At 38.7% G+C, this 125,721-nt stretch overlaps 3 long non-coding RNA genes across 5 annotated transcripts; 1 reads left to right on the forward strand and 2 right to left on the reverse strand.

The window, feature by feature from the left end:
* Positions 1–59,495: 59,495 nt before the first annotated feature.
* On the reverse strand, positions 59,496–72,439 carry LOC121042876 (uncharacterized). Of its 2 annotated transcripts, XR_005796505.1 has the most exons (5): positions 72,391–72,439; positions 64,850–64,960; positions 62,757–62,877; positions 61,304–61,396; positions 59,496–60,465 (listed from the first exon to the last, which is right to left on the reverse strand). It is a non-coding gene; the product is annotated as an uncharacterized LOC121042876 (long non-coding RNA). The 2 variants fall into 2 exon arrangements; XR_005796504.1 differs by having other exon boundaries at positions 62,757–64,960.
* Positions 72,440–72,457: 18 nt separating this feature from the next.
* LOC121042874 (uncharacterized) lies at positions 72,458–94,424 on the reverse strand. Of its 2 annotated transcripts, XR_005796502.1 has the most exons (8): positions 94,084–94,424; positions 85,894–85,982; positions 81,902–82,080; positions 80,799–80,928; positions 80,031–80,164; positions 78,493–78,640; positions 77,458–77,725; positions 72,458–72,613 (listed from the first exon to the last, which is right to left on the reverse strand). It is a non-coding gene; the product is annotated as an uncharacterized LOC121042874 (long non-coding RNA). The 2 variants fall into 2 exon arrangements; XR_005796501.1 differs by lacking the exon at positions 72,458–72,613 and having other exon boundaries at positions 76,824–77,725.
* On the forward strand, positions 85,740–87,702 carry LOC121042875 (uncharacterized). The gene is made up of 2 exons (XR_005796503.1): positions 85,740–86,003; positions 86,484–87,702. It is a non-coding gene; the product is annotated as an uncharacterized LOC121042875 (long non-coding RNA).
* Positions 94,425–125,721: the final 31,297 nt, after the last annotated feature.

The raw sequence follows: 125,721 nt of genomic DNA on the forward strand, positions 1-125,721 counted from the left end.
TCTGAGTCTCAGTTTCCTTACCTCAACACGTTTTTAGAAACTTTTTTAAATGTTTATTTATTTTTGAGAGAGAGAGAGAGAGAGAGACAGAGTGTGAACGGGGGAGGGGCAGAGAGAGGGAGCCACAGAATCTGAAGCAGGCTCCAGCCTCCAAGCTATCAGCACAGAGCCCAACGAGGGGCTCAAACTCACAGACCATGAGATCATGACCTGCACTGAAGTCAGATGCTCAACCGACTGAGCTACCCAGGCACCCCTATTGTAACACATTTTTAATAACAACTTGCATGATTGTTAAGAGAACCAAGTAGAATAAAATTTGTAAGTTCCTACCATTATTGAATGGCCTCTTTGTTCTCATCACAGTAGTGAGTACCTTGCATACATGTTGTCCCTTGTTGGAACAATAAGTAGGCCAGTATCATGTAGGCCTTGAGTTATCACTCAGGCAGATTACTCCAAGAGTTTCTCAAACAGCATCAAATCACACCTCACCCCCACCTTCAATTCATTCTCCAAAATGTGTTTGCAGTGACACTTGAAGGAGGTTGATCATCTTGTTTCCCTACTTGAAATAAATCAGTATCATCTTATCACCATCAGGACTATGTTTACTTGCCTGCTGACCAGACTCAAATGTCACTTCTAGATTCCTTCCTGGATACCTGCACATAACGTCACTGCAAGCTTACCTGATCGCCATAGACACAGAGCTCTGGCTCCCAGTGAGCAAGAAGTCTCTTTCATTTTCTGTATGAAAACACCACGCATCTATCCTGGCCTTCAGTAGCTCTCAACTAATATTTACCGAATCAATGACTAAATGCATGTCAGTCCTTTGAGAGTAATTAGCATGTCTCCCCCTGTCTCTTGCTCTTAACTTTTTCTTCACATTAAACCAGAGACACATATCTAGTTACCCTTATTAATATACCTCAGTGGACCCAGCTGCCCACAGGATCAGTCCAAGCTTGGCTTATGACTCAGCTGGTAAATTGAACACATGGGTTCATCTCTCCTAAAAAAAAACATTGAAATCATGGTAGAATGTACAAAGGGTGAGGCAGTCTCACAAATACAGAGACCTGGAATAGGGATATCAGCAAACCAAAAATTTCACCCAATTTCTGGGTGACTCAGAATGCATGGGTTCACATTGCTGGTTAAAGCAGAAAAGAGGGACTCCCGGCTCAATGTATGCAGAATGAAACAAGCGTAAGGTAAACTGGGTTGTGTGTGTGTGTATGTGTGTGTGATAAATCTATCAGATTAAGCAGTGGGAGGAGGGGCAGAATCAGATGACCGAGGTCACTAAGAACTGAGGACCAGCAGCTCGTTTACCCCTCCCTCTTCCTCTGCTGCTGCATGTGCAGTGCTGGCATTTGCCCATTGATTGTCTTTCCCAAACGATTTCCCTGCCTTCATGATTTATACAGATTCTCTCCAGTGAACTCCTTTTATTCTTCAAAATGCCACGTGCACATCTTGGGAGTTCTGGGGAGAGTTGGGAGGTCCACAACCCCTTGGGATTCCTTCTATTAGAATGCTTAACGCATGATGTTACAATGTCTGTAGCTGCTATCCACATGGACTACAAGCTTCTTGAAGAAAGGAACTGTATCTTATTCATATTGTATTTCAGAGCCTGGTCTTATGCTTGCAATAGTGTAGGTCTTCAATAAATGTTGGGTGGAAGAATGAATGAATGACCAGGACAATGTTCTGTGCTTCTTACAGATCTGGCCTCCCTTTGCAGATTATGCTACAGTTGGTTTATAGTTTTCCAGGTACAGTCTGAGTATACGTAGGGCTAGGCAGGGAGTGGGCAAGTTACCCAACTGAAATTATTGATTTTCAAATTTATTTACATAATAATATTGACAACAATAATAATACCATTTGTTGATTATTATGTGACCGTCACTGTGCTGTAAACTTTGTGCAGATAATCATGAATTCTCATAGCCACTCTATAAGATAGCTGTTATGTTTCCACTGTAGTAGTTCCCTATAGCTACTGTAACACACGATTACAAAGTCAGTATCACTGGGTGCAAGTCAAGCGTGAGTAGAGCTAGCAACACTCCTTCCAGAGGCTCTACGGGAGAATCCATTCCTTCCCTTTTCCAGCTCCTGGTGGCTGCTGGCATTCCTTGACTTGTGACTGCATCACTCCAAGCACTTCTTCTGTGGTCACAAAGCCTCTTCCTCCTCTGTGTCAAATCTCCCTCTGCTTCCCTCTTGTAAGGACATATGTGATTGCATTTAGGGTCCACCTGGGTAATCGCCCTATCTCGAAACCCTTATCTTAATCAGATCTGCAAAGACTTTACCATACAAGGTAAAAATTATAGCTCCAGAGATTAGGACACAGATCTCTTGCTCTCTTTTTGTTTTTTAAGTTAATGTATTAATTTTGGGGGGGGGGTGAGAAGGGAGGGGCAGAGAGAGGAAGAGAGACGATCCCAAGCAGTCTCTGCACTGACAGTGGGGCTCCAACTCATGAACTCTGAGATCATGACTTGAGGTGAAACCAAGAACTGGATGCTTAACTAACTGAGCCACCCAGTCACCCCAGGACACAGGTATCTCTTTGTGTGTGTGTGGGGGGGGGGAGGGCATTTTTTCAGCTCACCATACCACACTTTGCAGATTTGGAAACAAAGGGATTAAGTTCACTTGCCCAAGTACACACAGGCTTTAAGCAGCAGGGTCTGGATTTGAATTTACATCTATTTGATCTCAGAGTCTGTCTCTCTGTCCCTTCTTCTCTCCCTCTATCCTTAAATAATGAGTAATAACCCCAAGACACTTGCATTGTTGCTTTTTTCTGAGTCAAGTTTAAATGTAAAAGCCCCGCGTTCAGAATTCAAAGAGCAGGCTGTACCAGGAGAAATCACTGATGACACAGGCCCGCACTCTAGGTTAGCTCAACACTTGCATTTATTTCCTTCATTATGGAAGCAGGCAGTGAGGTGTTGAGGAGAGCAGGCTTAGAGGGGCACACTCCTCATGGGGATGGGTCAGTATCTCATTACTTTGGCTGCTGCTGACTCTAAGCTGGTGTGTCAGGGGCCTCTGCCAGCAGGATTTCCTTCTGCCTGGGAAGCTGGAGTCACTTCCCATTCTGTGTGTTGCAGTCTGCACGAAACCTAATCCAGTTGCTCCTTTACAGATGTGGAGAGGCAGAAGCCCAGCCCAGCCGCCATGGTAGAATTTTCTTTTTGAAGTTTATTTATTTATTTTGAGACAGAGAGAGAGAGAGAGAGAGAGAGAGAGAGACAACAAGTGTGGGAGAGGGGCAGAGAGAGAAGGAAAGAGAGAACCCCAAGCCGGCTCCCCATGTCAGCACAGAGCCTGACGCGGGGCTCCATCCCAGGAACCATGAGATCATGACCTGAGCCAAAACCATGAGTCGGATGCTTAGCTGACTGAGCCACCCAGGCGCCCCTGTGCTAGAATTTTTACTGTGGGCCTGAGGACCACAGCTGCAAGGAGTATTGGTCCACTGGCTTTTATTTAAACTCAAGCAACTTTTCACATTACTCACCTTTTAGTTGTAAATATGCTTTTCCCTTCTCAAAAAATACTATGTTCAAAACCATTCATTTTATATAAAAATATTTATAATATTTCTTATTAACAATGTGTTTAACATACTGTGGTGAAAACACTCTGCCAAAACAAATTCGCTTGAAGGGAGTGACGAAACATCTTTGCAGAATATTTAAATCACACAAGTCATACTTGTACATATTCAAACAATGCAAAGGCGGATAGGACATTCCTTCCTTAGAGGTAACCACCGAAAGGTGAATAATTTGGGGTGCATCCTTCCAGTCCTCTGTTTATATAGTTTTACATGAGTATCTAATGTATTTGTTTTTATTTTCAATACATGGGATCATATTTTGACTACTTGTTCTTTTTTTAAGAATTTTTAAATTTATTTTGAGAGAAAACATGCTCTCATGTAAGCTCAAGCAGGGGAGGGGCAGAGAGAGAGAGAGAGAGAGAGAATCCAAAGTGCAGAGCCTGACATGGGGCTTGATCTCATGACTGTAAAATGATGACCTGAGCTGAAATCAAGAGTCAGAAGCTTAACCAACTGAGCCACCCAAGCACCCCTTGACTACTTGCTTTTTTTTTTTTTAATTTTTTTTTTCAACGTTTATTTATTTTTGGGACAGAGAGAGACAGAGCACGAATGGGGGAGGGGCAGAGAGAGAGGGAGACACAGAATCGGAAACAGGCTCCAGGCTCTGAGGCATCAGCCCAGAGCCCGACGCGGGGCTCGAACTCCTGGACCGCGAGATCGTGACCTGGCTGAAGTCGGACGCTTAACCGACTGCGCCACCCAGGCGCCCCTACTACTTGCTTTTTAAAATTAACAGTGAACTTAGAAGTGTTTACAGATGAACTTAGAAAAAGTTGTATAGTATCCCAAGATGTGGATACATAATCCCATAATGTATTTACTCCCTTATTGGACATATTTTAAATGGTGCTTTTTCTGTTATTAAGACAGTGCTGTGATAGGCATTACTTTACGTGTAGCTTGAGTGTTTGTGTAACAATACACAGGGGTGGATTTTTAAAAGTGGCATACTCTTTCCACTGTACCAAAAATGGGAAGATTGGTACAAAGCTAGCCAGATTTGGTCAGAGAGCTCCTCTGAGATCTCAAAAGTTTTAAACCCTGCAGCCAGAGTTCATACTATGCTATAGATGAGGTCTTCTGGCAATTATACTTTCTCACAAAGCTCCTTGAGGGATGTCTTCAAGAATTCATCTTCCGGTCTTTCCCACATGCCCATTGCTGCCCTTGAAGCTGATTGTGGCTCTCTTCATGTTACTAGGATAACTTCAGATTTCTATTGCTTCCTTTCATGGTGTATTAATTATGATTTTGTTTGGCTGCAACATAGCACACTTGACTGTAATGACTTTGCCACGTGGGTTCAGTTTGCTTACACAGGAACAAATCCAGAGGGTGTTGTACGGAGCAGGCATGACAGCTCCATGACACCACTGGAGACCGGGCTTCCTCTGTCTTCCTGCTCTGCCATCCTTTGCATCGCTCTTATCCTCATGGCTGCAAAATGGCTGCTTTGCCTCCAGGCATGGCATCTGCATCCTAAGCTAGAACATGGGAGGGGCAATGGGCAAAGGAAAAAGACAAAGTCTGTATGCCAGCTGAGGCTGTCATTTTATAAAGAGCTTTCCTGGAAGCCTCAACCAGTGACCTCTGCTTACATCTCTCTTTCCAGAACTGGAATACATGGTTTTTCTGGTTGCAAAGTTTCAGCGGAGATGAGCATATTTAACAGAGTTCTTTGTGACCAAACTGTGGGTTTGGTTAATAGAAATGGAGGGAAGAATGGAGATTGGGTAGAAACAAGCAGTGCCATACTTGGCGATTCAGGTGAAAATGTCTTGAATAAAGCCCTAAAAAGGTGGAATATTCATCACTGATTCTGTTATAGGTAAAGGCATTAAAATGCATGGTATATATAACACTGTAACAATAATATTGCAAATAAGAAATTACCTCTTCTACTGTGCTAGAAAAAAAGAATCTTTTTCATTTTTCTACACTTCATTCTGGCCTCACTGAATATATGCACTTGTGATTTTTTCTTTCATACCTTCTGCATGCATACAGTCTAGGATAAATTAAATTTAATATTCTTTACTTTTTAACTTTCTGTAAGTATTTTAATACTCTGCTGCCCAATTTTCTAAATATTCATGTAAAAGAATTAGATTCCACTAGTTTTATTTATTTATTTATTTATTTAAATCCTACGATGTTATATATTTAGATATTTTCCATTTTAAAAAGATAATGTTACAAGGACTTTTTTCATATATCACTTTTTATTTCTTTAGGACTCATCCTTTATGGACACATTTCAATAAAATGAACTATGGTTGAAGTATATGAGCATTTTTATGATTGTCAGGAAAGGCACCATGCTATTTTTGGGAAAAGTTTTTACCAAGTTATATTCTCATTATCACTGCATATGCGTATCCCTTTTATCACATTAAAAAAAGAAGAAGAAGAAGAAGAACGAAATGAAGGGAAACAAAGAAGGGGGGGGGGGAAGGAGAGTTGTCCAGGATTGAATCAGCCCTGCCCTCTTGTGGTAAATCTTAAAATTTCAATGCAGGCTTTTTCTTTCTCAAGGGCTTGTGTTCAGAATGTTGTGCATAATGCTGTTGTTAGCCACTGATCTTTTCAAATAAAAGTGGGGACCTCAGTATTAGTTTTACAGACTCAGAGAACAGGAATCATTTGGGCTTGAAATCCACAATAGTACCCAAGAAACGACCTACAATAGATCTGTATGGGAGCAGATAAATTCTTGTTCTGTTGATTAGGAACTGGTGGTATTGCTTGGGAAGCAGTCTTCTGAAGGGGACAGTCCTTAAATGATGATTTAAAGAAATGGAGAATATTTGGTTTAAGACTGATATCTATATGTATATCTATATCTATATCCATCTCTCTCTCTCTCTATCTCGGTCTCTATATCATCTATCTATGGAGAGAGAGAGAGAGAGAGAGAGAGAGAGAGAGAAAGGGAGGGAGAGATCCAGAGGAAACAAAGCCTAATTATTGTACTTTGCAAGTGAAGAGACAGAATCATAGCACTTAGGAGGCTTTCCCAAATAAAAACTCCAGCAAATAACACAAAGCCCGTAGTTGCTCTGTTAGCCCTGTTTTTTGCTACTGGACTCCATGGTCTTTCTGTTTGATTTCTTCTTAAAGTGTATGAGCACCAAATGAGATAGTATCTGGGGAGTGCTTTGAGAAATATTCAGTACAAGCACAAGCAAGCAGAATTATTAGTAGATATAGCAGAGAGGCTATAGCAAAGTGTGATTTATATCTGTGGCAGAGTTAGTTTGCCTAAAATCCCTGAAATGGCAGAATTCAAAAGGTTTTTAAAAAATTCATTTTGGTCCACTCATCTTACTGGTAGAATAAATACATTAGAACTAATACACATGTAGTGCTTAACATAGTGCTGGAGCATAGCATTGATCTGAAACTGTTAAATAATAATCACTACCCCTGTATGTTTGGCCTGTCCTACGTGTTTTACGTATATTAATTATATATTAATTTTTCAGTCATCACAACCACCTGATGAAGTAGATCTTATTTTTTAAATTTATTTATTTATTTATTTATTTATTTATTTATTTATAGAGAGCAGGGGAAGAGACCAAGAGAGAGGGAGAGAGAGAGAATCCCCAGCAAGCTCTGTGCTGTCAGAGTGCAGCCCGACCTGGGGCGCAGGCTCACCAACCATGAGATCATGACCTGAGCTGAAATCCGGAGTCAGGTGCTTAACCGACTGAACCACCCAGTAGATTCTATTTTTAATTCCTTTTTATGAGGAACCTGATGCCTGGAGGGGTTAAGTAACTTGCTATGATCACACAGCTTTAAGTGGCAGATCCAGGATTTGACTATAGGCAGTCTTACTGTCTCCCTAAACTACCTTTAATGACATCTAGTGCTCAGACTAGAAGCCCATTTCCTGGCTACTATTTAACACACTGTATCTTCTCTGTTATGCATGGCTCTATCTTATGCTGGAAAATAGGAGAAGGTCTCCTCAGATCTTTTTAGACAAGTAACAATGTAATTTTATGGAGAGTCCATGTATTATAAAAATGAAGTGTTACAGCCGAAAAGTAAATATTTAATTTGTTTCCTTTAGTCATAGCAGTGGAGAAAGAGATATGCCAGGATCTTTTTCTTCTCAATACCAGAGGGGAGACGATGTAAAGAGACTCCTTTTTCATTCAAAAGTCAACTAATGTTTACTGAGTGTTTTTTTTTTTTAACATAAGGGCTGAGTTTACCTTGATGAGTAAGGTAGATGGGGTGTCTGCCCTCAAGGTACTTAGATTCTTGAGGAAATGAGTGTCAATTAACTGATCACAAGGGCAAATGTGATAATTGTAAGAAAAAAAAGGGAGACTATATGGCAGAGTATAACACTGACCCATCTTAATATAGAAAGTGAGAGAAGGTTTCCTAAGGAAGTGACATTTCAGGAGGAAGAGCACTTCAGGAGGAGGGAATAGGGTGTGCAAATATTGTCACAGGAGGGAATATGACCCCCATAAGGAACTGAAAGATGCCTGTGGCAGGAGCATTGGAGAGCAGGAGAATACAGGTGAGATGAAATATAGGTGATGGACAGATCGCACAAAGTTTTTTGGATCTGTGAATGGTTTTGATCTTTCTCCCAAGAGCAATAGGGAAGTGATTAAAAGGCTTCAAGCTTGTGTGTGGGGGGGGGGGCAGGGAGTGGGGGTGTGTGTGTCAATCTTGCAATAGTCTGAAGAATGGATTAGAAAGAAGCATTGGTAAGAATTTGGCTAGGAGATGCCCTTTTAGTACTGGATGGGAAGATAATGTTTTAGATCAAAGTAGAGGCAAGGCAAAAAAGTAAGTGGAATTAATAGATATTTAGGAGGTAAACTTGAGAAAATTTGGCAATGGAACAAATATGGTATATGGCAGAAGGAGATTGTCAAGGAAGCCTTCAGGTTTCTTGGAATGCAACAGATGGTACCACCCTTCATTGAAATAAAGAATATGGGAAGGATGGGGATGGGGGAACAGAGCTCCTTTTTAGACTTCAAGTGTTAAATATAAGGAGGTAGTTGAGTTCGTGAAACTAGAATGTCAAAGAGATAGCAGGAGATAAAAACTTGGTTATCAATGAAGCACAAAGAATCATGGATGTAATTGCCTAGAGAGAGTGTGTAGCAAGAAGAGGGGCTGGATGAGTCTAGAAGAACTCTACTATTCAATGGCCAGAAAAAGGAACGTGAGCTTGCAAAAGAGACAGAGGAAGAGTTGAAAGTCAGAGAAAAACTAAGAGTGGTGTCACAGAGGATGCAGAACGAATATTTTCAAAAAGAAGTAAGTAATCAGTTGTCAAATATGCTAAAAGGCCAGGAGAAGTAACACTGCAAATGTCCATTGGATTTAGCTGCATGAGGGTCTTAGATGATCTTAGCATGATGGAAGCCAGATTGGATGTGTTAAAGAGAATAGGTAAGGAAATGGAGATGGGAGAATAGAACGGTAGCTGAATTAGTCGAGGTTCTCCAGAGAAAAAGAACCAATTATATTTAAAATTCATCTTTATATGAAAACATTTATTATAAGGAATTGGCTCATGTAACTATGGTGGCTGACAAGTCCAAGGCCTGAAGGATGCAAGCTGGAGACCCAGGAGAGCCATGAGTATACTTCCAACCCAAATGCTGGCACTCTCCAGACCCAGGAAATGCTAATGTTTCAGTTAGAACTTGAAGGCAGAAAAAAGCCAGTGTTCCCATTTAGAGGCAATCAGGCAGAGGAATTCTTTCTTGTTCAGGGAATGGGGTCAGCCTTTTTTGTTCTATTCAAGCCTTCAACTAATTGTGTGATGCCCATTCACATTAGGGAGGGCAATCTGCTTTACTCAGTCTACTGATTTAAATGTTAATCTCCTCCAAAAACACCCCAACAGATACACCCAAAATAATGTTTGACTAAATATCTGGCTACACCATGGCTCAGTTAAGTGGACACAAAAAATTCTACTGAGAGACCAAATAACAGGAGAATGGAAAATACCCACTAGGTTAGTTGACATGGTAGAGAGATGGAATCAAAGTCATACCAGAGATAGCTGAAGAGTGACTGAGAGGTAATGACCTATAGATGTTTTATTTGAGAAGTTTTGCTATGAAGGAGAGGAAAATGGAATGTCCAAGTTAAAGTCTCTTTCTTTCTTCCTTCCTTCCTTCCTTCCTTCCTTCCTTCCTTCCTTCCTTCCTTCCTTCCTAATAGCAGAGAATTAAAAATATTTTGAATGGGAAGATCAACCCAAAATAAAAGAGATAATAAATATTATAAAGCTCTTGAGAAGTAGGAGTGGATGAGATCCTTGCCTTTCCTTTTCCATCTGCTTGTCAAATCTCAATCCATAATACCAGTGGGAACACCTGGGACCCTCACTGGACTAAACATTGTTGTCATGATTTTCATCACCACCATCCTTAGCATCATCAAGAAGCATTGCAAATTTCCAAATGGCATAAGGCATAATGTTCTAAAGCTCTAGAAGAGAAACATAATTTTTGCTTTATCTGCTCTATTTCAAACCCTGGCTGGAAGGGATAGTTCAGCCTGGTCTGCCTTAGACAGCATGCACACAGCTGAAGGAAGTACAGAATTTTTTGCTCATCTGTGAAAATTTCTTTCTTCATTCCATGTACCAAGTTGACACCATGTTCAGGAATAGTGAAGATCATAAAAACCCATTCTGAAGATGTTTCAATTTAAAATATTAAGAGTTGAACCATTAGGGATTTCTGAACCTTTGTGCTCAATGTTAAAAATTTGTATAAATGGTAAAATTTGCCTTTATTTTGTTTAATCCTTTTGCTTTCAACATTTATTGAAGAAGCATTTGTGGAGCATTTATCAGATGCTACCAGTATGCCTGGCAGTCTAGGAATAGAATGGTGACAAGAAATGCTTCCTGCTTTCAAAGGATTTGCAGTGTGGTATGACTAAGATAAATACAAACTAGTAAATAAGTCACTTACAAGTAATAGCATTAGTCATGTTGAGAACATGGTGTCACATAAGCACATAGAAGGGGCGCTGGTCTTGGAGGTCTGGGAAGTCTCTTTTTGAGATGTAATTTGGAAGTTGTGACCTGAAAAAAATGATTAGAGTCCTGGTGAAGTGAAAAAGGAGGGGAAAAAAAGAGATTTTTTTCTTTTTTCTTTTTTCTTTTTCTTCCTTCCTTCCTTCCTTCCTTCCTTCCTTCCTTCCTTCTTCTCTCTCTCTTTCTCTCTCTCTTTGTTACAGAGAGAACAACCTAGGCAACCCAGGGCATGGGGGAGGTAAATCTTGGTGCATTCAGAGTCACCTCAAATTTAGCACAAAGTGCAAGGGAAAATGGCAAAAGGTGAGGATGAAGTAAACAGAGAATAGTTCAGGAAGGGAAGATCCAGCAATAACACTAGCAAATACTTCTCTAGTGCCTAGTTGAGCTAGGCTTTATGCATAACAATTCACTTAATCTGTATAAATGCCCAAAGGTAAGGAATATCATTGTCTCCACCACATAGAAGAGAAGTATAGTAAGATGTAGCAACTTACCCAAAGTCACACTAGTGACCAGTCATGCTAGTAAGGGTGGAAGAGGAGCTTAAACAGTCTGTTTACAGAGTGTGCTCTGACCACTACACCATACAGCCTCTCAAGGATAAAGCCTTGGGAGAGAATCAGACGGTGTCCCAAAGCACAGCAGTGATGTGTAGCCAGAACTGTGTTTTGGAAAGATCACTGAAGGTACTCTGAAAAAAAAAAAAATAATGCATACGAGCAGGTCTGGAAGCAAGGGAAGAAGTGGAAATCAAAACCAGGAAATCTCCTGGTTGGGAGGAGAGAATGGGAAACCTAAAAATGTAACCTTAAGTAAGTAAAGAAAATGGCGAAATTTCAAATATTCTGTTGGATATTTGAATGATTAGTGTGCAAATTCAAAGAAGATGCCTCTTGGACAGTGATATCAGCAAGATGGCTAAATAAGACATCTTTCACTAGTATCCCCTCAACAGTTTGGCATCCATCCACAGACAAAAAGTACCTTTGAAGAGAGCTGTGGGATCCAGGTGGGAGATTGTGAAACCCTGGTGCAGTCAAAGAATGAGGAGAGCTGTTTTGTGAGGATAAGTCTATACCCAGGCAGTTGACTCACTGACTTTAGTCTTACCTATAGACCTAGAAGCAGCTCTGTACTCCTGAGGACTCACCTACAGCTCTGTTTAGCTTTGGTTCGGTCACAAGCACCTCATGCCAGGGAACCTAGGAGAAGTCTTACCCAACTATAATAGGCAAAGAGACCTCAGTCCCAGCTGTGGACTCCAAAATGACCCATGAACCAGCTCCCAGCCCCTCACAGCTGCAGTCTGGGAGTCCCTGGAGAAAACCAACTTAGTCAGTCATCCACAGATGAGAAAGCTTTTGTGAAAGTCCAGGAGTCTAGTGGAGAAGTTACGGCATACTGCTGGAGCAAACAATCTGAGATTGGATGTGTTGGAGAGGATAAGAGGGAAAGAATCTTAATGACTCTACCAAAAAAACTGTTAGAACTAATCAACAAATTCAGTAAAGTTACAGGATAAAAAATCAACATGTAGAAATCAGTTTTGTTTCTATACACTAACAATGAAATATCTGAAAAAGAAACAAAGAGAACAATCCTATTGTTAGCCTCAAAAACAATAAAATATGTAGGAATGAATCTAATCAAGGAGGTGAACTTCTGTACACTGAAATCAATGACTTTAATGAAAGTAATGAAGAAGATACAAATAAATGGAAAGATATCCCATGTTCATTGAAAGCATTGATATTGAAAGCATTAATATTATTAAAATGCACATATTATCCAAAGCCATCTGTAATTTCTTAAATTTTTAAAAAATGTTTATTTATTTTTGTGAGAGAGAGAGGAGACAGAGCACAAGCAGGGAGGGGGATTGCAGAGAGAGAGGGAGACACAGAATATACAACAGGCTTCAGGCTCTGAGCTGTCAGCACAGAGCCTGATGCAGGGACTAAACTTACGAACCCTGAGATCATGACCTGAGCCAAAGCTGGACACTTAACCAACTGAGCCACCCAGGCACCCCCAAAGCCATCTGTAATTTCAATGCAATCCCTATAAAAATTCCAATGGCATTTTTCACAGAAATGAGAAAAATCAATCCTAAAACTTGGATGGAACCAGAAAAGACTCTGAATATCCAAAGCAATCCTGGGAAAGAACAAAGCTGGAAGCATCACAATTTCTGATTTCAAACTGTATTACAAAGCAATAGTAATTAAAACATTCTGGCATTGACACATAGATTAATGGAACAAAATAGATAATCCAGAAATAAACCCATACATATATAGTTAACTAATTTCAACAAAGGCACCAAAAATGTACAATGGGGAAAAGATAGTCTCTTCAGTAAATGGTGTTGGAAAAACTAGACTTCCACATGCAAAAGAATGAAACTGGACCTTTATCTTACACTATATACAAAAATCCCTCAGAATGGATTAAAGACTTAAGGGTAAGACCCCAAAACTGGAAAACTCTAGAAGAAAATGCAGGGGATAATTTTCTTGACATGGGTCTTGGCAATGATTTTTTGGATTTGACACAAAATGCAAACAACAAAAGCAAAAACAAATAAATGGGACTATGTGAAACTATAAAACCTCTGCACAGCAAAAGAAATAATCAACAAAATGAAAAGATAATCTATGGAATGGGAGAAAATATTTGCAAGCCTATACATCTGATAGAGAGTTAATATCTAAAAAATATAAGGAATTAATATGACTCAGTAGCAGAAAACTCAAACAACCCAATTAAAAAATGGACAGAGGACCTGAATAGACATTCCTATAAAGAAGACATAAAAGTGGTCAACAGGTACATGTAAAGATGGTCAACATCATTAATCATCAGGAAATGCAATTCAAAAATTCCAACTACATATCGTCTTACACCTGTTAGAATGGCTATCATCAAACAGACAAGAGATCACAGGTATTCTTGAGGATGTGGAGAAAAGGGAACACTTGTGTACTGTTGCTGGGAATGTTGTTACAGCCACTGTGGAAAATATGGAGGTTCTCAAGAAATTAAAAACAGAACTATCTTATGATCCAGAAATTCCACTTCTGGGTATATATGCAAAGGAAATGAAATCAGGATGTTGAAGATATATCTGCACACTGATGTTCATTGAAGCATTATTCACAATAGCCAAGACATGGGAACAACCGAAGTGTCCACTGATGGATGAATACATAAAAGAGATGTAGTACACACACACACACATACACACACACACACACACACACACACACACACACCATAGGAATATTATTCAGCCATAAGAAAAAGGGAACTCTTGCCATTCATGACACCTTACATGGACCTCAAGGACATGCTAAGTGAAATAAAAAGAGAAAGACAAATATTGTATGATCTCACTTATATTTGAAATCTAAAAAACCAAACTAATAGAAACAGAGAGTAGAATGGTGGTTGCCAGGCACTGGGGGGGCAGTGGAAAAATGGGAAGATGTTAGTCAAAGGGTACGAACTTCCAGTTATAAGATGGAAAAGTTCTGAGGATCGAATATACATCATGGTGATTATAGTTAATAATACTGTATTATACCCTTGAAAGTTTCTGACAGAATAAATATTAAATGTACTAACCACACACACAAATAATGATAATTATGTCAGGTGATGGAGCTGTTATCTAGTCCTACTGTCATCACCTCACAGTATCTACATGTATCAAATCTTCTGTACACCTTAAACTTACACAATGTTGTATGTCATTCTATCTCAACAAAGTTGGAAAACGCTTCAATAAAGTAGACATATCTTTGTTTAGCAAGGCCCATTAATAATTCTTTGGATCTACAAACGTAGGCCTGGGGCTTTGGTGAAGGCCTGGGGCTATTGCAGAAGGCAGTAAATTGCCACTGTTCTGAGTGACAACCCAGCAGGAATAAGAAGTATGTACATAAACAGAAGGGCAGTGGTGAGGCGGAGACAGGCCATCAGAGACTGGTGATTTTAGAGACCCTACAAAGGAGCAAGCCAGTGAGGAATTCCCTGCAGAGATGGAGAATTGTGGATACATTTTGGGAACTCCAATGTCCACTCTCAATTTGAAGTTGGTGTACCTTCTGTGGTATCTTCATTCCTGAACTCTCAGAACTGGTCTGGCTCCTCCTCCTGCCTTGGATCAGTAGTGCTTGGAGAAGAAAGGAGGCATGGGCCGGGGGTGGGGGGGGTGGGGGGTGGGGATGGGGTGGTGGGGAGGAGGTGTGAGGCTGAATATGGTCTTGGTGGTAGAAGGTGCAGGGAGACTTGACTCTGGTGACATTCTGGAGGAAGGGGACCCTTGAAAGATGGGAGGCCAGCATCTGGGTGACTTAAGCAATAACAGTCAAGAGTTGACAATCATCCTGGTAGAGGAAGTGAGAGTTTCTTTGGCAAAACAGAACAGAAGCATGTAAATTATTTTACGGCATAGTTGGTTTGAATAGTGCACACAGGCTTAAAAATTTTCAGTTTAATGAGAGGCAAAAAACGAATGAAAATATGAGAACTAACATCAAATAGATACACAAGCAACTGTAGTGGCAAAGCCTTGCTTTGGGACATTTTGAATTGCAAAGGAAGGGTGTGATCAAGGAAAAGTTCAGTAAGTGAGAAGCATGGTGTTCTACTCCACGTGGTGGGCTCGATTTTCACTGAAGCTTCAGGCTTCCTTCCATTTTCTCGCCTAGGGCTCACTTGTTTATTCCTTTGTTCCTACTCTTTTTTTTCTTTTTAATGTTTATTTTCATTTTTGTGTGTGAGAGAGACAGAGTGTGAGTGGGGCAGGGACAGAGACAGAAGGAGACAGAGAATCTGAAGCAGCTTCCAGGCTCTGAGCTGTCAGCGCAAAGCCTGACGCAGGGCTCGAACTCACAAACCATGAGATCATGACCTGAGCCAAGTCGGAACTTTAACCGACTGAACCGCCCAGACACACCCCTGTTCCTACTCTTTTAGTAGGAACCCCAAGGATGCACAGGGATAGAGGAAGGCACCTATGCCCCTTTACCTGAAAACTCTTGGAGGAAATCATTGGGGAAGAGCAAGCAGTGAGTGGAGGAGAGAGAATAGAACATTCTGAGTGGCAGGATAGGGTTGTTTGTAGTCATAGAGAAATCACACAAGAGGAGCAGTGAGCTTGGCTTACCCCTGAGTATGGTGGGAGCAATATCCAGCTCATGTACTCTAAAGGACCTACTATGTGCTAGGCTCTGAACTACAAATTTTACACACATTCTCTCATTCTCTCCTCTCAGTTACCCAGTGAGCTGTGTACTATTATCATCCTCTTTTTACAGATGAAGAAATTGAGGTCCAAGGATGATTAATAAGTAAGTTGTTTGGTTTTTTTTTTTTTTTTTTGTAGTTTCAAGTTTTTATTTAAATTCCAGTTAGCATACAGTGTAATATTAGTTTCAGGAGTAGAACCTAGTGATTCATGTCTTGCATAGGAACCCAGTTCTCATCCCAACAAATGCCCTCCTTATTACCCATCACCCATTTAGCCCATCCCCTGCCCACCTCCTCTCCAGCAACCCTCAGTTTTGTTCTCTATAGTTAAGAATCTGTTTTATGGAAAAAAAAAAAAAAAACAAGAAAAAAGAAAAAAAAAAGAGCCTGTTTTATGGTTTGCCTCTTTTTTTTCCCTGTGCTCATTTGTTAAATTCCACATATGCGTGAAATCATATGGCATTTGTCTTTCTCTAACTGATTTATTTCACTTAGCATAATACTGTCTAGCTCCAGAAATAAGTAAGTTTTTAAAATCACACAACTGGTAATTGGCAGAGGCATTTAATCTCAAATCCTGCTCAGATTCAAAGCTATTCCTAGATCTGTCATATGTGTTGTGGCGTGTTAGATGCACGCCAGGACAGGACAGCAACGTTTCTAGTACCTGCATTTGGAAGGCACACATCAATTTCTTGGGCCCGTAGTTCAGTCTTCAAGTCCTGCCTGAGGTATAGAAATCTGTGGTAAATCAAGTCATTCTCGTTTAGTGGCTTGGGGGCCTGAAGTACAAAGATTCAGTCTGTATTGTAAAGACAATGAGCAGATAGGCCAGTACTAGAGTTTTACTCATTTCCAGGGTAGATTATTTAATTCTGTCGCATACTGTGCAGAATTAGGTTTCTGTGCACTTAATTGTTTTTGGTCTCAGAAGAAACTAATCTATGAATAACAACTACGGAGTGCAGCTTGTGAATAATAAAGTGAGAGCCTTCATTTTCCAGTTGTTTTATTCCACTGCTGTTCCGTTTACATGGGGAGCAAGGGAGCAAGGATTTCAGATTAATTGCAGTACAGCACATTGAATAATGCAGGTCAGTGGCTGCGTTGCTCACGGGGAAATGCTTTTAATGGGTCCTTTCAAAAGTAGATTTTAAACAATGTCCTGAAAGATTTACTTGCAGATTTTTAAAAAGCGTGTCTTAACAAAGCTATTTTGAGGAGGTTTTTTTTCATTATTGTTCAGTATAAACTACATAAATGCCTTTTACTGATGGCTCAACATTTGAGTGTCTCTCATAAACCCACAAGCCTGGTGAACTAAAATTGGAATCTAGCATTGGAAGTCTAATGCAAGAAGTCTGGGACTGATTGAGGCTACTTTGAAGATCATATTTTAACTGTTGTGGCTGAGAACATGGCCTATTGCCTGTACTTTCAAAATCTCCAGGAATACCATACTGCCCCCCCCTCCCGTTTCCTTTCTTGGTCAGGGTTTCTAGAGCCCTTGCTGGGCTTCCTTCCATCTGCAAAGAAGCGGGAGAAGGTGCTAAAGTCATCTGTAAAGGCTAACGACTTTTATTCCCAGTAAGAATATTCTTCCTTCCTTTACGATCAGCACATGAAAAACAGCATTCCGACTTGGTGGTAAACTACCATGGAAAAAGATTAAATCTGTTACCTGGTGAATAAATACAAATAGTTAAAAATGAATTTTTGTTTCGTCGTTTGGCCTCTACTAGTTCAGAATTCCACTATCTGGGAAGATTTAATATCAGAGAAGTAAAAGCCCTGTTTCGCCACTATTTCATGGGGATTGCTGTCACTTCAAATGAATTTCTTGTACCTTACCTTCTCTTTCTCAGCCAAGATTTAGGCTGCAGGAAGGAGAGCAATAGTTTTAGAGGCAATATGATCATTTAAATGCCATCTCTAAGCTTTGGGTTATTCAGACAAATTATCCAGATTCTTGATTTTTTTTCTTTCATGTTGTATGTTTTATAGCATTTTTGCCTCACAGACTAATATACTTGGTTTAAAGACTTCCGCAAAAGTGAGTGGTTACTGCAATTAAGTAGGGTAACAATTAATAACTATATGATTTTTGATCAGATTGGCTCTTTTCTCAAGTTCCCTCAGCCTCATCACTCGTATCTTTTAAAGGATATTTTTTTGTTGTTGTTGTTACCCAAAAGGTTTATTTTTCCTTCTCTGTGTTCTCTCTAATACAGAGTTCTGGCCAGCTGTATGACTTTGGACAAGATACTGAACTTGGCTAAGTGGATTGTCCTCATCTATAAAACGAGGACATACTTTGCTGTCTGCCAGAAGACTTCAAGGCTTGAATGAGGCAGCATCTGTGGAGCTCTTTGTGAACTGCAAAGCCACTTGTACTGTAAAGTATTAATGAACTGCCCATTCTACTCCCTAATGTATGTACTTTTACCGCTGGTGGTGATGTCGCACAATCCACTATCTCAGATAGGCTTCCATTATTTCTTTAATGCCCTGCACAGCCAAACATCTGTCCCTGGCTTCTTCGTGTCTTCCTGGAGGGCAGATCTCTTTAGTCTGCTCCTGGCTAAAGGCTATCGTCAGAGAAAGTACAACTTGCTTTTTCTGAAACCAAAGACATTTCAGCTTTGAATTCCTAGTCATTATGCTATTTATTGATTGTGCACATGTTTATTGTGCCTATTCTGTCAGACCCTGTTCTCAGCACTGAGATTTGGTCACCTGATGGATGTCTTCTGTTTGCCCCTGCAGATCTGGACTCCAGCCTTCTCCAGTCTGCTCTTTACCCCCAGAGGCTGATCTGTGGGGACTGCTGGCTCCCTTTAGTGTTCAGTTCCAGAAAGGGTCAGCAGGCAGTTTAAGGGATGGTTGGAGGGAGGGAGTTAAGGCATGTATTTTCCAGGCTCCCTTCTAAAGAGAGACCGTGGGCCAGCAGTACCCTTCCACTATAGGTCCTCTCTCTTGTTGTTGGTCCTCTCCAACAGCCTCTCATTCTCTGGGCTCCAGTGCCCTTTAGGCCGAGAAGTGACTCAGGCCCTGAGTGCTGCACTGCCCCTGTGCAACAGAAGTCATGCAGTAGTCCCTTGGTAAATGGTCTCTTATTAAACTTTCTCCAGCTACTCATCTGCTTCCTGCTGGGGCCCTGGTAGATTTAAACAATAAACAAGATGTAGAAGACCTTGCTCTTTATGGGACTTACATCCTAGAGGCAAAGATAGATAATTAACAAACAACAATAAGCAAAATCATAATCATAATAAATAGTGATATTACCTTTGTGAAAAGAAAAGTTTATTTGATAGAAAGAATCTAGGGTGTTGGGCAAGGTACAACGTTAGACAGGGTAGCAGGAAAAACTTTAAAAAATTTTTTTCAATGTTTATTTTTGAGAGAGAGAGAGACAGAGAGAAAGAGAGAGAGACAGAGTGCAAGTGGGGGAGGGGCAGAGAGAGAGGGAGACACAGAATAGGAGGCAGGCTCCAGGCTCTGAGCTGTCAGCACAGAGCCTGATGCAGGGTGGACTGCGAAATCATGACCTGAAAGTCAGATGCTCAACCGACTGAGCCACCCAGGTGCCCCAGCAAGGGAAACTTTTCAGAGGAGGTAATATTTAATTTGAGATCATATTGACAAAGTGATGAGGGAGAATAAAGTGCAGGCAGAGGAAAAGCACTGGTACAAAGGTCCTGAGGTAGGAATGAGAACAAAGAACATAGAGAAGGCTGGGGTGGCTGGACATCATGAATTCAGAGTGTAAGGGTAGGAAATAAGGAAATCCTGAAAGTGACCAAGTGTCAAGGCACCCAGCCTAACAATGATAATATAGTAGTATAGGATATTTGGTTGGTAAGGTACATGCTCCAAGATGTTTTGTTACATATACCAGATATTTCTGCCTACCTACCTGGAGATTTCAGAAGGACAACAGATGAATAATAATTTCCCCTCACTGGAAAATACAAGTCTTATTTGTATCTCTGAATTATATTTTTCAAAAATTGCACTGTGTTTTTTACAGGTCAGGGTCAAACATTCTCCATCCCTCCTCTCCAGATTCTTTTTTAAAAAACATGCCTTGGGCTTCTGTCTCAGTCTGCCATTTTCCATCTCTGCGTGTCATCCACATGTCTAGACCTGGGAATGTTTTATGCCTTTTCAAAACTCTCTTCCAGAGAGCAAGCCAGTCATGCTTACAGCTCATTACTTCTCAGATCAAGCTTCCCTTGTGATTTTCCCCCTTAAAAAATGTAGAACCAGTGCCTCTGATACCATGTTTGGGAAGATCAGGCCCCTCACTGCAGGTGTCCGACTCTTGTAAAACTTTCTTATCTCACAACCCTACAAGCCTTGCGGCTGTCTTCACAGTGGTACTGGGAGCCTCCAACACAGCAGCTGAGTCTACAGTTGGACCGCCTACAATGCCCTGATGATCACAGATATGGTGAAGGGAAGCAAAATATACCACTTCAAGATAGGCCTTTTTGGCATATTGATTATTTTGAGCTGGTTATTTTTAAGAGACTGCAGACATGGGAGAAGCACTGAAAACTGAGCAGATGTTACCCTTTTGTAAGAGACATTTACATTTATAAGGGGAATCTTCATTTGTAAGACTGCCTTCCTCTCTGTTTGGGAAGAGAAGGATGACTAAATTTCCAGAAACTCTTATCAATGAAAAAGGCAAGGGCTTAAAACCTGATGACAACCTTACCCTGTTTACGTGCTTTTCCTAATAACTTCCAATAACTGCCCTCCTCCTCCCCAACATCTTTTTTGTTTGTTTGTTTGTTTGTTTGTTTTTAGCTGGAGATGTTATTTGAGGTGGTGGCTTAGGCCCTTCCAGGGGACTTACTCAGTTTTCCTGCGTTTTTCTTATGTGTACGGGAGAAATATATGTTATTAAACTTCTGGGGCTTTTTTTCCTGTTAATTTGTCTGTTATCACAGTGGGGTCTCAGCCAAGAACCTGCGAGGGTAGAGGGCACATTGTTTTTCTTCATATACAATGTAAAACACCTGTCTTTGAGAAAAATTTTTGAAGCAAATTCTTTAAAATTCCAACTTAAAAAAAATTTAAACTGAGACTATATCAAGGATAATTGAGTCTCTTTACATCAAGCATAAAAAGGGTAAGTGATGTTTGTGATTAATGAATCAGTACCCGGAGACTACACTTAATGTTTGATTAGTATATTTGACTCTTGGGTTTAATAGTACCTTCCAAGAAACAGAATTACATTGGATCATTCAACATTTAGGAAGAGGAACTTGGTGAAATGCAAGAATTTCAAGATATAATAGTTTTCTGGGAATTTGCTCAATGTGGGGCTTGGTAAATGGAAACCTTGGAACTTAAAATTTATTCCATATCTGGAGTTTTGGCTCTCTGTTGAAATGCTGTGGGCAGTAACACATGTGGAACATTCACAATCATGTCTAGACTAGAGAGAGAGGGAGAGGACTTGTGGATGAGGTAAATTGTTGGGTGACTGACATCCCATTTAAAAACTTGTATTTGTGATTTCTAATTCTGACTTCCACATTACTATATGAAAACCACTAGATGGCAGGAGTGAACAACATAAAAAATACAACATGGCTTCTAACTGAAAAAACTAGTTTTATGTAGCTCTTGCTTTCCCCACCTCCTCACTTTTCATAAGCTCTTGTCTTGTCTCGTTTTTTCATTTTTCCTCTTTCTGTCCCTCATTGTATTTGCGTTTCTAGTTATAATTTTAAATAACTGATCCTCAAGAATTACACAGCAGTTTGTAAAGAATCAGACCTGAAAACCAGTCACGAGTGCTTGTAATTTGAATAATAAAGCAGAAATTATTTTCTCTAATTCAAGAGGTCTTGTATAACTGCTTTCTATTTGAGCTGAGGATAAAACTTCAGAGACTATTGAGACTCAGAAAGGCTCATGTTTTGATGTTATGCCCAGAATTCGTGATCCCCAAAGACCACTAGGGAGCCGAGTCCGATGCAAAAGCAAAGAGCCTTTATTCGAGCTAGCTCGAGCTCAATCCCCTACCTGCACCGACGCAGCGGTGAGATACCAGGGAAAGAGAGCGAGTTTCAAAAGGACAAAGGTTTTATTGGGGCCTAGGGGCAGTTGGTGAGGTAATGGCTGTGGCCTCAGCCGATTGGCTGGGGAAGGGTCCTGGGGAAGGGTCCCAGTCCTGTTAGGCAGGTGAGGGGGGGTTACTCAAGGGGAGGAGGTGTGGTCAAGGTGAAGGACACAGAACAAGATGGAGTCGGCTGGCGTAGGCCCGCCCTTTCATTCCCCCCTTGTCATGTAGCTTAGGGACCCAATCATGGGACCAGCTGCATTTATGGTGACAAGGGGAACAGAGTTTGGAGGTTTACGCAAAGTTCTGGGGAACCAAGTGTCCCTGGGGTGGCTCTGGGACGTCTGATTAAGTATTGTCCCCAAGCTGGTGTCTATGATCTGCCAGGTGATGTTTTGGGGGGCGTGGGGACTCCCGGCAGCATGAGCAATGACAAGCAGAGTTAACAGAGTTACCAATATTAGGTAGGTCAAATGCGCTGTAGCTTGAGCTTGAGCGGGTTGTGTTGGTCCCGACTGATGGCCCATCGCGTGACAACGTCCTTCCGGATCGAGGAGGGGTCCGCTGGCTGAGCGTGGGTGTGATGGGCCCAGGTCGTGATGCCGTCTACCTTGAGAGCGGTGGGGGTTGTCAACACCACGATGTAGGGTCCCTTCCAGCGCGGCTCGAGAGTCTCTCAGTGGTGCCTCTTGACGTAGACCCAGTCTCCCGGCCTGTACTGATGAGGTGTCGCGATCGGGCCAGCCTCGTAGATGGCACGGAGGCGCGGCCAAATGTCCTTGTGCGCCCTCTGGAGCCCGCTCAAGGAAAGAAAAAGTTCTTGATCTTTAAACTCAGCAATAAATTCAGCTTGAAGGCTGGGAATAACAGGGGGTGGCCTGCCAAACATAATCTCGTAGGGAGTAAAACCCAGAGTGTAAGGAGTGTTTCTAACCCGGTAAAGGGCGTACGGTAGGAGAGTCACCCAGTCCCCGCCAGTCTCCATGGTTAATTTGGTAAGGGTCTCTTTTAGGGTTCTATTCATTCTTTCTACCTGTCCTGAGCTCTGGGGCCTATAAGCACAATGTAATTTCCAGTTTGCCCCCACCGCCTTGGCTACTGCCTGTGTTACCTGCGAGATAAAAGCTGGTCCATTGTCTGATCCTACCATGGCAGGAAAACCATACCTGAGTAAGATGTCTTCTAGTAGCTTCTTAGCCACCGTCTGAGCCGTTTCATGCTTGGTTGGGTATGCCTCCACCCAGCCAGAGAAGGTGTCTGTAAATACCAGGTCCTCGTGTAGTGCCTCGTCGAAGATGGTGGGTGAATTTTTGAAACCCTGAGGTAGCCGTGTCCAGGTGAGTTGCCCACTGTAGCCCTCCTCCGGATCATGCCACTCGAAGGCGAACAAGGGTTGGCTCTGGGGTGCCAACGGCAGACTGAAGAAGGCGTCCTTTAAATCTAGTACAGTATACCAGACCCTGGAGGGCGCCAAGGAGTTCAAGAGAGTATATGGGTTGGGAACAGTTGGGTGTATGTCCGCGACCCTCTTATTTACTTCCCGGAGGTCTTGTACCGGTCGGTAGTCATTTGTGTGAGGCTTTTTGACCGGCAGTAAGGGGGTGTTCCAGGCAGACTGGCAAGGAACTAGTACCCCTAGGCTTCGTAGTCTCCGGATGTGTGGCTGGATCCCCTTCCGGGCCTCCTGAGACATGGGGTATTGTTTGATCCTTACCGGACTCTCTCCTGGCTTGAGCTCTACCAGGACTGGGGTCCTATGAGTGGCTAGTCCCATCCCCCCTGTCTCTGCCCAAACCGAGGGGAATTCTCGTAGCCATCTGTCTATATTATCCTCTCTCGGGAGCGCCTCCTGGTGGAGGAGGTATTCATCCTCCAGTTTCATGGTCAGGACCTGGATGGGGTGGCCCTTGCCATCGGTGACCTGAGGCCCCCCTTGTCTGAAAGTTATCTGAGCTCCAATCTTGGTCAGTAAGTCCCGTCCTAACAGCAGGTAGGGGCATTCTGGTATTACCATAAAGGAGTGGGATACCCGGCCCGTTCCCAAATCTACTGTTCTTTGGGTAGTCCCTGAATACTGGCTCATACCAGTTGCCCCTTGTACCCAGGACTTTTTGCTGGCTAGTTTTCCTTGCGGGGTGCAGAGGACCGAATGTTGTGCTCCGGTGTCGACAAGGAAGTCAATAGGGGTCCCCTCCACTTTAAGAGTTACCCTGGGTTCAGGGAGAGGGTCCAAACCCTGACTCCCCTAATCACTTAGTTCATCCAGCTCTAGGACTTTTACTCGATCAGTCTTGCTTCCCTTCCCGCCAGCTCTTTTTGGACAAACTCGGGCCCAATGCCCTATCTCCTTGCAGTATGCGCACTGATCCTTCTGCAGCCTCTGCTTCCCCCCTTTGGTGCTTTTACCTTTTCTTGTGTCGTCTGCCAGCTGGCGGAGATGGCGGTCTCGTTCCTTGGGGAAGTCAGCAGTGGTAGCTAGTAGTATTCTGGCCAGGTCTCGAGTCTGCTTACTGCTGGCAGCCGCCATGGCGCGAGCCTGCTTGTCCTCAGGAGGCTCCCGGTTGTTATATACCTTTTCGGCTACCACCAGTAAGTCCTGCAGACTTTTTTCTCCTAGTCTATCTATTTTCTGTAATTTTCTCCTAATGTCTATGGCCGATTGGTTTACAAAGGCCATGATAACAGCTGCCTTGCTTTCCGGAGCCTCTGGATCCATGGGGTATAGGTACGGAATGCCTCCATGATCCGTTCTAAAAAGGCAGCCGGAGATTCATCTTTTCCCTGTTGTACATTTCCTACCTTGGCCAAATTGGTTGGCTTTCTAGCAGCCATTCGGAGACCCCCCATTAGAGTCTGGCAGTAGACCCGGAGCCTCTCCTTACCTTCTGCCGTGTTGAAATCCCACTGGGGCCGAGTTAAGGGGAAGGAGGCATCTATCTGAGCCTGGTTGGTGGTGGGATTTCCGTCTGCGCCTGGAACTAGTTTTCGGGCCCCACTGAGGATTCTTTCTCTTTCTTCAGTCGTGAACAGGACCTGCAAAAGCTGCTGGCAATCATCCCACGTGGGCTGATGGGTAAAAAGAACAGAGTCTAATAAATCAATAAGCCCTGCCAGTTTCTCGGAAAACTTAGGATTCTGAGTTTTCCAATTGTAGAGGTCACTAGTGGCGAAAGGCCAATAGTGATGGGGCTGATTCCCCTCCGCGTCTGGGGGTCCGGTGGCTCGCAGGGGCAGAATAGTGGAGTTGGCGGCGGAGGCGGATTGCCCCCTCTGAGCCCTTTGTCTGGTAAAGGGCGGGCTTCCCCCTGGAGCGTTTCCGCCTCCCGCTCTCGGAACAGCGTCTGCCTCCCCCGGAGGGGGAGGATGGTGTTCTTCCGGCATCCTAGAGGGGTTATACGGGGGAGGAAAAATTAATTCTTCTTCAGTACCCCCCTGTAGGACAGGGTAGAGGGGTGCTGAAGGCTGGGTAAGACTTTTCTTCTTCTCTGTCTCCTGCAAAGCAAGAATGGGTTTTGGCTCCGGAGGGAGCAGGGTTAGGAAGGGCTTAAGCCAAGAGGGTGGGTCTTCTACAAGGTCCTGCCAAGTGATAATGTAAGGGAGCTGATCAAGATGGCCCGCCTTAGGCCGAAAGATGATACTCCTGACTCGGTGGATGGTAGGGAGGTCGAAGGTCCCTTCTGGTGGCCATCCGACATTGAAAGTTGGCCACTCGCTAGAACAAAAAACTGCAACCGACCCTTTCGGACTTCTACACTGAGGTTGTTAGCTCTTCCCCTCACATCCTTAAAGTGATCAATCATAATACTTAGAGGAGTAGTCTGAGTCTGTCCCATAACATCCGTCCAGTAAGTCCACAGAACAAAACAGAGAAACACAAAAACAGACAAACAGAGGGCCCCTAGAAAGTCTTCCAACTCCATGGAAGCAAAACTGCAAGCTAGCTTAGACCTTTGAGGGGATTCCACGTCCCTCCAAAACCGATGAGGGGATTCCACATCCCTCCAAAGACGACGGCCTCACGCCGACCAGCGGGAGCGACCCACCTCGTCTCAGACCTTTGAGGGGATTCCACGTCCCTCCAGAAGGGAGAATCGGAACGTCTTCCGAAACTCCCGGCCCGTGGTCCTCCAGTGCGTCCACTTAGACTGCGTTGGGCACTACCAGAATTCCAGAAATGATCTCACACAGAAAAGACAGAACAAACAGACACTAACCGTGGCCAGTCAGGCTCTCCGGGTCGGGGGTCCCTCGGGGTTCTTGGGGATCCCGGACGAGCCCCCAAATGTTATGCCCAGAATTCGTGATCCCCAAAGACCACTAGGGAGCCGAGTCCGATGCAAAAGCAAAGAGCCTTTATTCGAGCTAGCTCGAGCTCAATCCCCTACCTGCACCGACGCAGCGGTGAGATACCAGGGAAAGAGAGCGAGTTTCAAAAGGACAAAGGTTTTATTGGGGCCTAGGGGCAGTTGGTGAGGTAATGGCTGTGGCCTCAGCCGATTGGCTGGGGAAGGGTCCTGGGGAAGGGTCCCAGTCCTGTTAGGCAGGTGAGGGGGGTTACTCAAGGGGAGGAGGTGTGGTCAAGGTGAAGGACACAGAACAAGATGGAGTCGGCTGGCATAGGCCCGCCCTTTCAGTTTCAGTCCTGTCCTCACAGTGGCATGTTGGGGTGGGGGGCGGCTTGTGTGTGCAGATAAGCAAGACTGAACCAGAGAGAATGAAAAAGCACAAAGACCTTTGGAGCTCTGTGTAAACCGATAAGCCATATTCTTTCTCAAGAGGCGATTTGATAATGATCAAGGTGCTGTGCTGAAGTTATTCCTAAAAACATCCAACACTCATCCCCCCCAACCTCTAAAAAAACAAACAAACCCAGAACCCTACAACATAACTTGACTGCAGGCAGCATTTGAGAAAAGAGCTACCATTTTACTAATCCATTCAAAGGAGGAGAAGTCATCAGTGAGAGTAACAGCCATGCAATTGAGCCCCATGTTTGAGAGGTATGATTTAGGCTCTCTGTATCTCTGTTTCTTGGAGTCATTGTTCTCTGCTCAGTAAATCTTCCTTTCATTTTTAAAATTTATTTTTCTAGGGGCACCGGGTGGCTCAGTCAATTGAGTGTCCAACTTTGGCTTAGGTCACGATCTCATGGTTCATGAGTTTGAGCTCCACGTCCATTTCTCTGCTGACAGCTCAGAGCTTGGAGCTTGCTTCAAATTTTGCATCTCCCTCTCTCTCTCTGACCCTCCCTCCTCAAAAAATAAATAAACATTAAAAAAATAAATAGTACAATTTATTTTTCTATTCTCAAATCCTTCTTTTGAAGAGTAGGCCTCCAGTTTCAGGAGCGCAGAATTTGAATTTTGTTCCCCAATCCCTTAATAACTCAAAGGCAGGCTTCAGAGAGCTTCTCAGATATTAGCAGTACCTCCTGAGGGTGCTCCTTGAGCACAATTGGTATGTCAAGGATTTTTCAAGGTTTAGCTGTTGTATTTTTTCAGACTCTGGGAATTAAGGAATTGAGGAAGAGCCAACTCTTCTGTGGTGTCTAAATGGGTATCTGTCCAATCAGACAGGAGCCCCAAACATGGGGCAACAATAGAAACCTGTGTCCTGGGCAGTGAAAGCATTCTTCTGAGGCAGAACACAAGAGATAGAAGTTTATTGAATACATGGCAAAGGAGCAGTGAGCAGGACAGCAGAGGAGAGGCTGCAACAAGGCAGTGGGTGTGGGCTGGTTTTAAAGGGGCAAGATGAGGAGGTAAGGCAGCATCCAGAATTCTCCCTTTTTGGTGTAAGTAACCCCACTGGTCAGTTAGGGCGTGTGGATATTTTGAGGTGGGTCGCCTGATGGGCCTGTCTTTAGTTAGGGGGTGACTGTGGGTTCTTTCTACATTCCATTGCTCAGGCTTGTTTGCCTAAAAGTGGCCTCTACATCTCCCTCCCTGTAGCCTACTCTCTCTCCTTGCATCCATCTTTCTGTCTCTCTGTCTCTGTCTCTGTCTTTTTGTTTCTGTTTCTCAGTCTCTCTCTCTCTCTCTCTCTCTCTCTCTCTCTCACACACACACACACACACGCACACACATGCACACTGTGCTTACAAACATATAAATAAGAGAAGGAAAATACTTATTCCAGTTTGAAATTAAACCTGGCCAAACAAATGAGATTATGAAAATCCCCTCTGTGATTGTCAACATGCTGTCAACTCAGTTTTCCCTTGTAGACGTTAAATATCAGGACTTGATGGGAGGTTAAGAGAGAGGAATAGGTTATAAGATGAAGTAATTTCTGGGATCATTAAAACTCACTAAAGGAGCTATATTAGCTCCAGCAAAACTCAGAATTCAGGGTGTAATTGTTCATTCCAACTTTTCTACCTCTGAATTGCAAAGCAGCACATGCACAATTAATATGATTGCTTTATCCATATCGACTAGTTCACACTCTGATACTGTCGCTTACTAGGTGTGGGTTCTTAGTCAAGGTGTTTAACACTCTGAGCTAGTTTTCTCATTTGTAAGAGAAGATTGATAATATCTACCCCACAGTGTTTTTCTGAGAGTGAACTGAGATAACATGTGTAAAGTGTTACACTGCCAGTGTGCCCGGCTCACAGTAGGCGCTTAATGAATAGAAGTTATTAATTTTGGGGTAGTGATTAAGGAGTAGTGAAATATGGACAATGGAGTTAAAAAGACCTTGCTTTAAGTGCTGTACACTCTTTTTTTAAAACGTTTATTTATTTTTGAGAGAGAGAGACAGAGTGTGAGCAGGGGAGGGACAGAAAGAGAGGGAGACATAGAATCTGAAGCAGGCTCTAGGCTCTGAGCTGTCAGCACAGGGCCCAACGCGCGGCCTGAACCCATGAGTTATGAGATCATGACCTGGGCTGAAGTTGGATGCTCAACCGACTGAACCACCTAGGGGCCCCATAAATGCTGGATACTCATAAAGGCTACATGACCTTGGGAGAGCTGTTCATTTTCACCTATAAAAGGGTGATAATATCATATTGTTTACTGAGTTACTGTGCCTGCCATGTGGTAATAATTCTGTAAATGGTAACTAGTATTACTGATGTTGCCTGTTCATTACTTAAAATATGTACTGAAACCAAACCATGTTATGTGTTTAGCACTATGTTGAGTCCTAAGAGAGAATATATGAAAGAATCATGTGATGGCACTTGCTTTCTAGAGGTTAACGGGTGGAATGGGTCACTTAATGCGACCATATGATAGTCAAATGTCAGTAGTAAGTGATATGGTGTATAATCAAGTGTGGTGGATTTTAGAAAAAGGAGAGAATTTGGGAGCTGCCATTGTAGGGGAGTCATAGAGGAATAGAGTCATAGTCAAGTCCTAGAGGGCTTTGAAGGATGAGTAAGATTTGCAGATGTGGGGACTGGGGTGGACAAATATAAAGTATATCAGATAGTGACACATAGTATGTGACACATAGAACATAACAGAGAAGGGGCAGAGGGAGTGCTGTGGGGTGTTTTACAATTTCAAATAGTATAGACAGGGAAGGCCTCACTGAGAAGTCCTCAAGAGATGTTGCTAGCTGAGCAAAGGAGATGAGGGAGTGAGCCATGTGGATGGATATATGGGGAGATAGTTCGCCGGGCTGAGGATACTTTGGGTGCAAAGTTCCTAAAGCAGATACAGGCTTGAGATATTGGAGAACTAGCCAGGAGACCAGTGTGGCTGGAGTGGAGTAGGCAGTGGGGAGAAAGTCAAAGGAGATGAGGTTGGAGAGGTAGCACTGTGGGGTTGATGGTTGAAGAGAGTGAACAGATCATGCAGGGCCTTGTGTGCCATTTTAGAGACTTTGGCTTCACTTTGGATGGCATGAAGCATCATCAAAGGATTTGAGCAGAGGGAGGGCAAAACCTGAATTCTGTTTGTAAAGGATTATCTGCCTGCTGTTTTGAGAAATAGGCTCTAGGGAAGTGGGGAAGCACTTCTATGGAAGCGGGGAAATCATTTAGGAGACATTTGCAACAATACAGGTGAGAGATGATATCATCTCTTGATATCTTTTGAACCAAAATATCAGATGTGACAAGTGATTGGATTCTGTAATTCTGGATATGTTTTGAACTAGCAGAAAGAATCACACAGAAACAATGATCTCATGAGGTACCCTTTGAGCCTTTTGATTTAGATTTATTACAGCTTAGAGGTGAGGAGGGACATTGTAGGCTTTAAAATTCTTACCTTTACTTCTACAACACTGTTCTGATTTGAGTCCTCTCTCTCACCCTCCATTCTGTCTCCTTCATTATATGTCCATCCCCTATCTTTCCATCCATCCATCTATTAATCTCTCTACCCACTATGTGCTAATTTTAGGAACTGATCCTGATGATTGGCAGATGAATATGGCTCCTGATCCAGCCCTTCAAATGCTTATAGTCTAATAATGGAGACAGGCAGGGAAACAAAAAATACAAAAAGGAAAACAGTTTGACAGGAACTGTGTTGGAAAGACTGAAGACATGATAGAGTGCAAGATGTTTATCACTTATCTGCATGTCAAAGAAATCTTCATAGTTGAGATTTTCCCCTGTTCCCTTAAATGTGAGTATTCACTGAAGTTCTGTCCTTCAACCTTTATTTTCTTTCTCCTTTTGAGATCTCATCCATTCCCACAATTTTATTACCCCAATTAGTATGTTTTCCAATTCTTCTTTTCTAGCCCCGACCTTTCATTGAATGACCTCAATTAAGCTTGAAATTGTATCTTTCTTGACTATTTGGACCCTCACCCTAATGGCTACTGTTTATCTAATGCACATGGTCTAAACTTCAGTCAACTTTGCTCTTTCTTTTTTGTTTTATATGCCCAAATACCCAATCAATCATGTAGAATCTATCTCTGCAGTGTCTTTCTTACCCATTCTCTCTTGCTCCATTTCTGTTGTCACCAATACATTACTTCTTGGCTTGACTGTTGTGATAGACACATGTGATGACTATGGCTGGTTTCTCCAGTCTATCCTATTGTTGGCTACCAAACTTACTTGCATAAAAATTCATCTCAACAGCTACCCGCTGCCTGTGTGAGTTTTAACTCTGGCAAAACATGGCAGAGAGTCAGACCTTATTTCCCTACTGATATATGTTCCTCTGCTCCTGCCAAATTGAGGGTCTCTTGGTTTCTTCTATCCCATTTCTTCATTTCTTATGTTTTTCCAAATGTACAGAATTCTCTCCCTACCATTTCTACCTTTTAAAATCCTACCCATACTTCAAACCCCATTTCCATAAGTTGCCTTTTCTATTTCTCTCTCTCAAAAAAAAAAAAATAGATGTATATATATATATATATAAAACTATATAACAGATAAATCAATCATACAATTATAATGTTTACATATAAATTCAGCAAGCATATATCTACTATGTGTTAAGGTATATCTAGGTTGATGATGTCGGAGATGATCTACGTATCTATACACTATGATACTGGTAGGCATATGTCAGTAATTGAGCTGTGGGAATACACTGGAAGAGTCCTTCACATGACCTAGGTAGAGTTTGGGAGAATAAGAGAAGATTTCCTAGTGTAAGAGAAAAGTCGATTCTTAGGGCTCTTTTTTTCTTTATTTTGGAGTTCGGATTTATTGAAATCAGAAAACTTTGAGACCAGATGCTTGTAGTTCTCCAGTGTCATATTCTTGTACAAGTTCTCTGCAAGTTCCTCCGTCTTGAATGAAGTCCCAGGCACATCTTAGAAGTTTGGTGTGATGGGGGCACCTGGGTGGCTTAGTCGGTTAAGTGTCTGACTTTGGCTCAGGTCATGATCTCATAGTTTGTGAGTTCAAGCCCTGCATCCAGCTTTCTGCTGTCAGCACAGAGCCTGCTTTGGATCCTCTGTCCCATCTCTCTCCACCCCTCCCCTGCTTGTTCACGCTCAAATAAATAAATAAATAAATAACTTAAAAAAAAACATTAAAAAAAAGAAGTTTGGTGTGATGAAGCCTGAAGGGATTCCTACTTTCATTGTGCTTTTTGGGGAGGTAAGAGTCCTGGGAATGTACATTCCACACAAATGGTGATTGGTGTTGATGGGAGTGTGTATGAATGACCTCTTACAGGACTGTGTATATTGCTCATATTTTCCAGCTTTTAGTCTGCCTTATGAACTTATCACCTCTAGTAGAAAGGGCATGCATGAGTTGGGTTTCACTTACTTCAAAACCCCATTTTTTCAGGGTTATTGTGATATTATATGAGGTCCCCTTTGCCAAGAACTTAGCACAGTCCCTGGTCCACAGTAGGCACTCAATGTGATATTGCCCATCTGTCTCCTAGGTTTTTGCTCCCCCACTGTTGTAATCTTCTTGAGGAAAAGAATTGGGCCTGACATCCTTTTAATCACTTAGCTCAGAATAAGGTGCTTCTAGCTCACTAACTAAACACAAAATCCTTTATCTTTTGGAAAACCAAATTGAAATCCAAACATGCTGGTTCTCACATTTGCTGTTCATTAGAATTATCCAAGAAAGTTTGTAAAACATACAAATTTATGGGGGCTACACTGAAGATATTCAGTAGGTCTGGGGTAGAACCCATAAATTTTCATTTTTAATAAGCATTCTAGGTGACTGTTATAGGTAGTCTGAAACAACACCCAAAAATATGACATGATTTGCCTAAGTGCACCTAACACACCCAAAAGTCAAACCTAAGTCTGGCTTTATTTGAACATTAGGGAGATTTGATTGAAGTATCAGTAAGTAATGATGCTGACTAGATGGATGTTTTTCTCTTATCTATTGAAACTTCATACACCTGGGAGGTGTTTGTTGTTGTTGTTGTTGTTGTTGTTGTTGTTGTTGTTGTTTTTCTGGTTACTCAAATCTTAGCTAAGACACCTCATGTCTTAGATACATTTGACTCTTTGAGTAGGGTTTGTGTGACCAATATCAGCTGATAAGTCAATTTTCAAAATGAACAAAACCTTTGCACTGTTGGTGGGAATATAAATTGATTCAGACACGATGGAAAACACTGTGGAGGTTCCTAAAAAAAGTTAAAAATAGAACTATCATAAAATCCAGCAATTACACTTCTTGTTATATATCTGAAGGAAATGAAATCATTTTCTTAAAGAGGTATCAGTGATCCCATGTTCATTGCAGCATTATTCATAATAGTCAAGATATGAAACAACCTGAATGTCCACTAATGGATGAATGGATAAAGGAAGATAGTGTGTGTGTGTGTGTGTGTGTGTGTGTGTGTGTACACACAATGGACTATTATTCAGCTATTCAAAAGAAAGAAATCCTTCTTTTTTGTGTGTGTGACAACATGGATGGATCCTGAGGACACTAAACTAAGTGAAATAAACCAGACAGAGAAAGACAAGTACTTTATGATCTCATATGTGCAATTTAAGAAAGGGGAGCTCACAGAAACAGAGAGTAGGGGAGCCTGGGTGGCTCAGTCGGTTAAGCATCTGGCTTCAGCTCAGGTCATGATCTTGTGGTTCGTGAGTTCAAGCCCTGCGTCAGGCTCTGTGCTGACAGCTCAAAGCCTGGAGCCTGCTTCAGATTCTGTGTCTCCTCCTCTCTCTCTGCCCCTCCCCTGCTCATGCTCTGTCTCTCTCTCTATCTCTCAAGAATAAATAAAATTAAAAAAAAAAAAGAAAGAAACAGAGAGTAGAATGGTGGTTAAAAGGAGCTGACAATAGAAGAAATGGGGAGATGCTGGTCAAAGAGTACAAACTTATAAGGTGAATAAGTTTTGAGGGTGTGATATATGGCATTATGATTATCATTAATAATACTATATTATATATTTACAAGTTGCTAAGAGATAAATCTTAAATGTTTTCATCACAAAAAAGAAATGATAATTATGTGACATGATGAAGATGTTAGCTAACGCTGTGGTGGTAATCATTTTGCAATATATGAGTATATCAAATCAATTCTTTGAAAACCTTAAGCTCACACAATGTTACATATCAATTATATCTCAATAAAGCTGGAGAAAAAAGAAAATGAACAGAATCACTTAAAGATCTCAACATATCCCTTTTGATTTCTACATTTTTAGAGCTTTGATATAGAGTAGAAGTTTTATTTTGAAAAGGAAGTATATTGGCACAATGTTTTTTATTTGAGATGTTAATTGTTCAAATGAATATCTGTCTATGGAGCTCCATCAAGCAGACAGAAGTGATTTTGTTTTCATTTTTTTTTTTTTTGCCTCTTGTCAACAGTAATGACAATTCTTAGAAGATGAAGAGACTGGAACAGATTTTTATTATTTCAAAATGAAAACAAAACCTGCACAATTAGTAAAAAGTAAATGGGGAAAGGGAGACCAGAAACTTGGCTGGGTGAGTAATGTGTCTTGAATGAGTTTTGGACTTCATTTACCACAGGATGAGGAAACTATGCTAGGTTTCTTTGCGAGATTTAACTTGATTAAAACAATATTGGAGAAGATGGATTCAGCGCTAGTATATAGTACTGAGGGCAGAAGAACTCCAGGCTCCTAATTAGAGGACAGTTGCAGCAATCTAATTGAGGGGTATTGGGGGATAGACGAGAATGAAAGCTGACATTTCTGGCTCTCAGGTCATAACCAAACAAAATAAAATCAGAAAGGAACTCTTTAAAGTAATAGAAGAACAAAGCTTGCACGCATTAATTCCCATTTATTCCTTGAGACTTTTTTTGAATGCTTACCATGTGCTACACCCTGTGTTTACCCAAGGTTTGAGAGATGAATGAGATGGTATTTTTGCCTCCAAGGAGCTCATGGTCTACGAAGGGAGACAAAATATAACCCCGTAGTTACATAAATTTAGAGGATTGTTTTTCTTCTAATAGTGATATAGTTTTCTCTATAATCCTCATTTTCCCTTCGGGTTTTTGCTTAATAATGTTCAGTTAGACTGACCAGGATTAAGGTAAAGTCTGTGATGTGCCATCTGTGGAAAGGAGTCAGCCTCTGGTTGATTTAGGGGTGTTTTTTAGATCCTGTATACTGCCTCAGGCTCCTTGGCTGCTGTTTAGCTAAGGATAAAAGAACTCAGACAGCTGAGGATAAAAGAAGGGGAAGAGAGAGGGGGAAAGCATCAAACACTGCAGACACACCCAACTGGCTGACTTCCAAAACATCCTCAGGTTTCCTCAGCTTTGATGAAGTGTTAAGATCTTGTTTTCATGGACTGAAAGTCTTTCAAATGGGTGACAGATCTTCTTGCCAGGAGTAAAAAAAAGAGAATAGAATGAGCCCTCTCAGTCTGCTACTGCCATCATTTGACTTTATTTGAGAGCAATCAACTGATGAAGAGGACTCAGACTTCTAAAAAGAAGGGAAGTAGTACTGAGAACACTGGCCAAGTAAAATGATTTAGCAGGTGGAAAACAGTTTAAAAGTGCAATTTCCACCCCTTTCTTCCTGATAGTAGATGATGACACAGACACCAACAGTATCTCGGAATGTAAATGAAATCCTCTGGGGATTTCTTGCTGCCTTGCTCAGTGGCACAAGATGGAACCCGGTGTTGCATTGGCTGCGATGCGCTGAAGCGCCTAAGAAGGGCGTAGATGAGTGCCAGGCACACAGTAGGTGCTCAGTTGACTCTTACGGAAGGCTGCAGTGTGTCTTCATCATTTCCATCCCGTTAGGCTCTCTTCTCAACCACTGTAGATTGCAGATAAACAAAAGGTGACAGTTAGAAGGAAAAAGACATTGTATTGAAAATAAAGCAAAACTGATCAAGTGCAGTTTTAGTGGTTTTAAATGCAACTGGAAAAAATAAGTCATATGATATGTGTGTGTGTGTTTGCGTGTGTGTGTGTGTATAAACTACAAAATGGAGACAGACTGTGGTGGCGCTAATGCTGTGCCAGCCTTTGTAAGCAACGCCAAACCTAAGCCTATGTATAAATGCCTTAGGGTTATAAAATCAAAAAGCTATGACCATCAGTCACAAACAGCGAACTAGCCTTTAAACTCTAACCAATCAAATAATTTCCTTTCTTTGTTTTCTCATCTTTTCTATGTAAATTTTTCCCCCAACTTTTGTTAGTGGAGTGCTCCTTACCACTTCCGGTTTGGTATTACCCCATTCCAGTAGATTCTTGCTCAAATTAACTCTTAACATTTTTAATATGCCTCAGTTTATCTTTTAACTATGAATACAAAGCATAAACTATTATATATATATTGTGTAGTTTATATTTTGTATATATAAAGTTGCTCCTTCTGTGAAAACATTTTAGACTGAAAAAAATACTGAGTCACCTTTCTCTAAATTCAAGTGCAGTCTCTGTGTGTCTGCATAATAGTCCCTGGACAAGATCAATTTTATAAATTAAATAGATTCACCTCCTTTTTTTCCCATTTTGCTATTTGATCAAACACTAGAAAAATTAGTGGATTAAATTTAGACTTTTATGTGTTAACTCAAGTAAAAATCTTACTGCTTTTTTTTTAAATAACAGACTACTGTCTCCAAATTAGGTGACCTTTCTAATTGTTAATATTTACTTATGGGGTCTTAATTCCTTAGACATATTTTTAAGCTCAGACTTCTTTCAGTTTGATCTTTCAAGTAAAAAAAAACCCTACACATTAATAAAAAAGAGGATATAAGATAATAAGGCTAAAAATGGTCTTCAGATGTTTTTTTTTTTTTTTAATCCCAGTTTCATTTATCCAAAATGGGTGTGCAGGTTATATAGCTCTTCATCAGAGTGCAAGATATTCTGACTCTCTAATTATAATTACAAATTATAATTAAAACTGAAGTCATTATTCTTACTTCCAAAAAGAAAAACAAGGACATTTAATGGCATCTGCCTTATAGGGGCTCTTTCATACCTGGGATGGAACTCCCAGGGCCAGAACAGCTAATTATTTCTGCAGTGATTACACCAAACATATGAACTTCAAATAGATTTCAGTATTTGCATTCTCCTCAACTTTTAATAGACAAGCAATACTGAAGGAGTACGTTTAAAAGAGGCAAATTCCAATACTCCATCCACACAGATTCTGGTTTTGTAGCTTTGAGGTGAAGTTCTGGAGGCCTACATTTTTCTCTGCTGTTTCTTGGGATAGTCACACTTTGAGAAACACCCTGGACTTTCAAACCTGCTCCAATGGCAAATCTTAGTCAAATGCCCACTGTTATCTTCCTGCCACTCGTAAATTTCATTCCCCTCTGTACAAATAAAAGCTCCATCAAATTATACTCTTGTTCAAAAATAAAGTGATTGATTTTTATGGTTTTCATATCGTTATGTAATTCTTCGTGAATTTAGGAGCAGCCTCAATGACTTTAATTTCTTGGTTTAAAATTTGCATATGAGTGAAAGAATTACTCATGGATTATTCAACATTTAGATGAAATGTGAAATAATCACCTGCCATTCACAGACCTGACCACAGTGTTTTAGAAATGGAGGAAGAATCTATAATGTTTCTTCAGGAAAAGAGTTTCTGGAATAATTTAGAATTTATGTTAGGCCATTTTAGGTTATTCAAAACTGTTGCTCATTTATTAAAATTAGTAATGTGTCTTCATCATTTTTTGGTCTTTCAAAAGTCAGCTTTAGCCTCACTTGAGTTAAGTTGAAAATCGCAAGGGAAATTTTGAAAGGAGTTTTTTTTCTTTTTGGTGGGGGGTGGACTTTGGCCAAAGAACAGATGAGGTACTTGTAGTTGAAATGAGTGACACCTGCAGTATTTTATAATTTGAGAGAGTTAAAAATCTGAGCTCCCTCAAATTTTGGGTGGAAGTATCTACCTGATTTCTAGAATATTCTGGACTGGCATTGTCCAAATGAACTTTGTGCAGTGACAAAACTATTCTATATCTGTACTGCCCAATATGGTAGCCACTAACCATATGTGCACTTGAAATGTGGCTAATGCAATATAGGCTGAATTTTAAATTTTTTACTTTTATTAAATTTTAGTAATTTAAATTAAAATAGGCACATGTGACTAGTGGCTACCAACTTGAACAGCACAGGTCTACATAATATATTCAGAATTCATCTATAGCCATATATTTCTAACTTACATATACCGAGCCTATACAAAATTCAAAGTCCTTTAAAAAATTCTTGTTTCTTTAAAACATGATAACTGAACAGTGGCCTATGAAATTAACCATTCAAGAAAAAGGCACTCAACTTTTAGGCCTTTATTTTCCTCAGTGGAGTAAAGAGGAGTGTGGTCTGAAAAGGTTTCTCCAACTTCAACAGTTTACGATTTACATTTAGGTTGTTTCTAGATACTTAGTGAGGAACACAGAGAAATCAAGAATACATTTTTCTTGGCTTGCTGCTGTTATCTCTGTAAATTTTTCTTTTTGTGGGCTTTTTCACTCTCATGATTTCAGTTACCATCTCAGCTTTAAATCTCTGCATATGACCTCTTACACATACTCTTGTGCTACAATTACAATGATTTAAGGTTATCTCTTTTTGGATGTTCTACTCAAATTCAGCCTAAACATATACATTATGTGCTGAATTGGGAACCCTCCTTCCCATTTATGTGTCAAAATCCTAACCCCAGTACCTAAGAATGTAACCATATTTGGACATAGGGTCTTTAAGAAGGTAACTATGTTAGAATGTGGCCATTAGGGTGAGTCCTAATCGAATATACCTTGTGTCTTCATAAGAAATGGAGATTAGGACATAGATACACACAGAGGGAAGACCATGCAAAGACAGAAGGAGAAGTTGGCCATCTGTGAGCTAGAGAAGCCCAGAAGAAACCAGTCTTGCTGACATCTTGGTCATCTAGCCTCCAGAACTCTGAGAAAATAAATGTCTGTTGTTCAAGCTGTCCAGTCTGTGGGACTTTATTACGGCAGTTCTAGCAAACTAATATCCAAAACACATTATCCAAAACTTCTTTATTTTCTTAAATAAATTTTTAAGTTTATTTTTTTATTATCGAGAGAGAGAACACAAGCTGGGAGAGGCAGAGAGAGCGGGAGACACAGAGTCTGAAGTAGGCTTCAGGCTCTGAGCTGTCAGCACAGAGCCTGATGCAGGGCTCGAACCCATAGACCGTGAGATCATGACCTGAGCCAAAGTCAGACACTTAACCAACTGAGCCACACAAGCACCCCAACTTCTTTATTTATTTTTTCTTAAAGACTACAAACATTTTTATCCAGTCCACATTAAGGAAATAAACAAACAAATATTTGAATAATGTGTTACAGTGTTTAAAGCTTTGGAACATTGGTGTTTCTATTACTTTTTTCTTACCTCCTATTTTTGACAACTCTTGTTTTTCCTTACTCTGCTGCCAAGATTCCACTTTCTTAGGATCTCTATATCTCCTCCTTTTATGCTTGTTCTAATTCTAGTTAACTTTTAAGACCTGGACCAGGTGGTCTTTAAATTCAGGGTGAGCTACCGCTGTTCTCAACTTCCATTGCATTTCACATAGCTCTTCATTTGTCTTATTTACTTGAGTACAGGGTCCCTGTCATATTGATTAAAAAAAATTTCCAGTGGGAGCTCTTGATATTTAATGGGCACTCCAGAAACATATTTTGAAATAAACATGCAAAATAGTCTCGATTCTTTAGATCCTAAGTTCCTTGATAGTTATTCTTTCTCATGTGCTTCGGATATGCAGTGTTCATTGAGTATTCACTATATGCAAGACACTGTAATTGTTAGCCTTTCACTTCATTTGGGCTCTGTGCAAAACTTTATTCTAGGTGTGTTTTCGTTTTGCTAGATTGCTTAGTCAGGTAACCATTCAAGCATAAGAAGTGTCTGCTTGATTGTGCCATGTTATTTAATACTGATTTGAAGTGAACTACTTGTAGAAAAAGTGGATAACTGTGATAGTTTGATTTGTAGTGAAATAATATACTCTTAAATGTATCTTTGCTCTTAAATTCATCTATGCTTTTAAGTGTATCTTTCCTCTGCCTATCCATTCTTGGAAGACATACAGCAGTTGATTAAATTCAAAGAAGTCCTAAATCACTATGGAAAATCAGAAATTCATACCACTTTCAGTCAGGCTGAGTTTATTGATGCTGGTTTTTATTTTAACCACAAATGACCATTTTGGCCCTATCATACATACAGGAGTTCTCTGAGCTAAATGTTGGGAAATTTAATAGAAGAAATATTGAAAGATGTATGCACTAGTGGTCTCCTTTTATTTCATAATACAGGTTTTTTTTTTCCTTATTTTTCTTGTATACATTTCTGAAAAGAAGAGTTCAAAGTGGGAATGAAGGCAAGCCTGAGAAGTAATGGTCCCTCAGTCTATAGCTTCTGTAAATTGAAAGGCATATGGGAATTTCCCAAGGAAATAAGATGAAAGAAAATATGAAGCAATAAAAAAGAAGAGCTAAAGTTCATATTTCTGTTCGGTTTACATAGGACATAAGACAATAGACATCATCTGTTTCAAATTTTGTTGATTTGGCATATAATTTCAAAAAATCATGAGGTATATCTGTGCCTAACTAAATCCTCTGCATTCTCCCTCAGCAGAGGGAGCAGCAGATTCCTGATGGATTCAATATTAGAATCAGGGCCAGAGTAGGGAACTAGTTGAGTTTATTATCCATTTCTGTCTTTACTACACAGCATCATCAAGACGTAAGAGCCTTATGAGGTCTTCCAGTTCAGTTCTCTTAACAGATGAGAGAAGTGAGGCCCAAAAGAGTTAAGATCTGGGACAAAATCAGATGTTTTCTAATTCACCCATGTGTCATTTTCACCATTTAGAGAATGTGAACGATTCACACTCATTTGAACTGAGCTACTGTTGTATGAAAAGTGGACAACTGTGGTTTCTAAATATCTAAGTACAGATTGAGGCAGTTTTAATTTTCACACATATCCAGAGAGAAATGTCAGGCAATTTGATCTTATGATATAAAGGTTGTTCATCATTAACCTGGTTGAACACCAGAAAAGGAAATTTTGATGAATAAAATAAAGCAACTGACACCCAAGTTTCAGAAGCTTAGATAATTTAAATGAAGATGAACTTTCTCTTTTTTTTCTGATGACATTTACTGACTGGAAAGTCTGTATTGTTATCAGGAGGATTAATGCAAAATGGCATTGCATTGTTAAAGGTACTGTTTTTTTCATGTGATTCATAACTGAAAAAAAATCAGTTCGATATTACAAATGTATAAATTGCTTAATGTCCAATTATCTCAGCAAATAAACTACTTCCTGGAGGAAAGCTTTCTTTCCTTTTCTTAACTGCTATTATAAAAACAAAAAAAAAATTGCAGTGTTTTTAAATTATGGAAAAACACGCCCATAAAATTATTCTGTCCTAGCACAACTATCATTATTTTGTGTAGTCCCTTGTATTGTTTTAAGTGGCATTTTTAAAAAAATTTTTTAGTGTTTATTTATTTTTGAGAGAGAGAAAGAGAGAGAGAGAGCATAAGTGGGGGAGGAGCAGAGAGAGGGAAGGAGACACAGAATCCTAAACAGGCTCCAGGCTCTGAGTTGTCAGCACTGAGCCTGATGCTGGGCTTGAACTTGGAAATGGTGATATTATGACCTGAGCTGAAGTCAGACGCCTAACTGACTGAGCCACCCAGGCGCCCCTTAAGTGGCATTGTTTAAAAAAAAAATCTTAATTTTGGTCCTCAGTGGCAGAGATTTGAGTTTATTACACTCTTTGTCATAGCAGAGTACATCATGGTCTGGGCAAGGCCATTCTCATATTATTTTATTTTTCTCGATTTTCATCCCTACTGCAGTGTCATACCTCCATTAGTCACTTATCTTTTAATCTGTGTTCATTGTGATGTATGCATATACACGTTATGGAAAGATCTGTAGTGCTATTTTGTTTAGCTGTGCTGTTCGTTTATATAAATGTAATAATATTTTACATTTTACATTTTATATAAATATATAAATGTTCTTTTATATACAAACCTCATGTACCTCATCCTATATTTTTAAGGTGCTTTCTTCATAACTTTTGCTCTTCAACTCCTTTTTAGAGGTTTGTATTTCAACTATTATATTTCTCATAGTCTTTTTCATACTCTATTCATAATTCCAGATTCTACCTTCTTATGACTCAGTTGCTGGTTCATGTTTATAATATCTCCCCTTGTCTCTTTGAGGCTATATATTTTATTTTAAAATGTTAAAAAAAGTTTTATTTTAGTCATTCCATTAATTTGGCTTCTTCTACTAGAGAGTGTTGAGCTTGTTAATGCACTTTCTTTAGAATTTGTTCCCCTCCTGTAGAATTTAGAGAGGAGGCTCTGGAGAGATACCATAAGGTGGAGAACCTCTGATGTTACCATCTGGGCTAGCCTATGACCTCTTTCCATGGCCATACTTCTGAGTGATCCATTCTCTCTTTCAGGGCATCCTTCTGCACTGATAGTTGCTTCTCTTGGATTAAATCACCTAGGCTAGTCATTCCGTAACTATAACATGCATCAGAATAATCAGGCATGCTTGTTAAAGCACAGAATCCTGGGCCCCCCAGATTTTCTCATATGGTAAGTCTGGAGTGGAAAGGAGTATTTGCATTTCTCACAAGTTACCAGTTAGTGATGATGCTGCTGATCAGGAACCACATTTTGAGAGCTACTGACTTAAATAATGGGATAGAAAGAGGAGAAGTAAGCAAATAATTAGGTGTTGGCTCATCTACCTGCACCTACTGTTTTCTGCTCCTCCTTACTAGTTCTAGAATCCATCCCTGTGTAGATGTTATCCTGAAACCTCTGTTAAGCTCTGACTTGTCCTTCAGCTAATTGGGTAGATAGCGGTCCAGGGCAATGTGAGGCAGGATCAAAGGCCAGGGAAGAAGTTCTTCTTAGTCTATTCCCATGGTTATGGTTTGGGGCCTTTTTCTTCTCTAGACTGTCCTTCTCCTTTTCCCTCATGAATGCCCCCTAACTGGGACATAACCAAATACTGTTTCATCAGAGCTTTCTGACAGTTTTGTGTTCTTTAAATTTTTTTTTGATTTATTTACTTTTGGCTAATAAAATTTTATATATTTAAAGTGTACAATGTAATGTTTTGGTATATGTATACATTGTGAAATGATTACTGCAATCAAGCTAACTAACATATTCATCACCTTTCCTTGTTACTATTTTTGTGTGTGTGTTGAGAATACCTGAGATTTACTCTTAGCAAATTTTAATTATACAATCAATTATTATTATAGTCACATGTTCCATAGTAGGTTTCCAGACTCATTGGTCTTATCTTGAATGAAAATTTGTATGTTTTGGTCAGTATCTCCCTTTTCCACCTTCCCCCAGCCTCTGGTTACCACCATTCTTCTCTCTATTATTATGAATTTGACTTTTTTTTTTTTTTGAGATTCCATATATAAGTGAGATCATGCAATATTTGTCTTTCTGTGTCTGGATTATTTCACTTTGCATAATGACTAGGTTCACCCATGTTGTCACAAATGACAGAATTTCCTTCCATTTAAAGGCTATTTGAATAATATCCTGATATATATATATATATATACATATATATATATATATATATATATATACTACATTTCCTGTATCCATTTGTCTATTGATGGACACTTAGGTTGTTCCACATCTTAGTTATTGTGAATAATGCTACAATAAATATAGTGGGCAGATATCTCTTTGAGACATATATCCTTTGGATACATAGCCACAATGGGGCTGCTAGATTATATGGTAGTTCTCTTTTTGAGGAATCTCCCTACTGTTTTCCATAATACCTGTACCAGTTTACATTCTCACCAATAAGGTTTCCCTATTCTCCATATCCTTGCCAACACTTGTTATTTCTTACCTTTTTAGTAATAGTTATCCTAACAGGTGTGAGGTGATATCTCATTGTGGTTTTGATTTGCATCTCTGACAATTAGTGATGTTGAGCTTCTTTTCATATACCTGTTGGCCATTTGGATATCTTCTCTGAAAAAAATGTGTCCTTTGCAGATTAAAAAAAATTTTTTTAACATTTATTTATTTTTGAGAGATAGAGAGAGACAGAGTGTGGGGGGGGGGGGAGGGTCACGCAGAGAGGGAGACACAGAATCTGAAGCAGACACCAGGCTCCAGGCTGTCAACACAGAGCCCGATGTAGGGCTTGAACCCACGACCTGTGAGATCATGACCTGAGCCGAAGTCAAATGCTTAACTGATTGAGCCACCCAGGTGCACCTTGCAGATTTTTAAATTGGGTTATTTGTTTTTCTGTATTGGGTTGTGAGTGCCTTGTATATTTTGGATATTAGCCTAAAAACCTAGCCCATAGTTTATAATATTTCCCCCCATTTCATAGGTTCCCTTTTCATTTTGTCAATTGTTTCTTTTAGAAGCTTTTTAGTTTGATGTATTCCAACTTATTTAGTTTTGGTTTTGTTGCCTGTACTTTTGGTGTTGAATCCAAAAAATCATTGCCAAGCCAAGACTAATGTCAAGGAACTTACTCCTTGTGTTTTCTTCTAGGAGTTTTATGGCTTAAGTTAAGTCTTTGGTCCCTTTTGAGTTAATTTTTACATAGGGTGTAAGATAAGGATCCATTTTTATTCTTTTGCATGTGGATATCCAGTTTTCCCAGCACTATTTATTGAAGAAACTACCCTTTCCCTGTTGTATATTCTTGGTGCTTTTGTCAAAAATTAGTTGACCGTGTATGTCTGAATTTATTTCTGGGCTCTCTATTCTGTCCCATTAGTTTGTATGTCTGTTTTTATGCCAGTAGCATACTGTTTTGATTACTATAGATAGCTTTGTGGTATAGTTTAAAGTCAGAAAGTATAATGTCTCTAACTCTGCTTGCTTAAGATTGCTTTAGCTATTTGGGGTCTTTTGTGATTCCATATGAATTTTAGGATTGCTTTTTCTATTCTTCTGAAAAATCCCATTGGAATTTTGATAGGGATTGCTCTGAATCTGTAGATTGCTTTGGATAGAATGGACATTTTAACAATATTAAATCTTCCAATCCATGGACATGAAATATCTTTCCATTTGTGTCTTTTTCAATGTCTTTCATCTATGTTTTATTTTTTTCAGAATACAAATCTTTCACCTCCTTAGTTAAATATTTTGGAGTATTTATTCTTTTTTTTTTGCCTTTGTAAATGGGATTGTTTTCTTAGTGTCTTTTTTGAATAGCTCGTTGATAGTGTATAGACATACAAATGAATTTTGTATGTTGATTTTATATCCTCAACTGACTGGATTCATTCATTAGTTTTAACAGTCTTTTCATATTCTTTAAGGTTTACTACATAAGATCATGTCATCTGCATAGTTTTATGTTCTGAAATCCATTGATACACCTCTCATTTGTGCAGCTTCTAGGGTCAAGCACAGGGTCAGAGCCACCATCATATGTTAGTTTGCCATCTTGTCTAGCTTCCTAATATTTGTATGTATTTTTAAAAAACATAGCACATGTATAGTTTCGCAATGTTTTATTTTCTACCTAGCACCTTTAATTTCTATTTTAAGATTTATAATTATGGAACATAATAATCTTAATGATTACAGAATACTGTAATGATACATTACTTGGATAAACTATATTTTACTTAATTATTCCTTACTGTGGACATTTGAGATGCTCTCCATTGTCTCAACGTTAGTAGTAGCATTAAATATATTAAGTTTAAAAATTTTTTTTTTGATGTTTATTTATTTTTGAGAGAGACAGAGACAGAATGCAAGTGGGTTGGGGCAGAGAGAGAGGGAGGCACAGAATCTGAAGCAGGCTCCAAGGCTCTGAGCTGTCAGCACAGAGCCTGACGCGGGGCTCGAACTCACAAGCTGTGAGATCATGACCTGAGCCAAAGTCGGACACTCAACCGATTGAACCACCCAGGCGCCCCTAAACGTGTTAAGTTTTTAATAGCTACACAGGCATTTTTGGATAAATTCCTTTTTTTTTTTTTTTTTTTTTTTTTTGTTTCTCAGTATTCTGAAAGAGTTAAGGCAGCTTTCAGAAGTGCTTTAAGTTCTGGGAGAATCTGGCTCTTTGTGTCTGATTCATTTTCTGAGTGGGTGGTGTATGGTTCTAACCTTGTCACTGACAGGAAAGTTCAGATTTCACACTGTAAAGAAAGAAGAAGTCTGTCCTTACAGATCTCTTTGACTGAAGTATTTGCCTGCAGACAATGATTATACGCACTCTTCCATCATCACACTGGTAGTTGCTAGTGTCAGTTCTTTGAATTGAAATTGCAATTTCCTTTGTTCATCTGGGCTATTTTTAAATCTTGGCAGCTCATTTAAAAGGCACAAGTTGTGTTTCAGGTTAACCCTGTCCAAATTTTGTAATAATGGTTTATACCATTGAGTGCAGCCAAAATAATCAAATGAAAGAAAAACACATATTTTCTAATTTATTTGACCAAAATGAATGTTCAGATAACATGACTTTAGTTTTTATATAAACATAGTGTTTTGGTAAACAACATCTGAGAATAGGTTAATGAGTCATCATGGGAGGAAACTAGAGAATCTTTGATTTTATAAAGGATGTTTGCAGTCATTTAAGTGAACCTACCACCCAAAGCAAAACTCTCCACAGTGTGCCTGATGGTCTATCAGTTTTTGACTAAACCCCTTCCATGACTGGATTACCACCTCATCAGAACACCCATTTATTCTTGGACAGCTGTAATTAAAAATTCTCCTTTTTATCTTTTCTTGAGTTGAAATCTTTTTTTTTTTTTTGATATTCACTTGTTCCTTTTTTTTTTTTTTTTAATCTCTACCTTTACATCCATCTTCAGAAATATTATTGATTCTTAAATGTTTGGTCTTCTCCAGAACAACTAGGCTGCTAATCAGCTTTTCTTATCATATGTTCAGGAACCCACTTTCTCAGATTGATGGTTAGGATGAGGGTAAGGGTTAGGGTGAAGGTGAAGGTTAGGGTTAGGGTGAGAGTTAGGGTGAGTGTGAGAGTATGTGCCTAGCATCTTGCCGTTCAGAGACCTCTCCATAGGGTTAGGTTTAAGTTAGGGTTAGTGATTAGGAGTTAGAGGTTACAGGCAATGTTAGTGTTAGGGTTTGAATTAAGTTTAGGGTATTTGCCTGGTATTCTGCAGTTCAGAGGACACTTCAGAGAATAAAACCCCAGACTTCTGCCGGGGTGAAATGAAAGTTGTCCTTTTGACACCTACTGGATGATACATTGACTTCTCTTCAGAGCCTTACAGAAAAAGGTGTTTTTCTTCTCCTTATAATCCTTTAAATATTTGAGGACATCTATATGGTTTCATTCTTTGATACAAATATCTTTAGCCCATGAAGGCTTTTTTTTTTTTTTTCCTAAGATGATGTTCATATTCCTACTCATCCCAAATGCTTTCCTGGATATTTTCTAATCTGTTCATGTTCTTAAAATAAGGGCTGTAGCGCACAAAATATTGGCTTACCGATAACAGTGAACCCACTTTGCCTTCCTACGATCTTGACTTGAGATTTTTGCTTTACAAATATCTTAGGGACTTCCTTCAAAGTTTGTTATTGTGTAAGATTTCCCTGTTATATACCTATAAGTACATATTATTTCCAACAGTCTTATCCTAGAACACAGTCTCTGAGACATGGCACCTTACTCACAAGAGTTAGGTGTAAAGTTGGTAATTATTAAGCTCTTTTATAAGGGCTCTATCATAAAGCCCAGGTGTTTTTGATAGGAAGTGTGGTTCATAAGAGATAAAAACATTATCATTTACACCTGAGAGCTAATCTTTAATTGCACCTTGAATTTCATGACCCATAATGGGAGAAAATTTAAAAAAAAGAAAAGAATTTGTCAACACACCACAACTAGCAATAGACAGTGTTGTATGCCTAGAGGATTTGTGGTCTAATTATTTGTAAAGCATATCAGACTTAGATTAAAAGGGATCTTTCACATCATATCCTCTTATATATATGCTCAGGTCATTGATCACTCCTGACCTATCTCAAATACCTAGGAATCATTTGTATTTTAGAGATTATTTGAGAACGGATTTCACTTTACCTTTTTGTTTTCTTTTTTTTTTTTTTACTTCCTACTCTACACAGATCATTATTTTCATCATTTTGAACATCTTGATTGAGTTCAATCAATCTGTCAATTTAATAGAAAACAAAATCAGTTAATGTTTAATGACATTTATTAATCAAGTTAGCCACAAGTGTCAATCTAGCTATTCCTTAAAGATATAAAAATAAAAAATATGTGGTATACTTAGTGCCTTGTCATTTTTTAATGTTTATTTATTTTTGACAGAGAGAGAAAAAGAGAGTGCATGAGCTGCGGGGGGCAGAGAGGGAGACAGAGGATCTGAAGCAGGCTCTGTGCTGAAAGTAGAGAGCCCAATGTGGGACTCAAACTCATAAACTGTGAGACCATGCCACGAGCTGAAGTTGGATGTTTAATTGACTGAATGACCCAGGTGCCCCTTTGTGGTTTGTTGAATTAGATTTTAAGATTTTTTAAATTGTGAAACTTATATACAAATACAATGTGTATATAATATGTAACATGCATATGATTATATATATATATACACACACACACTTATATGTATATGTATACACTATGTATACAAATATATACATATATCTCATATAACTCAGTTGAAGAAATAGACATTATTAATGCCAGAAACACCTCTCCCTTCCCCCACCGTGAACACCTCCTGATTCAGACCTCCTCCCAACAACCATCCTGTCCAAAACACAATCTTGGCTTTTAGGATAATCATTTTCTTACTTTTTTAAAAAATGGTTTTATTAAGTAAGTATGTATCCATAGGCAATACATTGCTTAGTTTTTCCTATTTGGGGCCTTAGTATAAATACAATTCTATTTTGTATATTTTTCTATGGCTTGCTGCTTTTGTTCGATGCTGTTTGTATAATGTATCCACATGGATATGTGTAGTGTGTTTCATTTATTTTTTATTGCTGTATGGATACATTACAATTTACTCAGTTTACTGTCAGTATGTAATTAGATTATTTCTGGTTTTTGTTTTGTTTGTTTTTGTTTTTATCTATTAAAGGTACTGCCACCAGTAGTACTTTATATATATCAACTGGTGCACAGGTGCATGTTTATATTTAAAAATGGAGGGTGCTGGGTTGTAAGGTATGTGAATGTTCAACTCTACTACGTTAGGCCAAACCATTTCAAAGTGATTATATTAGCCATATATGTTAGTATAATCTCTGATTACTAACAAAACTGAGCTTCTTTTCGAGTGTTTACTGGTGTTTGAGTGGTCTTTATTTTTGAAGTGCCTGATTAGGCTGTCTTTTTCCTTTCTGACTCATAGACTTCAAAATGAAAAATTTTTTTAAGTTTATTTATTTTGAGAGCGACAGAGGGGTGTGCACAGGGGAGGGGCAGAGAGAGAGGGAGACAGAGAATCCCAAGCAGGCTCTGCACAGCCAGTGTGCAGAGCCTGACGTGGGATTCAAACTCATGAAACCATGAGATCATGACCTGATCTGAAATCAAGAGTCGGATGCTCAACCAACTGAGCCACCCAGTCGCCCCCAAAATGGTGTCTTGATATTGGTCATTAATTGAGAGCCAAAGCATAAGAGACTCTTAAAAACTGAGAACAAACTGAGGGTTGATTGGGGGTGGGAGGGAGGGTAGGGTGGGTGATGGGTATTGAGGAGGGCACCTTTTGGGATGAGCACTGGGTTTTGTATGGAAACCAATCTGACAATAAATTTCATATATTGAAAAAAAAACAAATATCTTTTACTGATATAATTTTTTATTGCCTCTAATTTGTATATTTTTGGAACTGATGTTCTTGATTTTAATGCAGTTGAATATATCAGTCTTTTCTTTTTTGGTCAGGATGTTTGGAATTTTGAATTCTGTTTGAAAATTTTTCTTCTCTATGTTGAGACTGAAAATAATTTTTCTAAAAGGTGTATCACTTTGCTTTCAATTATTATGTGTTTGAGTGGCAGGAAACATCTATCTGTGTTATATATGGACAGATTAAAGACAAAGAAAGATTTCCATTTCTTTGTCCTAAGTGTAGGACATTTGGTATTTATGGAAGACACTTACTGTTCTATCTAGTGCTTAAAAACCAATTTTATAAATAACCTGTTTCTGAGGGTTTTTTTTCTGTGTATTTCACTGCTTAGAAACAAACTAAAAAATCTGATTCTTCTAGAGCCTATTGTTATATTTCACAGTACCAAACAACTTCTGGAAAGTGCTAGAAAAGGGTAGCTACAAACTGTGCAGAACACCTGTTCTCTGAATATTCCAGAAGACATCACTTAGTCAGGTACAGATAAATACTTTGTAAAGTCACACTGCCAGCCACTCTGACAACTAAGTGCAGCTATTGGAGGGGAGTTTCTCATTGTTTTAAGCTTTCTATGTAGGTGATGATAAATAACTCCTTTTAGCATAAAAAAGTAAAATTAACATTTAAGTTCATGAAAGCATTCCCCAAAAGAGGTAATACTTCAGAATGGTTTAGAATACTCTCTTGCCTTTGGTGTTATGTCTAAGACTTTGCCTAACCCCAGGTCACAACTATTTCTATGTTTTCTTCTTAGAGTTCTATTGTTTAACTCTTAGAATCAGTCCATGATCCATTTTAAGTTCATTTTTATGTATGATGTAAAGAAGGGGTCCAACTTCATTCTTTTGCATATGTAGGTATCCACTTCTTCCAGCACCACTTGTTGAATAGACTCTTCTTTCCTATTGAATTGTCTTACTTAGCACATTTGTTGAAAATCAACTGACCATGAATTTAAGGATTTATTTATGAACTCTTACTGATTTTCATTGATGCATGTGTCTGTCTTGTCTCAATTACTCAATTACATTGTCTCAATTACTATAGCATCAATGTAGGTTTGAAATCAGGAAGTGTGCTCTAACTTTGTTCTTACTTTTCAAGATTGTTTTGCTTGTATTTTCAAGATTCAGTAACTTGTATTTTCACATTTAGTTTAGGATAGGCTTGTGAATTCTCATAAGAAAGTTAGCTGGGGTGCAGGGGTGCCTGGGTGGCTCGGTCAGTTAAGTGTCAGACTCTTGATTTCAGCTCAGGTCATGATCCCAGGGTCATGGGATTGAGCCCTGTGTCATGCTCTGTGCTGAGCATGGAGTCTGTTTGAGATTCTCTCTCTCCTCCACTTGCACTTGCTCTCTCTCTCTCTCTCCCTCTAAAATAAAATAAAAAATTAAAAAACAAAAAAGGAAAGTTAGGTGAGTTTTGACAGGAAGTACATTGAATCTGTAGATTAATTTGGGGATTATTATCATCTCACAATATTAAGCATTCGGATTCATAAATACGGATTTCTTTCCATTTATTTAGGTCTTTGGTTTCTCTCAGTAATGTTTTATGTTTTTGAGTATAAGTTTTGCACTTTTGTTAAATTTGTTCCCATATGTATTATTCTTTTTGACACCAAGTGAATGGAATTGTTTTCTTAATTTCAGTTTTTGGATTGTTCATTGGTAGTGTGTACAAGTGCAGTTGGTTTTTGTGTATATTGACCTTGTATGCTGCAATCTTGTTAAATTCATGTATTAGTTCTAAAAATGTCTGTGGGTACCTTAGAGTTTTCTACATACAAGATCATGTCATCTACAAATAGAGATAGTTTTAAAACTTTCCTTTTCAATCTGGATGCCTTTTTTGTTTCTTGCCCAGCTGCCCTGGCTGGAACATCTCATTCTGTGTTGAATAGAAGTGGCAAAAGTGGATATTCTTGTCTTACTGCTGTTCTCAGAGGGAAAGCATTCAGTTTCTCACTATTAATTATGTTAGCTATGGGTTTTTGTAGATGCCTTTTATCAGATTGAGGAAGTTTCCCTCTATCCCTAATTTGCTGAGTGTTTGTATCATGAAAAGGTATTGGATTTTGTCAAATGCTCTTTCTACATTATTGATGCCCCTTATCAGACTGAAGAAGTTTCCTTTTCTTCCTAATTTGCTGAGTGTTTTTATCATGATAGGGTATTGGATTTTGTCAAATGTTTTCTTTTTCTGCATTATGGAGAAGGTAATACATTTTCCTCCACTTTATTATATTGATGTGGTGTGTTACACTAATTTATTTTCAGATGTTAAAGCAAACTTGCATTCCTAGGATAAATCCCACTTAGTTATGGTATATAATTATTTAAATGTTTTAGGTTCAGTCTGTTAATATTTTGTTGAGGAGGTTTATGTCTCTATATTAAATATTGGTCTGTAGTTTTCTTGTGATGTCTTTGTCTGGTTTTGGTATCAGGGTAATACTGACCTCAAGGAGTGAGTTAGGAACTATTCTCTTCTTTTCTATTTTTTAGAAGAGTTTGCAAGGAATTTGTTTTTCTTTAAATGTTTTTTTTATGTTTATTTATTTTTTTGAGAGAGAGAAAGAGAGGGGCAGAAAGGGGAGGGGCAGAGAGAGAGGGAGACACAGAATCTGAAGCAGGCTCCAGGCTCCAGGCTCTAAGCTGTCAGCACAGAGCCTGATGGGGGGCTTGAACTCGTGAACCATGAGATCATGACCTCACCCAGAAACCAGCCACTTAACTGACTGAGCCACGAAGGTATCCCTCTTTTTTAAATGTTTGATAGAATTAACCAATGAAGTTATCTGAGCATGGACTATACTATTTAAGAAGTTTTAAAATTATTAATTCTATATCTTTACTTGTTATAGATCTATGCAGAATTTTTATTTTTTTTCTTCAGTCAATTTTGGTAGTTTGTGCGTTAGGAGGAATTTCCCCATTTTATCCAAGTTATCTAATTTATCAGTGGATTATCTCTTTCTTCATGTTATTTTGCAGTTAAATGAGGATTCTCAACAGTGTATTTACTGTTTGCAATGGGGTTTTGATTTAAAAAACACCAGAGCCATCTCAAAGCTGGTAAACTAATCTGGTATAACTCCATAAAGGCTATGGGGTCACACTTTTTCTTTAGGAAGTGAAGTCTCTATTACTTCAGGCTATGAAGGGGAATACCAAGGGGGAAGAAGAAATGTTTATATTCAGTTTCTGCTGTCAGGATTTTTTTTTTTCCTGAGGCTTCGGTTTCAAGGATTTCTGTTTCAAGGATTTCCTGATTCCCATGATTGTACAAAGTCTCTACAGAACCATTTTTTTTCTGACTAGATTGGGCTGGGTGAAGATAAGGAAACAACTATGGTGCTATTTTTATGAAGGAAGGCCATTTTTTAAACATCCTTCTTTTGCAAATTATATATAACTCTTGGGTCACAGAAGTGCATTTTATCCAGGACTAGCCTCCTGAATAGCTTAGGACTATGGAGTTTCCAGATCTGTTAGGGTCTTATGTAGTCCTGGGTCACCTGCCTGAGGATGTAGCTTGAGTTAGTCTCCCTGGCCACAGTGTATCCAGCTGAGGCCAATTATGTACAGTCAATCCATATGCCTCAACAAAGTAATAGATTCCAAAGGCTTTGAGAGCCTAGCGTGTGACATTCAAGCCTGGGGAACCAGCAAGCTGAACAAAAGTAAATGCTAGGGGTCACAGATTACTGGTCAGTTCAGATACAGTGTGCAGGGGAGACCTCCTTTGGGTCCATCTCGAGGACTTTTTATTAATGCCCTTCTGGGCTTTGGAAGCTTTAGTCCAGGGGACATCAAGTTTCACAAATTGCTTGTGACTGGATAATGGCTTCACAAGGGGACAGGGACAGCCGTGCCGAGGTCAGAAAGTCTGTTTGGGAATTTATTGAAATGTCTTCAAAGGAAGAAAGAAGTGCTGAAAGTCAGTGATTAAGTGGTCCTAATCCTTCATCTTGTAGTGAAGTAGGGCTAGGAGCTAGCTCATTTCTGTTGATTCAGAGAAAATAGACCATTCCTAGGAATTGTACAGTCTGGAAATGTTTACCTGTGAGGAAATCATTCCATTTTAACTTCACAGATTTATGCCTGTCCTTGTATCAGAGTTGGCAAACTTGGGGGGTTGGGAGATGTCTTTATGCCTACTTGTGAGTTTAGCCAAAACCTGGGTGACGCCAGGCCTGTGCTCTTGGAATACACATTTTCCACAGCTGTCCAGGAAGGGTTGCAGGAGATGTCATCTGAAGTCAGCAGGTGTAGTTCGAGGTTAGGTGAAGGGAAAAGAGGCTGGTTAAAATGAGCTCAGCCAGTTCCTGTTCTTATCTGGAAACCACATCTTCCAAAATTTTTAATAACTTTGTAAGTTTAAACTTTTTTTTCTTCCTAGCGTGGACCTTCTGGGTTCTGAGTCTCAGTCTTCACTTGATCTTAGCCAAAAGGCCGAGAAGCGATTTGAGTCTCAGTCTTAATAGGGAGTTAAATTTCCTTTAGAAAAATTGTGTGTGTGTGTGTGTGTGTGTGTGTGTGTGTGTGTGTGTGTGTGTCTTTTAATCTGACCTCAATCTCTCTTTTCCTGCTGTTTGCTTGGTAGGTCCTCTCCCTCCCTTCAGTCAGCTTGCTCGGAACCAAGAAAACCCAGGGGAACATTTGTTTACCTTCCCAGGAAAGGCCTGATAATTGATCTCTGCTCTGCTTTGGAGACTCTGCTTTGCTTTGGAAGATCTCTGCTACTTCAACTTCGAGGCTGTGGCTGCTTCCTTCCCTCCTGCCCAAATCCCTCCTCTTACCGTGCCCCCATCCCTCTTTCTCTCAGCTTTTCACATTTTAGTAACAGATCATGGACACTTTTGGATGTTAGTCTCTCTGTGGATACTGTGTGGATACTGTATACATACAATGAGTCTTATATATTTGACATTGCAAGGTGATTTATTCTAATAACTGAATCAAAGTCTTATAGTATGTGCTTAATTATTATTTTCTCTTCTTATTTTATGCTAGTGCTACAAAAATGTACATTCGTAAATTATAGTAACTAAGAATTTGGATTAGAATGATAATCGCAGTATCAAAGATTGGTGGTGGGGGGAACCCCAGACATTATACCAACCTCTTTTAATTCTTACACATTATATTTTAGTTTTTGAAGATGTAATTTTTCAGTGTGTGTGTGTGTGTGTGTGTGTGTGTGTGTGTATATTTTTATATTCCAGTTTTGTAAGTAATCATTATTTCTATAAGTCTACATAATTATTACCTAATGGACTTAATCTTATCTCTCATTTACATACATATGAGCAATTCACTATTTAGGTGATTTTAATTTCCTTTCTTCCTGCCTTCTTTCTTCCTTTCCTGTATTAGAACTCCATTTGGAATAGATCTCTTATTAATGTAGGTGTTTGCTTTTGTTAAATGTATTTCCTCCTGAAACATTCCTGTGAACAGGGTTGCTAGGTAAAAGGATATGAACAGAAATGGTTTTACAAACAAAAATAATTTTTAAACTTTTAATGCTTCCAGCTGTGTAAGTCTATACAAGTTTCACCATGGCCTTGAGCATCATATAGTATCATTTAAAACATATTTTATTAATTTGATATGACTAAATTGTTACCTCTAGTTTGCTTTAATTTGCTTTTCTTCTTCTTTTCCTGTTCCTTTAGGACCATGGTGAGCGGAGGTTACAGAGCTATTCTGATTGGCCTCGCAGTGTCATCCACTCGATTGGTTGTAAGAAAGTAGGCTCATTGTGAGAGAAAGAGGTGGCCTGGCATGGATGGCCTGCCATTGCTGTACCTGGGAGACTTGTTCTACTCTCTGAATTTGTTCCTAACCCTGGCCACCAAGGATTTATTACAGAGCCCTGGTGGCCCCACACATGAGAATGCCCTTTGACCAGTTGGGAGCTCTCCCAGGGAGTAAGTACCATAATATTGAAGCCATTCCCTTTTACCAGTGCAGCCTCCAATCAGAAGTGCTGTTTAAAGGGGCACCTTGTGCGGGGTCGGGGGGACTGGGTGGCTCAGTTGGTTAAGCGTCCAACTGTAGCTCAGGTCATGATCTTACAGTTCATGAGTTTCAGCCTCGTGTTGGGCTCTGTGCTGACAGCTCAGAGCCTGGAGCCTGCTTCAGGTTCTGGGTCTCCCTCTTTCCCTGCTCCTCCCCTGCTCATGTTTTGTATCTCTCTGTCACTCAAAAATAAATAAACATTAAAAAAAATTAAAAATAAATAAGTAAAGGGGCACCTTGGAACCTCGAAAGACTCTATGATCAAGCAGGAAAAAGGTATAGCCATCCAAAAAAATAGGAGGGAAGGAAGTTGTCTCCCAGCCAGAGGCTGCTGGGAAAACAAAAGGCTTCTACATAGTTCCCTCTGCCTTCAGAGCTTCTTGCAGCACCAGAGGAAATTCAGAGATACCAGTTTGATGGATGTATGCCAGTTGGTTCTGGAGGACTTTTGTCTCTGTCTTTCCTGTGCACATCTGACCCAAGCCAGTCCTCCACAGAAGGAAAGAGGCTGTTTGTTTCTCCCAGCCCTCCTCATCTTCCACATGTGCTTCTCTGCCTCATGAGTGCCCACAGCCTGAGTAAAACAGGCTAATGGCACCACAGACCAGCAGGCATTTTCACCTTGACCTTTTTCAACATGTGAACGCACGAATCCAGACTAAGCTCCGGAAGAAGAAGCTGACTCCAGAAATGGCCATCCACAGCAATAAAAGCCAGGAGCCAAAGACTAGGGAGGAGCACCAAGACTTTCCACCCCCTGTCCTGGGCCCCACCATAGAAAGTCACAGAAAAGCACAGGTTGTCTTATGTCCCTAGTGAAGGTCACAATTTGGAAGCCAGTCTTAATTCTCGCTGTGACTCAGGTGAGACTGATAAACATGAAAACACATCCTTAAGCTTACAGTTCTGCTCAGAAGCAACTAGTGAAACTTCTTATTTAGATACAGCTCTTATTTACAAGATGGCTCCTTAAATCCAGAAGCCATGCAGCAAAGTGGGCCATATCCACCTATAGTTGCCCATCCCTCAGATAAGTTCAAGACATGTGAACCACCCAATAGTCTCCTAGATCTCTTAAAAACAATGATTTCTGCTAACCTGTCAGCTCCATTGAGCCAAAAGCTCCAAGTAAAACATGGCTTACACTTGGCTTCTGTCTTCAGTCATAGTATTCTGATGCCTCCATCTGAGTCAAGCCCTATGTCCGGAGATGCATTTGGCACAAAGGATGATATGAGCAGCTTTTTCTGGGAGAGAGCTTCTTGCTAGCTCCTATTTAGGGCAAAATGCTACCATTGGCCAGTCTTGCAACAATCTACAGGCCATTCCAAAAAATCATAGGTCCTCTCTGCAGAAGAGCTGTTGTCCACCATCATGGTGGTCCGGGACTGGCTCTGCACCAACCATAGCTTCCCACACATTGTCGGGGTCCATTGAATCTGTGAGGTCACCAGTCTGTGCTGCTGAACCTACTGCCCTCAGTGGGAGACCTTCAGAAACTAGGCGTGGGCATGTCCCACCATCTCCATTATCTGTTGCAGAGCTGTAAGGGTCCAAACCTTCCTAGGTTCCTGCAACTCCCTGGTTATGCCTTCACCTTATTTTACGCCCAGATCAGTTTTCAGTCTTGGCTAGAGCTGGGTTAGTAGCCAGACTGCTATGGTATGATTTCATTTGTTCCATCTAAGCATGATAGCAATAGTCCAAGGACTGTGTTTGATAATCTGAGAATAAATATTTGTATTTTTCCCTACATCTGTTGCTCAAATTTTCCAATTTTGGCTTCTATGACATTGTCTCTTACTTTTTTTTTTTTTTTTAATTTTTGGTTCCCAGATATCTTTTGGGACTTCTTGTCAACCTCCTACTTGGCATGTACTCCAGAAGATAGGTCTTTTCCTACCATTAGTAGACCTCAAATGTGCACTCCGTAAATACTGGACATCAGTTAAAATTCACAACTGCACTCAGATTGGCATGTGTTGAAACTGGTAACATCAGTCTCCTCCCCATCACCCATCCCCAACAGACTTCACTGATAAACCATCACATTTCAAGCCCAAGTTTAATACTCTTTCAGGATCCCTAGTTCTTGAGGCATCAGAGTCCTCCTGTGTCCAGTGCACTTTTCACTAACAGCCCCAGATCCAGTTGCTCCCCTGAGGAGCAGAGAAACTCCATTCCTAGCTTTCCTTCACTCTGGGGTTCTCACTTCTCAGTTGTCTTAAGCTGAGCCTTTGTGTTTTGGTTAAACTTCCTGTTATTTCCCTTTCTCCACACTTTTAAAAGAATTTTATTCTATTTCTTAGAAAAATTTCGACAAACTAAAGAAAAATAGAAAAAAAAAAAAAAGAAAAGCCCAAAGGTAGTTTCACCCAAACATTGCCACTTCTGTTGTTTTGAGTTATTTATAACCTGCCAGGCTTCCTCTGCATACATGTTTTTCTTAGTTGTAATTTAATCTAAAAAAATTTTTTAGCCTATTTTTCTTCAAATTACAAACATTTCTTATATTACTGCATTATCTTTGTTGCCCCTTTAGTGGCTACTTCCTAGCATCGTTTGCTTAACATTCATTTTTCTTTTCTAATATTTATTATTAAATTATTAATAATAATGTGATAAAGATCTTTGATCCATTAGGATTAATTCCTTAGGGTAGATGACCAGACATTGATTTACTGAGTTAAAAGGTATAGATCTATATGTAGATATGCATATACTTTACATTTCATTATATTTATGTGTCTATATATAGGTGTATGTACATATGTATATAAATATAACTTTTCATGAGACATTGTCAAATGGATTTCCAAGAAATAATTTATTTCCAAAAGGAGAATAAACATTTTATATAGTTTTATAGCCTATATTTTTCACTGAGTGTATCATGATCATTTTCTTACATATTTATTTTTTAAAGATGATTTTAAAAAGTGACCATCATATAAGTAGACTGTAATTTACTTAACTATCATATTATTTTGGGGCATTTGTTTCTACATTTTTTTCTGTTATAAATGATGTAAATAAATTTTTGTATGTGTCCTTGATTATTAGAATAAATTCTTGGAGAATTACTGAGACCTTTAATGATACTAAAGGATTAGAATACATTAAGGCTCTTAATGATACTAAAAATGATACTAAATAATAATGATAATGATACTAAATTGGCCTTCAAAAAGATTGAAACAATTCTTACTCCCAAGAATGAGTGGACATATTTCACTGCATTCAATTCAGAGAATTTTAATTTTTTTCTTGCCAGTGGGATAAGTGAAATTATCATTGTGTTATTGACTATAGGAGACTGAAGTTAATAGCTTCGTGGTTATAATATTTTTTAATTTATTTTTATTTTATTTTATTTTATTGAGAGAGAGTGTGAGCAAGCAAGAAGGGCAGAGGGAGAAGGAAAGAAAGAATCTTAAGCAGGCTCTTACCTCAGTGTAGAGCCCAACGTGGGGCTCAATCCCATGACCCTGAGATCATGACCTTAGCTGAAATCAAGAGTTGGATGCTTAACTGACTAGGCCACCCAGCTGCCCCAGAGGTTATGTTATTACTTTAAAATTTTTGCTCATGTCTCTTTTCACTTTAAAATAGCGTTTTGTTTTTGTTTTTCTTATTTCTTATTGTTATAACATGCAGTCAATTAAAAGCATATGAGCATGCAAATTTAATTGGACCCTAAATACAATTGTCTAAGTAGCTGACTGTCCTCCATGTTCTTTGCCTTGTTTGCTACAACCTGTCAGGTACAGTGGTTCATTCAAATGAGAGAACTGATAATACTTATGGCTTTAGGGGGGGCATAAAGTAACTCAGAGCATGCTACAGAGCAGAAGAAAATCCAAGAAAAAGAATAAACTATTTTTAAAAACAGAACCAGAATTGTTTTCCTGGTTGGAGATATATGGTGGTTTTCACATATGTAAAAACTGCATTCATCACTATGGAAGATTCTCCCTTCAGGAAGTTTAGGTGGGAGGCTCCAAATTGCATTTGGAAGGTTCTAGGGTAAATAATATGAATGGAGTGAGAGCAAGAGAAGCTAAGGCAGTGCTTACTGTCAATATAGTGCAAATTTTAATTGTGTGTCACAGTGGGTTTTGGTTCTTTTATGCCCAGGACCCAGTCCCGGTTCTCCAACTTACTGCTAAAAAGGGGTAACTTGAACATGCCTGGTTAGCTGCGGATGCTAGTGCCAGGGCAAGCTCTCAGAAAGCAGCAATAGTAGTACCAGCCAGATCACCATTGGCCTGCCAATTTTTTTATTTGTTATTTTTTTATATGCCAGGATCATGCAACCCAAGAAAGTCTCCTGTTGTATTCTGTGATATTTCCTTGCTCACCCCGTAGGCATTTTGGAACTTCAGGTGTTCTGCTACCATCAGCAGATATGCTGCTCTGGACTTAGGGAAACACTGAGAAGCACCAGTGGGCCACCTTGAAGATGTCATTGCTGTGAATTCATGACACATGTCACAGATGTCTCTTGCAAGGCTTGCTGATTCCTGGATGCCATACCAAGAATCTTGCTCAGTCTGTGGATGAGCTGTGAGGCAAAGAGCAAGAGAGTTTGTCATTAAATGATTGAACTTCATTGGGTTTACTTGGAGGATAAGCACCCTCAGGTCAGCCTCTGCCAATAGATCATGGAGATAAAACCCTTTAAAGAAACATCTTACATTACTTATTGTTTCTACTCATCCTAGAAGTGTTTGTCTCCTAAAAGTATGGTCTTTGGCTTAGGCCTAAGGGATTGGAGACAAAATTTTATATACTAGGAGACTTAAATTTTCTCTTCGTGTAGTTTTTTTCTTTTTCCCATCGATACATGTTAGGAATGTTATACAAACAACAGGTAAAATTTTAAGCAGAATAAGTACCTAAACCTTAATATTTGTATGGAGGCTCGGCTGAGGAGAACTTTTCCTCAGTGCATTAACCAGGATGATATTGTTTAATGCACACAAGTTTAAAACTAGATGTGGCTATTGCTTAAATGGCTGTAGTGAGAAGGGGATCTTCTTCTTCTTTTTTAAAAATATTTATTTATTTTTGGGAGAGTGCAAACAGGGGAAGGGCAGAGAGAGAGGGACAGTGGATCCAAAGCGGGTTCTCTGCTGACAGGCTGCAGCAGTGAGCCCGATGTGGGCTTGAATTCACGAACTGTGAGATCATGACCTGAGCTGAAGTCCAATGCTCAATGGACTGAGTGAGCCACACAGGTGCCCCAGAAGGGGACCTTTTATGAGCAATTGTTTTCTAACTCCTTTTACTCTGGAATGTAGGAAAGAACCCCTATTTTACAGATTAGTAAGGTAAAATCAGTCAAGTTAAGCTGCTTTTTCAGAGACATGTAGCTACTAAGTGACTTACCTGAGATTTGATTCCAGATATACTTGGCTCCAAATTTATCTCAAGTAGATTTGGCTCCCTTCTAGGTGCACGAAAGCATAGAGTGTCCAGTAACTAGGCAGAAAGAGGACTTTTAGTGAGGGTCAGTGACAAACTAGAGGGCAGCTTGTGAGGCCCAGAAACCCTTACTCCTCCCCCATCCGACTGCCCAGGTGATACACAAATTTCACCTTTATCTAGATGCCCCTAGGGAAGGGAAGTTTAGTGGAGGGGAGAAATAGCCCTGAGAGGGAGTTTCAACTCTGACTTGAGAGAGTATTTACCGAAGAAAAAAACTGCTTTAAATGGGAAGACACTGAGTTATTTTACTAGGTAAATTTACATATTCAGTAGAATAGGTTAGAAGGTAAGATAGATTCAGACGAAAACTAGAGCTAGATATTTCTTTCCTATGTATGAGTTCTAGTGCATAAATTTCAACCTCACTATAAATGTGTGTTATATGTGCTTTTCAAGTAGCTGGATCTGTATTTATTCTGGTTGAATAATATATCTTGACAATAATAATTTCTCTTATGAACCTAAGACTCATAATTCCATCTGCCCCCTCTACATATTCTGCTGGAACTTTCCATATATCAGAAATTCAACACGTCTAGCAGTGAAGTTATTATTTTTACCTCAACTGGCCTTTTCCTTGTAGGCATTATCTTGATAAGTTGCATTTAGGTAGGTTTGAAACACTGTTTATTTTGAGACAGAGCAAGTGCACAAACACAGCAAGGGCACTAAGAGAGGGCTCTGGAGACAGAATCCCAAGCAGGCTCCACCCTGTCAGCACACAGCCTGATGCAGGGCTCCATCTCATGAACCATGAGGTCGTGACCTGAGCCAAAATCAAGAGTTGGACACTTAACCGACTGAGTCACCCAGGTGCCCCTCTGATCCTTTTTAAAAAAAAATTGAGACTCAATTGACATATAACATTACTACAGCTTCAGGCATATAATATAATGATTCAATATTTGTACCTATTGCAATATTGCCTGATCTAAACTTGACTCATTATTGCCCGATCTTATCATTCTCAAAGAAAATCTGAGACGAATTAATACAAATATGTATTCCTGAAGTTATTATGAACTCAAAATCAATTTTAATGTACCAGGTAGAACTGTTTGTCTTTTCAAATAATTTGTATCTTAAGTGACTCTTTCAAATATATTGTTTATAATTTTATACATTGTTAATTGAGAGAAAAATATTTAGTAGTTCATCTCATGTCTGTCTGTCTTGATTTTGCTGCACACCTATTAGTACTTCCTGGCTTCTTAGGAAATGCCAACACATACCTTTCCAAACACACTTCTGGATTTTCCTCTGAAAGTAAGTGTGTTTTTAGTTCTTCTTTTCTTTAATTAAGTCTCTATAACGCAGTGCTGAAGAGTATGGGCTTTGAGTCAATCATTCTTACCTCAGTCACTTTACTTTCTAAAGCTGAGAAAATGGATAAGTTTTTATTTTTCTGAGTTTGTTTCCTCAGGGTTGTCATGCAGATCAGATGAGCCAACATATGCCAAGCAGTTTGTAGGATGCTGAGCACAGAGTGACACAAATACAGCTATCAGTTATACCTCTCTTGAATTATAACTAACTGGAAAATCTGAATGGTTTGTTCTCTTTCAAAACCAAATAGAAAGGATCCTGGGCAGAGTATTTATGGGTGAACATTTAATTCTATGTTCTCAGTTTTCTTGCCTCTGACTTGGAATAAAATGAAATAACCTGAATCTGATGTCAACATAGAAAAATTTGTGATCATTGAATGATCACTGAATGTTACAGCTGGAAGTTCCATTACAATTGATCTAGGACAATCTCTTTTCCTTAAAAATAAAGCATCTGAGACATAGAGAGGTAAAGCAATTTGTTCATGGTTATACACTAAGGAACAGCAAGGCAAGAGGCTCCCCTTTGGGTCATTCTCGTAAAGAAACATGACTCACAACTTTTTTCCTCTTTAACCTACGATTGCAGCACACTTATCTAGTAGAGGAAACTATGTTTTTCAAATGAGTTGGTATCTATACAATATCTATGCAATATTTAAAATATTAAGGACTCATAAAGGTAAATGAAATATTTTACAGAACACAACTCCACAACTAATTTATTTATATTCTTTATTTCCTAATACAATGGAGGTGTATCAGGTTGGATGAGTTTATCTGTAACTAGTTTGACTCTGATTAATTTATATGGTACCCAGTTTAAGCACTCCCACTCTCTGCTCTCTGAGGGCTTAGTGTCAGGAACAGAGGCTGGCATTAAAGTCAGAGCAGATGTGTGATCACTTCCTCCCCTCTAGCTTGGCTTGAGCTGCTCGTATAATCACTAGTCTACTGTAACGCTCAATTTTTGGATCACTGCCTTAAAAAGTAATAACATTCTGAATGAGACTCTGGTTCAGAAATCCTTTCCCAGATGGTGTTATCCTTCTTGTATTTCCTTGACTGGAAATTCTGGGAGGAGCAGACAGGTTGGATGGGCATGTAGTTAATATAATTCCTCTTCTTTGTGTGGAATTTGCTCTGTCCATAAGGAAGTCTGCCTATTGGTAACTTACATCTTGTACATAACATTTGTTATGTGGGTCCAACCTTATTTCCTTTTCTGGGTGTATAATACCTATTTCTTAACAGGGGTGGCTATTCATTGTGTGTGTTCTTTTTATTTTTCTGAGTCTCCCAGGAAAGGTTAAGCAAGCAGCAAATTCTGAAATAGGTTTTACCAAAGTTTAAACATGTTAATGGTTCACAGCATCTTAACTTGGTGGAGCAATGTTTTTTCATTCTAGCTGAGTGGATTCTGAGGAGTCTTCTTAGAGTTTTCAGTTTGACTCCTCTGTTGTCATTTGACATTGCTATTTCTATTTATTATGCTTTAAAAGAAAGGGATGCAAATTCATGACAGAAACTGTGGACAGTACTCTGGAGAAGCCACACAAAGTCATATAAAAGCCAAAATGATGAGTTGTAAACAGGGCATTAAAAAACCTAAGAGTAAGCCTATTTGAAGTAGGGACAGAATGAAGACATGTTTTAGCCATTTTAATTTATGAATAGAAATCCTGCCACTTTCACATTGGAAGGTGATTCAAATAACGTGGAAATAGATGAAGGTCACTCATTTGAACAATAAGAATAGTCAAATTTTTGAGAGAAAGATGCACTAGGATTTTTTTTTAAACCATATTCTGTTCCAGTAGGAACTAGCTTGTTTCCATCTTGATGAAGTGCCTCCAACCTTTTACTGAGTTTCTTCTATAGCAGGAACTCTGGATCAGAAATGAGATCAGATTTTTAAGTTGCCACTAAGTGAACATCATTTAGCATTTTCATTCTTCTAAGAGAGCTCATCAAGTAATTGCCCTCTAATAGCAGGCGAGCAGGATGACGAACAGGATAAGGCTTCATGAAGCTAATGAAACTTTAAAATGGTCTCCATTTTCCATCGATTGGGAAAAGCATATTAGAGCAATGACACACACCATAGAAAATGACACACCTCTGAAAAGACCTGCAGAAAGCAAGATGCGTCTTCTGGTTTCCCAAAGCATGGCAGTGGCTTGACTTGACAAATTCAAAGGCCAAAAGTCAGAAATTAAGATCCCTGTAACTGAAAAGAACGGAGCTTGTCTTTAAGTAAGCATCTGCATAAAGATGTCTATGAAACTTTCACTAAAGCTATCTCCTTTTAGGTACTGTATCAAGACTACATATTTCTGAATCTTTCCCAGATGAATTTTCTTAACTCTAACTTTTAGTCCTAAAAAATACTTAAGTTTTTTTTATTAACTTGTTTTATTGTTTTTTAAATTTACATTCAAATTAGTTAGCATATACTGCAACGATGATTTCAGGAGTAGATTCCTTAGTACCCCTTACCCATTTAGCCCATCCCCCCTCCCACAACCCCTCCAGTAACCCTCAGTTTGTTCTCCATATTTATGAGTCTCTTCTGTTTTGTCCCCCTCCCTGTTTTTGTACTATTTTTGTTTCCCTTCCCTTATGTTCATCTGTTTTGTCTCTTAAAATCCTCATATGAGTGAAGTCATATGATTTTTGTCTTTCTCTGACTAATTTCACTTAGCATAATACCCTCCAGTTCCATCCATGTAGTTGCAAATGGCAAGGTTTCATTCTTTTTGATTGCCAAGTAATACTCCATTGTATATATATACCACATCTTCTTTATCCATTCATCCGTCGATGGACATTCGGGCTCTTTCCATACTTTGGCTATTGTTTATAGTGCTGCTATAAACATGGGAGTGCATGTGTCCCTTCAAAACAGCACACCTGTATCCTTTGGATAATGCCTAGTAGTGCAATTGCTGGGTGTAGGGTAGTTCTATTTTTAGTTTTTCGAGGAACCTCCTTACTGTTCTCCAGAGTGGCTGCACCAGCTTGCATTCCCAATAATGCAAAAGAGATCCTCTATCTCTGCATCCTCGCTAACATCTGTTGTTGCCTGGGTTGTTAATGTTAGCCATTCTGATGGGTGTAAGGTGGTATCTTATTGTGGTTTTGATTTGTATTTGCCTGATGATGAGCGATGTTGAACATTTTTTCATGTGTCGGTTGGCCATCTGGATGTCTTCTTTGGAGAAATGTCTATTCATGTCTTTTGCCCATTTCTTCAATGGATTATTTGTTTTCTGGGTGTTGAGTTTGATAAGTTCTTTAGAGATTTTGGATACTAACCCTTCATCTGATATGTCGTTTGCAAATATCTTCTCCTATTCTGTTGGTTGCCTTTTAGTTTTCCTGATTGTTTCCTTCGCTGTGCAGAAGCTTTTTATTTTGAGGTCCCAGTAGTTCATTCTTGCTTTTGTTTCCCTTGCCTCTGGAGACGTGTTAAGTAAGAAGTTGCTGTGGCCAAGATCAAAGAGATTTTTGCCTGCTTTCTCCTCAAGGATTTTGATGGCTTCTTGTCTTACATTTAGGTCTTTCATCCATTTTGAGTTTTTTTTTGTGCATGGTGTAAGAAAGTGGTCCAAGTTCATTTTTTCTGCATGTCACTGTCCATTTTTCTCAGCACCACTTGCTGAAGGGACTGTCTTTGTTCCATTGGATATTCTTTCCTGCTTTGTCAAAGATTAGTTGGCCATACGTTTGTGGGTCCATTTCTGGGTTCTCCATTCTGTTCCATTGATCTGAGTGTCTATTCTTGTGCCAGTACCATACTGTCTTGATGATTACAGCTTTGTAGTATAGCTTGAAGTCTGGGATTGTGATGCCTCCAGCTTTGGTTTTCTCTTTCAAGATCGCTTTGTCTATTTGGGGTCTTTTCTGGTTCCATACAAATTTTAGGATTATTTGTTCTAGCTCTGTGAAGAATGTTGGTGTTATTCTGATAGGGATTGCATTGAATATGTAGATTGCTTTGGGTATTATCAACATTTTAACAATATTTGTTCTTCCTATCCAGGAGCATGGAATCTTTTTCCATTTGTTTGTGTTTTCTTCAATTTCTTTCAATAGTTTTCAGTGTATAGATTTTTTCACCTCTTTGGTTAGATTTATTCCTAGGTATTTTATGATTTTTTGTGCAACTGTAAATGGGATCGATTCTTTGATTTCTCTGTCACTTCATTTTCTTTCTGTCGCTTCATTGGTGTATAGGAATGCAACTGATTTCTGTGCGTTGATTTTATATCCTGCAACTTTGCTGAATTCATGAATCAATTATAGCAGTTTTTTTGGTGGAATCTTTTGGGTTTTCCATATACAGTATTATGTCATCTGCGAAGAGTAAAAGTTTGACCTCCTTCTGGCCAATTTGGATGCCTTTTATTTCTTTGTGTTGTCTGATTACAGAGGCTAAGACTTCCAATACTATGTTGAATAACAGTAGCGAGAGTGAACATCCCTGTCTTCTTCCTGACCTTAGGGGTAAAGCTCTCAGTTTCTCCCCATTGAGGATGATATTAGCGTTGGGTCGTTCATATATGGCTTTTATGATCTCGAGGTATGCTCTTTCTATCCCTACTTTCTTGAGGGTTTTTATCAAGAAAGGATGCTGTATTTTGTCAAATGTTTTCTCTGCATCTATTGAGAAGATCATATGGTTTTTGTCCTTTCTTTTATTGATGTGATGAATCACATTAATTGTTTTGTGGATATTGAACCAGCTCTGCATCCCAGGTATAAATCCCACTTGGTCATGGTGAATAATTTTTTTAATGTATTGTTGGAACGAGTTGGCTAATATCTTGTTGAGGATTTTTACATCCATGTTCATCAGGGAAATTGGTCTATAGTTCCCCTTTTTAGTGGGGTCTCTGTCTGGTTTTGGAATCGAGGTAATGCTGGCTTCATAGAAAGAGTTTGGAAATTTTCCTCTGGTTTCTATTTTTTGGCACAGCTTCAAGAGCATACATGTTAACTCTTCCGTAAATGTTTGGTAGAATTCCCCTGAAAAGCCATCTGGCCCTGGACTCTTGTTTTTTGGCAGATTTTTGATTACTAATTCAATTTCCTTACTGGTATGGGTCTGTTCAAATTTTCTATTTCTTTCTGTTTCAGTTTTGGTAGTGTATATATTTCTAGGAATTTGTCCATTTCTTCCAGATTGTCCATTTTATTGGCATATAATTGCTCATAATATTCTCTTATTATTGTTTTTATTTTTGTTGTGTTGGTTGTGATCTCTCCTCTTTCATTCTTGATTTTATTTATTTGGGTCCTTTCCTTTTTCTTTTTGATCAAACTGGCTAGTGGTTTATCAATTTTGTTAATTATTTCAAAGAACCAGCTTCTGGTTTGTTCTACTGTGTTTTTGGTTTTGATAGCATTAATTTCTGCTCTAATCTTTATTATTTCCTGTCTTCTTCTGGTTTGGGGTTTTATTTGCTGTTCTTTTTCCAGCTCCTTAAGGCATAAGGTTAGGTTGTGTATCTTAGATAGATACTTTCTTTAGGAAGGCCTGGATTGCTATATACTTTCCTCTTATGACCACCTTTGCTACGTCCCAGGGGTTTTGGGTTGTGGTGTTATCATTTTCTTTTTTTTTTTTTAATGTTTATTCATTTTTGAGAGGCAGAGTGAGACAGAGCATGAGTGGGAAGGGGCAGAGAGAGGGAGACACAGAATCTGAAGCAGGCTCCAGGCTCTGAGCTTTCAGCACAGAAACCAACGCAGGGTTCGAACTCATGAACTGCAAGATCATGACCTGAGCTGAAGTCAGACACTCAACCGACTGAGCCACTCAGGTGCCCCTGGTGTTAACATTTTCATTGACTTCCATATACTTTTTAATTTCATCTTTAACTTCTTGGTTAGCCCATTCATTCTGTAGTAGGATGTTCTTCAGTCTCCAATATTTTTTACCTTTCAAATTTTTTCTTGTGGTTGATTTCGAGTTTCATAGCATTGTGACCTGAAAATATGCATGGTATGATCTCTATCTTTTTGTACTTAATTAGGGTTGATTTGTGTCCCAGTATATGGTCTATTCTGGAGAACGTTCCATGTGCACTGCAGAAAAATGTATATTCTGCTGCTTTAGGATGAAATGTTCTGAATATATCTGTTAAGTCCATCTGGTCCAGTGTGTCATTCAAAGCCATTGTTTCCTTATTGATTTTTGATTAGATGATCTGTCCATTGCTATGAGTGGGGTGTTGAAGTCTCCTACTCTTATGGTATTACTATCAATGAGTTTCTTTACATTTGTGATTAATTGATTTATATATTTGGGTGTCACCACATTTGGCGCATAAATGTTTACAATTGTTAGGTCTTCTTTGTGGATAGACCCCTTGATTATGATATAATGCCCTTCTACATCTCTTGATACAGTCTTTATTTTAAAGTCTAGATTGTCTGATATAAGTATGGCTACTCTGGCTTTCTTTTGTTGACCATTAGCATGATAGATGGTTCTCCATCCCCTTACTTTCAATGTGAAGGTGTCTTTAGGTCTAAAGTGGGTCTATTGTCAACAGCATATAGATGGATCTTGTTTTCTTATTCATTCTGTAACCCTATGTCTTTTGATTGGAGCATTGAGTCCATTGACATTTAGAGTGAGTACTGAAAGATGAATTTATTGCCATTATGTTGCTTGTAGAGTTGGAGTTTCTGGTGGTGTTTTCTGGTACTTTCTAACATTTGTTGCATTTGGTCTTTATTTATTTGTTTTTTATTTTTATTTTTTTTATCTTTTCACCCCTCAGAGAGTCCCCCATAAAATTTCTTGCAAGGCTGATTTAGTGGTCACAAACTCCTTTAATTTTTGTTTGTCTGGGAAACTTTTAATCTCTCCTTCTATTTTGAATGACAGCCTTGCTGGATAAAGAATTCTTGGCTGTATATTTTTCTGATTCAGCACATTGAATATATCCTGCCACTCCTTTCTGGCCTGCCAAGTTTCTGTGGATAGGTCTGCTGCAAACCTGATCTGTCTTCCCTTGTAGGTTAGGGACTTTTTTCCTTTGCTGCTTTCATGATTCTCTCCTTGCTTGAGTATTTTGTGAATTTGACTATGATATGTCTTGTTGATGGTCGGTTTTTGTTGAATCCAATGGGGGTCTTCTGTGCTTCTTGGATTTTGATGTCTGTGTCTTTCCCCAGGAAAGTTTTCCACTATGACTTGCTCACATAACCCTCTACCCCTATTTCTCTCTCTTCCTCTTCTGGGACCCCTGATTCTGATGTTGTTCCTTTTTAATGAGTCACTGATTTCTCTAATTCTTAAATCGTGCTCTTTTGCCTTAATTTCCCTCTTTTCTTCTGCTTCATTATTCTCTATAAGTTTGTCTTCTATATCGCTGATTCTCTGTTCTGCCTCATCCATCCTTGCCGCTGCTGCATACATCCGTGATTGCAGCTCAGTTATAGCATTTTTAACTTCATTTTTACTATTTTTACTTTTTTTTTTATCTCTGCAGAAAGGGATTCTAATATATTTTTGACTCCAGCTAGTATTCTTATTATCGTGATTCTAAATTCTGGTTCAGACATCTTGCTTGTATCTGCGTTGGTTAAATCCCTGGCTGTCGTTTCTTCGTGCTCTTTCTTTTGGGGTGAATTCCTTTGTTTTGTCATTTTGAAGGGAGAAAAGGAATTAATGAGGTAGAAAAATAAAAATTAAAAAATATTAAAATTAAAAAAATATTAGAATTAAAAAACTTAAAAAAACACACACACACACATACAAATCTAATAAATGATGCTAGATCCTAGATGTGTTTTGGTCTGGGTGTTGAAAGTAGTTTGACAGATCAGAGAGAAAAAGGGGGGAAAGGAAGTCATTTGAGTATTTGAAAAAACGAATACACTAAAGTAGACTAAAATGAGATGATGGGAGTAAAATAGAATTTGAAAAAAATTTACACAAAAGTAAAGAATATAGCAGGAAAAAATTAAAGAAAAATATTTTTAATAAAAATTAAAAATAAAGGTGAATTTTTTTCTTTTTCTGTATTCAAGAAAAAGAAAAGAAATGAAAAATAAAAGAAAAACAAAGAAATCCTTTGAAAATTTAAAAAAGTGAATACACTGTAGTAGACTAAAATAAAATGATGGAAGTAAAATAGAATTTTAAAAAATTTACATAAAAGCAAATAATATAGTGAAAAAATTAAAGAAAAATATTTTTAATAGAAATTGAAAGTAAAAATGATGTTTTTCACTTTCTGCATTCAAGAAAAACAAAAGAAACAAAAAAGAAAAAAAAGAAAAAGAAAAAAGAAAACAAGGAAATCGTTTGAACATTTGAAAAGGTAAATACACTGAAGTAGACTAAAATAGAATGGTGGAAGTAAGATAGAATTTGAAAAAAAATTACACAAAATTTAAAAATATAGTAAAAAAATTAAAGAAAAATATTTTTTAATAAAAATTGAAAATAAAAGTGAATTTTTATGTATTCAAGAAAAAGAATAGTGTGAAAGAGAAAAAAAAGAGAAAAAAATAAAGAAAATTGAATAGATGGACCTGCTAATGGATTGAAATAGGACTGAAATTACTTTGTTTTCCCCTAGAAGTCAGACTATGTAGAGCTTTATAGTCCATAAACTAAGTAGGCGGTGAGACCTGTGTTCTTGAAGAGTGAGGTTGGCCCACTTGGGCGGGGCTCAGTGTAACAGCTCCGTTCTCCACTAGATGGCGCTGCTAGCCCACTGGGATGGACTGCTGCAGAGCTTGTAGGTGCGTATGCGCATGTGCAGGAATGGTGAAAATGTCGTCACCCAGTTGCCCAGTCTCTAGTATGGGAACTCCTTTCTCTCAGATCAACAATTTTGCACCCGTTCTCTGTCTTCAGCTTTTGTCCACACCCCGCTTCTTCACTATCTGTGACCAAGCCCCAGGTAGTACCCCTCTCCCGAGTCTTGTCTTAGATGCGGCTATTTTTCCTGGCCCCCTACTTCTGAAGGACTGCGGCTTTGACCCGTTCCGCCCCTCTGTGGGAGGGTCTCACCAAGCAATGGCCGAATGCAGGCTGCACCTAGGAACGCCTGATGGACCCTGCTGCTGCCATTGAGACTGCGGCCAGGTGCCAGCCTGCCCCAGAAAAAGTTCGTGAGATATTGTAGCAGCAGCTTTTCAGGGATTATGGAAAATCACAATGCGCATCTGGCACCAGGCTTCACACTTAACGACCTTGTTCCAGCACCAGCGAATGTGGCCATTTTCTGGGGTCTACTGGGACCAGGTGGCTACAGTCTCTACGAAATGCCCTTCCAGCAGTGGAACTTCTTTTCCCCGTGCGGCCCGAGAACCTCCCGGACCCCACTCTGCTCCTGGGGATTTGCCCTTCCCACCAGAGCACTGCCAGGTATCGAGCTGCGGAGCTGCAGACTTTGCGCTCCCCTTGTTTACAGTCTTGGAATTTAAACCCTCTCCTTTCTCCTTTCTCCCTTTTTAGTTTAGTCCCTGCGGCTGTTTCCAACTTTCCACTTTCTCTCCAGCTGCTTTTGGGGAGGGGTGCTTTTCCCGTATTCTCCCCCGCCCAGTCTCCGTCCTCTCTCCGCCTGCAAAGGCAGCTCCCTGCCACCGCCAGCTTCTCTCTCCCCACGTTCACCTCTCTGCGCCACATACCTGCTGAATTCTGTGGTTCAGCTTGTGCAAATTGTTGTGTTAATCCTCCAATCAGTTTTCTAGGTGTGTAGGATGGTTTAGTGTTGGTCTGGCTGTATTTCACAGACGCGAGACACACAAAAAACTTCCATGCCTTTCTGCCATCTTGGCTCCTCCCAAATACTTAAGTTTTATTAAGGGTGGAAGGACACTTTTTTAGATTAGGTTGACCCAAAATCAGAGCCTGAGAAAAGGAAATAATTACATATGTTACATTTGGGAGTTGATCCCAGAAAGCACACAAGAAGGTGTGGGGAAATTAAGAGAGCAAAAGGAGAAAGCCAATGAAGCAAGCATGAGTGAGTGGGTTACCAATGTGGACACCTGGGATTCAGTTTCTCTGGGGCTCTTCTGAAAAACCATGAAGGACTTCAGTATTGTCTCACCAATGGAAGGGGAAACTGGGTTATTTGTCTATCAACTCTCATCCCTCATTGGTGTAGGGTTACCTGGTGTCTTGGGCTACCTTACAAGTAAATTGAACCAGCTCTTGTGGTACTTGAAAAAGCTCTCAGACAGAGAAACAGAATCACACTTGACAGCACCTTCCTCATGACCTCATAACCTCCCCAGCACCCCAGATCTCCAAACACCATCACATAGGGGTTTAGGTTTCAACATATGAATTTTTTTTGTTGAGGGGGGTCAGAATCATTCTACAGCATTCTGTCCCTGGATGTCCCAAATGTGTGACCTCACATACAAAATATTCATTTCATTTCCACCCCCCCCCCCCCCCCAGATCTTAACATGTTCCAGCATCAACTCTGATGTCTAAAGTCTGAAGTCTTATTTAAATTTTGTCTAAATTAGCTATGGGAAGACTTAGATATGACTTGAGATATGCTTTTTCTTGAGCAAATTTATTCGCCTGCTGTGGACCTTTGAAACCACACAAGTTACATGCTTCCAGAATGTACTGGTGGGACAGACATAGGATAGACATTCCTGTTCCAAAAGGGAGAAGTAGGAAAGAAGTGTTAAATTAATTTTAGAAGGAAGCTATTGCCCTGAGGTGGTTTTAATGCCTTAGTAGCTTACATAAGCAAACCAAAACCTAAACCTAGAACACCTCATGTTTAAGAAACTGCAACCTAAAGACAACCAAGTTACAAGCAGCCAACTAGACTTTCCCAAATAAGGCAACTGCTTAAGCTATAGCCAGTTAAATAATTTTCTTGCTTTGCTTTGTTTCTTTATCTTCTCTATACAACATTTCCTGCTAGCTCCTGTTGGTGGAGCAGTCCTAACCACTTCCAGTTTAGTGATATTGGATTTAAACTGTTTTTTTTTTTTTTTTTTTTTTTTGTTAAAATAAACTCTTGCCATATCAATATGGCTCAGTTTATCACTCAACAGAAGAAAGGAATGACGGGTCCCAAGCAAGCCCAAAGCCTAATGAGGCAAATGTCATCAGACCATAAGGCTCAAAAAGAATGCTCTTTGACTCAGAGTTCAGCTTCTCAAATGCGCAGGGGGTAGCAATCCACTCACACATCTTGGTGAGCCCCACTCATGCCAAGGCTCTCTGCTGGAATGTAGTGGCTTTGTCAGATGACGCTGTCCTTTAAAACCTAGGTGAAGGCGTCATTGATTCCTCAAAACTATCAAATCCCAAGATGAATTAATTATCTTTATTCTCAAACATTCCTTTGTTTGTGTTTCTTATCTGAGGGAATGACACAATCCAGTTGCCAAAAATAGTCATAATGGATTCTTCCCTCTTGACACCTCCCACATTCCAGGTCACAAAATTATATAAATTTTGGGAGGATGTTGGTATTCCCTTACTAGTACATTCCTTATTTTTTAGTGAAGGAAATGTCATTCAGACCTTCCCAAAAAACATAGATGTTGGCCTTCTGATTTCATTCTGACTTGCTTACCCCTCCATTCCTTCTGATCTTTTCCTTATTACTTTGCCAAGGCAGTTCTGCATCTCACTTTTGGTGACTGCAGGCTATCATCATATCGAGTCTCTAGGGACATAATAATATCAAGGGAGAGTACTCCCATACCAATAAACCTCACCTCCCCAGTCCTACACCCTAACTATTCAAATCCATGTCCCCATTTCTTGCTAGTATGTATTTGCCAGATGCTACAGCTTTTTTTGGTGGATAAGCTATTTATTCACATAGGACTATGCTTGTCTGCTCAGGATATGCTAGTTATTGATCTATAGCATATACTCTAAACCAGAGTAAAAAGGGTTTTGGGAGCATGAAAGATATTTATATATATTACAAGTTTGTGTTGTCCTCCAAGGGACTACAAAACATAAACAGATATATGGTATATCTGCGGCACTAAAATTTAATCAGGGGGGTTAGTAAGGGAAAAATATCTAAGAAGGTCCTTAGGTAGATGATAATGAAAAAAGATTGAGAAATTTTTGTCTCAGTGCTACAACTATGTTCTGCAACCTTGGCAATATTGACATTTTGGACTAGATCATCTTTATTCTGGGGCCTGTCCTTTGCATTACATCCCTGGTCTCTATCACTAGATGCTAGTAGCATTTTTCTCCTCCATCCCAAGTTGTAACAACCAAAAATGTCTCCAGACATAACAGTGGTTCTCAAACTTTAGCACACATCACAATCCCCTGCATAGATTTCTGGGTCCTACTCCTTGAGGAGACCTGAGAATTTGTTTATCTAAATAACTTAAGGAAAGCATGGGTGATTTTAGTACCCCATAGGATTATTTTGAGGATTAAACAAAATGAGGCAGAGGACAGCCGGTACAAAAGCCCTGCAGTTGGAGTATGCTCAGTTTGGTCAGGGATACCAGTGGCTGAAGCAGAGTGAAAAAGGAGGAAAGTAGAAGTAGATGAATTAAGAGCAGTAGTGAGGCACCGTATCACGCAGAGCATATTGACCACAGTTTGACTTTAAATTTAACTCTGAAAGTGATCAAGAGCCGCTAGAGTATTTTGAACTGATGAATGGTGTGACTTGACTTACACGAGGAGGTTTACCCTGTCTGCTTTGTAGGGTGTAGACTGAATGGAAGCAACAGCAGAAGCAAGAATACTAGTTAAGAGGTTATTGCAACTCACGAAGAAATGTTGGGGTGTGGATTTATTGTGGAATTGAGGGAAAGCATCAGGTTATGGAGATATTTCCAAGTAAGAGTTGGCAGAATATGGTGGTGGATTGCATATGGTGTGATGGAGAAAGAGAGGAGCCGTGGGTCAAGGACATCCCCAAGGATTTTGGCCTGAACTGGAATATGAAGTTACCATTTGCTAAATTGGAGAATAATGTGGAAAAGGAAAGTTTTTGGAGAGAAGATCAGGAGTTTAGTTTTGGAATGTTAAGCTTGAGGTATCTCAAATGGTGATATTATGTAGATGATTGGATATATATGAGAGCACTGAATCCTAACCACTAGACCACCAGGGATGGTGATGATTGGATATATGAATCTGAAGTTCAGGAATGGATCTTGGATGGAAATACAAACACCCAGTTATATTCCCACAGATAATGTTTAAAGTTTTGATATTGGAAGAGATTATCTAACAATGAATACAGATATAAAAGAAGTAACATCTGGGGTCTGAACCATGTATGCTAAGAAAATTTTAGTGTAGTTAGAAACTAGGGTTATTATTAATAAAATGGATCATGAAGAATTGTTTTGCAAAACTTTACAAGTAAGGTGATTGAAAAACGCACCAGTGAAATGTCTCCTAGTAAGACAATTGGGGCAAAAGCCAAAAGAAGTTATTAACCTTGGTCTTTAGAGTTTAGGGTAGGTTAGATTTATTGAAAAATTGAATTTGCATGTGTATCCATGGGCTATAATAATTACCTCTGGAAACCAATTATAGGAATTAGGAGTAGTCTAACACAGTTATTATTTTACTTGAAAAGGAGTACTGAAATTTGTTTTATGCTGCATAAAGAACTTGTTTGATATATATTTCATGAGCCCCAGTTGAGAGGGAACATTTTATATTGGAATATATGAAAGCTTCTAATCAAACATTTATGTCAGCAAGAGTTTTCTTTTGTGGAAGAAAGTTAACGTGATAAAAAAGTAAAAAGGGCATAATAATGCCCTGAAGATGCTAATCCATTTTAGACGAGACAGAGGGCAGGGAGGAGTCTTGGTAATGGACAAACCTTGACAAGTGGCCTGAAGTCAAGAGCCTGAGCCATAGACATGGTTTTTGACCTCTGCTTCTGCAAGAAGCCTCTTACCCTTCTGTTCTCTTAGCTAAATCTGAGCTCATTCTGTTTCACCTGCTCAATGACACAGCACTTGTGAGTGGTTGCCTTTAACTCTTTTCATACTTTTGCATTTGAATGGGAGGAAACAATGAAGTTTAGTTTAAATGAATATAGGATCTAACATGAGCAATTTCTGAAAGGGAGATGAGATGGTTTAAAATGTATTTATTTTACTCGGTGTAATATGTTTCTTTTCAACTTCTGTCTTTTCCAGCTATTCCAAGCTGACCCTCTGATGGCTTCTGGCATAGACTCACTCTCCCTGGAAAAGTGAAGGAATTTTCACAGACCTTGTGCATGACATCCACACCTTCACCAAGGCTCTCTTTTCTCTATCTTCTTCCATCTTCTCCATGGCTGATTGGAGATTGGAATAAATCTAGTGTTCTAGTAATGACCACTGGGCTCTTGATTTCAATTTCTTTATCCCTGTACCATGCTCCCTTCTCTACTCCAGTAAGTTTTTTTCTACCCATAGACTTGGAATCTGGTACACAAGGGAAGAACTCTGGGTGTATGAGTAGGTCAGAAGATCAAACATCCTCACCTGTTTTCCTCTTCTCACTGTTTTGGTCCAGTCCCAGGTCTGGGTATTGACCCATGTTCCCATCTCACTCATTCTAAGTAGTGTCCTTCTCTGGTGTCCCCTCCTCTCTAGAACTGGAGTCCTGACCTTAACTATGTATTATTTGACTAGCTGGACCAGTTCTCCTGAGAGTGGACCATCTTTCTGCTTGGGGTTAGTGTATATTTACAGATCTCATGTTAATCAACTATTTCTTACTTGACAATCAAGTATGCAGCTATCATCTGGTTGCTTTCTTCTACCTTCTTAATTATAAATCATAATGCTAACTAGTTCCAGAAACTTTGTTGGTGAAAGTTGGATCGTAAAACACTGTGTCTTGACCACGTGGGCTTCTTCTCTGGAATGATCTGGGAATATGTTCCTCGGACTCCCTCCTTCTTGTCTGGGTCTCAGTCTTGTCCTTATTCAATCCCCTTCCCTTTCTCTCTGCCTCCCTTCGGGCACACTGTAGGCTTTTAATCATCTGATAAGTAATGAAAATAACTTGAGTTAATAAAATATTAACACAGTAACATTCATTTATTATAAAAATTTGGTTTTAATTAACACCAAATTTTAACTTCCAGACTTAAGTGGAACACAATTTTGAATCCCTCTCGGAGACTCAGATTTACTTTCACTGAGGTTGTGTCAATTTCATGAACCTTTCTGAAGTCAGAACTGTCTTTTCAGGATGGAAGTGAGAACAATGATAGATCTTGTGTATTCCCCATGAGGATCAATCAATGCACATTTCCACGCACTTTCTTCCAATCAGAAGTGAGTGGTTTTTCCTATTTTTTTTCCCTTTAGCTTAGGTTGGAAAGTGATTTTTACTGGTAAATTTAATTTTACATAACCTTGGTTCTATTACTGTCTCTGATCTAATCACTTTTAAAAAGAGAATTGAAAGGCATCTGGGTGGCTCAGTCAGTTAAGCATCTGACTCTTGATTTCAGCTCAGGTCATGATCTCATGGTTCATGGGTTTGAGCCCCATGTTGGGCTCTGCACTGAAAGCATGGAGCTTTTTTGGGATTCTCTCTCTCCCTCTCTCTGCCCCTCTTCCTCTCATGCTCTCTCTCAAAAATAAATAAATAAATAAACTAAATTTTAAAAAGATTTGAAACGACTTTAATGACAGCCTACCCGAATGCCTGACATTTGACCATTATGTGATAATATTTTAAGACAGAGATATAATTTCTTTACATCCTACTCCCAAAGTTATGTGCTTCAAAAGTACAGGTACCTTTGTTATTCCTGGAAGTGAGAAAAGCTTTGAGAATACTGTGCCTCTGCTCTCTGATCCCCAGAGCCTTTAACATAATAATGAGGCTTGCATTTATGTACCATTTTATGCATTAAAAAATGCTTTCACATACTCTTCTTGTAGCAGCCTAGCAAAATAAAAGAGCATGAATTTTGGCGTTAGGCAACCTTAGACTTAAAGCCCAGTTAGCATCCTACCATCTGTGTGGTCTTGGTCATGTTCCTTAATCTGTCTGCGCTCATTTTTTCAATTCAAAAAATGGGGGAGATGCTACTTATTTAGGGAAGTTGGGAGGATTAAATCACATAATATATGCACTGTTACTGGCACATGTAGACTTTCAGTACCTCCTGGTTTGATAGCAACCTGGGGAGATTGAGAGGAGTTGAAATAATAACCAACATAAATAACTTGCAGGGACTTTTTATATGTGTAATAGGTAAGTATTTCCTCCTCACACATCAGCACAAGAAATGTTATTTTGGTTTAATTTTTTAAGTCAAATAAAATCTCTATGCCCCTACTCTCTGTGGAGGTGAGAAATTAAATCTCCGTCATATGTTTTAGTGTCTTCTCACTCCTTGGATTCCAAATTTGGAGGGGGAAAAGAAGGATGCTTGTGTGCATATAGAAAGATGTGGGAGGTGGAATGGCCCTCCCAGTTCTTATAGCTCCTCTTTCTGCAAGAGCTACTTTCCATTTTTCCCTTCAGAGAGCACTGATGCTCTCTGTAAGCTCAGAAGTGCATTCCCTAGAGATCCTGTCCATGGACCATAGGCCTGGTCACTGAAGACCTTTGCTGATCAGTGTTTGGCCTCCATCAGTATTCCATAAGGATAATCCATCAGAGATAATCTCTGTATGTATGTTATCTCCCCAAGTCCCTAGACCCTTCCCTGTCTAGGACAACTTCTCTTTCACTGGTCTCTAGTACCAGCACCAGCCTTTTATCCCTGTTCACTCCAAGGGTCTTCACCTAAAATTAAGCCCAGGGCAAGGGGTTATTCCTTATGCACAGAAGATTTTACTTTCAAATATCAGATTCTCTGAGATAGTGGAACTCAGAGCAGAGGGGCAAGTTTTGGTAACTTTTGGGAGAAAGGGAAGGAAACAGTAACACTCATTGTTTTGAGCACCCTGTATTAGTGAAAATAATATGTATGTTAATACCATAGTAGATCATTCTGCAATGATTTAGTTCTTTCACCACTTCGGTGATGTAAGTTCTTCAGCCACCATGCCATGCGCAATAAGGAAAGAGGTAAATCCTGGCTTCCCACCCCATGAGGATTTGCCTCTTCCTAGACTGCAATACTGCTTCACTGTTAAGAGGGAAGAGGTCCTTCAGGGACTGGTAGTTCTGATCAAAGTCTTCTGAGAGGGTGTTCACTTATCCCTTGGCCTCAAGACATCTAACATGAACTATTTCTATGTTTCTAATAGAAACTAACTCTTCCTTGATGTCACTTACCTCCTTCAATCCTTTTAAATGGAGGAGGTGTTTTCTTCTTTCTTACCTCAGAACCTAGAAGTGGTGTAAATATGTTCCCCTTTACTGCCATTGTTTCCTATTGATTCCAATGAAATAAAGTCTAGAGAATGTCATCCAGTTCTTTGTTGTCACCTGCACTTCATCATTCCAGTTGAGGGGCTGTGGGGACAAGGATACAGTCATACAAAGCATCCCCAGCACCTGTTTCAGTGGCAGGAAAAGGAAGGCATCGTGCTTAAGTTATCATAGGAGCAGAGCCTGAATTTAGACAAAGAAGTCGTATCATATGTCGAAAGAATATTTGGCAGCCAAAATGATTTTTGAGTGAAAAAATGAACCAAATGTATTTCAATGAACTTTTCTATCACCTCTGGAACCAGATTTTTAGATTAAAAACAATTAAATTTTCTATAAATTTACTTCTTGTTAATTACATAACTATGTTCATAAATAAAGCAAACAAAAGGAACAAAGGAATGAAGCAGGAGAAGATGATAAAAAGGAAACAAATGATATTCCTATTACCTCATATTAAATATAGGACCGAGGTCTGGTACTGAAGGCTAATTATCATGAGTAATTGCTATATGCTGAGTACGTATTTTGCTAAATGTTGTCTAAGTATAAACTCAGCTTATCTTTTTTTTTAAATTGAGCCTACACCCTGAATAGCAAAAGAATAATTCCCAGACACAATTTTAGTAGCAGTTCCGTTTTCTTGCTTGAAAACTTAAAAATTAAAAAAAAAAAAAAAGGTCATTGTTATAGGATTGACTATAAAGAAAATTTTTACCTTGTCTTATTCTGAGAGGTAATGATTTTGGTGGATTGCTTATTTTCAAGACATTTTCCCAAAAGACACTGGTTTGAGATCTCAGCCAAAGAAGATGAAGAAGGAGCCTGCTTTGCCACCAGATGGAAGCCTGTGGTAATCAGAGAAGTCAGGTTTCTGTCACCAGGCACACGTCACCCAGATGATGAAATCCCCTTTTTTCCACTATGCGCCATTTCCAGAAAGCATTAGTTAAAATTGGCTAATCTTTGCTCTGCATATATTTTTTCAACCTGATTATGTTATTTTCGGGGAACAAGATGAGATGCTAGGATCAAAATGTTAGATTCAAAATGAGACGTTTTCCATATTCATAACCCTTAGGTCATTGCCATATTCAGAACTATATTAGATAATAAAATTTAAAAGCCCATTTTCATTCCAAGATGCTCAATTTTAGTAACTGTTGAATTTCACACACCACCTCTTATCCCTGCACCAACTGCCTACAGGAAACACAGAAACTTAATTATTGACAGACCAAATATTTGCATCCTGTGGAAACCAGAATATTCCATAATTTAAGAATGTAGCAAATATTTTCCATAAAGCCCGATCTTGCCCTTCGTTGTGGGCTGCATTTAAAGCAAGCGGTACAACTTTTCAAGCTGCAGTTGGGATCTTTTATCTCTTTTGAGGTCTGAACATGGGTTATTAGCTTTTCTTCCTCTTTAAAATTTTACTCTGCCTGCTCCTGCCACTTCTTCATTCATACGCTATGAACTATCAGCTTACAAACTGGTAAAGCGCCATGTACTATTTTATTTCAACATGTGAGTAATTTCTGTGCCATCTATTCACCAATTAATGGTTTTTCTGTGCAAGAAGATCTCGTTTCAGAATGCCCATGATCAGATTTTATTTTTTCTTGCTTCACCTGCAGCTTTCTGCAAAAGTGTGCTTGACGCACATGTCATTGCTGTGAATACATTGATTTGCTTAAAGGGGCCGGTGCTATGAAACTACAATTATATGCAAGTGCTTGAGAAATGTAAAGTGCTATGAAAATAAAAAACATCATTATTTTCTTATGGCTTATAAGTGACTTGCACTGTATGAATGACCTTTGGGAAGTCCTCCAAGTTTTTACTATCGTAGAAACAGCTCTGCTTCATGGAGACTTTCCAGTCTGGTGTTTGTACATCAAAACAAGGCTGTCGAAGAGGGTTGCTGTCCCCGAGGCACAGAGGCTGGAGTCCTTTCTGTGCTTTGCCAATGGTCTGGCCATTTCATAACAGTGCTTCTGTGAAAAGGAAACAGGATTAGAGAAGAAAGGGCCATGAGATTAAGAAACAGTCTCCACTCTGTTATTTTTCTCCTACATAACTCTGGGCAAATCATTGAACCTGTTTGGAGTCTACCTGTTTCCATATCTGTAAAATGAGGATGACTATACTTGTTAACACCTAGCTCTGGGAAACAGAAATAATCATGAATTTCAAAGTACTACCCAAAGTTGGTTATTACTAAGATTTAATTACTGGTGTATTGTTTCTCATCAGAAAGTCATTCATCCAAGCTGTACTTTGTAAAAATTGTTTTCACTAAACTGCATTTTAATGGTATTCCAGTAACCAAATTTGAGGGATATTATAAGAAAATCAAAACTCTTTCCTATTTGTTGTACTGTAAAAAAGTAATGGAGGAAATTGTTTACACCTCACATAGTGTCCTTTTTTATGAGGACCTAAAGAGTTGACACATTTTTCTCAGATTATTTGGGTTTCTTTTAAACACAGCTTTCTGTTTTTTTTAAAAGTCATGTAACGGGTTGTGTTTTCCTCTTCATACTGGCTTCTAGGCAGCTCTGAGTTAAATCCATGGTTCATATTTAGCAAAGTCTGTATGACTTTATGACATGTATTTTAACCTCACAACTATCTTTAACTTACTGTTTCTGTGTTTTCCTTTTCTTCATGATTTCCTCACTTTACCCTCTTCGTATGCTGCATGTATTTTGAAAATGACATGATTTTTGGAATGAGGTTGTATCTAAATATAAAATGTAATTTCTCCTATAAGACAGAATATTTGAGGGGAGCCTGGGTGGCTCAGTCAGTTAAGTGTCTGACTTTGGCTCAGGTCATGATCTTGCGGTTTCATGAGGTTGAGCCCCACATCAGGCTTTCTGTTGTCGGTGAAGAACCCACTTCAGATCCTCTGTCCACCCCTCTCTCTTTCTGCCCCTCCACTCATTCTCTCTCTTTCAAAATAAATAAATAAATAAACTTAAAAAAAAGATAGAATATTTGAGTTGTATAATAATAATTGCCAATATATATCGAACACTTACTATGTACTAGGACCTATGAAAAACCCTACATGATATGTCACTTATTCTTCACCATGAAAATGGTGTTATTTCCTATATTTTACCAATGAAGAAATTAAGACTTTAAGAGTTTAATCAGCTCATCAAGGGGCTCACCACTGGTAAACGGAGGTGCTAATACATTTATCTGATTCCAGTATTCATGCTGACTAGTCATTACACTATCTTGCATTTTCATGCCAATTATAATAATGTGACAAATGATTGATATTATTGTAGAATTATAAAAGGTTTTTGATGTAGTAGAATATTTAATCTTTATCAAGAGCGTATGCAATTTAAAGAAAATTAGGTGTTTTAAGACCCTATTATTCATATCTTTGCTTGAAAATTTGATAGAGAAGATGTTTTGCCACCCCTTGTCTCTATTGCCCAAAATGATATCAGTGTTTGTCTCCATATGTGATTTGGTATTAAAACCAAAAGAAATGCATGCCTCTTAATGACATATGGAGAAACATATCCAGCCATCCTTTTTTAGAATGTAACAAATACCTTCTGGCACTTTCTTGCAATCTTTTGCCATGGTTTGTTCCTTCAAGTTGTACTTCAAATACCTTTACTACTCTGTCTCTCTCTTTTTTTTTAAGTTTATTTATTTATTTTGAGAGAGAGAGTGCAAAAGCAAAGGGGAGAGGGAGGGACAGAGAGGGAGAGAGAGAATTCCAGTGCACAGCCTGACATGGGCTCAGTCTCACGAGAACATGACATTATGACCTGAGCCAAAATCAAGAGTCAGACACTTGGGGCACCTGGGTGGGTCGGTTGGTTAAGTGTCTGACTTTGACTCAGGTCATGATTTAATGGTTCCTGAGTTTGAGACTTTTGGGATTCTATCACCCTCTCTGTCTCTGTCCCTCCTCCACTTGCTCTTTCTCTGTCTCAAAATAAATTAATTAAAAAAAAAATTCAAACACTTAACTGACTGAGCCACCCAGGCTCCCGGAGGCAATGATTTTTAAGAGAATTGAAGGAGACAAGATGTGTGTCCCTTTAATGTTCGAACAGGTCTGTGTGTTAACTAATAGGACTGGGAGCAGCTGGAGCTATAAGCATATTGTTCATAAAAACTCTTAGAGAGATGATTTTTGAGCATGATATTCAGAAAGAATGAAATGCCTTTGCAACTGTGTTATCATTCCAGTACAAACCTGCATAGGACAAAGATCAAGAGGGAACACAAAAGATCTGCCAAGGACACCAAATCAGACCATGAAATAAAAGGAGGATAAGAACAGAACTATCAGGGAAATTTTTTGCTCAGCCAAAGTTTGCTAAAAGTTTCATTAAATCCATATTGAAATAGAATGAAAATTGAATTTCTCAACTTTGTCTTTTATTTTTAGAATTTTTTTGGTGTGTGTGCAGGGCCATTTTGTCTATTAGGTAATATAGGCACAGTTCCTGGGGCTATAAACTTTCAGAAGATCCACAAATAAATGTGTCACCTAAAAAATGATCTATTAGCTCTAGAATATGAAGGAAACCCCTGTGAGTCAAAAGGAATTAATACTTAATGAAATATCCACAAAACATAACATCACATTACTTGTCTGGCTACAACTTCACCCAACAGTTATATCTTAGGGTAGAATAATAATAAGAAAGATGGAATATTTGTCCTCAAATACATAAAATTATGAAAATACTTTCTAAAACTTTCACAGCAAAAATATTCTTAGTGTGTGATGTGGGTGTTTTAAAAACACGTTTGATATGCAGGGAGATCTTTAAATTAAGAAGATTAAAATTAAGAACGTCATAAAATAATTCAAAATGAGTTTATGTACATATATGTTTTAGTTTTCTATTGCTATGTAACAAATTACCACACATTTAGGAGATAAAAACATCCCATATTTATTATTTCACAGTTTTCCTGTGTGAGGACTCAGGCATGTGTTATCTGGGTCCTTTGTTCAGGGTCTAACCAGATTGAAATCAAAGTGTCAGTTGGACCTGTGATTGTACCTGGAGACTTAATTAATTCAGTTGGTTAAGAGTTATCATGGGAGTGACATCCATCAACTTGGTCACATTATGTAACATAGTTAGGAGAATAGCATCCATTACCTTTGCTATATTTTATTGATAAGAAGCTAGTCATAGGTCCCACCCACACAGAAGGGGAAGGGATTATGCAAGTGAGGAGTGGACCATACATCCTAAAATGACTTCCTGGGGGTTTCCTTTGGATGTGTCTGCCACAGTGTTTAAAGTTAGCTTTGGGGCGCCTGGGTGGCGCAGTCGGTTAAGCGTCCGACTTCAGCCAGTTCACGATCTTGCACTCCGTGAGTTCGAGCCCCGCGTCGGGCTCTGGGCTGATGGCTCAGAGCCTGGAGCCTGTTTCCGATTCTGTGTCTCCCTCTCTCTCTGCCCCTCCCCCGTTCATGCTCTGTCTCTCTCTGTCCCAAAAATAAATAAACGTTGAAAAAAAAAATTAAAAAAAAAATAAAGTTAGCTTTTTTCCTTTTTTAAAAAGGATTTTGAAATAATTGACAATAACTGACCCCTTACGTGTGTGTGTGTGTGTGTGTGTGTGTGTGTGTGTATAAATGCATGCTTATATGTCTGTGTATAAACTTAGTGTATTACAATCAGATTACATTTGGTACAAATTACAATTAGTCCTTACAGTTTTGTGTGAGTATATGTGTTCTTGCACTCCAGGCTGGAGGATCCAGGATCGCTCAACTTACAGTGTGAGTGATTCTTGAAACCTACCTATTTTTGGAATGAGTCTGGTAACTGGAGCAGAAGCTTTGTTGGAGAGGCCTTGCTTGTAGTTAGGACTTCACAGATGGAACAGAATTCTGAAGATGAAGTGAAATTTGGTAAGTCTCAGAAATAATGGAAGTTTGTTTGCTTGGATTAGATTCTTGAATTTTTGAAAGGCACATGGTCTTGAGGGGTACAAATATACATCTAACAGCAGTAGCAAAATTTTAAGATGAAGATGATGACTGCTAGAAGGGAGGGTCTCTGAGTGATATTATTGGTTTTTAACCTATCACATTTGTAGTCAAGCTGTGAAGCAATCCTATATGATAGGGAGTTGCATTTGCCAGAACCATAAAGCATTAAGATGGCTGTATATGGTCATAGCTCCCAGTTAAAATTTCTACTCTGAAGAAATAAGCAATATGTATTTGGAAAATAGTTGCTTCTCTGTAGATGTGCTTTACACCACAGCCATCTGAAGAACTTTCAAATTCAGTATATTTCGATGTCAGAGCAAATAAAAACCACATCTTTAATTAGTGAAAATGTCTAGTCTTCTCCATTTTTATTTTCTCTTCTACCAATTATTGCAGATGCTTGAACAAGCCTCCTCAGCTGCAAATTGATGGATACAGAGAACCAGCCACATGGAGTGTTCATATGATTGTTGCCATCTGTCTTTAAATATAACATTCTACCATGCGTCTCTAAGTAACAACAAAATCTCCACCTGGAACCACTAATGAAGCTTAAGTCTACATTTCCCAAACATACAGATTATGGAAAGATCAAGAACTAAAGAGAGAACAAGATAACTTATATGAAGAAAATATGAATATTATAAAAGAAGATAGGAAAAGTGAAAGAAAGTAGGGAATTAATTGAACAGCAGGAAGAAGATGGACAATTTCCAAGAACAATATATTCCTCCCACTCTAAAACTGGGGAGTTTAATTTCCTCCATTTCTTTCATAATGACTGGGAGAAACTCTTCAGAGCTAATACATTTTATTTGTTTAGTTAGAAAATACTTATTATACAGGACCTACATAAATGTCAATAGAGTTGTTTTGACTCTTTATTAAAATTTTATATTCTTAGATACTATATGCTATACTACATTTTAAAATAGCCTTCACAAATAGAATTGCTCTACTTTTGTTGCTAAATTTGGAATGAATTAGGAGAGCTTTAGAATGCATTAAAATTAACTTTATGCGTATAAAATCACCTTTTGAATTTTTTTTAATAAAACTGTCTAACCAAATTTAAGCTGAAGGAGACTTTATGAACTGATTTAAGAAAAGCAATTGCATCCTGGGACATCATAAAATGAGCAGGATTCAAAATAATTAAGCCCCCTCTTACCTGTAGGGTGATTTCTAATTAGAAGTTTCTTCTTGGAGAGTATAGTATTGTGTCATCAAACTTCAGTCCCTTCTTAATATGTCCTGGATATAGACCTTCAATTAAGGAAATTCATGTCCAAATACTCCATTTAAGAGAGTAGATTTGCACTGCCTACTTCTCAAACTAAGTGGGATTTTGGAAACTCCCCAATTCTTTTTCAATTCCCAAAGGAACATTAAAATTTACAAGTTAGATAATACTTTTTAAAGACAGAAAGTGCTTCCTCTATATTGATACTTTATTTTTTTTCAAAAAGCATTAGAGGCCATGAAGGGTGAATCTTTATACTACCTAGCCAGAAATTGGTAGCTATGTAGAGAATAAAGATATTATCTTATTGGAGTCATCTTCATATTTTGAAACACTTTGTGACTAGAGAATAAATGCAGATGCTTAGCTTGACTCAGAAGTCTTAGATGGAATGAGAGCATATGTAAAACTAAGTCTAAGAACAATACACTCCTTGTTGTTGAAAGAAGAAAACCACCCACGTAAAGTCATTAGAGTTTGACATTGAAGATCAGTCCAGAGCTGGAAGATTCTAAGTTGGAAGACTGATGATCTATCAAGACTGGAAGTGAAATGTTCAATGACTAGGTGTCACTGAGAGAAATACTCTTGGCCCTATAAAATACACAGGAAATGATATTTCATGGAAAAGCCCTATACAGTACCCCAAATGAGTCATTAATGGAGTCAGGATAAAATGGAAACTTGTGATGAGCTTCTTTACTAAATTAAACTGACTTTAAAAAATGAATTAACTTCCTAATATTAAAATAGAGTTCATTATTAAGAAACCGGAAAACATCAGAATACTGGTTGAAAGAATAATCTGAGGGGCGCCTGAGTGGCGCAGTCGGTTAAGCGTCCGACTTCAGTCAGGTCACGATCTCGCGGTCCGGGAGTTCGAGCCCCGCATCAGGCTCTGGGCTGATGGCTCGGAGCCTGGAGCCTGTTTCCGATTCTGTGTCTTCCTCTCTCTCTGCCCCTCCCCCGTTCATGCTCTGTCTCTCTCTGTCCCCAAAATAAATAAACGTTGAAGAATAATCTGAAATCACAGATTAGAACCAATTAAAAAAAAAACTACATGTATCCTCTTATTGGGCATTTTCAAAATTAAGAATATTATTATAGTTTTTATGTTTGCTATGAAAACAGCTAAATCTAGTTTCCTGTTGTTTCCTAGAGTGTTTTCGATGCCACAAAGGTGAGGGGCTGGCCTTCTTCCATTTATAACATTGTGGTTGGGAATATGTTTTTCAGTTCATTGATTCAATAGAGGAGGAGAGATAAGTAACTGAGTAAATAAAGGGATTAATATGTTGCTCGATTGAGACAGCATTATGGAAAGGAAATAATAGATTTGAGGTGAGATTAGTTGTATGGATTTATAAGTAATTTGAACTTTTTGATTCTCAATTAAAAAAATTTAAAATAAGGATAACAACACCTATTTAAACATGTTGTTGGGATGTATATAGAGTTTGCAGAAATCATCACATGAAAACTTATACTGATTTTTTATTATTGAGATATCTATATATTATTGAGATATCTATATATATAGATAGATAGATATCTATATCTATATATTATTGGAGGAAATGAAAGGTAATTCTTTCAGATACCTTGAAATTATAGACAGAGCCCACAGTTAGATTTTATTCTCTATATAAATTAGGTTGAGCTTGATCATACAAAAGAGATTACATGGTTAAATTTTACAGCAAGGAATAAAGTTTAGAACATTTTGTTTCATAGGCATCCAGTTACTTAGGGCTTTCTGTCAGCTGGCTCACATTGTATCTCCCTGTCTGCTAAGATTGGTTGGGGAAGTTAGTTGAGCTTTTTTTTTTTTTAGCAGGGAAGTAGAACATGAGGTGAATTCTCAACTTAAAAGAATGACCTTGGGATAAGTTTAATTGAATTATTCTATCTTGGCACATTTTGGGAAGGTATTATAAAAGAGATATAAATAAAGTCTTGAAAGATGGTAGTTCACATTTCGTTGGTCCCAGGGACTGTATAAGAGCAATGGTAACGTAAGGAGGCAGTCTAATACACCTTGTCATCCAATGTAAGATCAAAGATTCGGTTGTGAATTTAGTGGTAACAGGATGAAGAAGGATGTTCAGCCTGATTTAGTTTCCAGCAGTGGGTCTACCTCCTGCTATGGCAAATGTAGTTTTCTTTGTGGTCCAGCCAATATATTAGGGAACTAAATTAGAGTTTGGAATCAAAACCCCAGGTAATAAGTATTTCTCTACCTCACCATGGTCTTTATGCATACACATCACTGAGAGGTGTTTTATGGAGGGGTGTGTGGTTAAAGACAATGTGGATTTGAGATCTTAGGTTCCTTATATCTCTATCTATATATTTATATGGATACATTGCTTATCTGCAAAATAGGGTTTAGAATGTCTACCTAACTTTTTTTCTTACCTTACATAATTGAGTGAGACTTGTATGTGGAAGAGGTTTTGGAAAAAGTTGATTATTCAATACAAACCTGAGGTGACTAGCAAGAACTTTTGTGAAAATTGTACAGAGGATGAGATAATAAGAAGCCCTCTTTCATTTTTCTCTAGCTCTTTGTTTACCCCTTTTGCTTTATTTCAAAATAAGAGGAATAGGAAATGAATTTATATTCAATATTTTTCTCTTTTCAGAGCTTGCTTATAAGAGTGATTTCAATGTCACTCTTCAAATGAAGAGTTGAAGGACAACACGTATAATGGTTGAGTTCAGTGTCACTCTTCAAATGAAGAGTTGAGGACAGCATGTATAATGGTCAAGATCAGGGATTCTGGAGCCAGGCTTTTGGGTTTGAACCTTGTCTCCGTCACTTATTCTGACCTTTCATAGGTCGTTGAGCATCTCTACTCCACAATTTCCTTTTTGTCAAATGGGGATAATTCTACACAGTTGTTGTGAGGATTAACTGAATTATTTCATGTGTAATACTGAGAATCGCGCCTAACACTTCCTAAATTCTCAGAAATTGTCAGCTATTTTTCTTCTTCTTAATCTTATTACTGCAAAGGTAGCCATTAATTTTTTCCAGGAAATTTATGACAGCTCCAGGCTGATCAACTGATTTTTGAACTTGTGGGGAGAACGTAGAAGGATATTTGAAATTAGTTGCTTGACATTTGCGGTACCAGTGCCTTGTTCTCCAGAATTGTGGCATTCTGACTCACAATAAATTAAGACTTTACTCCACGTTATTATTATTAGTAGTAGTAGTAGTAGTATATTTGGTGATGAGTTCAGCTTTGGCGGGAGGTACAAGGATTATGTTAGAATTTGCTCTATGTGACAAACTGAAATCAGATTAATCAGAGGATTCCGTCATAGCAAGAGGTTGCAACAGCTTGTGTGGTATTGGATGCTGAACATGACTAAGGAGTATATGACTCCATGATACCTTCCTCCTTCTGGTGCCTGTGTCTATTGTGTAATAAATATGGCTTAATCTCTATAGCTACGAATTGAGGCTACACATTCTTCCTTTCAGCTAGAAACGTGAGAGCTTTAGGTTCCTTATTGATATTGTGTCCTGCAGAAAGAAGTAAAGCTTTAAAATTAAGCAAATCAGTTGCACTTTTGATTGGCAGATTGCACCTTGGGAGAGAAATCTTCCTATACCTATCTTTTTATCTTTACTACTTACTTTGATAACTTACATGTCTCACAAATTAGACACATAGTTCAAAGATGAAAAATACTCAATAAACAAGAAATTCACATTAATTTGTACAGAGGAGTCACCTGCCTAAGTGGAAAGAAGGAGCCCATGGTTTCCTTGTTCTTGTTTACAATGCAGGAGTCACTGCAGTCACTGCAACACAAAATATATTTTGTGTTGTTGGATTTGATAGGAATTTGATGTCATATTTCTCCCCCATAAGTTTTATCTCTGATGAACAAGCTAGAAGCATTGATTGGGAGCTCCATTTCCAGACATTATTTTGAGATACAAATGTTCATCTGAAGATGACTGCCATTATAGGGGCAGCCTGCATTGAAAGACTGACCTTATTTCCTCTTCTATTAAAAAACAAAACAAAACAAAACAAAACATGTAAACTTTAAACAGAGAATGGCATACACACAGAAATGTGTACAAATTATAAGCATATAGTTCAATGAATTACCATAGTGTGAATCATAACATTGTAAACATCCCCAAGTTTTTCTGTGCCCTCTTCCAGTCTCCCCTCTCTCCTTCCCCAAATGCGACCACCATCCTGACTTCTAACACTTTTAGTTTGCCTGGTTTTGAACTGTGTATCAATGGAAACATACAGTATATACTTTTTTGTTTCTGGCTTTCATTTCTCATGATAATATTTGTGAGAGTCATCTGTGGTGGTATGCATGACAGAAGTATGGCAGACTCTGTGATTATTACTCTATGCACATTCTCTAAGACCTACCGCTGTAGTGAAGGAGGCAGAGTCCTACCTGCCTGAACACTTTCTTTGGCATCTGAGGACCTGAAGTCCAGATTACTGTGGATTTAACTCTCCTGCAAATCTCAGTCAGTGACTGACAGGAGCTTGTGTGTAAACAGACTCTCTCACTCCTTGGGTGGAATAACTCTGGGGCATGTATCTTCTACCGATTCTTAGAGTTCTCCAGGAGAAATAAGCTTTACCTACTCACAACAGTAACTGGCTCTTTCTGGCCAATGTACCTTTTATTGGCTACATTCCCTTCCCTGTCTCATTTTTGCACTTCTCTAGTAATGTTTCCTGAATTCAACTTCCAAATAAATGAATTGGGCTTGGATTCTTATCTCAGGGTCTGTTTCTGGAAACTTGATCTAATAACAAGTAATTTGATCAGTTTCATTGCTCTGTGGTATACTATTATATGAATTTATGTCATCATGTCAATAAGCTATTGTTAATAATATTGCTATGAATAGTTCTTACACCTTTTGGTTAAATGTATGATTCGGGAATTTCTGGGTCAGATTTATGTAATATATTCAACTTTGGTAGATGATACTAAAATATTTTTCAACGAGGTTGTAACAATTTATACTATAAAGAGAATTCCAATTGCTTATAGTGCTGGAGAATTTCAGTTGCTGCATATCTTTGTCAATTTGTTATTTTCTTTCCTTTTCATTTTAGCCATTTTGCTAAGTATATAGCAATATTCATTGTGTTTTTATTTATATCACCCTGAAGATAAAGGATGCTGATTACGTTTTCATATGCATATTTGCCATTTGGATATTCTATTTTGAAGTGTCCTTCTTATGGACTGGATGTTTGTTCTTCTCCAGACTATATATTGAAGGCTCAGTCCCCAGTGTGACTATATTTGGACATAGGGCTTTTCTGGATATAAAGTTAAATGAGGTCATAAGTGGGGGACCCTGATCTGATAAGATCAGTGTCCTTACAAAAAGAGACAAGAGAGTTCTCTGGCTCTCTTCCCCCTGCCCACATGCACCAAGGAAAGACCATGTGAAGGCACAACAAAAAGGTGGCAATTTGCAAGCCAGGGAGACAGTCTCATCAGGAAGTGCATCAGCTGGCACCTTGATCAAGGACTTCTGTCCTCTAGAACTATGAGAAAATGAGTTTCTTTTGGTCCAGCTACCTGATCTGTGGTGTTCAACTGACTAATACAGATTTTGGTACTGAAAAGTAGGGTGCTACTGGAACAGTGGAAGTGGATTTTGAAGTACACACTAAAAAAAGCAGAGATTGCCTGCTTTTGTGAAGGGATTGTTGGTAGAAATATGAATGTTAAAGGTCGTTCTGGTGAGAGCTCAGGAAGAAAAGAGGAGAGCTGCAGAGGAAACCTCTACCTTTTTTAGAGAATAAATAAATAATCCTGAACAGAAGGTTGGTAGAAATATAGATGTTAAAGGTCATTCTGGTGAGAGTTCAGATGGAAATGAAAAACAGGCTTAGAAACTGGAAGAAAGGGGATCCTTGATACAGTGGCAAAGAACTTGACTGATGTGTTCTACTGTTTTGTGGAAGATAGAACTTGTGAACAATGAAACTGGAGATTTATCTGAGGCAATTTGTAAGCAAAATGTTGAAGGTACTGCCTGGGTCCTTCTGACTGCTTATAATAAAAAGCAGGAAAAGAAACATGAATTGAGGAAGGGATTGTTGATCAAAAAGGAACCAAACTTAAAGATTTGAAAAATTCTCTTGAGTCTCTCCGTATTGCAAAAAAAGAGGAAGCTTGTTGTGATGAAAACTGTAAAGGTGTGGACAAACCCATCTGATAAGGACATCATGGGTGTGACTCATGGACTTAATCAGCCATCTCCGCAGGAGCCAGAAATAGAGATGGAATTATACCAGCAGAGATTCTGCCAGTTTGCCAGTTTGAACTAAAGGGGAGAGAGAAAGCGGGATGGAGTGAAGGAAAGCTGTCAGATGTCTTGGATTCTACAGGACCGGACCATAGAGCTATCTGGCTGTGAATGTGCCTGCCCCAGGGGAAGGGACAAATGACCAACAGAGGTCATCCGAGCTGCCACTCATCACAGGCCCAGGGAGCTGGCTGTTTCCTGTTTCAGAAAGCCCTACTGACATGGTTCGCACATTGGGCCAAGGTGCCCCACTGAGCCCAAGAGATGCTGCTGTCCCCACAGAGCTGTGGGGGTAATGCTGCCACACTGGTGAGCCTGGAGGGTGGGACATTGAGCCAGAGGGACAATTCTTAAGTCTTAAAATCTAATGGAATTTGCTTTTTTATCTTTTAAAGCTACTTGTTCAATAAATTTATTGTCTTTACCTGAAAAAATCTTCAAAGAAAATTGCAGCTTAGTTTTTTAGCTTTTAGAGGCCTACTCCGGAGCTCGGAGGAAGTTGGTCTTCTGAGCTACTCAGTCTTTCTTCTCGGCAAGAAGCGTTTTGAGATGATTCCACTTTCCCTTCTTAACATCTTTCTTAGGCTTCTTTTCATAGACTGGATTCTCTTGTATAGCAGCCTGAGCTTTCTGATACATTTCCTCTCTTACATTTGGAGCTGCATTGTTCTTTATATATTGACAGAATTGTTTCTTGTAAGCATCTTCATCTTCTTCCATGAGGGCAATGCATGTAATCTGCAACGTTCTGACCCATAATGTGCTTCTGATATAATTCTGCATTGATTTCCTTGTTTTTTGAATCATAACCAAGGAGTCATTTTGTTCTGTGAGTCACAAACAAGCCTCTGTCCACAGCTTACCTTCAGGGCCCCATTCTGTTCTAATGGAATTAGCTGGGTTCTGGAATTGTTTGGGACCTGCCACCCCTTTCTTTGTTCTTATCTCTCCCTTTTGGAATGGGCATGTCTATCCCATGCCTGTCTCACCATGGTATTTTGGAAACACATAACTTGTGTGGTTTCACAGGCTCATAGTAGAGAGGAATATTGCCTTAAGAGAAATTATTCAGTGAGTCTCACCTATATCTGATTTAAATGATATTTAGATAAGACCGATCATACTTTAGAGTTGATGCTGAGGGGCACCTGGATGGCTCAGTCAGTTAAGCATCCGACTTCGGCTCAGGTCACGATCTCATGGTCTGTGAGTTCAAGCCCCACGTTGGGCTCTGTGCTGACAGCTCAGAGCCTGGAGCCTGTTTCAGATTCTGTGTCTCCCTCTCTCTCTGACCCTCCCCCGTTCATGCTCTGTCTCTCTCTGTCTCAAAAATAAATAAACGTTAAAAAAAAATTTAGAGTTGATGTGGAAAGCAGTTAAGAATTTTGAGGCTGGTGGGAGGGAATGAATGTATTTGCGTGTGAGAATGACACGAATTTTGAAGGGCCAGGGTCAGAATGCTATGGACCAAATTATGCCCTCCCCCAAATCACCTGTTCAAGCTCCAACTCCCATTGTGACTGTATTTGGAGAATGCAGGGCCTTTATGGAAGTAATCAAGGTTAGATGAGGTCATAAAGACCTTTTTCCAATAGGATCAGTGTTCTTACAAGAAAAGACAAAAAGCGAGCTATGTGAGGAGATAATATGTTAATTAGCTCAAATTGATGCATGTTCTTTTTCCTTCTTTCCCTCTTTCATTCTCATTTTCTCCACCATGAGAGGGCAACTGTCAGCAAGCCAGAAAGAGACCCCTACCAGGAATAGAATTTGGCCAACACCCTGATCTTAAACTTCCCAGCCTCTAGAATTGTGAGAAAATAAATTTCTGTTTCTTAGTCCATACAGTCTATAGTGTTTTGTTAATGGCAGCTCTAGTAGACTAATATAGTCCTTTTAAATTAAATTTAATTATAGTCTTTAATTATAATTAAATTATAGTCTTGATTTTTTCTTTTGTATTGAGAGATTATACTTTTTCATTTGTTTTTATTACTGATTTGTGTATTCTTTATATAGGCTGGGGAACACTTGACTGTGTTTCACATACCTTCTCCCACTCCATGGCTTATCTTTTAACTCTCTTATGGTTAATTTTGATGAAAAAAATAATTTAAATGTAATTTTTGTATCTTTATTCTTTTATTATTGTTTTTCTCATTTATAAAAAAATGTAAATTTTAGTTAGTTAACTTACAGTGTGATAATGGTTTCAGGAATAGAATTTGGTGTTTCATCACTTACATACAACACCCAGTGCTCACCACAAGTGCCCTCCTTAGTTTTTATGTATCTTTCTATCGTGATTAGTTATTTTGGAGTCTGTTTAAGAAGTGTCTTTCTACAGAGCACCAGGGTGGCTCAGTGGGTTAAGCGTCTGACTTCGGCTCAGGTCATGAACTTTCAGTTTGTGAGTTCCAGCCCCACATTGGGCTCTGTGCTGACAGCTCAGAGCCTGGAGCCTGCTTCGGATTCTGTGTCTCCCTCTCTCTCTGTTCCTCCCCACTTGTACTCTGTCTCTCTGTCTCTCTCTCAAAAATAAATAAAGAATAAAAATATTTTTAAAAATAAAGAAAAGAAGTGTCTTTCTACTCTCAAGTCACCATGATAGTTTCTTATGTTGTGGTCTGTGTGCTAACATGGTGACCACTAGTCACATGTGGTTATTAAGCATTTGAAATGTGGCTATCTGAACTGAGTTGTACTGTGAGTATAAAATACACATTTCAAAGACTTGGTATGAAAAATTAATTTATTAATACTAATATATTGATTACATAAAAATTCTATTTTGAGTACATTATGTATACAAAATATTATACATATGCTATATATATTGAGTGCATTAGGTATATATAATATATGTATATATAATTATTAACACCTATTATAGCTGTCTTTGGTGTGGTGGAATTCATTGTCCATGAACGTTTCTATTCAAAATCTTTGGTCATTAGCATTTAATGCTGTAGTTTGGAAATCTGAGGTCAGTTTGACTTTTGTTCTGTCATGTTTTTCCTGGATGCAAAGATTTTCCTTGATCTTGGAATTAAAATTGTTCTCAAATGTGTTTGTTTTCATTAATTTTTCTTGGTAATTACTTACATGCATTACTTGAAATTCAAGTATCTCCTCTGTTATAATTTCTATTTTTTCTGTCATACCTCTCCTTTTGTAATTAATATTATGAATTTATCTTTTTTTATTCTGTTTTTTGTCTTTTTACTTTTTGCATATTTTAATATTGCATACTTCTCTTTTGACCTCCGAGTGAATCATTCTGGCTTCTTCTGTCAGTAATTTCATTTTCTACTGCATCCAAGATGTTCTTTGACTTAATTTAGTTTTTGTTTTTAATTTTAGCTTTTTTATTTTGGTCTTTTCATTTTGAAATAATTTTAGATTATAGAAGTGTTGCAAAGATAGTAACAGAGAGTTCCTGTACAGCCTTCACTGAGTTTCCACTGATGTTAACAGCTTACATAGCCATAGTACATTTATAAACATTAAGAAGTTAACATTGGGAAAATACTATTAACTAGGTATAGACATAATTTTAATTTCTCCAGTTTTTAAACTAATATTCTTTTTCTGTTCCAAGGTTCAATTCATGATACTGCATTACATTTAGTTGTTATGCCTCTCTAGGCACCTCAAATCTGTGACAGTTTGGTGGTTTTTACTTGTCTTTTGTGACCTTGACAATTTTGAAGAGTACTTTGTAGACCCGTATCTTGCAGAATGTCCTTCGATTGGGATTTTTCTGATGTTTTCTTGTTTTACGTGTCGCCGGGGTTTTGTTTTAATCAGGTGTGGTAAGATATGCAGACATGGAAATGACTGCTATGAAGGAAGAGGTTTATTATTAGATTCCTGGAAATAGAATGTGTGGCATGCCAGGGAGTGCTGGCTACACGATGCAGGAAGCACCAGTTGGTCAGGAAGCAGGGGAAGCAAGTCTAAGAGGTGGGGTGGGAAGAAACATGGGAAGAGAAATTATTGTGGTTTCTGTGGAAAGGAACGGGATGCAGGAGAAGCAGGCTCAGGATGGGCTCTTTTGAATAATTTCAGTGGACTCTGGGGCATAGGGCCTGTCTCCAGTTATCTGGTACCTGGCCCTGGGATGACTGGGCAAGTGGACAGTGGTCTAGGGTATGAGAGCCTGATAGAGGAGGTGGTGGGGATATGAGCTCTGGGTTGGTTGGTTTTCATATGAAAGGTACACTAGAAGGGGAGTCCTTTATTTATCTCTAGGAATTGACCAGCCCTGGAAGGGGGACCCTCTAGGGTTAGTAAAACCTTTAAATATCAAAACATCAAAAAAAGGAAATAAAAAGACATGATTAATACATTTCTTATGATTGGACCGAGGTGGTCTCGATTTAGATGTAGAATTAGCAACCATGCTTTTCATCAAAAAATCTTTCCTGATTTCAGAATACTCTGTTTTCATTATTTACTAGTTTGAGTGTCTCCCATATCTTTTTGAGGAGTTGGAGCTTTTTAGAAAACATTTTTTTAATGTTTATTTATTCTTGAGAGAGAGAGAGAGAGAGAGAGAGAGCGCGCGCGCGCGCGCGCGCGCGCGAGCACACCAGCAGGGGAGGGGCAGAGAGAGAGGGAGACACAGAATCTGAAACAGGCTGCCTGCCATTAGCACAGAGCCTGTTGTGGGGCTCAAACTCGGGACCTGTGAGATCATGACCTGAGCCAAAGTTGGCCACTTAACTGACTGAGCCACCCAGGTGCCCCGATAAGTTGGAGCTTTTAATGATTGTCTCTTATTCTTGTTGCAACTTCATTTTGTAAGAGAAGTTTACTTCCATTTTTCCACTTTTGTTGAAACAATGTGTTTTTCCAATGATTGGTGTCTTCCTTTCACTACTCGGTGATCCATACACAAAATTGTTTGTATTGAAAACAAGATGGCTTCTATAGCAAGTTGTGTGGGTCTTTATCCAAATCTTTCCTTCACATGTAGAGGGAAATGGAGATGTTTATATTTGATGCATTGTTGATGTTGTTGTTGTTTAAGCTATAAAAGTGCAGCAGCACATTGGCCAAGGCCTGCAAGTGAATTTACCTGCAATGGTTTGCATTTCTTCCCTCTAAGTTTTCCACAATCTGATTTTTTTTTCCAGAACTATATTGCTGGTAAATTTACCATGTTATTTAAAAGAAAGTGTGAATCAAATTTAAAGCTCGTGGAATTATTAAAATTATCATATTATGTGTTGTTAGGTCTCATTCCCTAGATGCAGTCTGAGATGGCAAGTGATTTATTGAGGGAAGGCTGGGGCATGAATTGCATTGCAAAGGTTGTCCTGCATTGAGGAAAGGAGACTAGAAGTTTGCACCCCTGCATCAGTCACTGTTTGTGGATTTCCCACGGGGGCAGGAAGTGGGGAGGCAGGGTGTAACTCTTGGGGTGAGTCTGCTTCCATGTGTTGAGGACAAGTTTCCAGAGAAGGCAACAGCTGGAAACCATGAGCAGACAGCACTCACAGCGACTGAAGAATGGGCAAAGGGCCCCGGGCGGGCACCAGTAGTGCTTTCTGCGTGTGCAATAGCTCCAAGGGTCAACCAAAAAGATATAGTTTCCCTTTATGTTTCTGGTCACTGGATGTTAAATAAAGCAGCCTTTTCAATTATGAGTAAGTGAGCATTAAGGTTACAAAGGACTGTTAAGGTTGTAAGATCTCTGACAAAACAAAAATCCTCAATGGCTGTGTTTCCCATGACATGAGTTCATTTTAAGTTTAGCAGAAAATAAGAGTTTATCAGAAATATACCTTCGTCCCAGAGGTAGTATAGTATGCTAATTATACACCAGAGTGACTTTTATATTCAAATCCCCAACAACCTGAGCTGCAATGGAGGTTGTCAATCTAGAAACAGAAGCCAATTTAAAAAGCATTAATAGGAAAAACAACAGCTGTTATAAATAGTGCTTCCACTGCCATCTAAGTATATAGTATCAGCTGCACCTGAAACTGAAAAGAAGTGGGAATGTAGAAAAATCTAGTAACATATCCATTCAAAATTCAAATAGAGATTTCAATTCAATACATGAATTCAATAAGGCAATCGATCAGTGCTCAGTGATGAACACTGATCTGGGTTCAGTGGAGGATCAACAGAAAGAAAGCCCTCAGTGGGTCTTGTGGACTTCTACCATTATTAGAAAATCAGGATAACAAATTACCTTTTTGTTTTAGAAAACTTTTTGGTTTTCTAATAACATGTCCTGACTCCTAACATGTACAATAAGTGTCCACTAATCTTATAGTTAAGCTATGGTTAACTTCCATAATTCAAAATATAATTGTGATAAAACGTGTTCAGAGGAGAGAAAAATTACTGCCGTGAAACACAGAAATTCTGTTGTTAAGGAGAGATAGGAAGTTGTGCTTTAAAAGTCTAATGACCTAGAGACCTTTCTTAAAATAAAGATTTGATTAAACATACTTATTTATATTTTTTAAATTAGGAATCCTAAACTTTTCATAGACTGTGGTAGAGTAGAATTACAGTTGTGGTGGTCACGAAAATTTGCTGCTCAGGTCTTCGGCTATAGGGAGCAGAATTAACTGATAGCTTCATCTGCTGTCCCAATGGATCCAACACTGCCTTTGTGCTGAGGCCATACTTCTTGTGAGCTGCTCTCAGCCGATGACTGAGTATGGGGAAGGTACTACAGCAAAATCATTCTGAAGAGACACTGGGCTCCTCGTATATGTTTTTGGATCAAGAATTCCCCATCTGCTGGACTCCATCTTTCTTCAAACTGTTGCTATCAATGACTCCTCCCACCCTGTCCTTCTTCCCTACCTTTTTTCACAGGAGTCATGGTCTGACGTCTCCTTCCCCACAAAAATCTCTTGCATGTATATATTTCATATTGATATATGGTTTTCAGTGAACCTAACATAACACAAGTGGTTATGAATGCAGTTTAAGAAAACAGATGGTAGGGAGGGGGCACCTGGGTGGCTCTGTTGCTTGAGCTTTCGACTCTTGATTTTGGTTCAGGTCATGATCCTGGGGTCGTGGGATCGAGCCCCGCATCAGTCTCCATGCTGAGCATGGAGCCTGCTTTTAGATTCTTTCCCTCTGCCCCTCTTCCCGGCTCCTCTCCCTTGCTGGCTTTCTCCCTCTCTCCAAAAATAAAAAATAAAATAATTTAATTAATTAAAAAATAAAAATAAGAAACAGGTGGTAGGATGAAGATGTGGGAATAAGTCACTAAGCACGTAGTGAGCAAAGAAGATGCCACCTGCAAAATGTCTTACCTGGTAAGACATCCCACTATAGGGCAGTGCTCTCATAAAAACGTGAGGATTCAGACATTTGAAAGAAATGTGGGGGATGTTTACAATGATGGCAGCACTGGATTGCCATCCTGCCAAGGGGTAACGAGAAACTGAGAGCTGGTAAGAGTGAAGTGTGGGAACCAGGGGATCTCCTTGGTAGCTTACAAAAGAGTTACATTTTATGAGTAGATCAAAGACAGATGTATAACAAAAATGCAGATTTGATAGTCACAGAGCTGCAGAGACTTTTGAAGGCTCATCATCTAAGACAGGTCTGTTACGCTAAGTTCAGTGTTCTGCATTGGGACTCTGGCCTCTGAAGCATTTGATATTTGGGTTGATACTCTGAAAGAGGTTTGCTCTGCAAATTCTCTAGAATCCTCATAGCTTGAAAAATAGTCCACCCTTTGCTAGAAGACTCTGTAGAGGCCAAGTGTAAGATGATAAGTGTCCCCCTCAGGAACTGTTCCTAGTTACTTTCCTGGCTTCCAGACTAGTTAAAGTTAAATCCCAGCAAATCCCAGCTGGTGGGCCTGATAAGGGAGAAACTATATACTGGAGGCATTATAAGACTTAGCTATAATGTACTGGCAGGAGCCAGAGTATTATGCCTGGGATTGGATTTCCAGGGTGATTTGTCAAGGAGCTGGAATATAAAATAGAACCAGCAGGAATTCATTTATTTGGTGGTACTTGCTCTGGACCAGGCATTTAAATCTCTTGCCCAGACTACAGGGGATGAGACAAACTCACTAATAAGGTGGCTCTTAGAGGCTTGGAAGAATTGAGGGTCAATGCTAAGCCCCCAGTATGACATGATTCTAAAAGGCACCTCATGGCAATCATCTACATTAGACTCTTCTGTCCTGGAATGGCCAGAAGTTTGCCTTTAGAGTGGTAGATATATATAATCTGGATATAAATTTGCCTTTCTTGCCTGGAGAGCCTCAGCCAGCACTACTATCTTAGAGCTATGGAATGATCTATAGGCATTGAATCCCACACACAACACTTTACAGTTCAGGGGAGGAGTAAGTCCATGGGGTACATTGTTTGTGTCATATATTCTGTCATATGCAGAAGCAGCTAGAACACCCTTCCAAAGGCACAGTTTCAGAGGTAACACTCTGAAAGAATGGGATACCATCTTTCAAGATACATTTGTCAAACCAGAGACCTCCATATGGTGCTGTGTCCCTCGTAAGAATACATGGGTCCTGGAATAAAGGCCACCATTTCTAATGGCCCATTGGGGACTTTGTGTTTTGTGTCCCTGTAACTCCAGGGTTCATTGAAGATCTTAGTTCCCAAAGCAGGCTTACTCTTGTAGGGGACACAGCAAGCGTCTCGAACTACAAGCTTCATCTGCTATCAGGGCACTTTGAACTCTTTCTGCCCAGAGACCAGAGGCAAGGGATTGCCATCATGACAGGGGTTAATAACATTGGTCAGTGGGAGGATATAGGGCACTTTTCTACAATGGGACAGCAGGTATATGTGTGGCACTCAGGTGATCCTGGGGCACCTGTTGGTATTCCCTTAACCCACTGGAACCATGAATGAACATGTTACAACAGTGTAACCTGAAAAAAGCATGAGTGATAAGGGCTCACACCCCTCAGGAAGGAGGTTCTGGGTCACACTACCAGGAGACACCCATACCTCCTAAGACAATAGGTTAAGGTGCAGGGAGTGAAACATGGAGGAGGACAAGGATGACTGCCATTTGTGGCCCAAAGCCAAACTTCATGCTGAAGTTCTAGTTTATCCCACTAAACTTCCTCAGAGGTAGAGATCCACAGGAGCCTTCATGGAGAAGAGATCTGTAAGATACAAAAGTGAACTGAAAAAGTGGTAGCTATAGAACGTACTGCTGAGCTCTCCTCCAGGGAGCATAGCAGACTGCTGCCTCTGCTGCTGCCTGGGGAGTCTACACTGTGTTTGCATGGAGACCATGATTCCTGATGGCTGCTCCTACTTAGTGACTGAGCATGGCAGGGCTTCCATGGCAGGATCATTCTAGTGAGGTATGGGACAACTCATATGGGTGACATAGAACATACTAAAAATATTTTCTATATAAATACACACACACATACTTATGTACATCTGGGTATAAAGGGAACATCTTAGTTTCTTATTATTTCTTTAATAAGAGGTTTTAAATTAGTTTAGTGATTGTGGTGATCATTTTGCAATATGTCAAGATACTGATTCATTAGGTTTCATCATTATGTTATCATTATGAATCAAACTACCTGAAAATAAAGTAGTATTATATGCCAATTATATCTCAATAAAAGAAAGAAGCCTCAGGAGTATCACAATTAAAAATGAGCAGAATATGGGGTGCCTTGGTGGCTCAGTTGGGTGAGCATCTGACTCTTAATTTCAGCTCAGGTCATGATCTTGCGCTCAGTGAGTTCAGGCCCCACATCCCTGTACTGGTAGTGTAGAGCCTGCTTGGGATTCTCTCTCTCCCTCTCTCTCTCTCTGTCCCTCCCCTGCTCTCTGTCTCTCAAAGTAAATAAACTTTGAAAAAAATTAGCAGACTAGATATCAAATAAATACAGTCATGGAATCAAAAATAAAAATGAGCAGAAGACATGAAAACAGACACAGATAGCTAATAAATATATGAAATCTGTTCTTTTTCCATAATTAAAGGAATTTTAAAGGGATCTCTTGTGATTAAAGGAATCATAAAAACAATGAGATATTTTTTCATCTTTTAGATTTTCAAAAATTGGTTGAATTGACCCAGTGCTTTGAGGATATTGGGATGACGGTAAGCTCATATACCATTTTTGGGGACTAAATTGTTAATTATTAATTGTTTAAAGTTTGGGGGAGGGCAATTTCTATTATTTATATAAAATTTAAATGACATTTCCTTTGACCCAGTAACCCTACTTCTAGGAAGTATTCGTAGTGGCATACATACAAGCCCATTGAACTCTGCAGCATTGTTTGTAACAATAAGAACTTTATGGAGGCTAATATTCATTGAGTACTTACTTTGTGTTAAACACTGTTTTAAGAATTTTACATGTATTAACTTATTGAATCTCCATAGCAGTCCTATGAGGTAGGTAATTTGTTATTCCATTTTGGAGATGAGGAAACTAAGGCACAGGGAAATTAAGTCACTTCTGCTTAGTCTGTTTAGTAGAGGAAATGAAATTGAACCCAGTCTAGCTTCAGTGTCTATGCTTTTAACTACTATCCACATTATTTCTTGAAAAATGGTAGCACAGATTCACAATTGCTTACCCACACTTTTGCTATTCAGCTCTGATAACTGAAAGCTCTAATTATAGTATACTTGATGGAAAAGCTGACCTGACTGAATTCAAACGGCAGCAAAGCCTGAAATGAAGTTACATGAGCTATTTATAGCTATTATCTATCCCATTTAGTGACATATTAATTAATGTTTCACTGAAAAATATTACATTAATGTGTTTGATTGTAGGGTAATGTCCCATACCCTGCCAGGGATGTTTCATAATATATGGTATATACTGTGTATATGGATGGGCTAAATAGATGCTTAGGAGATGAAAATTAGTAACAGTAGAAAATTGGGGTAGGGTGAAGGAAAGGCAGGCTTGAAGAGAGACTCATGGATTAATAACTTGCAAACCTATATGGATCACTGAGCCATTCACTGAAACAGAGAACATTACAGTGGGATGGGTCTGGAGGAAGCATAAATTCAGCTAGATGTGCCTTTGAGACATCAGCAGGGACATCAGGTAGGCAGTTGTGTATATTGATACAGGAGTCAAGGACAGCTCTCTGATGGAGATGGAAATTTGTGTTTCAGGAGTTGGGTGTGTGAAATGCTGCTGACATATCAAGTAAGACAGGACTCAGGTTAGCCATTTGTAGATTACTGATAACTTTAGTACAAGCTGTTTCCATGGAATGTTATTAGTGGAATCCTGGACTGAAGAGGGAGTGGCAGTGTGAGATAGAATGGAGATAAAAATATGGAGATAAAAATACAGGTAACACTGTCAAGAAGTTTGGCTCTTAAGGGTGGAGAGTAAGAAAACGTCTAATTGGAGGAGACTGTGAGGCAGGAGGGAAGATTAGTGAAACACAAGCTGGAAATGGCATAATCAGTAAGCATGTTTTCTGAATAAATGAGGTGGGGTAGGAGCCAGCAGGTGGGCAGAGGGATAGGCCTTAGACAGGAGGAACATGTACAAATCCTGTGTACACATAGAATGTTTAAAATCCAGAAGAGGAAGAGATCCCATCAGGTAGCTTGGAGTTAGTGCCTCATCTTATGGGCGCAGGTGTGGGCATGGGATGCACATGTAGGTTTCATGAGCGGAGAAGAGATTTATCAGTTGTGGCAGATCATTAAAGAGACCAGTAGAACACTGCCTTGCAGTTTTAATTAAGATCTGTTGAGGTGAGAGTTAATCATTTATTTTGGTACCAAATTGTAGCATTGTCTCCAAAAAGGCTTTCTCCTAATAAAGCTGTGAGGGTACAGATGTAGAAGCATCCCCTACAGAGAGGGTTATGCCCCGTCAGCAGACTTCTCTCTGTTTAAAGAAGATTGTTTGCTGGCCCCCAAAAGCATAATTTCTCATTTATAAATAATTATTGTATCCAGAGTACTAAAATGAAAGTTATAGTGTGGCTATTAAATCAAGTTTGGGCCCTGAGTTAAGTGGTTTTGATTGGAATTTCAGCTCTGCATTTACTTAGCTGGATATCCTTGGGCAAATTAATTTACTTTCTGCATCCTGACTGCCTCATCTCTTAAAACTGGTTAATTAATGGAGAACAGAATAGTCCTTGCACATAAGAAGTACTCAAAAGATATGAGACCCTGTCCAGTACCTAATAGATAGTAACTGAAGGAGTCAATAAACCAGGCAGTCTGGCTTCAGAGTCTAGATTCTTAAATAGTATGCAAGACTTCTCAAGGAGGTCACATGTTAGCTGCCATTTTTTAAATTTATAAATATCATCTAAAGAAATATGGCCTTTCGAAGTATGCTCTTATATTTTCAGTTTGTTCACTAAAAGTCAATGAAGAATAAGTGGTTCATAAAATATGCCCTGCAAGACTGTTTTGGGTGATTTAGTGGTTACGTGTAGATCTCTCTCAGTGTGTTGACACAGAGAGAGCGAGATAAAGAGAAAGAGAGAGACAAAGTGGCAGAGAGAGACAGAGAGACAGGAGACAGAAAGCTCTCTGGTTTCTGTGTCTTTTCTTATCAGGGCACTAATCCTATTCATGAGAGCTCTACCTTCATGACCTAATTACCTCCCAAAGGTCCCACCTCTCAATACCATCACATTGGGGGTTAGGATTTCAACATATGAATTTAGGGGGAACTAAAACATGTAGTCCCTAACATTCCTGGATACTATTTGTGACTTTAAAATATTTGTTAAATGAATCAACTCATTTAATGAGAAATAGAAAGTGTCAAGAGTAGTCCTATATCGGGGTGAACTCTATTCTTTATTTCATGTGGCTTTCAGCATCAGGTTGATTGAGTGGTTTCTTGGTATAGATTTTTTTCTATATGGGTATTATTTTAGCTCTTTCTGTTCCTCTGCTTCACTATTTTGGCCCCAAAAGTGCTTCCTGCCATTTCTTCTCTGCATCTCAGTTCTCAGTATTTATGCATATTTCTAGTTAATCCTCGGATCTTTGAAACCTGATTTATGGAGATCTGTGTTTCCCTGTGAGATAACAGCCTACTTTTCTTTCTTTTATTTTCTTCCTTTTTTTTTTTTGAATGTTTATTTATTGATCTTGAGAGAGAGAGAAAGAGAGAGAGAGAACAGAGGAGGGGCAGAGAGAGAGGGAAAGAGAGAATCCCAAGCAGACTCTGCACTGTCAGTGCAGAGCCCAATATGGGGCTTGATCTCACAAACTGCAAGATCATGACATGAGTCGAAATCAAGAGTCAGATACTTAACTGGCTGAGCCACCCAGGTGCCCCCAAATGGTGATACTGAATGATACAACCGTGGCTTCTTAGAATACTTGAAATGAGTCACTCTATTCTGCTTACAAGAGTCTTCTGTGGGCATCTAGTAAACACTTTGGGTATTCCATGTTGTGTGTTTTAATCATTTTGGAGCAAAATACTTTATTAGTTTGATTTACTTATAAAAGCATAATGTCATTTTACCATATAGACAATATGATCTTTAGCAGTAATTATAAAGATTCTGATTATTTCTTAATTTGTTACATTAATACAATTTTCAAATTGAAGTATTTAAATTTATTTTTTGAAAATGGTGATACATTTATCTCTTGAGAGAAAGTCAGTATTTGACTTTGGATAAACAGCATAAATTATGTTTTCCTCATCCTTCTTTTATTCCATAGTTCATAACCCATGTTTATATATATATATATCCATAAATGTGTTTCTTTAGGATGTGATACTTCATTTTGTTGTGTATCAGAAATGATCATTTAAAATATATCTTTCATGCCACAGGAATAGTATTATTCATTTGATATCAATGATTTGAAACAAATAAAGATGCATTCAATTTAAAATCGTTTGGCTCTTAAAGTTTGCTACTTTGTGTTTAATTTCAATCATGGCTTTCTCCACTCACCCTCCACCTTCTTCCAAAAAAGACTAGGATTAGAACCACAGATTGCATTAAAAGCTATTGAGGAAGAGTGTTTCATCTTTACGTTTGGTGCCATGCCCAGTATGTGGCAAGACTCTACAGATCATGAAAATCAACATTATTATTAATGTCTTAACACCAATAATTTGAAGAACGAACAACCCTTAATGTAAAAATAAAAGTGAATCAGCACTAACGATGTTGCTGCCACCAGGATTCTTATACATCAGAATACTTTTAACATAATACTTTAAAACTATAAGTTAGGGGACTTGTCTTCACAAGAAATGTAAAAGAAAGATAAAAAGGAAAGAACAGTTATGAAGTTATTATAGGGTAAACATGAATAAAGTTTGAATATTTCTCCATTTCAAGAATTGCTATGACTATAATAAAAAGGACTTTCTTTCATACCTATATTTACTATTCTGGACAAAATGGAAGCTGTTTTATAGTCACTATATTAATCACCATAGAAGTAATTTATTCAGTTTCCATTGCATGTAGTGCTCTCGAAGGTATATATGGAGAAGTGTGTGGGTTTTGATTATATTAGGAAAAACTTGATTTGATTTTTATATTGATTATTGATCAATCAATATTTTATAATATTTTATAAATATAATTTTTAATATAATATAATTTTTATAATTTTATAATATAATATAATTATAGGAAAAATATATGAATATTCATTCTACCAGGGAAGATTATACTTTTTCTAATACAATGTTATAACCGTCCATTGTTTAGTGTAAAATACTGCATTAAATAGATATCTACTGACTTTGGAAAACTTTATCTCAAGAATGAAGAATGAATCTAAATAGTGGAATAATACACAATCTTCTGACTTCACTAAATCCTCTTTCCAATTTCCACAACTTTGACTGACACCATTAATTACCTCCTCATTCTGGGAGACTGAAGGCCTCATGATTTTTACTACAATAACCTTCACATTTCTCTTTTTATGTCATTTCAGGTTGTGCCTCTTTCTCTTGTGCTTTAAATGTGGCTCCCTCCTAGGGATACTTTTTAGTGTTTATTTTTTTCTGCACATTTCTTCTCAATAATTGTATGGTGTGAATTCCATAGCTTTAAGCTGTACTAAATCACACACAAAAATCGTTTTATAGATTCTTGAATTTATTCTTTTATCAAAAATTATAAAGAATTTCTATGTATCTGTCATAGGTGATGGGGAAGTAAAGATAAAAGGTACAGTCTCTGCTCATTATTATCTCAGAGTCTCGAGAGAAAGACAGACATGGAAACAAACATTCCCCTCTGGTGTTTCAGTGTTTCATAAGGACTACATTAGAAATACAAAAAAAGTGCCATAGTGGAACAGAGAGAGTCACCTTACAAAAAAGGGAACTTGAATTGGGAATGCACCAGCAACCAGCTTCCAATCCAGGCAAGTATTCCAACAACCTGCTGGCTACTTGTACTCAGGAATTCCAAAGAAATATTTTCCTCAGTCTTCTTTTTTTTTTTTTTAAATTTTTTAACGTTTATTTATTTTTGAGACAGAGAGAGACAGAGCATGAGCAGGGGAGGGGCAGAGAGAGAGGGAGGCACAGAAGCTGAAACAGGCTCCAGGCTCTGAGCTGTCAGCACAGAGCCTGACTCGGGGCTCGAACTCACGAACTGTGAGATCATGACCTGAGCCAAAGTCGGACGCTTAACCGACGGAGCCACCCATTCGCCCCTCTGCTCAGTCTTCTTAATGTGCTGGTCTGAACCAAGAATCATGAAAGAAAGATAATCAAGTTCAAAAAACGACTTGGGGTACCTAGCTGGCTCAGTCAGTACAGCATGTGATGCTTGATCTCAGGTTCATGAATTCAAGCCCCACATTGAGTATGGAACCTACTTAACTAAAAAAAAAAAAAAATTTAATGACTTGAAGAAGATATTAGTCCTGAAAATTTTCTAATTCAGCACCTGCTCTTCTCACAATTGGGAGAAGCTTGGCAAACTCAGAAAACATGTGATAAGGAAAATCCCATTATGAATGTGTTTGTTACGGTGTGTGTGTGAGTGTGTGCATGTGCACACGCGGTAGGTGGGGAGAATTGGTGTTTCAACAAGTGTGGACAGATGGTGAGCTTGCCTTGTACTTAAATAGGAAATTTGGATATTGGGATGAGTTGTGAGCTTCCAAGTGAGAAGGAAAATTGAAGCAAAAAAATCTGGGCTGCTAAATGCTCTAGGGGATTCCCTATAAGCTTAAGAAATTTCTCCCTGAGGACATTTCTCTTTGATTTCTCCCCATTTTCTGTGTTTCTGTTTTGCCTTCTCACTCTTTACTTAATCTTTTCCTTAATTTTCATATTGTCTTGATTGTATTAAATTTGGTTTATTTCATTTAAAAATATTATTTTGACAGCTCTTAATATATTTTGCATTTCCCCCCCAAAATTAGTGGTTATTATTCATCTTAATCAGTGATATTTAATTAGTTCTTTTCAGATATATTTCTTATGTTATTTCTAAATGCATATTTCATAATTTCTTATTCTACCTTATGAATGGTATTCCTTGATTTACTGCTTGTTAATGCTAGGGCAAAACTCCTTTTCCTTATTCTTCCATTATTACTTTATCTGGATTGAATTCTTCTCTGTATCTAGGTAATTTGTGGATACACTACACCCACCAATGATAGCACCACAGATCAATATGAAATATATGAATTATAAAGAAACTAACTTTCTATAAAAAAAATTCATTCATGCAAGAGGGATCTCTATTTGGGTTAGACCTAACTGTGAAAGGTAAACAATAATTGTTAATAGGAAAAAAAATCGTCTCCTATGTTATAAAGAAAAACTCCTTAAATTTTCAACGCATAGACCAGAAGGCAAAGAAATTGATGAATTGAATTGCATCCAAATAAAATATTTCTGTTATGTTAACTAACTGGAATTTAAATAAAAACTTTCAAAAAAGGACACTAGAGAGAAAGTTAATAGATGATACAATGGGAGAAGAAATTTGCAATGTTTACACCTACCAAGATTTTAAGTTTTCTTAGTCATTTAAAATATCATGTCTTTAAAAAAAAGTCCTATTTACCTTACCAAGCCTTTTATTTTTTTATTTTTATTTTTATTTTTTTTAAAGTGATACTTTATTTATTTATTTTTTTTGGGGGGGGACAGAGAGAGACAGAGCATGAACGGGGGAGGGGCAGAGAGAGAGGGAGACACAGAATCAGAAGCAGGCTCCAGGCTCTGAGCCGTCAGCCCAGAGCCTAACGCGGGGCTCGAACTCACGGACCGCGAGATCGTGACCTGAGCTGAAGTCGGAAACTTAACCGACTGTGCCACCCAGGCGCCCCTTACCAAGCCTTTTAAAAATGATTTTTTTTTCCAGTTCTGTGCTCACAGCTCAGAGCTTGGAGCCTGCTTTGGATTCTGTTATCTCCCTCTCTCTCTCTGTCCCTTCCCTGCTCGCACTCTGTCTCTCTGTCTCTTAAGAATAAATAAATATTTAAAAAATTGTTTTTAATAAAATAAAAATGATTTTTCTTTTCTCACATGCATGTATATTGTTTTTATAATTTTATAAATGATTAGTTTCAGGTAGGGAGTGTGTGAATATATATTAACAGTGGAGAAAATAAACATTGTGTTTCTTAAAAATTATCTCTTTTGGAAATTGGTTAATTGTTTAAAGTGCAGATTCCTGCTCTCATACCAGCCCTATACAAACTCACTCTGGCTTTGGGTAATTCTTTTCCACACTGTAGGAGGTGGAAATAGTTTTTTCTTCTAGCTCTTTCTCTGTAGTGAAGAAGCAGGATTTGTTGCTTCCCAGCAGTCCTCACAGAGATCCATAATTTCTCTAAATGGTTGAAGCTACAATTTGTTCTCCAGAAATCCTTACCACCTTTTGGCTACTGGCACTTACATACATGGTTATTTAATTGTAATTTTCTCTGTATAGGAGGCACAAATGCCTTAATAGAATCGTGTTTTCTTTGGATAGGTTGAATTGTTTAATTTTTATATGAGTAGCTATATGTTTTAAAATCCAGACTCTGAAGAAATTGTTTCTTTTCTCACAATATGCCCTACCGTGAATGGTATTGCTGGCAGAAGAATGAGCAGAAAAGTGAGTAAGGTAAGGAGGAAAAAATTAGTAATTTTGGGGAATGAAGATGGTCACTTTCACACGATGATACTTCAGATCTTGGACGTTCTGTGTTTTCACTTCTTTAGAATAGATACTTCTTATCCATGTTCAAATTCAAGGATACAGCAAAAGCCTTAGAATTCAAGAAAAGAGCATTTGTACATTGCCAAAATCCTGCTTGGCAGCTTGGTAGCTACCATCTTGGTAGCTACTCTGATGATCACAAATGAGGGTAATCAGTTTGATTTTAAATGACTAGGGAAGATTAGAGGTTGTCAAACTTCTGTAAACAGCCAGAAGACAAATATTTTGTGGGCTGTATGCTCTCTGTCACAATTGATTTTTACCTTTGTAGTGTGAAAGCAGACAAACAATACAGTAACAGTGGGCATGGCTGTGTTTCAATAAAACTTTATTTATAAGAACAGTTTGTAGATTTGGCTCACAGGCAGTATTTTCCAGACCTCTGGCTCAACTATAAATCACACTGGCTCATATTTAGTTGTGGTGTGTAATTCAGGATTGGTTATTGACCCTAAAGATCAAGTCAGGAGTTCAGCAGAGGGATTGGGGTTGGTTGCAGAAAAATAGGTATCTTGGAATGGAGACTATCAACTCAAAGTCAGAGTTTATTAAATGTGAATGTGTTTACAATGACAAATTAATGCCCTTTAAAAAGATAAACTAGTGGGTTTCCATTTCCATGGAGATTTTATGTAACACAATGGCCTTTTCACTATGCCATTTTAAGTAATTACCATTAACACCGAGGCTATTAATTCAATATAATTAAGGAATGTAAAGGTCAGATAGCATTGCACTATATCCATCACTAGAATTTCCCTATATTTTTCTACATTTTATAATTGAGTTTTCTTGTCAGACTTTTCAGTGTTATTTTGAGTTTTGGCTATTCCTACCAAAATGAAATGATATTATTAGCAAGAAGTAGTCAGCATTCATTCACGTTAAAAATTCCATTTAGTATATTTTTCCTGTTACATTAATCAGAAGAGGCTTTCATTTATTTCCAATGTCCCCTTGCTCAGTGTGGGTGAATGGAAGGGACATCACTTATTGACCTCAGTCAGATTTAATGAGCTGTAGTTACTTGTTAGCTCATGTTCTTCTAACACCTTTCTTCTCTTGCCCAGTGACCCAACAGCCATTGTATTGGACTTGCTTTGAACATTTATCATGTCCTTCCTGATTGGGCTGCTTTTGAAAGTCAGGCATTTTGAGCTTGCAACCCTTACTTGCTACACATGTTAGTCTCCAAATGTAGAGTTACACTTAAAACATAATCACTCTCCAGTTCCTTACCAAATGAAATAAAACTGGAAATTATATTCCTCATATAATATATAGCATGGAAAAAGTAAATTGATTAAAAAATTACTTAATAGGAAAAATACTTTAAAAATTGCTGAGAGTTGGGGCACCTGGGTGGCTCAGTCGGTTGAGCATCCAACTTCAGTTCAGGTCATGATCTCATGGCTCGTGAGTTCCAGCCCTGTGGAGGGCTCTGTGCTCACAACTCAGAGCCTGGAATCTGCTTCAGATTCTGTGTCTCCCTCTCTTTCTGCCCTTCCCCTGCTTGTTCTCTCTCTCTCTCCCTCAAAATTAATGAGTAAACATTAAAAAAAATTGCTAAGAGCATAGGGGTACCTGGGTGACTCAGTTGGTTAACTGTTCAACTTTGGCTCAGGTTATGATATCAAGGTTTGTGGGTTCAAGCCCCACGTTGGGCTCTGTGCTGACACCTCAGACCCTGGAGTCTGCTTTGGATTCTGTGTCTCCCTCTCCTTCTGCCCCTCCCCCACTCACACTCTGTCTCTCTGTCTCAAAAATAAATAAACATTAATTAAAAAATTGAAAAAATTGCTAAGAGCATAGTCTTGTTGTAGACTCCCAAATTCAAAAGGGTCTTCTAGAACTCTCAGTTTATCTTTGTGAAGTCTATGTTTAAAGCATCCCAGAAAAATGGGTGCCAGTTTTATGGAATTTCTTGAGAAGCAGGTGCCACAGTCTTTCTGGATTTCGGCATATCACTCTTCCTCTTTGAGGAATGGTGGACAGTGCGTCACAGTACCTCAACAATAAAATGGGCGATATTCTCCCCATAGCTGTTTCACTAGCACCTATCTGCCCACAGGACAACAGAAGCTTACCTCTCTTACTCTGCAGTGCTTATAAAATGTTCATGATTATTTCACAATCCATACTTTCTCTCTCATTCTGTTTTATTCTCTCTCCCTCTCCATTTTCATTGCTGTAGTTTAATTACTCATTGTTATCTGGCTTACTGGATTTATCTGCTGACTTGCTTTTATAACATCAGCCTTCCCTTCTTTTCTTTTTTTAATTCTTTTTTAATGTTTACTTATTTTTGAGAGATAGAGACAGAGCACAAGCAGGGGAGAGACAGAGAGAGAGAGAGGGGGGAAGACACAGAATCTGAAGCAGGCTTCAGTATTGGAGCTATCAGCACAGAGCCCGATGTGGGGCTTGAACTCATGAACTGTGAGATCATGACCTGAGCCAAAGTCAGATGCTTAACTGACTGAGCCACCCAAGTGCCCCAGCCTTCACTTCTGTAATTCTTCCTTTACACTATCATCAAAATGAATTTTCATCCTTGCAGAAGTGATTAGTTCACTTTTCTGATCAAAATTCTTCAGGCAATCCAAATTGTTTATAGGAAGAAGATTTGGAATCTTAAACATGTTATCTTAGTCTAGGTTTCTTGGAAAACAGACTCTAAGACAAAGACTTTCATGCATGTGGTTAAGTTGGGAAGTGATCCCAGGGAGTGTGAACCTTCTCTGAGCAGATATGGCCTGTGTTATTTCTGGGCAGAAGTGTTTCTGCCATGTCCCCTTCTCCCTGCAATGGTGACTGGTGACATATCACATGACAGCCTGATGGGTTTCTGAAGTTGTCATTGCTGCATATCTACCTAATGAATATACTTACTGATACAGATGCCATAAAAGACACAAGCTTTATCTTCTATGTTTTTCCATTTTCTGTTTCTACCCCATGCTTGTTTGTTACCTTATATTCTCAAGATGGCTGCTGCCACTCCAGCAATCATTTCAGTGTTTAAAGCAGGAGAAGCAATAAGGAAGTGTGGTACCAGGGGCATCATCCCTTCATACCGAGAATGCAAAAAACTTGAAAATGTTTTCAGAAGATTTCCTCTTACGTCTTCTTGGCCAACACCAAGTTAAATGGCCTCCACTAGCTAGAAGGGATGTTGTGAAAGTGAGCACAATGCCACCCCAACAGAAATTGGGAAAAAGGCGGTAATGATGTTGAGCAGGCAATTGACAGTATATGCCACAAGGGTAAAATCACTGTGAGAAAAGTTCCTTTTCCAAATTAAGAAGAAAGCCCTCAACACCATAACTCAGCCCAACTCCAATGGGATAAACTCAAAATCTCCATTTAATTATAGAAAACTAGCTTTGTAGTAATTCTCTGCATTATTTGTATGCCGGCCCATGATTTTTACGAGCTAAACCCCATTTTCCGGATTGTTATTGTACAGTTATAGGAGGTTTAGTAAAAAAAAAAAAAAAAAAAAAAAAAAAGTCTGGCTAAGGCAAGATGAACGTGATCTGTCACTTTTCCCCATATATAAGACACTTCATTTTGGTATGAAGGAGAAACAGATTGATCTGCTTATGATATTCTTCCATAAAAAAGTATTAAAGGGACTTACATATTTTTTGAAGACTTAAGTAGTTCTGATTTCAGTTATGGTACAAACCTTATTGATCTTTTAGAGATTCAAAATTAGCTGGTGGTACGTTCCAATATCCTAATAGATATTAGGGTTGCTGAGTTTTATATCTACATTACTATACTTTCACTTTCTTTCACATTTTCCATTTTTGGGAAATCACATGTACTGCTCTTATCCTCCTTCTTCTTTTTAAAATAAATGTCTTTAAAATGGCATGCTCTTTTTTAGAAGAGTTCCACTTTTAATTTGGACTTCTTGATGTACATTATACAAAATCAGTGATGCTTTTTATATTTTAAAATCCTCCGTTGATGGTATAATGTGTTTAGCATATGTATGGGGGTGGTGGCTGAGAAGATAGGCATTTCAGCCACAGTTTTTCCTAAACTTGAGGGCTGTCCTCTGATATGGTTTGAAAATCTAATCACTAGTCATTTTTTGAGTTCCTTGAAGATCTTAAATAATATGGAAATGTACGAAGCCTGCTAATGTTTGCAGCTCCATTTTTCCTTAGTGGTTAACTAATAATGCACATTCTTTCCCCTGATTCTGGTATATGAAAGTTTGGGCTGAAGTTGCTGTTTCCTTTCTGTGTTTGATCATCAAGGTTATGATTTTGGAAGACATGTGTATGGTTCACTTTGAAGTGACTTCCCTTCAACAAAACATCCAGTGGAGGCTTTAGCAACCTGAACACCAGACATTCTTTTCAACTTTTCTGGTCTACTTTATCACAGGAATGGAAATTATTGGTCACTTAGAAAAATGTGACCAGAGACTGGATTTACTAGAATCCACTTGAAGCCCATGAGGTCCTTGACCAGATCTCAGTCCTACAAATGTGTGAAACTCTTGGGAGAGCCATATGAGATTCTTAGAAGAAACTTGGAGTAAAATATTCTTGTCTTAAATCCATTACAATTGACATTAAAAGTAGTAGAATATCCTTTAAAGTACTGAAGACTTGAAGACCCGTCAAGTTGCTTAATGCTATGAGCAATATGAAATTTAACTGTTAAAATACTTAAAAAAAAAAAAAAGGTTTATAGTTTTTGTGACACTACTTGTTCACTTGCTTAGCTTGTAGTAAAAGATTAACTTTGCCCAAAGAATAGTTAAGCCCTTGACTAGCATCTGAAAGATAACTTCAAAGTCCTTAAAATGTCCTGCCTGATTAACAGTGCTTGCCAGAGGGTGTTGGTCCATGCCAAACACTCTATGTCAACAATGTAATTTGTTACATTGTCACAAGGTGGGGGCCTTGGGGCATGCAGTATCTACTGGAGGGTCTGAGGACTGAGGTCACTCACATCTATGTGCCAGCCCTGACAAAATCTTGCACACCAAAGTTTAGGTGAGTTTCCCTGTTTGGCAATACTTCCTGTGTGTCACCACACATTATTTCTGGGAGGAATAAATGCCATCTGCAAGATTCTTAGGAGAAGACAACTGGAAGTTCTGCATCTGGTTTATCATGAGTCCTGCTCTATGTGCTTTGTCCTTTTATTGATTTTTATCTGTATCATTTCACTGAAATAAACTGTAACTGTGAATATAATGACTTTCTGAGTCCTAGCAAATCAGTGGACTGGAGGGGTGATCTCGAGGACTTCCTGAATTACACTCAGATTGGCATCCTTTGTTCTAGGAAATTTGCTCTAGGTCTAAGAAAATGTACAAATAATCCCCGTCCTTCCTCCCCCATTCCCTGTCCACAATGGAGTCTTCTTTGGTGGGCTCAGAAATGCCACACTTGGATGACTTGAATGCTTGTGACACCTATTTCATTGTATCCCTTCAAGGGGAGATTGTGGCTCATTTCTGATGCAAGTCTTTCTTTCCTTCATTACTAGTGAATGTGACCCTCACACATTCTATCCTCCATTGCTGCTGCTGTGGTCAACTCTACGCTGAATTTGGAAGGAGATTAGGAATGTTTCCATCCAGTGATTCTCCTTCCAACCCAACATCTCATTGTATTAACTTCTAATTTCCTAAACTATTGAGCTACAGTGTCAAATAACCCTCAACTAAACCCTGCTGGCATTAGCTAAAAATGGCTTAGGACACTTCTTTTGGGAGGCTTTTCTTTATGATTAGGGATACAGAACATTGGCTTTCTAAAGAAGAAACAGTAGAGGAAGTATCTAGGGAAAAGAATTTTTTGATGCCTATTTACAGTGACCCCAACTGGGTCAAAGCAGTGTAAGGAAGGTGTCCTCTCTCTCTCTCTCTCTTTTTAGTGTTTATTTATTTTTGAGAGAGAGTAAGAGAGAGGGCAAGCAGGGCAGAGAGAAAGGGAGACAGAGGATTCTAAGCAGGCTCTGTGCTTACAGCAGAGAGCCGGATTCTGGGCTCAAACTCATAAACAATGAGATCATGACCTGAGCCAAAGTTGGATGCCCAACCGACTGAGTCACCCAGGTGCTCTGGGAAGGTGTCTCTCTGATATAACTCATTATTTCTCTTAAAAAGAGGGGAGGGTTGAATTACAAATAGCTGCTCTTCATTTGGACACTTCTAATGGTTTTCTTTCAGGCTGTACTGATACAATAGCTTTCTCTCCACCCAGGGCTTAGATGTGAAGCACTTTATGTGTCTTTGAGTAGAAATTCTGGCACCTCCAGTTTTCCCACTAGAGCCTCCTTCCCTAAGTTTCTTGCACCAGTTTTTGCTTCTCCCCAGATGTCAGGCCCTTTATCCAGCTCTTTGGAATTAACTTTTACTATGATTCTCCATTTCGTTGCAGACAACTTTTTTTTTTCCCACTGTGGATTCTGTCCTGACTTCATGTAGCTCTCTATAGGTCTCATTAGACTTGTCTTATCATACACCTTCCCCTCCATCGTGAAAGAACTGTGTCTGTAGTGCTTATCCTTGTGTTCCCAGCACCTGGCCTAGTTCCTGACATAAAGTAGTTGTTTGATCATCGTTTCTTGAACGAATGAATGGATGCTAGGCAGTCAACTCTACTTCCCTACTCACAGCTGCCTCCAGGAACATCACTTTAGGTCAGAGACTTGGCCCTTTCCATTTCCTCATCTGGGCATTTTGATAATTTACGGGATATGATAAAACGGCCTTTCTTTTAGCTTAATGACTAAGAATATCAATGTTTTCTTTTTTTTTTTTCAAACAGATGGCAAACCATCAACAAATCCTGGAGAATATTTATTTAAAAATCAATACCTAACAAGCAGATCAGAAGTAGAATGATTGCTACATATAATGTAAAATAAAAATTGGGTCACTAGAGACGGGGGAGAGGGGAAACAGAGAGCCTCTTACAAGTTGTCATTCTTCAATTAAAGATTACATTCTATTTCGGTAGCGTCTCTGTGGAGAGCATTCCCCCAGTTTTTAATAGTTCAGTCTCAGCTGTCAGGAACATTTGTGTTAATTTCTCCTGTTCAGCACACACAGGAATTGCTGTGTCTGTTGTTTGCAGATACCAGAGTTGGCTTCCTAATAATGTGACTGAAAATGTCCATCAAATATAGCTGTAAAAATTCCCTTCTGTTTCCTGAAAACCTGAGGATGTTGTAAGATTCGTCTGCTGGAATGACAAATCATATAAAAATTAAATGTAACAACGGATCTATTTAGAGATTATATTTCTTTTTCTACATTAGCTGACTGGTAAAAATGAAGGGAAGATACCCTGTGATTATCTTGTTAGGCTGCATTATTATTAGTTTCATGGACAAGGGCATTTGTATGTCATTCTGATAACAACTGAACGTAGATGATAAGTGTAGTAAGAAGTAGACAAAGATTTCTCTTGAATCTTTTAGTGACTTCAAATATTTCTTGTTTCCAATAATCTTTTGAATCTTCTCCATGGGAAGATTCCTGCCACAGCAAAGTACCACAAACTTAGCTGCAAATGGGTGTTCACACAATACCCATTTGTTACTTCCTGGGCCTGCAGTTCAGAAATCCAAGTACAGTGTGGCTAAGCTGGTTCTCTAATCTGGGTTTCACAAGGCCAAAATTAAGGTGTTGGCAAGTTGTGTTCTGGAGGCTGTAGGGATGAATCTGCTTCCAAACTCACTGGAATTGTTGGAAGTGTTTAGTTTCATGGGGTTACAGGACTGAGGTCCGATTTTCTTGCTGGCTGTTGGCTGGGAGTTCAAAGCTTCTATAGGCTGCCTCCATTCTCTGGTTTATAGCCACCCCTCCCCCGCCCCCTTGTCCATCTTTAATGCCAATAGTGGAGGGTTGAGTCCTTTTTATGCTTCAACTTTCCCTGACCTTCCCTCTGCCTCCTCTCTTCTCTGCCTTCCTCTCCTACTGAATCTCTCTTCTGATTCCAGGTGGAGAAACTTCTCTGCTTTAAAGGGCTCATGTGATGCTATGGAGACCACTTGGATAACATAGGATAATCTCCTCATCTTCAGGTCCATAACCTAATTACACCTGCAATGTACCTTTACAGCACTAACTAGGTTGATGTTAACTGAATAACCAAATGTCAGGAATCCCTGGGTGGGAACACATCCTTACAATTCTGCCTAATGCAAGGATAGCAGGTAGAAACCAATGTGGCTGGATGATGGTTACAGCTTCACTGCTGACCACATGTGGAATACCACATGGGTTAACTCCCATAACCACCGTGCACTGAGGTCATACTAGGAGGCAAGCACTTTGTATACATGACCTAAACCTCAAAACAATCCTGAAAAAGGTGTGTTTTCACTTCAGTGATGAGCAACACAGTTCCAAAGATAAAGGCATTAGATAACTTTCCTACAATTATACAATTTTCAAGTTGTAGAGCCTTTCAGCCCAGATCTGATTGACTTGATCTAATTATCTTGTGGATTAAAGGAAACAGTGTGTACATAGCATCTAACAGAATGCTTGACCTCTATTTTGTAATAGCTGAGTGGCAATTGATGGGTTCTTTTCATTTTTTCATTATTTTTTAAAGTTTTTTTTAATGTTTGTTTATTTTTGAAAGAGACAGAGTGCAAGCAGGGGAGGGGCACAGAGAGAGAGGGAGACACAGAATCCAAAGCAGGCTTGAGAATCCAAGCTGTCAGCACAGAGCCCAACACAGGGCTTGAACTCAAGAACCATGAGTTGAACCTGAGTCGAAGTCAACTGACTGAACCACTCAGGCACCCCAATGGGTTCTTTTTGAATTTTCATTTCTTTTATTGCCACTATTTGCCGCTTCCCCCCACCCTCCATCTCACTTTTGGCTCACTACCCTCACTTTGTAAAAATAAAGGAGGTGCTGTCCTAATCCACAAGGAAGAAAAGGAGGTAGGAAATTGCAGGTGTTAAGAATTTACTATATGCCAAGTGCAATGCTAGATATTTATTTCTCATTTATGTGCATTGCATTTGAGGATGACTGTAAGATAATGAAAGTGATATTTTAAGAAGATGGAATGGTGTGTGAATAAGGAAAGTATGTTTATTTAATGCCACAGCAGACGTTAGAAGCAGTGATGGCAGCAGTAGTGGCACCTGCTGCAGTCCCAGGAGAGAGGTGGGGCTCCACTTGGGAGCAGTGTGGGCTTGCCCATCAGTCCCAGGACCCCCCCCCCCCCAGACCTTATCCCCGTGGCAACTGCATGAATATTAAGTCTCTGGCTTCGGCGATAGGACAGAAACTGCTGGCGCTCAGGCAGTAAACTGTCAGCAAATTATTGCAAAATAAAAGCGTATACATGGACGCTACAATAAGGCCTACCAGAGTCGTTAGAATGCTTCTAGAGTTTAGCATTTCTGGTTTAAAAAATGCTACAGCACTGTAAGGCAGATATTCACAAGCTTACAAATAGATGTTAAATTTAAAGATTTCTGCATTTGATTGAAAAGAACATTATTTTTCCATGAAGCTTCAAATAAACCAACTATTGAGAAGGACAACTTGAATATTATTTTTGTCGGTGTTCCTGAAGATACATCAACAGATGCATTAACAGTACTTTGAATTCTATACAAATCATGAAGCTACTTGTTTTCTTGAATGCCCTCCACGAGCTGCAAAAGAATGTCAGAGGAGACATGAAAATGGTCTTGTGTACATTCACATTTAAAATTAAATTCAGTCTGACATGAAAGGGAAGAGTTAAATACTTTTAGAAGAAATATTCCACAAGAGATACCATCTCTAGATGTACTGAAACCTATATTTTAAGTAATTTACTAGAAATTTGACCTAATTTGTCACAGCCTATAAAGCACTCTCAACAGCTCCAGTAACGGTTGCATCAGCAGAAAGATCCTTTTCCAAAGTAAACAATACTTTTTCAAAATTATAATTTTGCATTTTCCAGGACTGATATCACTTTCAATTTTATTAACTGAAAATGAAGTTGCTGAAAGTATAAATTATGATGACCTAATAAAATGAGTTTGCAGAAAAATGAGCTAGAAAACTCATATGCACAATCAGGATATCATAATAAATTATTACTTGTTACTTTGTGTAGAGAACCATGACCCCAGGAACATATATTTTTGGCAATTTGTAAGGTTAGGTTGTCATGTGTGTATCACTATTATCCCTCTTACATTTTATAAGTAATAAAATATATTTTTTTAATTTTTTAGTCTTTATTTTTGAGAGAGAGAAAGAGAGAGAGAGAGAGAGAGAGAGAGAGAGAGAGAGAGAGAGAGAGGCACAGAGGGAGGGAGACACAGAATTCCAAGCAGGCTCCAGTCTCTGAGCTGTCAGCACAGAGCCCAATGCAAGACTCCAACTCACGAATCGCGAGAGCATGACCCGAGCCGAAGTCAGACGCTTAACCCACGGAGCCACCCAGACGCTCCAGTAATAACATATTTTTAAAGAAAAAAAATTGATGTTTTAATACCTTTAATTGCACTTTTCTCCGTGCCTTTCAAACAAGGGGCCTCACATTTTTATTTTGCAATGGACTCTGCAAATTGTGTGGCTGGTCCTGCTTTCCTTTACCTAACTTTTAAATTTCTTTCTCCCCCTTTGTCCTTCTTCCACATCACCTGTCTGCAACATTTCTCCCCTCATAGATTTGGGTTTCTTAGCCAGCTCTTAGGATATTATTATACATAATTTACGTGTAACTGTGGACAGCTAGTGGATAGTGGCAGTGGCTTTAATACCTGAATAGCAGGGTTTATGATTATCATATCAGATTTTTTTTATTCAAATATATTTTAGAGAGATATATTAGAGTTCATAAAAATAAGAAAGATTAAACATGCGTCAGATTACTAACTTAAAAAAGTGTAAGATTTAAAGAAATAAATTGGAGTGTAATCTCAGCTCTAAAAAGATATTTAGGGATCATCTCTAATTCACTAATTTTCAGGTGAGTAAATTGCAGACTATAGAGTTTTCTTCAAGCCAGCTTGGTACTTTCCTTCCTTCTTTCTTTCTTTCTTTCTTTCTTTCTTTCTTTCTTTCTTTCTTTCTTTCTTTCTTTTTTAAGGTTTATCTATTTATTTTGAGAGAGAGAGAGAGCAAGAGAGGGAGAGAGAGAGCATGAGTAAGCTCACACCAGAGGGAGGGGCTGAGAGAAAGGGAGAGAGAGAATCCCAATCAGGGTTCATGCTGTCAACACAGAACCTGACCACGCAAGGCTGGAACTCATGAATTGTGAGATCATCACTTGAGCCAAAAATCAAAGAGTCGAAAGCTTAATCAAGTGAGCCACCCATGCGCCCCAAACTTGGTTCTTTTCTTCTCCATTAGTAGTTCATGTGATTCTAAATGATCTAATTGTATTAAATGAACCCATATGACTCCATTAACCTGAATCTCTTTCTTAGAATTAAGGTCTTCCCATTCCTCTCCTCTGTAACTAATAGCAGTGGTGCGTAGAAACTGTGTGTTCTTTCTTACCATTCCTTTTCTTGCCTCTCTGCTTACCTTCTTCTTCTAGGAACGAAACTCCTCCTGTTTCACACTTTGTACTTACAAACTTAGGAGACTTTCAGAACTGTTAGCTATGTTGACTGATGACCAAGAATGTCTGTGACTGGCTTCTGTTTGGACCAGGAAAATTCTTCATATGGTCCTTGTGGACCTTTATTCTGTGTCTTTTTATTCTTATTTTCCTGTTAGAAAAAGTAAGCTTATAGACATACATTACTCCCCATAAGGAGTGTGATTCTATCTTAGCATGCCTTTTAAGTTACTCTGAAATTTAAAGTTTGTATTATTACTTAAAAAAAGAAGACTTTTGAGTCAGATAACTAATTTCCAATACTAGCTATACTATTTGTTAGCTTTATAACTTTGGGAAAGCTACTTAATTCTTTAAAAATGGGGCTAAACAAATCTACCTCATGGGGTTTAAAGACCAAAAGATCATAGACTCTTGAGAAGCATTCATTCTCTGCTCACCACTTCCCTTCTCCTTGTTTCAAGAAAGTAATTTAAATGTCTTGTTTATAATTTTAACAAAATATTTGTCTTCTTAATAAATATCTTTGGCAAGAAGAATTGAGTCAAAGAATGAATCATTAGTTTTATAAGTTATATTCCTGCTTCTTGAATAAAAATAATGCTGGATTTATTATACTGATTCTTATATGTATTTGGAATAATTTCAGGACCTTGGTTTTTATTTGTTTCGTTGGTATGTGTCTTGAAAACCATTCGGTTTTCTTTATATGCCTGTATGCCTGATAGTGCTAACACCATTCAATATCCATCTTTTTTAGATTTTTAGTAGCTATTCTTGCTTGTTTACTTTGTTTATATGAAATTTCATAATTGTCTTTTTTCAAAAATTCTTCTGTCATTTTTGTTGAAATTTAGTTAAATGTATAACCCATTTTAATGAAAATTAACATGTTTATAATGTGAAGTGTTCTTATCCAATAAAATAGCATGCCTTTGATGAAGACTGCTTTTGTATGTGTGTTAGCAACTTGGAAAGTTTTCCATATAGGTCTTGGAAATGTTTGGTCATCTTTATTCTAGGAATTTAATCTTTTGGGCTGCCATTATAAATTGCATCTTCGCTCTCTTCTCACCCTTTTATTCATTGCCTTTTGAATTTGTGAAAGTTTAGTTTTAGTCCTAGTACCTTAGGATCCATAGAAAAGCATCAATTACTAAAGAACAATAATAGACAGTCTCACAACAAAACAACTGTCAAAAAATAATCCTCTATCATGTATTGAAAATTGTCATTTTTATGACACTGGAATGAATTCCCCAAAGAAAATTTACACTGTAATCCCTTGTAGTAACCACATTTGCTCTGAACATATTCCTCAGCTGACCCAGATGATGGTTTCTTGGCATGCTCCATCACTTGCTGTCAAACTAACATGAACGCGTATTTTCTGGTCTTTTTTTTCTTGACACTGGAGTCAGATGGAAGAAAAACAAATCACTGCATGACTAATTCACACTTAGGGTAGAATGTTTATTTAATGCTGTTCAAGCAGATTCACCTCTTAAATATCATTCTGTCCTCACCCATGAAATTATTAAATGTTAAAAATAGATCTTAGAGAATGCCATGAGCCCAAAAAAATTAAATAATAATTAAGTTTAGATTTTGATCAAGTTATATTGGATAGATTATTTTTCTGAGCTACCTTACTAAAAAAGAGTCAGCTATATATGGTTGCAAGCTGCTGAAAAGGTCTAGGTGAAGCCTTTGAGAAATGTTACTGAATCAAAACAAGAGGAGCAACCAGGAAAATATGGGACATTTGTGCTCATTTTTCTCTTTCATATGAATGTACTTGGAATGTTATTAGTTGCTTTTCAATATACATATGGACATTTTGGTCTAAAATAGATATGGGCATGAGCACACACAGAACAAATGGCCATGAAGGCCTGAGTCACATAGCAGACAACACGTGCTTTGGTCAAATGCAAAGCTCTTGCCTAACATAGGTGCAATGGACTGAATATTTATGTCCTTCCCAAACCTATTTCCCCAATGTGATGGTATTAGGAGGTGAGATCCATGGGAGAGGATTTGGTCGTGAGGGGAGTCCTCATGAGTGGGATACTCTTATGAAAGAGATCTCATGGAGCTCCCTAGCCACTACCACCATGTAAAGTTCCAATGAAAAGAGCGCCAGGGTGCCTGGGTGGCTCAGTTGGTTAAGCTTCCCACTCCTGCTTTTGGCTCAGGGCATGATCTCACAGTTTGTGAACTAGAGCTCCACATCGGGCTCTGCACTGACAGTGTGGAAGCTACTTGGGATTCTCTCTCTCTCTCTCTCTCTCTCTCTCTCTCTCTCTC

The sequence above is a fragment of the Herpailurus yagouaroundi genome, unplaced genomic scaffold (assembly GCF_014898765.1).
Source record: "Herpailurus yagouaroundi ecotype Mexico unplaced genomic scaffold, PumYag 186, whole genome shotgun sequence".
Taxonomy (NCBI): domain Eukaryota; kingdom Metazoa; phylum Chordata; class Mammalia; order Carnivora; family Felidae; genus Herpailurus; species Herpailurus yagouaroundi.